The sequence below is a fragment of the Aulonocara sp. 'chitande type north' Nkhata Bay genome, linkage group LG9 (genome assembly GCF_057382095.1).
Source record: "Aulonocara sp. 'chitande type north' Nkhata Bay isolate Kocher_YH1m ecotype deep benthic linkage group LG9, A_spYH_male_GT1.1, whole genome shotgun sequence".
NCBI classification, from domain to species: Eukaryota; Metazoa; Chordata; class Actinopteri; order Cichliformes; family Cichlidae; genus Aulonocara; species Aulonocara sp. 'chitande type north' Nkhata Bay.
This window is the reverse complement of record NC_141352.1, coordinates 34,068,143-34,178,855: the sequence shown is the minus strand read 5'-3', so window position 1 is coordinate 34,178,855 and position 110,713 is coordinate 34,068,143. Positions and strand designations below refer to the sequence as shown.

General features: G+C 41.4%; 12 protein-coding genes, 1 long non-coding RNA gene and 2 other non-coding genes across 31 annotated transcripts in view; 8 read left to right on the top strand and 7 right to left on the bottom strand.

Annotated features, from left to right (window-relative positions):
- wwp1 (WW domain containing E3 ubiquitin protein ligase 1) overlaps window positions 1-1,928 on the bottom strand; it is a 30,545-nt gene extending 28,617 nt beyond the window's left edge. The window contains exon 1 of one of the 2 annotated variants that reach the window (XM_086307232.1): window positions 1,673-1,928. The gene's annotated coding sequence lies outside the window, so the exon portion shown is untranslated. The remainder of the gene's footprint in view (window positions 1-1,672) is intronic. The other variant, XM_086307231.1, reaches the window with a different exon arrangement.
- Window positions 1,929-7,396: 5,468 nt separating this feature from the next.
- Window positions 7,397-11,448, bottom strand: LOC147322704 (uncharacterized). The gene is made up of 3 exons (XM_086305221.1): window positions 11,101-11,448; window positions 8,257-8,333; window positions 7,397-8,009 (listed from the first exon to the last, which is right to left on the bottom strand). The coding sequence occupies exons 1-3, from the start codon at window positions 11,237-11,239 to the stop codon at window positions 7,737-7,739; spliced, it is 489 nt and encodes a 162-aa protein (XP_086161347.1). The 5' UTR covers window positions 11,240-11,448; the 3' UTR covers window positions 7,397-7,736.
- A 7,561-nt stretch (window positions 11,449-19,009) lies between these two features.
- On the bottom strand, window positions 19,010-32,499 carry snx16 (sorting nexin 16). 5 transcript variants are annotated; one of them, XM_086307226.1, is made up of 9 exons: window positions 32,344-32,499; window positions 30,524-31,080; window positions 30,309-30,395; window positions 27,582-27,730; window positions 27,291-27,360; window positions 24,292-24,428; window positions 24,070-24,186; window positions 22,626-22,670; window positions 19,010-21,521 (listed from the first exon to the last, which is right to left on the bottom strand). In XM_086307226.1, exons 2-8 carry the CDS (start codon window positions 30,938-30,940, stop codon window positions 22,652-22,654), a joined length of 996 nt encoding a protein of 331 aa, XP_086163352.1. In that variant the 5' UTR covers window positions 30,941-31,080; window positions 32,344-32,499; the 3' UTR covers window positions 19,010-21,521; window positions 22,626-22,651. The 5 variants fall into 5 exon arrangements, with proteins under 5 accessions (XP_086163352.1, XP_086163353.1, XP_086163355.1 ...); XM_086307227.1 differs by having other exon boundaries at window positions 22,631-22,670; XM_086307229.1 differs by having other exon boundaries at window positions 22,626-22,667.
- Window positions 32,500-34,100: 1,601 nt separating this feature from the next.
- LOC147322702 (leukocyte elastase inhibitor-like) lies at window positions 34,101-52,750 on the top strand. Of its 3 annotated transcripts, XM_086307223.1 has the most exons (11): window positions 34,101-34,204; window positions 34,322-34,348; window positions 35,055-35,236; window positions 47,556-47,741; window positions 48,235-48,375; window positions 49,190-49,307; window positions 51,197-51,339; window positions 51,720-51,797; window positions 51,943-52,032; window positions 52,104-52,284; window positions 52,412-52,750. In XM_086307223.1, exons 3-11 carry the CDS (start codon window positions 35,060-35,062, stop codon window positions 52,636-52,638), a joined length of 1,341 nt encoding a protein of 446 aa, XP_086163349.1. In that variant the 5' UTR covers window positions 34,101-34,204; window positions 34,322-34,348; window positions 35,055-35,059; the 3' UTR covers window positions 52,639-52,750. The 3 variants fall into 3 exon arrangements, with proteins under 3 accessions (XP_086163349.1, XP_086163350.1, XP_086163348.1); XM_086307224.1 differs by lacking the exon at window positions 34,322-34,348 and having other exon boundaries at window positions 34,199-34,253; XM_086307222.1 differs by lacking the exon at window positions 34,101-34,204 and having other exon boundaries at window positions 34,208-34,348.
- A 343-nt stretch (window positions 52,751-53,093) lies between these two features.
- On the bottom strand, window positions 53,094-54,503 carry LOC147322701 (transcription factor 7-like). Its single transcript, XM_086307197.1, has 3 exons — window positions 54,275-54,503; window positions 54,032-54,139; window positions 53,094-53,894 (listed from the first exon to the last, which is right to left on the bottom strand). The coding sequence occupies exons 1-3, from the start codon at window positions 54,362-54,364 to the stop codon at window positions 53,760-53,762; spliced, it is 333 nt and encodes a 110-aa protein (XP_086163323.1). The 5' UTR covers window positions 54,365-54,503; the 3' UTR covers window positions 53,094-53,759.
- Window positions 54,504-55,394: 891 nt separating this feature from the next.
- trnag-ucc (transfer RNA glycine (anticodon UCC)) lies at window positions 55,395-55,466 on the top strand. The gene has a single exon. It is a non-coding gene; the product is annotated as a tRNA-Gly (tRNA).
- A 575-nt stretch (window positions 55,467-56,041) lies between these two features.
- trnas-cga (transfer RNA serine (anticodon CGA)) lies at window positions 56,042-56,123 on the top strand. Its single transcript has one exon. It is a non-coding gene; the product is annotated as a tRNA-Ser (tRNA).
- A 7,150-nt stretch (window positions 56,124-63,273) lies between these two features.
- Window positions 63,274-67,675, top strand: LOC147322698 (uncharacterized). Its single transcript, XM_086307216.1, has 4 exons — window positions 63,274-63,360; window positions 64,767-64,870; window positions 65,844-66,440; window positions 66,792-67,675. The coding sequence occupies exons 1-4, from the start codon at window positions 63,312-63,314 to the stop codon at window positions 67,467-67,469; spliced, it is 1,428 nt and encodes a 475-aa protein (XP_086163342.1). The 5' UTR covers window positions 63,274-63,311; the 3' UTR covers window positions 67,470-67,675.
- A 5,264-nt stretch (window positions 67,676-72,939) lies between these two features.
- LOC147322697 (glutathione synthetase-like) lies at window positions 72,940-79,846 on the bottom strand. 4 transcript variants are annotated; one of them, XM_086307141.1, is made up of 6 exons: window positions 79,452-79,846; window positions 79,207-79,275; window positions 75,267-76,140; window positions 74,626-74,820; window positions 74,401-74,482; window positions 72,940-73,445 (listed from the first exon to the last, which is right to left on the bottom strand). In XM_086307141.1, exons 3-6 carry the CDS (start codon window positions 75,429-75,431, stop codon window positions 73,426-73,428), a joined length of 462 nt encoding a protein of 153 aa, XP_086163267.1. In that variant the 5' UTR covers window positions 75,432-76,140; window positions 79,207-79,275; window positions 79,452-79,846; the 3' UTR covers window positions 72,940-73,425. The 4 variants fall into 4 exon arrangements, with proteins under 4 accessions (XP_086163267.1, XP_086163265.1, XP_086163268.1 ...); XM_086307139.1 differs by having other exon boundaries at window positions 75,267-75,390; XM_086307142.1 differs by lacking the exon at window positions 79,452-79,846 and having other exon boundaries at window positions 75,267-75,390; window positions 75,980-76,140; window positions 79,207-79,364.
- A 705-nt stretch (window positions 79,847-80,551) lies between these two features.
- LOC147322696 (kinesin-like protein KIF1B) lies at window positions 80,552-84,134 on the top strand. The gene is made up of 6 exons (XM_086305064.1): window positions 80,552-80,555; window positions 80,870-80,978; window positions 81,097-81,163; window positions 81,311-81,395; window positions 82,337-82,520; window positions 82,790-84,134. The coding sequence occupies exons 1-5, from the start codon at window positions 80,552-80,554 to the stop codon at window positions 82,360-82,362; spliced, it is 291 nt and encodes a 96-aa protein (XP_086161190.1). The 3' UTR covers window positions 82,363-82,520; window positions 82,790-84,134.
- Window positions 84,135-93,499: 9,365 nt separating this feature from the next.
- Window positions 93,500-97,456, top strand: LOC147322695 (leukocyte elastase inhibitor-like). Its single transcript, XM_086307119.1, has 5 exons — window positions 93,500-93,634; window positions 94,015-94,092; window positions 94,238-94,327; window positions 94,399-94,579; window positions 94,707-97,456. The coding sequence occupies exons 2-5, from the start codon at window positions 94,036-94,038 to the stop codon at window positions 94,931-94,933; spliced, it is 555 nt and encodes a 184-aa protein (XP_086163245.1). The 5' UTR covers window positions 93,500-93,634; window positions 94,015-94,035; the 3' UTR covers window positions 94,934-97,456.
- On the bottom strand, window positions 95,381-103,459 carry LOC147322693 (uncharacterized). Of its 5 annotated transcripts, none has more exons than XR_015131119.1 (4): window positions 103,317-103,459; window positions 98,917-99,128; window positions 96,014-96,170; window positions 95,381-95,878 (listed from the first exon to the last, which is right to left on the bottom strand). It is a non-coding gene; the product is annotated as an uncharacterized LOC147322693 (long non-coding RNA). The 5 variants fall into 5 exon arrangements; XR_015131122.1 differs by lacking the exon at window positions 103,317-103,459 and adding an exon at window positions 102,345-102,561; XR_015131120.1 differs by lacking the exon at window positions 103,317-103,459 and adding an exon at window positions 102,282-102,300.
- LOC147322694 (serine/threonine-protein kinase pim-1-like) lies at window positions 97,379-103,146 on the top strand. The gene is made up of 9 exons (XM_086307082.1): window positions 97,379-97,518; window positions 97,930-98,172; window positions 98,307-98,459; window positions 98,581-98,675; window positions 98,813-98,860; window positions 98,964-99,182; window positions 100,198-100,378; window positions 100,465-100,635; window positions 100,725-103,146. Exons 1-9 carry the CDS (start codon window positions 97,458-97,460, stop codon window positions 100,814-100,816), a joined length of 1,263 nt encoding a protein of 420 aa, XP_086163208.1. The 5' UTR covers window positions 97,379-97,457; the 3' UTR covers window positions 100,817-103,146.
- A 257-nt stretch (window positions 103,460-103,716) lies between the features above and the next one.
- Window positions 103,717-105,328, bottom strand: LOC147322692 (uncharacterized). Its single transcript, XM_086307194.1, has 3 exons — window positions 105,280-105,328; window positions 105,060-105,172; window positions 103,717-104,138 (listed from the first exon to the last, which is right to left on the bottom strand). The coding sequence occupies exons 1-3, from the start codon at window positions 105,326-105,328 to the stop codon at window positions 103,935-103,937; spliced, it is 366 nt and encodes a 121-aa protein (XP_086163320.1). The 3' UTR covers window positions 103,717-103,934.
- Window positions 103,869-110,075, top strand: LOC147322691 (TIMELESS-interacting protein-like). 3 transcript variants are annotated; one of them, XM_086307198.1, is made up of 4 exons: window positions 103,869-105,630; window positions 107,816-107,963; window positions 108,422-108,512; window positions 109,933-110,075. In XM_086307198.1, exons 1-4 carry the CDS (start codon window positions 105,562-105,564, stop codon window positions 109,940-109,942), a joined length of 318 nt encoding a protein of 105 aa, XP_086163324.1. In that variant the 5' UTR covers window positions 103,869-105,561; the 3' UTR covers window positions 109,943-110,075. The 3 variants fall into 3 exon arrangements, with proteins under 3 accessions (XP_086163324.1, XP_086163325.1, XP_086163327.1); XM_086307199.1 differs by lacking the exon at window positions 103,869-105,630 and adding an exon at window positions 105,687-106,649; XM_086307201.1 differs by lacking the exon at window positions 103,869-105,630 and adding an exon at window positions 105,687-106,710.
- The last annotated feature ends 638 nt before the right edge of the window (window positions 110,076-110,713 follow it).

Here is a 110,713-nt window from a genome sequence, read left to right as displayed (position 1 = left end):
TGGTTATTTTTTAATTTATTACTTACTTGGGTTATTTTTATGTTTGTTCTGTTTATTTTTATTTTTAACTAATGTGGCAGGAATTTCCTAACTTTAAGACAAATACAGTAAATCTCATCTTTATCCAAAATAACGAGACTGTGATTATTCTTACACTACCCCATACCGTAAAAGCTTTTTTTTAGTCCACCTCTCTTTTATTTTGCCAGACTTTAAAAAAAAGATTCTCACATGGGCAAAACACACAAGCTTTACACAATGGTAGCAGGCTACAACTCCTAATTTCACCCACAGCTGCTTTCCTGCTTTTCAAAAGTTCAGTGTCTTTGCAAGTGAGTGAGAGCACAAAAACAAGCATATTTTAGAGCCAGCAGACAAATAAGACACTTTTCTCTAAGTAATTTCCTTCCAATGTGGCACTAGCATACACAGCATGTGATAGCCCAAATACTAAACCACTGTTCATGACAGAGAGACAGCAAGACACTAAGAATCCTGAAATACAATAGCAGATACTGTATAAACATAAACCTGCATCAGCCACTCAAACAAACACAGCCATGAAAGACTATTTCTCTGAGACCAAGCCTGTCCAGAAAAGGGAAATGTAAGGCAACTAGGCCTAATCAGTACTGACAGGGATTCTCATCAGGTGTTAGCGGAGCCCACATAAATATGGTCTCTCTTACTTTGTCTCTGCTCAGAATTTCGTCTTTAAAGCTAGAGACCCTGAAAGTGTTACATGTTATGCTCACTATTCATAGGATAACTCAAGTTGGAGCAACACTGAAATAAACAGCTGTGGCTCAAGCTCACATTCACCTGTGTTAAGCACTGTCTACGACCCGAGAAACACCCAGACTAGAAATGTCAACACGTTTAAAAGTTAAAGAGTAACACATTGTTTCCTTTCATGAGAAAATCTTTAGTAATCAGTCACATGGATCAATGGGTAATAAAGCAGAAGATTGATTCCACTTAGGCACAATTCGCAGGCCATACGCTAGCAATGCTTAATTTACATATTAAATACTGATCATAACACACAAACTCCGGTACAGTTACCGAACAGCGGCTAACTTTGGGGTAATCTACTGACTGCTAGCATTAGCTTACAAAGTGTAACTTAATAGGCAGCTACTGGCCTTCGGACACTTAACCTCCTAAATCTATTTGCAACACACATACGTACAATATGTGCAGATACTCCCGGTGACAACCTTTAAATGTGTAGTAGTACTAGTCTGTAACTAAAGCTACACAGCTAGCTATCAATAAGGTAGCCAGCTAGCTACAGATAAAAAAGCAAAACAATTTTAGTCTTGTGAAAGTAGCTTAACGCTAGGTGACTATCCTTTCTACTGTGTGTAGAATATCCATCTGACAAACCAAAGGGTGATAATGGGCACGTAACTAAAAATGTAGCGTGTTTGCTTAATCTACATCTGCATATTGTTATAACGTTACAGCAGACGCTAGCTAGGTGAGCCAAGTTAGCTGCTCGCTAGCCGGCTATCTGACTAACTTACTTAGCATCTTGGCTAATTGTCCGCCATCACAAAGCTAGCCAGTTCGGCTGCATATAAAATACAGGCTTATCAAGAAATACTATTTAAACACTCGGAGAAAGTCTTTCTAAATGCTTTAAGTGACATTAGCAGGGGTGTTTTACCTTGCTCGCTGTTCCTCTACTTTCCTACACTCTGTGTCTTGGCTGTGTGCTAACGCAACGGTGTCAGTAAAATCCTTAGCCGAGCAGGCCCCTCAGTCTGCTAAGGCTCTCTTGCCATCTCTGTACAGAAGCCTATGACTAGCAAAACACACGGGCGACAGGCGCGCCACCCCAGTAGATACTAGTGGAAAAGGGGTAATACTGCTGTGTAATAAGTCGGAACACGAAACAGGCTTACTGCTATACACTGCACATTTATTACTTTTATGTAGTCTAAACGGAAACCCTTAACTAAAGTATTCGGTCCGTCATTATCCAATTTATTAATAAAATCCAAACTTTTGTTTTTCCTTTTAAAACACTCTTTCTTTGTTTAATCTCAAAATTTCTTTATTTTTACGTTTCACGTTACTGAACGTTGTAAGCATTGTTGACTGAAAGTACCGTTTACTTAACCAATTTTACCAGAGAAATAGTGTAGGGGGTGTGCGTCCCTACACAGGTCCCCGATAAATCTTGCGGGCACCGATACATTAGGAAAGAAAACTAGGCCGATTTGTCGTAACTGAATATGTTGATGTAATGTAAGCTCTTATTACCTGATACTTTTTAAAAATATATTTGTAGTTTTAAAGGTTTAGAAAATACAAATATTTAGAAGAAAGAAGAAAAAATATATGATTTGATGTGTTACTAGTGTTCACTTTACTTACCTGCCTTGTTGTTGATCTGTAAGACCATTAGAGATTGATTTCAACTTGTGATTCTAGATTTTCTGAAAGAGACTCATTTTGTCTGATATACTGTATCTAACTTTCCATATTTTTCCCCAGGTGTAGCAAATTTCCTAATTCTTTCAGCCACTTATCAAACAATGGGTTTGTCTCAGATTTCCTAGACTGGAGCAGAATTTTTCCTGCAAACACTGTGGATAGAGCTTCTTCATGATGTATAACCTGCTTGAGTCTACCACCCCAAATAATGCTTTAAGAGGGGCAAAGGGGCACTCCAAATTAAAAACCTCAATGAAGAAACATTTCCCCCACACATGCTCAGTGCCTAGTTCTTCCTGCCAGTGTGTCCTGATGCTTATTTTTTTTATCATTTTAAAATACAGAGTACATCCAGATTTTGGAGCCAGCTTTATTTTGTAAAAAACAAAACAAAACAAAAATACTGCAGTGACTTATATTTAACACTTTATTTTCCACATATTAAAGAGAAACATACAGACACATTTCAGACCCTTGCTGGTGTTGTTTTCAGAGGATCTGCTGCTCTTTTTCATGTGTGTGGTTGATGATTTAAAAAATCTTATAGTAATGAATATTACATTAAATTGTCTGGAAAAATCAAAAGTTTCTGGTAATCTTTTACATAGAGGTAATGGTTGTTGAATGGGACGTCTCGTGGGATTGAGGTCTCTTTTTTACTAAATGTTTGGAGCACAAAAAAGTAAAAATAGAATACAATAAAATGAAATAAAATTCAGAAAAGCTTACAGTCATTATACAGGAACAACAGCTCACAGGGTAGATAACACAAAATGCACATACAAGAATCATAAAAGCTTTTGTCAGTTATGTTTGTGTATCGAAGTTACCCACTTTGAACAGTCCACAGATACAGATGGTAAACTGGGACAAAACCGAAAGGCTTTTAAAAAGCTTTGTTATCCAACAGAAATTTGAGTAGCTGTAAAAGTATTCTGTGGGTTTAACTAGTTGGTATGTGCACTTGTCTTGGAGTCTCTGATTTCAAATTTTCAGACTCTTCTTAAGAACATTTGTTACAAGATTTGTGAAAGTTTTCTTGGGATTTAAATTGACTATTCCCCTTTTGATATGATGCAGAATTGACTCCAAACCTAAAACGACGACAGATCTCAGCACCCTGCTTAATACACTTAATAACAGGTCTTCTCCTAAGATCTGTTGCCTTTTGTCTATACCAAAGATTACAACTGTTAATTTGCGCAAATAATGTCAAATAATGTAGTCAATATTAACATTTTAAAGCAAATTAAAGCAAGGCTGCCTTTAAAATTATGGTAAAAGGAAGTTTTGAAAGCCTTGAACTCCAAAATGTAGACATGAATTAAAATAAAGATACAGGACCCAAATTAGTGGTGAAGTTACTTTTGGAAAAAAGATTCTTCATTTGGCTAAAAATAAAAGTTTGAATTAAAAAATACGTCTCAATGTTTACGTTTTTACAATTTCTTTTTTAGGGAAGTATTTGGAGGACATGAACCTGAAGGGGTGTGGTTTTTTTTGCCAAACAACTTTTATCAGTTTTCAGAATTATTATTAAAGATGATATTGTGTTGGTGGTCGCCCAGTATTATTGATCAACTATTATAATAAACCTCAGTCTGTACTGTTTTTTGTTAGTAGGCACATGGAAGTAAAAATCCTAATTATCTATTTCCTAATTTAGAATAGCATTTGAGTCAAGGGGATGCTTTTGAGCTTAAAATGATTGACTAACTAACAAATAATCCTGAGATAAAAACTGTGGTTCTGTGGCAGGCAGATGGGTGTAATTCCAGGAAGAGTGCAGATGTAATTGATGACACTGTTATTAAATTGTGTGGTCCTGGTATGGTGCATGCTGGACTCCTGGTGTGGATGACATTTAAACTGAATAAATGATGTTATGATGGACTGAGAATCATCAGAGCTGTCATCATCACACATCCATCTCTCAAGCGAACAGCTCATCTCAGTCTGCAAAAAATAATGGAGACTTATTACAATGACAGGTCCAAAACCTTCCAGGGTTACTACATTTGTGACCCTCATTTGTTGGTGAGCTAGAGGCCAGAGATCAGGCCACAGAAAACTCTGTAACCTTGCATGAATTATTTGCAGGTGGGTACGTCAGTTTAAATGAAATACATAAAAAAAATATCGCAAATGGCTCAGTGAGTAAAATCACTGTCTAACCTATTTAAAAAATGACTTTTAGTCAACAACATCGAAAGGAGCCAGCTGAGTTGGTTCGGGCATCTGACAAGGATGCCTCCTGGGCGCCTCCTGGGTGAGGTGTTCCGGCCATGTCCCACCGGGAGGAGGCCCCGGGGCAGACCCAGGACACGCTGGAGAGATTATATCTCTCGGCTGGCCTGGGAACGCCTTGGTGTTCCCCCGGATAAGCTGGAGGAGGTGGCTGGGGAAAGGGAGGTCTGGGCCTCTCTGCTTAGGCTGCTGCCCCCGCGACCCGGCCTCGGATAAAGCGGATGAAGATGGATGGATGGATGGATGGACAAGAACAACTGCAGTCTTAAAACTTGAATGAATCATACATTTACACAACTGTTAATAAAAAGTGAAGTCTTTTAAAAAAGGTTTTACACTCTTAAAATTTGATTAATGTAAATTTTTTAATGCATTTAGTCAGTCTACTGTCATTACACACATTATCACTAAAAGAGCACAGCGGTGCCACAAAGGCACAAAAACTTGTAATAGTTTGGGAAATTGTTATACTGGGCCCACAAAAATAATGAAATAAATAATTCCTCAGAACATGGAAATGTTCCTGGATGCACGCCACTGCACTTATTTTCAACAGACAACAAAATATGCAGTTCCAGAAAAGGTGAACCCATGTGAACTTGACAGGGTAAGCTAAGCAATCTAAGAAAACTTGATCTACAATCAAGAGGCAATTTCATGATTGGAGATATGTATAGGATTTATCACAAAGTGCAAACGCCTGGTTACACTCAAGAAGGACAGTTTGACCTTTGTCAGAAAACATCTAAATGAGTGCACAGTTTGGACAAAAAATATTTGTACAGAAGAAAAACAGCTTAACTTGTAGCAGAATGGCAGGAGAAGCAAAGCACAGAGACAGAGGGAAACAACCCATGATCTGCAGCATACCACATTAACGTTCATATCATCTGGTGAACTTATGGCATGGGCATTTATGGCAGTGGATCTGTGTTTCTATTGATAATGTGAATGTGATTTTTGAAGGGATATCAGATATCATCCATCCATCCATCCATCCATCCATCCATCCATCCATCCATCCATCCATCCATCCATCTTCATCCTCTGTTACTTCTCTGGATCTAAGCACAGATACCCAGACCCTCCCCCTAGCCACCATCTACACCTCTTCACGAGGGAGACACATAATCGCTCCAGTGTATAGTATATAGATAGTCCAGACATCCTGGTCTGATATCTGAACCACATCAACTGGCTCTTTGAAATGTGGAGGTACAGCAGCTCTGAGCCCCTCACAATTAACCAAAATCTTTGTCCTCTCTCTAACCGTGAACGAGATACCCTTCAGAGGAAGTTCATTTCTGTACATTGTATCCAAGATTATATTCTTTCTGGTAGTATCTGTAGTTTGTGGCTATAGTTGAGGGTAGGAATGCATTGTTTAGTAATGTGACAGCTTTGCATTAACGCTCAGCTCTTTCTTTATCACAACAGACCAATAGAGCAGCGAGATTACATCAGATGCTATTCCAGCCTGTCTGTGAACAAGACCACAAGTTACTTCAGCTCATCAAATTCAGCTGATCAAGAGACCAGCTAGGAATTCTGTAAATAACCAATACTGATCACTTTGTGCCTCGTCCATCAGCTTGAGCTGCTCTGGGGTTAGATATTATCTCCTTGCTCCTAAAGGCATAGTTACCCATAGCAATTGTATATTATAAACATATTGCCTATCTGCAATTGCTTCCTGTCCCTTCAACTCACCCACACAGTCTAACTCATGTTGCACTGCATCATGGGGAGTTGTCTCCCATAACTCCCCATGATGCAGTGATCTCCCTTCATGAAAGGGAAATTGCTGAGCAATTATTGATTCTAATGACCACATGCCTACAGAAAGCTGCTGTTAATATCGTTTTTCCTGCTCTTATTGTGTGAAACATTCATGTTTTTGCTTTTCCTGCTGTTAATGATCTAATGACGGGTTCTCCTTTGAGTACATTGAGCAGCAGGACACTAATATGGCAAACAAACTGCCTAATTGGCAGTTGGCAATACAGTTGGCTGGTTTGGAAGAAGAGTACTGCATGGCCGTGCATCTGCTTCAGAAAGCTACCAACTGCTCCTCCCTCCTCTGTAGCAGGGATGAAGTATTTGTTTAACTGGGCTACAAACATTGTTCTAATATGCCTATAAATAGCTATAGTAGCTAAATAGCTACTTCGGCCTGTCTGTCTGGTCTGGTTGCTGGATTCCTAAACCGAATGCATATCTCTGAATCCTGTTCTAGGTGTATAAGCCGTGGCTGACTGCAAAATAAAAATAAAAAACATAAAAAATGAAAAATTGTAGAGAAAGCAAATTGATAAATTCAGGATATGACACAAATTTAGGATAACTATCACAGCAGTGTCGTTGTGTGAGGCTTAGTTTTCTAGTTTTTTATTCTTAGTTAATATATTTGAGCATTAGTTAATTTTTTGTGTTGTTTTATTTTTTCAGAGTTTTTTGTGATTGAAAATCTGTTAGTATTCATACCTGTATGAGTCTCCTTTGATTACTTCCTGTTTTACTTTGAAGGACAGCTTTCTTACATGTCCTATGTTAGGTTTTCTCCACAACCATCTGGACAATAGATGGTTGTAAAAACATTTTCTCAGTTTCTGCTGTAACCTTGTTGTTAAATAACTCACCGATTACTGTGAAAACTTGATTAAAAAATGAATAGTCTTTAATCAGATAAAGCTTTCTCATGCAATTCTGTGAACGTAATATTCGTATTAATATTACCAAAAAACCGGCACCAACAATAACACATGTATACATTCACCAGGCTCTGTTTTTTAAAGGTAAAATGCAACAACAATGTAATTGATATTACAAACAAAATAATATGCATTCTAAGTTATTTGTAGAAATTCACATTAACATAAATGTTTAGGATGAATAATTTGTTGAAGCAGCTGCCTTTCATACGAGGTATCAAAGTCATGTAGACTGTAGTAAATCTGTTTACTGACTCAAGATGCTGGCACTGTGACATGTGCCTGTCATTTTATCACTATTGAAGTGGTTGGTGTGATACCACTGTAGCAGGATCAATGGCCTGTAGCGTGTGTTGGACTTTTCGTCTCTGATGTGATGTGATGGGGTGTTTCCTTTTGTCTGTTTTTCTCAGATTGCGATTTTGTCTTGCGACAGAAGCAGATGACATTGAAGAAGCGGCAGTGGCATGTTGCACACGAGTCACAGCAACCGGACTGAGGCAAACAGCTTTGAGCGAGCTGGGAGCATTTGATCTTCACAGGATTTGGCCTCACTTTAGCAGGAGGACAAATCTCATTTTGAGCAGCAGGACCGCCTCTGGGCTTCTGTGAGGTGGGGAGAAAAACAAAACAGATGGCGAGAGCATCAGAAAAGCCATCTGACTCCTCTGGATCCTTATAGTAATACTGCCTCCAAAGACTGAAAGCTTTGACTGTGGGTACCCACAGCACACAGTAAATGCTAAACATTTTTGACCATTTTAAGGATTGATTGAAATAACGTATGACTAAAACATGAACATGTATATGTTTTGTTAGACTTACAGATTAACAGCACAGATCTTGAACTTACTGGCACAAGAATCCTCTGTCGTTCATAATGTCCTCTCCTGGCAAACAGAGGCCTCACCCTGATTTCATTCGTAGACCCTGTTGAAACAACATCAAACTATTTTCTTACTTAAGAAGATCAACAAACCTTCTCTTTACTTTCCTGTTTTGAGGGTTGTCTCATTTTTGCCCCTGTAGTGCACCTGTTGTTAATTTCCTTAACACCAAATCAGCAAAAACTGATGAACAATGCCCCTCTGCTACTTAACTCAACACATCAATATCCCCAAAGTTTAACTGACTTGATGATGAACTCTGATCAACAAACGTTTCTTTAAATTGTTGATTTTTTAAAGTTCTGAATCAGGAAAAGGCAAGTTTTTTGTTCAGAAAAGAGTAAAATAATACAACAGAATCAAAATGTACGCACATAAATGAAAGTACAACTTCTAGAGTTTGTTTCATGTCACACAAAGTGCATTTTTATAATAATTTGTTTAAGTCACGAAGCACTGGCGCAGCAAAGTTACTGTTCTGTTCTATAACTTATTAACGGCAAAGCTACAGATGAGGATTAGGGCACCTCGGGAAAAAATATATCAACATAGAAAATAAATCTGGTTTTATTAATATCATATGAGATAAAAAATATTCTGTAAATTTGTTTTAATCCATGTAATTTGTCACCTCTTTGGCCACCAGAGGGCCTCAATGTGATCCTCTAAGTTAGACGTCTAAATCTTTTTCCCACTAAAGAGCTGCAAATCATCTCCGATTTATTTAATTAGACACACACGCACGAGATATCTGGATACCCAAGAGCTGAGCAGGCAGGCCCATAAATTCCTCCAAAACTGTAACTGAAAACATTTAGTGACATAGGCCCGAGGTCACATATCTGAGACTGCTGAAAAAAATGTAAAACGGTTCACATCAGGGGTATATGACAGTGCATGAATGTATACTGCTATAGAGACAGGTCAACTCTCAATTTGCAGCTCATATAATTTTATGGCAGTAATAAATCACTCCTCAAATAGATGAGACAAGATTTGCCTAGACACTGGTGGATCTCTATAGATAAGCAGCCGCAGCAACCTCACACCCTGCTTAGCAGGAAACTCTGAGACTGACAAGGTGATTTATTCGCCCACAAGCTGTCAGTTCTAGACAGGTGATAGAGGTGCCCGGAGCTTTTACTGCCGCGTGTCTTCCCCTTCTTATGTGAAATCCTGATTTATGTTTTAATAACATGAATAATAACACGGATGTAAAATGTATAACCCCCCAAAAACAAAATGCTTTAACCACTTGATATTAAAACTTGATCAATCAGCAGGAAATTAATTACACAAATAAGATTAATATTATTGTTATTATTATTGAAGACTCCCATAAAGTGTTGTCATGTTGATATACGCTTTCATAGGTGATGCCAGCTGTACCGTTATGCGCTACGAGGAGTGGGCCTCCTCCTCTGCGGCTCATGTTGTGCTGATGAATCATGGGAGATGCCTGACGTTTTAAACACCCTTTAAACTCTTTAAGTGGAAAACGTTTGGTGGTGCTTTGATCCCCGACTGTAATCCTAGCAGAGCGCACTTCTGCAGTTAAGAGTAAGACTTGTCTAACTTTGCTAAAATTACACAGCAGTAAATCTGAACGCACATAAATCAGTCACAATAAAAAAGATAGCGAACTCAAATACTCTAACTTTAAACACTTGTAAATCTGACCTAAGTGATATATCAGAAAGTGACACATCCCCACTGCTACTAAATATGCTTGTCATGCCCTTTGCTGCTTTAACTATGTGCAGACAATTGAATTTTTACAGTCAGCTTTGGAGTGTGTGGAAATACAGCACAGAAGTGGTGGTGGGTAAAGGTTTGATCGCACTGTGTGTAGGATAGCGTATTCAGAGCCATTTCATATACCAAGGTGTCGTTTACAGAGGATAATGGCTCGGAGATCAAGACACATATAAAGTGAGTGCTTTTTACAGCCTTTAAAGCAGGCATGTGCAATTCATTTTCCCAATGGGGAATCAAATGAAAGTACTATTTGTTTCACTGTGCAATACCATCAGAGGTGGGAGGTAACGAAGTACACATACTTCTGTGCTCAAGTAGAACTTTCCGGTATCTGAGGGCCACATCAATCAGCTGAACTCAGTTTTGCTCAATATTCATTTTTTTTAATCTCTTTATAAGTTTATAAAGGCCCCGGTTTCTCACGTGGGCCACTGGGAAAATTTATTCCCCACCTCTACTTTACTAAAGGCTGTTTTGACTTCAGGGATGAACACAGCCAAAAAGATAGAAAGACACAAATGTTCTGTTCTGTTCATGAAACTTGGTGTCTCACCACCATTTGTAACACATTTTTGTCACAAATGTGACATCAAAATGAACCCAGCAGCTGTCCCATATCCTCTAAGCACTCCCAGGACTCACACTAATCCTCACATTATGTGAGACTGCAGGTTAATTTCAGCAACGCCATTTTTTTTTTCTTATCAATTCATCCTGACAAATCACATTTAAACCACCCCCAGCTTTACTCTGAGACTGTTTAAGCGCACAACAGCAGCGTGATATAAAGGTGGCCACTTAAGGTGGTATTACGTCAGTCCTACTATACTTTTTGTCCCTCACCCTGTACAGCAGACTTGTGCAATTCTTTTTAAATAAATACATTTTATTTATTTTGTGTTATTATTTTTTATTTTTATAATAGCCAAAAACGAAGTTATCGGTTATTACTTTAATGAGGTCCAGCCATTATTACAGTCTGCTGTTTCTGCTGGCTTGTAAACCAGCAGCGACCTCGTGGTAAATTATAAAGTGTTATCCCACACACTCACCTGTGCCATGAGAGGCCTTCCTCAGCGGCACATCCCCGCGGGCAGCGGCTTCACGGTCGTTGATTCGACGACTTCCGAAGGCCAGCTGCACAATGCACAGACACAGCAGTGCCAGCTTCATCCCGACTCTAAGCTTCATCTCCCTCTTGACACACAGGACCCCTGACGGGAAAGGCCTTCCTTGTGTTGCGATGCCAGCTGAAGCCTTCAAACCCAACCTGTTACTTGGCTGGCCTGTTCTCTGTGTCCGCTTCTCACTCCTCTCCAACTTTAATATATTAAGGAGGCAGGCTCACACACGCATGGTACACACCCCACTTTGTCTCAGCGCCTTCAAACCACAGTGACCGACGGAGTCCCTTTATTCACTTTAAACAAATAGATTTGTTCTGCCTTTATATAAAAAAATAAATAAGATAACGGCTCTTACGCAAATAGAAAAAACATTTATTAGCCACTTCACAACATAAAGAGAGCAGATTTATTCATGCACATGTAACAGGATGAAATGTTGTTCCTAATAATCTGAAAGAAGTTACTAGTGTGTCTTTATTTGGATTTTATCTAAAGTCCAAGAGCTGAATTTAGAGAACATGATTAAGCTGTGAGACAGAACACAGACTGGCAACCTGTGACGGATGTTTTTATGTGATAACTTTGTCCATGTGGAATTTATCTAATTGTATTCCTGTTGCCTTCCCCTGAAGCCTTGAGACATGAACGAGGATATAAAAAGTTCAAACTTCTTCAGTGAACCTTGCCTTTTGTAGGTTGAAGAAAGCACACACGACGGAAACCTGCAAACTGTACGTGACATTCAATTATTATACAACAACACTTCACGAAGGAAGAAAGTTCAGTCATAATATCAAAGAAGCTTTTAATTTGAAACGTGTTTAAAATGATTGGCAGCGGATTTAAAGGACATGTAACAATATCTCCTTTCCATGCTGACAAAGCGAGTCAGAAATGAAAGGCAGCAGCTTGGCCTTAAGCTCCACATTGCACTCTTATATAGCTGCAGTAGATATGTGTTTGTCTGCTTGGTGGGGATTCTTGGTCAGGACTTTATCAAAATATATATTTAGCTGTACTTTGTGACTTATACTCCCTGTGTGCCCGCTGGTTATAAAGAAAGCGTTAAACCCATGGATACATTTATAAGACACAAGAGCTACATTTTCAGTCTCATGTACATAATAAGAGCTTCATCTGGCATCCACATGTTAATACAGCCACAATAAAATCTTTGACTTGGTGAATAATGAGTCTGATAAAGCGTTTTATTATCAGAGAGACTCTATTGTTGCTTAAAATCCATTCAATCACCAACCCCTCCCCTTAAAAACCGTGGCCTCCGAGCTCTGAAAGGTCTGTGGGGAGATCCTGCAACTGATTATCTTCTAATAGGTAATCGATGCTCACAGTTCTGTTGCAGTTTGTGCTGAGTTGTATAGCGAGCAAAGATATTTCAACTTGAGCACATTATGAGCTCAAGAGTTCAAAGAAATCAATCAATCAAGCAGATCTTAAAAAAAAACATACTTACCTAAATGTTTTGAGTTTCCATGACAGTTTGTCTCTTTTGGAGTTGCTTAAGCAGATAATTCTTGACTCTTATGCAAGATGATTGACAGGACTGTGCAGTTCTTAAGACACCCTTCATTTCTCTGTATTGTTTTTCCTGGTAACCAGATTCTCTTTTTTCCTCCAGGGTTTCTGGAGCTGTTTCAGTTTTTTCTTTGGCTCTTTGGCTGCTCTTTCACTCATTTTTAGTTCAGTCCTTGTACCTGATCATTTCCCTCTGACAATGGTCAGGTACAGGTTCTTGATGTTATTGTTTGCAAGCCATTTAACACTGACTCATGAATTGTTCAAGCATAAAAAGGCACTGAGTGTATGAACCAATGCTGTGTCTACAAATAACAGCTCAACTTAGCAAAGCATGATTTTAAATTGTGTCTTTAGGCATTTTGTTACTAGCTGTGGTACGTAAAGGTACACAAGAACTGGACTGAAAATTGGTGGCAACAGGTCTGATGGAGTAATGAATCCCAATGAAACATTTCTGGTTCAAAAAATTGTCGTATGAAAAGAGGAGGTCAGAAGTTGTGGCGAGTGTCTACAACCATTTGTAAAACATGTAGGAAGCTCTGTGGTTTCAGCCAGTGGTGTTGGGATCTAGTTAAAACTGATGAATTACAGAGGCAGAGAAGTAGATTTTGTTCCACTATTCAACACCATCAGAGGTGGGACGTAACGAAGTAATAGTACTTTGTAGAATTTTCAGGTATCTTTACTTGAGTTGTTTTTTTTCTGACAACTTTTAACTTTCACGCCTAACTTTAAACAAATATCTGTACTTTCCACTCCTTACATTTTCAAAACGGCCTCAATACTTTTGCTTTAACCTATTTGAGAGGAATTATTATTTCACGTCACTATGAGCATTCAAACTTAAAACCGAATTGAGGCTAAACGGTAACACGTGAGAGGAAATCCTACTCGTGTATTAATCACCAGAGCATGTCACATAAAAAGAGATGAAAGAGGCAAAACCATGTCATGTTGTCAGGGGTTAAAGTGGGGCCAGATTTTTCCCTGGAGCAACACCGGGACGAGAGCAGATGCCCACGAGTATTTATTTCAGCATGTAGGTAGTGCTACAAAAGAGGGCTGAGGGGTAATGCTCTTTAAATAAAAGGTAATTTCAAATACAGTGAAGTTTTCAGTAATAATGTGTGTTTGTCTCCCAGTGTGTTGCTAGTTTTTCACAGGGAGAGAAAAGAAAGAGAGCTAACTTCACTCAGAGATGGAGAAAGATAAGAAAGACAGGAATTTAAATGTTAAGCTGATGATACTTAGATTTATTTATTGAATTCCACCTTCAGTATAAAGAGAGCATAAACAGGACAACTCATAAAACACCTGCTTACATTTGTTGAATGCCGTTGTGTAAATCCTCAAAGAGGAGTAAACCTCAGAGCAGCAGTAGCCCAGATCAGCTGATCACAGCCTGTACATGGAAAAAATCTACTGAAGCCCACAATAGAAATTGGGATTCTTTTCCCCACGTTGAGCCAATAGAACCGATTTTTAGGGTTCCACCCCTGAGCGCACTCATTCTCTGTTAAGAGGCAAAGTTTGTAATAGAGACAAGAGAAAATAGAGATATTTTGTCTTTCTTTTTCTCTGCTCATTTTCTGCTTATATGCTTCAAGCAGAATACATTTATTGGAATTAAAATTTAAACCAAAGTAAAGTTTTTATTCTCCTTTATTAAGTCACGTCACCTATTTCCCCCCCCTTTTTTTTAAATATGTAGAAATGAACAGCAGTATATTGCGAGGAACAAAGGCCTTAAGGTTTTCAGTGGCAGCTTCCAAACAGATAATTTAAGATGACTTGCATTTAATGAATGACGACTTTTAATGGAAACCTAAGAAGCCGTTAAAAAAAGCCGTTACTTTATTTCAATCTGTCAAGAAAAATATGACCCAGATGGTTCTGTGCAACTAAGAGCATCCAAGAAAAATTCTATATGCGCCAGGATATGAAAACCAGACTCAGCGCCTCCGTCACTGTCAGATGTTGTTGTTTTTGTTTTTAAAAAGGCTCAGTAGGCCAGAAAAGATCGACAGTGAGCTGCCATGGCGCTATGGATGTCATCCATCTTTTATTATTTTAACCGGGAATATGCAAACATCTTCAGGGAGCAGAGGGCACACAAATTATTCTCTTTATTGAGCTTGAAACCTGCCACAAAACCAATCTTATAAAAAGCAGTTCATGGGGAAAGTCCCCGAAGGGTCTTTAACTGGTTCCTTGAAAACGTTCAGAAGAACTTCCCACTTGAGACACATGGGAGGAGAGCTGGTGTCTGTGTCCTCCACTTGAAACTGTGAGTCAACACAGGAAAAGGAGACATACAACATCACAACTCAAAAGCTGAGAGTAGAAATGTCAAAGCCCAAACGAAAGTGGCATCACATAAAGAGCGGGCACTGATGGTAACTAATATACTTTGCATCTTTACTTAAGTCAGTGTTGTTACTAAAAGGGTGGTAGTGGGACTGAAACCAGAACAGAGGGAGTAATAAAATGATTAGAAGGTGCACTCTGCAGGTCAGCAGAGGCACAATTATGTCTTTACAGTACAGTCGTCCCTCGCTATAACGCGGTTCACCTTTCGCGGCCTCGCTGTTTCATGGATTTTTTTTTTTGTGCAATTTTGCATGCTTTTTTTTTTTAACGCCGCATTATGTTCTGCGTCCTGATTGGCTGTAGACCATCATCAATAAATCTCCTCCTTGCAGTGTCTCCCGTACAGTACAGACTGTGTTCAGCTTGTCAAATTTACATAAATTTTCGATCGCTGGCAGTGTGACTCAGAAGTGCTGCACTGTATGTTTGTAAGTTTTCTCCCCAACAAACACAACAACGTCGATGTTTCGCACCATCAAAGGCACCTGAGGTAGCATCCAAAAGGCAGAGGAAGATGCTAACAATCGCACAGAAAGTTGGACTTCTGGACATGCTAAAGGAAAGTAGAAGTTACCGTATTTTCCGGATTATAAGGCGCGTTAAGCGAAACAAAACAGTCAGATAAGTCAAACTTTACTCAACTCATTCTTCTTGCTTCCTCCACGTCCGTACCATCGATTCATTAATGTTGAGTTTTCTGGCAGCTGCTCTATTCCCATGTTCTGGACCTGAAAACAGGGTTTAATCTTTGGTTTCCTTCTATAATACTGGACTTATTTTTCTACGAAGGTTTGAACTTTGAGAGTGTTTAAACAAGAGAGAAAAGTGTGAAAATGTCCACGCCTGTCTGAGAAAAGTGTATAAAGTGTGTAGTGTTTTACAGCCTCACAACATCTATAATAACTGTAAAAAAACAAAGTTGCTACTTCGTGTATTTCACCTATCGCGGGTTATTAGAACGTAACTCCAGCGATAAACAAGGGCCCACCATATATGAAAGATTACACTATTTAAACTATGTGTATATATGCATTTAAAAAGAGCCTGGCAGAGTTCCTTCCTTGTAACGTGTCAAAGCTGAAGAACCACCTTCAGCAGCAATAACTCAAAGCAACTGTTTTCTGTATGACTATCAGTTTCTCACATCATTCAGGAATTTTGGCCCACTTTCCTTCACAGCATTGATTCAGTTTATTGAGGTTTGCTGGCCTCGGTTTATACGCAGCGCTCTAAAGTTTGCATTATTTTAATGGTGTTGAGTTCTGGACTTTGACCGGGCCCTTGCAACACCTTGATTCTTTGCTTTTTCAGTCCTTCTGGCATATTTTTGCAGTTTTGCTTGGAATCATTGTCCTGTTGGGTGGCCCGTGTGTGGAGTTTCAGCCAAGACTCCAGAAAAATGAGCGTCCAGGTCATGTGGCTGCATAACAAGCCCAAATCATCACCCCTCCACCACTGTGCTTGTATGAGGTGTTTGTGCCATTATTCTTTTTTGGATTTCACCCAACATGATGCTGTGTTATGGCCAGTCGCCATCACTTTTGTATCCTCTGTCCAAAGGACGCTGTTCCAGAAGCCCTGAGGTTTGTTCAGATACAGCTTTGCAAACCTGAGCTGTGCTGCCATGTTTTCGTTTTATATTTACTTTCTCCTGACACCTTTGCAAACAAGTACAAGGTGGAGTGCAGTGTTGTAAACTAAAAATAGGAAGCACAGACACAGGTACTCACAAGTGTTGAATAACAGACTGTTACATCCCCCAGGAGGATGTCTCTTCTCCTTACCCTTTGTTTTGTCCAGGCTCCACCTCCTCTGTCCTGATTGGATGCTGCGCAGAGTCCGGCTAATTGGTAATCAGCAGAGCACTATTTAAGGCCTGTGGAGCTGTGCTTCTGTGCCCTCTGGCCATTTTGGTTGCCATACCTGTGCAGGCTTGCATGCCTTTGTATCTTGTATGAGCATTGTTGTTTTCATGTTCAGACTGCTTGTAGGGGAGAGCTGCCTTTTGTTTTGACACCCTGTTTTCTCCTGTTTATGTGTTGTTAGGTAGGTTATGGTTAGAGGTTGTATATTTTGTTTCTTTGGAGTTAGGTAAGTTTCTTTTATTTCTACATCAGGGATGTTTTGTTTGTTATGTTGGCCTTGGCTCTCCCTGACGTTATACCTCAGTCTGAACCCACATCCCATCACCAGTATTAAATAAGACTGTCAGAGCAAACCCACACAGTCACAGGGAGAACACGTGAACCCCACAGAGGAAGGCTCCCAGCCAGCCGGCAGATTCAAGTTTAGAGCCTTCTTGCTGTGAGGAAACAGTGTGAACCACTGCACCACTTGGTATCCATCTAGCGGGTGGAAAACAACTTGACATGTTTGAGGAATTGTCATATATTTGCAATTAAAATCTAGGAAACAGAAAAACACACTTAACTTGGTCATTCAACAACACATTTCTCAGATCGTGTTAAAAACCTCGGTTGATCTCTGCAGCACATGAAGCCCTGGCCCAACAGCGCCTGGAGATAATCATCCTCTTGGCTAACTGGATATCAAAGATCATTTATGTACATACATACTGGTTTGGCCAATAACCCATATTCACTGATATCATAAACATTTTCAGACTGTCTTTGAATGTCTTTTTTGTCCATGTGTGGAGTATTAATGCTGACCTGTACTCGTTTGTCTCTCCTAAAAACACAATTTCCTTTTCAAAAATGTAAGTTCAGCGCTCTCCACTAAGAATCGCTTCAGGTATGCTCTCTATGCCACTGTCTTACAGCCAGTTTGACCCATGTTCAGCTGTAGCCACTAGTTTCAGTGATAAACAGACATACTGTGAAAAAGTAGTTGCCCCCCTTCTGATTTCTTAGTTTTTTCTGACGTTTACAGATTTAAGATCAAACACTAAATATTAGACAAAGAGATCCTGAGTAAATACAAAAATGCAGTTTTTAAATTGACAATTTCATTTATTAAGTGAGATAAATTTCCTCCCCAGGGATGTGAAACACTCACAGTAATGCAGATAAATGGAGTAAAATCCTTATGAAAAAAGATCAAGGTTTTCTAATGATCCTTACATGAGAGTGAAAATTAATCAGCAGTCGGTGGTCACGTGATGTTTAGATACAAATAAGAGGCTTGCAGACAAACAGGGTTAGATTAGAAGAAATCTGCAAACACATGTTTTCTAACTATAACCACCAGGATTAACCAGCTATAAATAAACTGTCTTATTTCAGCACGATGCACATGGATCACTGATTTTTCCTTCAAACTTCTCTGGCTTCAATCCTAGAACATTATATGATATAAACTATGTACTCAAGTGCATATTAGTTTTCACATTTCTACATGTGAGAGATTAATGGTGTATTAGGCAACTCAGCACATGAAACCACCTGCTTACAATGAAACTCGTCTTTAATCAAGAAATTCATGTATATTTCAATTTTAACATTAATGTTCTGGACAAAAGACAGTACTGCACTGCATTCAGCAATGGAAATCTACACTTGTACTTTGCCCTGTGCCTTGAGACAATGGCGGCGGCGTTTCATAGAGATACGATTATAACTGTCTCCGGTCACCCATTATGCAGCTGAGGTAAGGAAAGCCTGTGGAAAAGCCACAGCACCTTTTAAAGTCAGCCTCCTCGAGTGTTACACCGTGCCGGAATAAAATTACTTCCATGTGGGCGCTGCAAGTACTTACTGTTTGGACAGCATGCGTACAGTGATCAAGGGAGTTCCTCCATAAAGCTGCGTATTAAAAAGGTTGTGGGGGGTTTACAGAAGTAAAGACAAAATGATGGTTTGGACAGATTTGTTTCTTTATGGAAGTATGAACTTCTGCAGTTATGTTATAGCTTGTCTGAAAACACAGTGAAGGCTTTAAATGTGAGGACACAGGAAACACATGCTTTCAATATATCACTCCGTGTTTAATTGCATGTGAATTAAATATTTCTGATAAACATTTTTGCTATAGCATGTGTAACAATATCTACAGCATACATTTCAGATTACTCAGTGAATAAACCCTTTCAATTGGGGACATTACAGATTATGTCAATTTTTATAGTGCAACTACAAGTGTATATCTGAACTAAATTTCCATATCAGTTCATGTAATATAACAAAAGCATCTCTTTCACATATACACAGAAGTGTTTTTAAAACATTAGTTCCATCAGGGGGATGTAGTGGATATGTCACACGTTGTACACAAACCTATAAAGCTATTCCAACATATAAAAAAAAAAAAAAAAGAGCCGAGTGGAAATATTCAAGGCACTTAGAATTATACAACAAATGAATTTACAGACAAACAGAACTAAATACAAGTTAACCAAGCTGTGACATTTCATATACAGTTGGGAGCCAGGACAAATCAGGTGAGCTAAAAGGCATATTTCTGTGTTATAATAGTAAAAACAATATCCTAGCAAACATTGCGTGTTGCCATTCATCCATAAAGTGCATCACATGACCTGTTCCAGGCCTAGTTTGAGACAAGTCAACATCCCCCGTAGCCATTATATCCTTCGTAGTCATCATGAAAGAGTGAAAACAACAGCTGCTCAGCACACTCGATCACACGTGAAACGTCTGCCTCTCAAGTGCTCTTAAGTGTAAAAATATGGCTTTAGTGGATGATTTAATGAATAACAGTCTTGATGCAGATAAAGAGCCAACAAAGCTAAACTGTGAGTTTATTAGTTGCCTGTGGCATTCACTTCTTCCTCAAATACCAGCCCGATGGTTTTGCATCCTAACAAGCTTTGAAGGCTTTAAAACGATGACTACGTTGGCCTTGTTTTCCCTCTTTTTCCAGCCCGTCAGGTCTTAAACTTTAGGATTTTTCAGGTAAAAAGAATAGCACCACTGTATACTTGAGGAGCTTTCACCTCTTTGTGTCTTTCACCCAAATTATATAGTTATAATTCTATAATTATACTCCTGAGTATCTCACCTGGTCGATAGTTTTATCAGCTGGGATTTTGAAACATCTGAAATAAAAATTCTGTCGAGGTTTCCTAGGATGCCCCAAAACATGACTAACGTGACTATTGCTGTAACTGCAATGCCAGTAGAAAAAAAACAAAACAATCGACAACGTCCTACGTGGATTATCAAAATACGAAGAAGTAGCTGTTAGATCTGATATCTTAAAATCCACAGCAGCTAAAACCAAATCCTCATTCCTACATATGTGAGCAAAAATGCCATTCTTGTCCTTTAATCACGCCACAGTAGGCCTTGAAAAAAAAAAAAAAAAGGAAATCCAGAAGAAGTGCCAGGAGAGGTCTGGTGTAAAGATTTGTGAAATGACCTTCACCTGGAAAATTAATGCCTTCAAATGTTTATGCATATATGCAGGAATGTTTCTTGGTAACGACACGATTAGTATACATGTCGACCTTTACATTCCTTGGCTTTGACACAGTATGGTACAGACTAAATGCCCCCATCAGGACATGATTTATGACACATGGCACTAAAACAGGGTGGAATGTAGCTTTTAGATGCACCGGAAAGTGGAGACACAATGGCAATTTTCAAGACGGAAGGACCGTCTACCACAATAACAGTAAATGGCAGTACACTGCAATGAGATGAAGTACCTGCAGACCAATCGTTACCAATCCTCTGTCAAACACACCTGTTACCTGCTTATCCTGAGTCAGACTTTTATTTGAACAGCCACACGGGGGTGTCGTTTCCCTGGTTTATAAAGAGGGCCTCTCATAACAACTAAGATACCATAAGGCAAAGGACTGCAGCGAAAACTATTGAGATTATAATTCAGATTTCATATAGATTGTCACAATTGTGAAATCTGCCCTTTTCTCCTTTTTGGTCAAAAATTCAGACTTTGGCTTTGGGCTCTAACTCATGAGGTCTTGTGGATACACACTGGGTTCAAAAGTGAATCATCAGGACCAAGAAATCCAAACACACTGTCAGACAGATCCATTTAGTCCAAAGTCCCAACAAGGTGTTCAACATCTTCTGTAGGTGCCGGATAAAATTTCCCATGGTTTGTTGCTTTTAGTATACAACCATTCTCTTTTAAGTCCAGATCTTGAGGTATCATCCAACTCCATGACTGGACAATGAAACATCACTTGCCCTCTGACAGGTAGTAAGATGAGATGTGAAAGGACGTGGTAAAGGCAAAGTACAAATAAGAACACAAGAAAAACTAAAAAACAAACAACCCAAACAAACATGTGGACTAATGCTGCAGTGAGGAGGAGGAAAAGAAGGCAGGGAGAACAAAAAGAGATGACGAGGAAGACCCGGGTTTATTGTTAGTGTTCTGAGTTCTTGTGGTAGAGCTGAGTGACCTGGATGACGGGAGGAGAGACGCTGAGCGACGGACCGCACCAACAGGCAGAGGATCGCACAGGCTGCACCTCACACCTGCCACTGGAGAGAGGGAAGTCAGAGCAGAAGAAATACACTGAGCACGTGACAGAAGGTAACGGGACGAGAGAACATCAGGCAACACAAAGACAGACAGACAAAGATCCAAAGAGGAAATGCAGATGCGAGAGACTAGAATAGCTCAAAGTGTGAGGCATTGATGTGGGGAGACCGAGACATCAAGTTATTGATGCCGCAGCACCAGAATACTGCACGTACAGGTCCCCTGAGAACACAGCGAGACAGGCTTGCTATCCAACTCTATATAGCATCTGTTAAAACACAAGTGATAACAGATAAGGGCATCAGGACTGTTTACATCCCGTCTACATCCTCAAACATCACGTGCACTCACAAAGCATTATATACAGTAGTACTTTTATAGAAGCTGTCAATCCAACAGACGAGAATAGGAAGAAAGAAAAACCTGCACTCCCTCAAATCCAAACACCTACAATGGTCATGTAATGAACATACATCACCACGTGAAAAGGAGGCACAAACACCATTTGTTAGTCATATGTGATGCAGGAGTGCAGTGCAGCACAGACAGAAGAGAGGACAGGACGTTGGAGTACAACAAATACACACCACAGCTGGGGCAAAATCAATTTCAGGTCACTTGCTTTAAAACTAGACTATTTTTAAACACATCCTTTAACTCAGATAGTTGTCCCTTAAAAAGCATAATCCTGTGACAGGTTTAAATCAATATGTGGTTTGTTAAGACCGGACTTTGATCAGGAGACATTTTTCTGAACTAGTTTTACTGAAAGTGAAATCACCCCAATCCGGAGAAACATCCCGACTCCGAGCACTTTAAAGACAGGTTTGTTTATTTTTCAAATAAATCTTAATACAGCACTTACATGTAATGTGTGCAGCTCCGGGGAACACGGGAATTAAACGCACATTTACCATGTGAGCGCTGCACTTAGACCGACTTGAAAGCAATCCGAACCCATCCTTAAACACGCCAACATCATTAAACATGACATCTTTACTGTGCAGTTAGCAGTGGGATGCATGTTATTGGCAAGAAGAACAGAGTGGGGGGAGGAAACAGTATGCCACAGTGTTAGCCTGCTGAGCTGCAATTGAAAGTACCTCACATGTTATGGGGCTCTTTATTTTCACATTGGGGCAGCACTGCTGTGAAATATGAGAGTGAAAAACAAGTGAAAACATATTTTAAAAAAAGAAAAGGAGAAAGTGGAACAAGGTTTAGAATATTAATGATAATTATCTTCTCCTTAAACCAGAAACATCTTCACAGACATGCATACGCCATTTTTTTTTTTATTACCATAACTACATTTACACACTAGTGTGTGCCGTCTTTATGACTCTCGTGTGGGTCTGAAACTCATCACTGAAACGTTGACATTTGTATTTTTTGATTTCAAAATACCAGAAACATAACAACAGCCAGTATTTGGTAAATAATGTCCAATCCTGGAATAAAAAACAACATCTGGGCAGTGATGAGAACCACAGTTCAAACCCACAACGCCCATTGTAGTGAGAAAACCGTGCAAACACCAGAGTCGATTTCAGTATTCATTCCCAACAACTGAACAACTTCCTTTCTGCGTGATGTTGATTTTTATTTTTCGTGTTTCTTTAAAAGTGTAAACATCACTCCTTTTTGAGCATAAACATTGTGTAGATTTAGAGATATTTATGACAACTTGATGTCTTTACTTTTTTGTTTTCTGTCTATTTACATGTTCGAAATTTAACTCTTCTACTGACAGTAAAGAACATTTTTTAAATTCTGATATTAAAACGGTTTTCTACTTGCTTAAAAATGTGAAAACCTTTTCCATGAGGAGGAAAGATACACCGAACCTTGCACTCTGTGAGTCTTACTCCTATGAGATCAGTAAATACTGTCATTTAATTAAATTAGGTTGTAGAGGATGAAGTAAGAGAGGTGCACACTCTTCAGGGCCTATAAATCAAGTTCTCTGCTGTGCAAACCGTTTTCACCCTAATCAGTCGCAGAAAACTGCACGTCCTCAGATAAGACAAATTCTACTAGTGGTTTTAATAATGAGCTTTTGAGATTTTCAGTCATCTCCAGTTTACTACATTAACTGCAGTTGTAAATCCAACACATCATTTATTCATTTGGCTTCAAGGCTTCCAGCAGTTTATGAGCCGTGATGCCTTTAACTTTCCTGATGGTCTTATGTGGGGTTTTATTAACTCCAGATTATCACGAATATCAAAAAACATGCAAGTTTTGTGCAAGACGGACAAAATCAAATGGACTGAAATGCCTTGCAAGAAAGCCTGTTAACCTTACGAGAATGCTCCTTAAGGTGGTTTAAATTCACAAATGAACCTTGCCCCTCGACCTTTGATCCACTTTTAAAATAAATGGAAAATCTGCTTTAACTTCGATGCTGTGGCAGCATAAACAGATATAATTCTGTGGAAATCACATGAACTTTGGTTGGTGTCAGGAGCACATTAGAGGAGTAGTAGATCAAACCTACTCCTTGTTTTATCGTTGCCATTTGTGGTTTATGCGAGCGTCTCTTACCCGGTGTCTTCAGGGATGTCCTGATCGGCCTCTGCAGCAGATGACTCCACATCTGCACTGCTCTCACTGCCCTGAGCTGACAGTCGACATGGAGACTCTGGACTAACACACTCATCGCTGCAACAGAGATTCACACACACATCCAAAAGGTCATTCTCCTCTCACATGTGAGACTTTTGTGAATCTCTCTAAGGATGCATACGGTTGTGTTTATCTACTGACTTGATATGCTTTTCCAGTAGTAGGATGGCTTGCTCCCTCTCCTCCAGTCTCCTCTTTAGGGAGGCAATCTCCTTTTGCTTCTCTAGCAGCTCCTTCTGAAGACGATAGTTGCTCTCCTCCAGAGTCTCACAGAACGCCTAGAAGAAGGGGGGAAATGAGGAGCAGAAAATATTTACATCTTTACATGGTCAAAATACCATATAGATAACAACAATGGGGTTTTCTTCAGAAGTTCGTGAATTGAAAAGGCCCAGCGGGCTGTGAGGTCTGTGCCAAAAGCTTCAGCATGCATTTGATGCACATTTAACCTTGATAAGCTGTTGTTAGAATTTTTTTAATATTACTTTCTACACCAGGATCCTTTTCTAGCTGACGGCTGGTAACTGTGCAGGGGTGGATCTAGCAAAGTTTAGCCAGGGGGGCCGATAGGGCATGAACAGGGGAAAGGGGGGCACAAAGACATCCTTTTCTTTCTTATTCTCATTTAAAATGTCTAGCTTTTAATAAATAATTATCTGAATCTTACACCCAAAGTTTTAATTTGATGTAAAATGAATAGAAGTCAATTACTGTATATAGTAACTATTAAGTCTAATAAACCCTAGTAAGCTTTAGAGATGGACCGATATTACGTATCGGTATCGGTCCGATACTCACCTAAATTACTGGATCGGATATCGGAGAAAAATAAAAAATGTAATCCGATCCATTAAATATCACGAAAGCACCTCACAAAACTTGCAACACGCCGTAACTCACCTCAGAACGTTAGCACGTCGGAGCAGTATGCATCACGTGATAGAGCAGCTGTGGCATGCGGGACCTGTCGGTGGTCTGGATAGCATGTGGAGCTTCGCTAGCAACCCGGCATTTCATCTCCGACAAAGTTATCCCGAGAGAAGTAAAGCAAGTGTGTAAGTCCATCTCTGAATGTTTGTAAAGCATTCCTGCGTTAAGCTTGCCAAACGATATATGGAGCGACTGCCTCTTCTGGCTGCTACTTCAATCATGAAACTGCTTAATGATCAGCTGATCGGCTTTTCTGTCGCGAGTCCGTCTCTCTGGTTTGTTTTTGGCCCACTTTGCACCAGAAAGAGGAAACCAGCGGCTGAACAACAGCAGCACGTTTAAGCTTGATAATCTGTTGTTAGAATTTATTTATTATTACTTTCTACTCGAGGATCTTTTTCTACAGCTGACGCTGGTAACTGTGCAGGGGCGGATCTAGCAAAGTTTAGCCAGGGGGGCCGATAGGGCATGAACAGGGAAAAGGGGGCACAAAGACATACTTTTCTTTCTTATTCTCATTTAAAATGTCTAGCTTTTAATAAATAATTATCCGAATCTTACACCCAAAGTTTTAATTTGATGTAAAATGAATAGAAGTCAATTACTGTATATAGTAACTAATATATATACCCTAGTAAGTTATAGTACTTTTTACTTTGGGAAGGTACCATCTGTGCAGTCTGCAATTTTGTTGAAGAAAGATGTTGAATCTATTTAATATTTCTTGAAAAATAATTGATTTCTGTGCATTTTTTTTTCCACACTGCATCAAATTAAGGTTGATTACGTTGATTAAGCATCATGAGGTGGAGCGTGAGGGGTGGTTCCCTATTTTTTATTTATTTATTTTTGTTGTTGCTGGGAGTTGGAACCCTATTAGTTAGGTTGCTTAATATTTATGCTAAGCACTCTTTAAAATACCAGAATAGGGAGGATGGTGTAGGTCTAAGTTTATTAGATTGATCAGTATTGCTGAACTATGAAATTTTTTTTTTTTTTGCATATAGGTATAACAGAATAGCTTAAGTGTAGTTGTTGTTTTAAACTTGAGTATGAACTTATACAAAATGCAGCAAGATATTTAAAAAAAACAGTTTTGTTGATTAAAAAACACTATATCGGATTCATATCGGTATCGGCAGATATCCAAATTTATGATATCAGTATCGGACATAAAAAAGTGGTATCGTGCCATCTCTAGTAAGCTTTACTACTTTTTCCTTTGGGAAGGTACCATCTGTGCAGTCTGCAATTCTGTTGAAGAAAGATGTTGAATCTATTTAATTATTGTGGAAAAATAATTGACTTCTGTGCATTTTTTTGTGCATTAAATTAAAGTTGATTACATCGATTAAGCATCACGAGGTGGAGGGTGGGGGGTGGTTCCCTATTTTTTTTTTTTTGCTGGGAGTTGGAACCCTATTAGTTAGGTTGCTTAATATTTCCACTAAGTACTCTTTAAAATACCAGAATTGGGAGGATAGACTAGGTTTAAGTTTATTAGATTGATCAGTATTACAGAACTATCAAATATTTTAGGTGCAGTGTATTTTTTTTTTTTTTTTTTTTTTTTTTTTTACATACAGGTTTAACAGAATAGCTTTAGTGTTTTGGTTTTTTTAAACTTGAGTTTGAACTTATAAAAAAAATGCAGCAAGATAATAAAAAAACAAAAAAATACACTATATCGGATTCATATCGTATTGGCAGATATCCAAATTTACGATATCGGTATCGGACATAAAAGTGGTATCGTGCCATCTCTAGACGACATATACCATCATGGTTTAGGCACCTGACATCTCACTGCACTGTCTTTTGTAATGAGATTAAGGGTTTCCTTTCCATAACTTTCCATGTTGGCTCTGTTTGCTGCAAAGTCCAAGAACAGTGCTCAGTCTGTTAGCTGCTTTCCGGTTCTTTCATATGAGATTTTCAGTTGCCAGATGTAGTTTTCCTTAATATATTCCTTAATGGCAGGGATAAACAAATTGCAAAACAGCTTTAAAACTAAGAATGCACTGATTCAACTGGGAGGAATCCCGTCCTTCTAAATTTGAATAACACCAGAGGTAATGATTAACTTAAAAGGCAGAGGACAGCTACATGTCCTGTGTCTATCCTGGGACAAGATGTGGAGGAGGAGTAGAAGTAACTGATGCTCAAAAGCTTCAGCATCCAACTTACACATACTCTAAATGCACACTCACCCTGCTCTCCTCCAGACTGTCAAAAGGCCCAGGTGGATCATCGAGACACAGAAACTCTCTCACCGGCAGGCTGTCAAGAACAATAAATGATGTAAGATTAGAAAGATTAGAAAACAGGTCAGCTCACACTGATATCAGTTATCTTTTTAGCTATGCATGCATTTTCCACATAGCTCTGATGCAGCCAACACAAACTAAGAGTTACGGCAAGGTTTGTCTGCAATAATGACCCAGCATGACATAAAATATGGCCCAGTAACATTTTTATTATTAAACATAATAGGCTCATACCAGTTGGCGATGTCCTTGTGTGCAACCAAGTTTTGCAAAAAAGCTTGCAGTCCTAACTGTCTGTCTTCCAGGAAGTTACTGTCATAGTTGTCTTTGAACCAGCGCTTAGGAGGCAGTGAGAGGCGGAAGCCTGGAAACATCTCCTTCAGCTGGAACAAATACACACAGACACACACAGTGAATGATTGCCCTTACATTCAGCTACAGGCTGTAGGGGCAAAGACAGTCATGTAAGGGCCGTGTAGACATCATGCAGAGATAAAAGTAATAAAGTTGGTGGCGGGCCAAGAAAAACGCTTCCAGCCCACAAAGCAAACACACTCTTCGTCTAGATTTTGTGCTCGGATCAAACCTGCATCCAAACAAAAGAGCACAGGTCTGCTACTTTCTGATCTATATACCTTACTAAATAACCAAATCACAGAAATGTCATAATCAAAAATGTTTTTCATAATAGTCTGTCATCAGATTGTCACATTTTTATTTCACGTGCATTCAAGATACAACCATACATCCAAAAACACTTAAACCCCCCCCCCCAAAAAAAAACAACAAAATTTCAAAATGAGCTTTAAATCTCATGAGCTTTTTTAATCACACAGGTGAAAGTCCAGATTAGTGTTCTGCGCTATGCTGGTGTCATATTACAGACCTCATGCATTTTTGGTGCAACTACACATTTCTTAATGTGTTACTTACCACTGTGTTAAATCCAACATGAATTCTTTCTTGTAGTAAACTTGGCTTCATTCAGCAGAAATGCTTTCCTCACAAACTGTTCCCATGGTCACGGGTGGTGAGACGTACCTCTATTAATAAACCTATTATTCCAGCTTCATTCTGAGCTTAAGCTTTGATAGGATATATGCAAAGTGTTTACATGCAAAACCAGACTGTTTGTAAAATGTTCATAGCTGCATAGTGAGTAGGAGGCTGGAAGAGTTTTACATGAAAACTTGTTGTGTGAGGTTTAATATAGCCTGGACACAATAGGTATGTATACAAGTGTGACTGTCTGAAACATTAGTATACAAATAGAAAGCACATGGGTTTTGCTGTGGTTACGCAAGGTGTTTCCCATACATGTTGCCAGGTTGGTATTTCTGAGGCTAGAAGATTCGACCTGCCTCATTTCTGTCAGCTGTTTATTTACTTTCCGGCTCTTTGAAAAGTTGCACCAAAATGTTGAGAAAAAGCACCGAGTTTTTTAAATGGACTAACAATGAAGTGGAGTTGTTGCTGCGAGTAACACAAAAGTACAAAGTTGCAAAAGCGAGTGAGAATTAAAGAATTTGAAAAAGTTATCTGGATATATCTTTATATATCTTTAATAGGGCTGTCAAAATTGAGAGCAAACAAAACAACTGCTGTATAATCAGGGGTGCACATAAGTGGTCCGCAGGTGCGCTGTCAAAATAAAAGACGCGAACCAGATAAGTTACAACGTGCGTTTGCGTACATAAGATTTTCTGGAGGAGGACAGACATTTGTTTAGAACTCTTTGTTTAATTGGTCACATGACTGCATCATATGACTAACATGCGTCTCCGTTTTTGCTGTCAACACTGCGATGCGAAAACACTGTTTTGAAATGTATGCGTTTTCGAGAGCGTTTTGAAAACGCTGCCTCAGTGTGGACGGGAGGCCAAAATGGAGAGAAAACGATGCATTAGTGTGGACGTAGCCTGAGATCCTCACTGTCACCTAGGACTGCCTACTTTCTTTGGAGTATATAACGGTTTCTATAAAAGGTTCTGCCTATTGATTTCAAGAAAAATGACAACATGTTGCCAAATGTTTCTGCTGAATAAACATACAACCTCACTGTATCGTGCTAAAGTCCCTCTATTGAAGTCAAAGAGCATTCAACATTTAGGACAAGTCTGGTGATATTTTTGACTGTATGTAGAGAGGTTTAGGAGACATTGTGTTAATATGTGGTCCCAGTGTCAATTTACTCAGAGGGAGGTGGCCTGGGGTGTGTAAACATGTATGCAAACCTGTCTGCTTTCACCATGCGATTAAACTTCACAGTGAAGCTATGCTGACTGAGGTCTGAACCTCAAAATAATGTTTGTGATGAACCACCCTGTACAGAGTCAGTGCTCTATTATACAAACCATACTATACAGATCATGCTAGGTATTTCTGCCTCGTATTTGCTGGTCCCTCTGAAGCGTTCACTCACGGCAGCCAAGTACTCTCATCCCTGTAACCTTTCCAAGGTAGAGCTAAAAAATTTAATCCTAACAGAATAATCAAAACACACTTCATACTGACAGATTTCCAAACTGTGATCAGTCTCATTGATACAAACATGTTCTCAATGAGACATCCACTGATGATTACTGTGAGCTGCTTTTAATAGGCTTAAATTCTTCAAACCTTACACCTTTTACATGATTTCTCCATCCATATAGTATTCTCATATAATAGTATGTCTCCTCTGTTAACTGTGATTATATACTCTGAAAACCACAAGAGACCAGAGCTCCTAGTTGGCTCAGGCCCGCTGGCTGTTTGGGAACAGTAGGCTTCTTTGTGTAGCTCGAATCATGTTCACTGAGCATTCAACAACTAAAGAAAGCTTGCTGAAAGCAGAGGGATTGATAGTCGAAACCAGTTGCTTCAGTTGTGGCAGGATTATAATAAGGTTTACCCTCATGTAGTTTTCCAGTTTGGGACGGCTCATTTAATCCCATGCACAGACAACACACCCAAACACACCTTGTCATTGAGTCTTGAGAAGTCAGCGTATCTTCTGAAAACAACCCAGCTCTCATCTAGAGTCTTTCTCACCAGGATCTTATACACCTGCAGTAGAGAAGGCAGATGTTAATAACTGCTCACCATGTTTGCTTTAGTGTTTAGTCACTAATAAATACAGACTAAATCTAGCACAGACAGCGGTTGCCATGCTAACTAATTTTCTGGATTCCTACCGTGAACTTGGCCCTCTCCTCCATGACCTCATACCCCAGCACAGTGGGGGTGATAGGCCTCTCCTCAGCTTGCTGGCTACCACTAGGATCCGATATAGACCGCGGACAGCTCGAGTATTCGACAGATGGTTCCAGAGTCCCGTTCAACTTAGCCCGTGTCACAGGGCTCTGAAGGGGTGGGGGCGTTCGGCTGCGGCCACCCCTGTCCGCACAGCGAGACTGATGTTGGGAATCTAATTCTCCGCATCCGACTCCCCCATGTTCCTCCCCAGCCATCCTGGCGATTGAAGACGAAGACTCTGAGCTGCTGGAGACACTTCCTAGCGATGAAGCTCGCTGCGCCCGTCTCAGCTTGTTGCTACCACGGGACAAGGCTCTGTCCATGGGCACAGGAACAGGCACAAAAGGTGATGCCATCTTCCTGAGTTGTGTACTCCTGCCACACCACCATAGAAGTCAATAAAGCTTTTCACACCAAGCTTGTCTTGGTACAGTAGTGTTGTGTGAGGATGAAGTCTAGCAGCAATTCTGAGCCTGAAGGGCTGACATTGAAGACTCTATAGAAAAACAACAACAACAGGAGTTATTAGGTGTAACATTATATGGAGGATCATTACACTGCCTCTAAATAATCTGTATTTAAAACCTAATCTACTTAATTCGCCCTGAGTCTACATAAATGTGGCACAATCTGTCAAGTACCTCACAAACCCAGGGCACGTGAATTATTGACACGAGCCCCATATGATTTATAATTTATGAATTTGTGTATTATGTGTAAAATTCATTACGGTAAAAGCCTGTAAAGATTAGATTCACATGTCAACTTGAATGAAACAGAGCTGCATGTTGGTTTTCATGAAAGAGAGAGGCCAGAGAAATCAGCAGCTACCTGTCTATTTTGTTCGTGTTAATTCAGCTTCAGAGCTGCTCAGAAACCAGTCAATCCACTCCATAGGAGTACAAATGAAGAGCGTTTAAGAATACTACTGACGTACTCGTAATGGGAATATACGCTGTAAAAATATAGCGATTATAAATAAAATCTGGCAGGCAAAAGTAGGGAAAAAATAACTCAGCAGCAGAAAGAGGATGAAAGGATAGATGTAAGAAGTAAACACAATGAGACATGTCATTTATGGCTCTCACTAATTGACAAGGTCCTGCTGCTATTTTGGTGAAACACGGCGAAAACTCTGGGACGGCAGCCAGCGTTACAACAAAACACGGGCTTTCTAATGTAATTGCCCTGCTTCGTAAACATAAATGCCATTTTTAGACCAAGTCGCTAACGATATAGCTACCCTCTATGTTATTTTAGCAAGCAAGCTAACCGCATTCACTACGATTCACGACGTCCTTTCTGAGCTCTGAGAACTTCATTAACAAAACATGGTCGTGTAATAGTGTTAACCCGCCTTTCAGTTTAGAGAACTACTATCAGAAAACCACAAGAGTACAGTTTATAAAACGTTACCGTTCTCACCGTCAAAGTTAGCTACACTTTAACATGAGCTAACACTAGTTAGTTTCACTACAATACAAAGTACGCTAACAACAATTTTACTGATATAATAGCTGTTTACAACAACAATTGAATGCCGAATGCAGCAAGAATTACCAATACTGCGTCGGATATCTGTTTTTATTCTCCTGGTAGCATTTTTCCCAATAATAAACAAACCAACAGTTAAATAGCCCGGTTTTAAACCGTGTTTGGTGCGTCCCCCATCCCACTGAAAGAACCGGGCATGTATCACATTACATTCAGGTTAGCTAGCGAGCTAAGACGACCCCGAGTGAAAAGGTCTTTCGCTTACCGTAGGAGTCCAGATATCCTTCTCTGTCCGAAAATATGTTTACTACAGACATAGAGCCAAATGTGTAGTTGCCCCGTTGCTGTTTACCCGCCGCCGTATCTCCTCCCTCTGTGTTTTCATGTTAGCATGCTGGAACTCTGACCACAATGACGGCAGTACCTTTGCATAACCAGTAGAGTGCGCAGTAACACGCTTAATACTATATAGAAAATGTAATTCCTCAGCAAAAAAGTAGACACAAGACTTAAAGGGATTTGAAACAGGTACTATCAGAAAACACACACAGACACACACACAAAGGTTTTAGGCAGGTAGGGAAAATGCTGTAAACAAGGAATGCTTTGTGTTAATCATTTATTTTCATCAATCAACAAAATGCAGTGAATGAACAAACGAGAAATCTAAATCAGCTCAATATTTGGTGTGACCAACCTTTGCCTTCGAAACAGTATCAGTTCTTCTAGGTACACTTGCACACATCTTTTGAAGGAACTCGGCTGGTAGGTTGTTCCAAACGTCCTGCAGAACTAACCACAGATCTTCCGTAGATGTAGGCTTCCTCACATCCCTCTGTCTCTTCATGTAATCCCAGACACACTTGATGATGTTGAGATCAGGGCTCTGTGGGGGCCAGACCAGTACTTGTTCTTCTTCTTTACACTGAGGATAGTTCTTAATGGCTTTGGCTGTATGTTAGGGTCATTGTCCTGCTGCAGAATACATTTTGGACCAATAAACAATCATTTATATTTCTGAAAGCATTCTCTCTCCCTCCCTCCCTCCCCCTCCGTGTGTGTGTGTGTGTGTCAATAATTTAAACCTGTGAAGAATCATTCCATAGAAATACCTGATTCCTGGAACGAGCTGAATGACCACATGGCTGTTTTTTCAATGTCATTGAACGTGCCACATAGGTTGACACAGAGAATGAACTCTCCAAGTCCACTTTGACTTATCATGTAGCAAAATCACACACACGCCACACACACACACACACACACACACACACACACACACACACAAACTTATTTTTCTAAAGCTTGCACCATAACAGATTATGTTATGCAAATCAGTGTGGTTGGTTATGGGTAAGGATGTTTTTGAATTCTGAAATAAATCAGAGTACTGTGGTGAATAACCGCAAAGACATTTTGCACTTTGTCATTTTTGTCATCATGTAGTAGAGGGAGAAAAAAAATGTGTGCAAATATGGTTTAGAATATATCAAACATTATCCAAATATTTTCAGTGTAAATGGACAAAAGAGTCCTTTCAAATGGCACCTACTGGAGCGCTTCCAGTCTTTCTTCTTCTTTTTTTTTGGATCAGTCATTCTGTGATGAATTTAAACGAGGAAAATTTTAAAGAGCTTCCCTTTCAATGTCTTCTTTAGTAATGATCTCTTTGTATGATTGGTCATCACGCACCTACCCACCAGACAGACTCCTGCATGTGGAAAATGTGACTCATTTGCACAGCATCTCAAACACACCTCACATATAAACATCGTAAACAAAGAACAATTTGTATGGAGCTGCTTCTGAAGATTATTAAATAAACTATCAACTATTACTTGCACTTTGTCTTCTTCTTAGCATCCATTTATCCATTCATCCCTTTTCTGTATGAGTTTTTTCTTTTCAGGGTAACTTGAGGAAACGGGTCCAAGACACACCCATTGGCACTAGATGTGCACCCATCAGGGTGGGTGCATGTTTCACTAATGGGTGTGAGCTCTTAATCATTTCTCAAGCTGAAGCCACCTACATGAGCCTGGGTGTGTCAGAGAAGGCTTAAAAACTGCGTCATTTAACTGAAACAGTCTGGATCATTCCTTGAGTCAGAGGAAGATTTTATGTCAGTAAGTAGAGGATGTCAATCATTGTTACTGGAGCGTGAGGATAAGAAAGGTAACAGAGAAAGGTAACGGTCAGACTTTACGCGACTAACAGCTCTTCTTTCATACCTTCTGATACAGTTTATCGGGATCAACAGAGATTTAAAGGTAAGTGAAGAGATCATGAGGAAAATAAGTTTTGTCCAAAGTCATTGACAAAAACTTTGGGAATGGTGCAAATTTTGTGTTTCATACATGTTCCCTTTTTATTCAGCTTATTCTCTACATGTTTCTGATGGAGAATCATAAACATTTCATAAGTTTCTTTTATTGGTAAACAAATCAAATGTGACCCTTCTTATCTTCTGAAATTCTTCCTGGCACAAGCGTCTGGGCTATATCCTGACTGAGGAGGACCCATCCCTGCCTCATCACTGCACTTTTAAGGATTGATCATAGATTATAGATCAGACTAAGATCTAAAGAGTTTCCTGGATCCAAAATATTAATTTGATTATCTCCAAGCTGCATTGTTATCACTTTGCCTTTTGCGTCATCACACTGGAAAACACACAGATTGCCACCAAATTGCTCCTGGATTGTTGGTTTTTGAGGACATTCCTTAAACAGATCACAATCAGGCAGGATTTTGCCCAGAAGCTAAAATTCAGGATACCAGGAAGAAATGCAGAATTTATAAAGAAGTGTCTGTTCTTTAAATGCTGTGCATACATTTGCTGTAAGTCTTTGAACTTTATTAAAAGCTTGATTGTTTATTACTATATAAAAAATAGTGGCAGAAAAAAGTGGCAACCTGTATCAACACGTTGATATATGACATCAGTTTAATATTTATTTATTTATTTATTTTTAGATACAATGGCATCATCAGTCCCTGTATCCAAAGCTAGCACTGCCTTCTCTCTGGCTATGCTCAAAACGTTGAGTGAGGAGGACAGCACTGGAAACATCTTCTACTCTGGTCTCAGCGTCTCTGCAGCCCTCGCCATGCTGATGCTGGGGGCGAGGGGCAGCACAGCCACACAGATGTCAGAGGTAGAATATGCACATGTTGTGAAATACATACATGTTGTGGCACCCATTGGGATCAGAGCGTCTGCTTTCAAATATTATGGGAAGTGTGTGTGAATCTGTCTCATCAAGATAAAAAGAGGAAGGTGTGGTTTCAGGTGTTCGGGTAACTGAGTGCACAGTACAGTGATGTATGAAGGATTTAAAGGAGAGTAAAAGCAGGTTATTTTGTATTGAAAGGAGATAATAATAGGAGATCACAAATATATTTTAATACATTTTTATAATGGGGATAATGGGAAGGTTTGAGGAGGGTTTCTAGTGGAATTTTTTTTAACCCAGCAGGCAGAGTGGGGTGTGACAGGAGAAAGTGTCTGTGCAGGCATTCATTACTCACTTGGTTTCCCAGTGTCAGCAAAACAGGTAGGGAATGCTTGTGTTGGCTGAGGTTCAGGAAAGGAATAATGAATTCCACTGCACTGTGAAGCATGACATCAAACAGGAGACTTTGAATTTCAGTCAGGACAAGTTCCCGATTAGCTACTGGAATTAGACAAGAACAAGCCCAGGCAGGCTTTTTTTTCCCCTGTTAGTGTTTGCGACTTAAACACAAGTTGATATGGACAAAAAAATTGACAAACATAAAATATAATTGTTAACTTCTCAACCAAAGTTGTTAAACTATAATACATTTTCAACCTTTATGTTTTTTACTGTGTAAATGACAAAAATGATCAGCCTTTACCCTGCCCTGCTTTACACTACGTCCCATTTTTCTTTTTCATATTTTTATTGAGAGACAAGTGTACAGTGGTTTACAATGACAATACAATCTGTTCCCCTCACATATTTTTTTAGTTTTTCTTACATGAACAGATACGATAACACACACACACACACACACACACACACACACACACACACACACACACACACACACACACACACACACACACACACACACACACTTAAATAAACAAACAAAACAAAACCTAATAAGTAACCCAAAACAAACACAAACAACAAACCCCAAAACAAACACAAAAAAAAAAAGGGGGGGGGGGGGGGGAAGAGATATGATATTAATCAGCAGGTAGAGCATTTAATGACTTGCAATAGTCTACGAAGGGGCCCCAGATACGATAAAATTCTCTGTATTTGCCCTTCGCCACAAGGCCTATCTTTTGCAATTTAAGAAATGACATCACATCTCTAAACCAAAAAGAAACTGAAGGTGGCTTTGAAGATTTCCAAAGGAGTAAGATGCAACGTCTAGCCAAAAGTGATGTAAAGGCTAAAATTTTGAAATGTGTAGGGTCGGTTAGACCAGTGTTGACTGGAAGCCCAAAAACAGCTAGAAAAGGGTCCATGCAGATTTGGGTCCCAAGAGCCTTGGAAAGAATAACTGAATACTGACTCCAGAAGCCATGGAGTCTTGGGCACAGAAAGAACATATGGCCTAGGTCACATGGGGTGGCATGACATCTCTCACACTGATCCATCACTTGTGGGTAAATCTCAGACAGACGAGACTTTGAATAGTAAACCCTGTACAACACCTTGAACTGGATAAGTTGTAACCTGGCACAGGACATACTATAACGGACATTGGATACTGCTTTCTCCCATTGCTGATCCGAAAAAATTACTCCTAACTCCCGCTCCCAAGCCCCCCTAATTTTAGCAACTGAATGGACATTTAAATCCATAAGTTGTTCATATATTAAAGATATAATTGAATTCTTATTGGGTTTAAGGGATAAGAATTCCTCCCATGGTTGGACATTAGGAAGAAGAGGGTAGGAGGGGAAGAGAGCAGAAGTGCAATGCCGTGCCTGAAAATAACGGAATAGATTGGTAGCCGGAAGATTTGTTTCTGAACACAGGTCTAAAAAAGTTAAGAAAGTGCCATCTTTATAGAGATCCTTAAAGGTATTAATACCATGATGCTTCCACTGTACATAGGTACCATCAATGAGGCCAGGAGTAAACAGATGGTTCTGCGTGATGGGCATCTGTACTGACGCAGAGATGTACTTAAAATGACTCCTGAGTTGTGACCAGACCCTTAGACTAGACTGTACCACGGGATTTTGGGTGAAATGAGAAGGCTTAAGTGGTAGTGGAGAGAACAATAAAGCTTCTAAGGATGAGGAAGTGCACAACAGGCGTTCCAGTTTACACCACAGCAGTTCTTGAGATTGAAGCTAATGGGTCAATTTGTGAATATGAGAGGACCAATAGTAAAATAAAAAGTTAGGCAAGGCAAGACCACCATCAAACATCAGTCTCTGCAATAATGATTTCCTCACCCTGGGATGTTTCCCTCCCCACAAAAACGATGTAACTAGCTGGTCTAACTTTTTGAAAAAAGCTTTAGGTAAAAATATAGGAATATTCTGAAACAGAAATAACAATCGAGGCAAAATGTTCATCTTTACAGCATTGATCTGACCAATTAGTGACAAAGGTAGTGAATTCCATCTCTGAAAATCTGATTGAATTTGAGTCATTAAAGGGGAGAAATTGGAAGAGTATAGAGAAGACAAAGTACGAGTCACGTTAACTCCCAAATATTTAAAGCCGGCAGGGCTAAGTCTAAAAGGAATGTCAGATTGTTTAAGTGTAAGACTTAAAGAATTTATGGGGAAACATTCACTTTTAAGAAGATTTATTTTGTAACCTGACAGAGAGCCGAACTTGTTTAATAGAGACACAATCGATGGTATGCTAGATAAGGGAGCAGAAACATATAGAAGCAGGTCATCTGCATACAAAGACAATTTTACGTCAAGGCCTGACCGGGAAATACCACGAAAATGAGGAAGAGCCTTCAAAGCTATAGATAGGGGTTCAATTACAATAGCAAAAAGTAGGTGGGACAGGGGGCAACCCTATCTCGTGCCGCGTGACAATGAGAAGTAGCCAGAGGAAACACCATTTGTCTATACACTGGCTTGGGGTGCCTTGTACAACAGTCGAATCCATGAAATGAATCTGTCCTTGAAACCAAATCTTTGTAAGACCGCAAAGAGAAAGCTCCACTCCACACGATCGAAAGCTTTCTCAGCATCAAGTGAGATAACTACTTCTGAATTAGTGGTCGAGTGTTGGGAAAGAATGACATTCAAAAGCGTGCGGACATTAAAGAACAGCTGGCGGCCTTTAATAAAGCCATTCTGTTCATCTGAAATAATAGTAGGAAGAACCTTTTCAAGGCGAATTGCTAAAATTTTAGCCAAGACTTTAACATCAACATTCAGCAGTGAAATAGGCCTATACGAGGTGCAAGACGTAGGATCCTTACCCTTCTTTAAGAGAACAGTAATTAGTGCTTGAGACAATGTAGGGGGCAATAGACCACGTTCAAAAGATTCATTATACACTGAAAGAAGTAGTGGGGCTAACTTGTCTATAAATGTTTTTAAAAATTCAACTGAAAACGCGTCAGGTCCTGGTGCCTTACTATTGTGCATGGTCTTGATTGCATGCACAATTTCATCCAACCTAAAAGGGGCATCTAATTGTTCAGCTATAACAGGATCGACAGTGGGCATTATAAGACCGTTAAAAAAAGAATCCATCTCAGAGGCGTCAGCAGCAGATTCAGATTCATATAGGGAGGAATAATACGTCTTAAACACCTCATTTACTTCCTTTGAATCAGAGACCAAGTTGCCTGCCGCATCTTTAATTTGAGAAATTAATCGAGAAGAGGCCTGACGTTTTAACTGATGGGCCAAAAGCCTTCTGGGCTTATCACCATGTTCATAATAAGTCGCACGCGCACGAAGTAAAAGACGTTCAGCATCTGCCGTAGAAAGTAAATCAAATTCGGTCTGCAAGTCAAGTCGTCTTTTATGCAAATCAGGAGTGGGACTGTCAACAACCTGTCTATCTATGTCACAAATTCGTGTAGTCAAAGTTTGAAGTTTGGCTTTGTGGCTTTTAGTGGAATGGGCAGAGAAAGAAATTATTTGCCCGCGCACATATGCCTTGAGAGATTCCCAAAGCAATGACCTCGTAACAGTATCGCTGTCGTTAAACACCATAAATTCATCAATTGCAGATTTGATAATGGTAACAAACCCCTCATCCGAAAGCAACAAAGAGTTAAATCTCCAGGGTGAGGAAAAAGAGGACTGGGCTATGAGCTTGATGTCAACGCTAAGTGGTGCGTGATCGGAAATGACAATAGGATGATACGTAGATGACAGTACTTTTGGAATAAGGGAACCGTCCACAAAAAAATAATCAATCCGCGAAAAGGACTGATGTACCTGAGAAAAGAAAGAGTACGCTCTGGTGGTAGGGTTAGAAAACCTCCAGGGATCTACAAAACCATTCTGAGACATAAACTCCGAAATAGACTTGGACATAGAGGATTGGGTCAGGGTCCGAGGATTCGAGCGATCTAAGGCAGGATCAATAACACAGTTTAAGTCACCACCCAATATCAAAAGATGAGTATCAAGGGAAGGGAGACTACTCAAAAATAGCATCATCTGTAAAACCTGGATTATCAAAATTTGGCGCATACACATTGACTAAGAGGACGGGTACATTGTACATGGTGCCTACAACAACCAAATATCCCCCGTTTTTGTCAGCTTTAATCTCAGAGGCTGTAAACTGTACCCTTCTGTTTATTAAGATCGCCACCCCCCTGGCTTTTGAATTAAACATTGAATGGAAAGTATGACCCACCCATGGGCACCTGAGCCTACGATGATCCCGATTTCGCAAATGGGTCTCTTGCAAAAACATTACATCACTCTTTAAACGTTTAAGAGGCGAGAATATTTTAGATCGTTTAATTGGGCTATTCATACCTTTGACATTCCTCTTTTTTTTCTTTTTTTTTTTTTTTTGCCTGTCCCATTTGGTTCTTTAGCCATCAGAATTGTTGTCTGAAGACCAACAAGGATACCCAATGGATTTAGTTTGCCAAATGGATCATCGTGGCATTGCCGTATTGGTCCATTTGGTCGATCTTTGTTTTTATTATTTATTATATTTTATTTTCAGATGTTACAGACGGGACAGACATGAGTGAGGGATAGGAAAGGGAGAAAGAAAGAGGAAGGAAAGGGAAAACAGAAGGGGAGAGGGACAGTGAGAAAGGGGGGGAGAAAAAAAAAAATCTCCTGGATCACCTGTTGAGAGAAAAATAGAAAACAAGCAAAAAAAAAACAAAGCAACATACTAAACACAACACCATCGCATTAATCTAGCTAAGTGTAAACAGCAGTAAATACTAAATATTCAATGTTGTTGTGCAGCACGCAGGACAGATGTGCTTCGAAGTAGCGGCCAAGAAAGGTGTAATTTGGGTCTACGAGCAGTGAACACCCGTGTGCATACCTGTGTGGATCAGCGCGCTTGTATTCTGAAGGTTTCTCCATGTAACGATCTGCTAGGGAGTGTGGGGGGGCCACAGCCCCGTCCTCCAGGGTGTGAAGCGGATATGGAGGAGATCAAAACTCCAGACATCCAGAGGCCCCCAGAACACAAGAGACCAAGGAAGACCAACAGAGGGGCAGCCGCGCCACTGTTCCAGTAAGAGCTGAGGAGAGTCCCAGATGAGGGTTCACTCAGCAGCCGCGGAGCAGAAGCCAGGGGGAGTTGCAGTGACGCGCCCGTGAGCTCCGCCGGCCCCCAGCTGTGCCTGAGTGACCGAGCCCCAGGCCGAGAGGCCGGGGTCACCCCACCTCCGAAGGGGCCCGAGCGAGCCCCAGGCTCCAGGCCCCGATAAGCGGCCGCCAAGGAGTGAGCCGGTGTGTACCCGGACGCCCACCCCCAGACACAAAGAACCACCAACGCACCGACACCTGAGGGAGTCCGCCACCGGCAGGGGAAGTGGTGGTGGGTGGAGATAGGCCTCCAAACCTTGGAGGGCCTGAGATGTCCCCAAAGAGGTGGCGTCTGATACCCAACCTGACATATAGACACAGACATACAGGCACACACAGACACAAACATCCATTCCCACCCTCATGCTCTCATGTGCACTTACTCCACACTCAACCAACGTGGAGACAGACATAAAGAGACGCTGTACACACGATCACACTCCCCAAGCATACTCTACAAACCGGGTCTAGGTACCCTTGCCCCTGGAGGGGGGAACTGCACCCAGACCCAGGTGGTGTTACCCTTTTCCCTGCGGTGGGGAGAGGCAGACCACCCCGACTCCGTAGCAGCAGGGAGGTCCCACACCCCAGACCGCAGTCGGACGGCCAACTCCTCTTAGCCCTCCCGCTCCAGCAGGCCGCAGAGAACGGGGGTGGGAGAAGACTCCAAACCTCCCTCCACCCGCTCATTGTAGTGTTGATGCATGTGTGTTCTAAGGTGCAATCTTCAACTGGTGGGGGAGATGGTCACATCTTGCAGGAGCTCTCCTCTCTTCAGGAACTCTCTCTGCAGGAGGGGGAGATACAGGAGAGGTGGAGGAAGATCTCAGCCTGGGCGTTTACTGTCTTATGTAGTCTGGAAGATGAGTGGATGGTGGGGTGGGTGCAGTTTTCTCTGTGGTGGGGTTGGGTGGACTGTCCCGGGCTCTGTGGGGCCGGGGGGCGCTGCTGCACTGGGCCTCGGTCTGGATGGGCCTGGGCCCCCTTTCCCTGGCGGGTCGCGGAGTATGGGAGTGCCTACTGGGGTCAGCGGGGGAGCTGGCCCCAGGGAGGGGTTACCTGCCCCTCCCTTCCTTCCCTCCCCATCTCCAGCTGCCTCCCTCTTCCAGCTCCACCACAACCACCCACACATGCAGGGCCTTGGAGTAGGGGTATGTCACCAGGGTGCAGAGGAGGCTACCCCCCCCCCCCCCCCCCCCCCCGTCCCCCCGTCCCCTTCTGGCTGCCTCTGCCTCAATTTTATCCCACAACTTAGACATTCACATTATTCACACTCTCATTACACATACATATAGGATCTTGGGGGTGGGCACAATCACGGAGTCCAAATTACCATCAGGGTGTACACCTCACCCCTGGCGTCGTTGCCCACCTCTCAATTTTAAATACACTTAGACATTAAGGGCTATCAGGAGGGACTATGCGCTTACCTGCTGCTCCCTGGCAGGTAGCTCCATGCCCTCCTGGGTTTTAATTGTACCTTTGACATTCCAAGTTAAAAATCTAATACCACTATTGCCTAAGGACTGACCTGAAGTACTGGTCATTGCAGAAAGATAAAAGAGAAAATACTTATTTCTTCACCCCCAAAGAAAGAACAAGTGGGAAAAACACACTCACACAAACACACAACGCAAACCCACAACAACAGAAGTACAGCTTCAGAATAAAAATAATAATAACACGTCAAATGCACCCTCCCGCCTCCCCCCTGCACAGCAAAAGCCCCCATCCCCAAACGATGAGACGGCAGTGCACGCTCCCACCCGGAGCAATCTGAACAAAAACGCTCCCGACTACGAAACGAACCGTGTCAAACCAAAGCTCCAACAGAGTCATTTCTCAATAGATTAAAAGGCACAAATAAAATAAAAATAACCCAATTATACTTTACTATTAGACAGGTAAAACAAAACAAGTGTTTGGCAGAGTAACAAACTTAGCTTACCACAATGATGTTTGGATTTGGATCATGCGCTATTTCAAACAAACAAACATTGTCCCGCTATATTTTTTATCGCGTGGTTATTGTCTTAATATATTCCTTGGCCTCATCTGGCGAGACGAAGTCGCGCTGCATTCCTTGATAAGTGATCCGTAGTCTTGCCGGATAGAGGATCCCAAATCGGACTCCCTGGATGCCGCGAAGCTGGCGACGGACCTCATTGAAAGCCGCACGGGCCCGCGCTGTCTTAGCGGTGTGGTCGGGGAACACAGAAATGGTCATATTATTTATCTGCACCCTCTGCAGCTCCCTGGCCTTCTGGAGAATCCTAGCACAGTCAGCGTAATAGTGCAGCTTCACAACCATAGCACGGGGGCGTTCACCGGTGTTAGGTTTGGGGGCCAAAGTTCGGTGGGCTCTGTCTACAAGCGGCTCCTTCCCAAGCTGAAATGCCTCCATCAACAGCACGGACACATCTGTAGCGGACAGGACGTTCTCCTCTGGCACACCAACAATGCGTATATTATTGCGGCGAGACCTGGACTCCAAATCCTCGCATTTATTCTCCAATTTGGCCAACTCCTTTGACATCGCATCCACTTTGGCTTGGAGGTGGACAATATCATCCGTGCATGTGGAGAGAGACTGTTCCATCTCCGTAACTGTGCTTCTGAGGCCAGCGAATTCCTGCCGCATGGTAATTATATCTGAGGAAAGGTCCGTTTTTAGTTGCTGTATGTCGGACCTGATAGACGTGAGATTCTCCGCAAACGCTGTCGTCAGTTCCTTTTTAAACAGTGCTGAAATTTCTTCACTAAGTTCAGAGAGGAGTTCAGCCTTCGTGAATTTTTCCGTATCGACGAGCGGCGTGTCGGGTGACCCAGGCAGTGGCGAAGTTTTACCACGAGGCGGGGATGCAGTGTTAGCAGCAGGCCGCAAGTTTGGCTGAGAGGTGCTTGCGCTCTTATTAACCTTACGCGACATTGTAAACACAAAAAGCAAAAACAGTCTTGTCTCGGAACTAAACAAAAAGAAAAAACCCGTCAAAATGTGCCTGGAAATGCTAGATAATAACTAGACTCTGCAGGAGCTACGCTCGGTGCGACCTACGCCATAGTCACATAAACCGGAAGTCCCACTACGTCCCATTTTTAAGCTCAACATTCTTGTTTGAATATTTTAATATTATCTGTAGTTCCATCCCACTTGTCAGATTTAGACCTAGCATTGCACAAATTTGATGAACTAATAAAATATATTGTACTGAATAAACAACTCGGCATTATAAGGTAAATGAGTTTCAACCATTTCGACAAGTTTACTTATCTTAATGAATTAAGCTCATTCTATTTTGCCTAGGTTGCTGTTTTAGTTCAGTGTTTCTTAGATCTCTTTGTTTCATCACCCTCTCTGTTTAAGTCTCCCTCCTAGGTTTGTCATGTTGAGTCTGCGTGTCTTAACTTGTCGTGTTTCTTGTCTGCATGTCCTGTGTTGTCAAGTTCGTGTCATATCTCCATCCTGTTATGTTTCCTGTTTTATTTTGAAGAGATCGGGTGTCCCATGTTCATTGTGTTTAGTTTCACTTCCCGTGTGGCATCATTATATTCATTCTAATCAGCTGTTTCCCCGTGTGTTTCCGCTTCCCCTGATCACCTCCTGTGTGCACTTAATGGCTGTATCCCAATTCAAGGTCTGCAGCCTTAAAGTACGCAGCCTCAACGATCCTCAAGGGCCGCATACTTAAAGACCGCTAAGGCCGGAAGTGCGAGGCTTGTGAAATGGGACGGTCTAGCCGCCGTTGCGCTGCCCAGGTTGCCTAGCAACCATGATACTAACAGCTGGAAACGTGTCATACAACTTTGTTTGACAGAAATGAAGGAGAAAATCTTTTGTTCATTTGTTCGTTTGTTTCTACAAGAGCTTTGATCATTCTCTGTAAGATTAAGCTCAGCTATTGAACGGCGTATATTTTAAAGTAAAGGCTTTAAAACCAAGTTAGTACAAACGTCACTAATGTTACATAACTTTGCCGACATGTGGCCAACAGTAATGTTTTAATGTTCTTCATTATTAAACATCTGCACATAAATAAGTGACATAATATTCAGTACTTAAAGTCTACTCTTCGGCCGCCCCTCATCCGCCGTTTTTTTCGGCAAAATTATCCATACCCACCGCCGCGCTATGCATTCTGGGATATGTTGGGCCACGAAGTCTACACCGCCACGTCCTTAAAATTCAGGGAAATGACGGACGCATTTGAGGGCCGCATTTCGAGCAGCCTTCGAATTGGGACAGCCTTCGTCGCGTCGCGGTGACGTAATCGGCCTTAAAATGCGGCCTTTAAGGCTGCAGACCCTGAATTGGGATACAGCCAATCTGTGCGCTTTCATGCCTCATCCACTTTTAAAGGTTTTTCATGTTTATTTTCTCCACGTCACATTTTTTTATGTTTAGGATATTTTGTGTTTTCTTTCTAGTTTTCCCCGGTTCAGGTTATTGTTTAGCTTTGAATTGATTTCGCCTTTTTATTTTTGTACTGCTTAATCAGCCATAATAAATGGCGCTTTTTCTGTTAGAATCAAGTTTTGTTTTTGCGTGTCTGCATTTGGATTCTCCTCCTCACTCCACACAGTCAGCTTCCACCCAACTGTGACAATAATATATAATGTTCCACATAGAGAAACAATATATATTTTTACAGCCTTGTACTCCTTAGTAACATTTAAAGGCAGAGGTTTTACTCATAATGATATATTTCTACTGCACAGTGCTGCTATTTACTGAAGAAGTGAACTGTAATTCAATTCAATTCAATTTTATTTATATAGCGCCAAATCACAACAAAAGTCGCCTCAAGGTGCTTCATAGATACAGAGAAAAACCCAACAATCATATGACCCCCTATGAGCAAGCACTTTGGCGACAGTGGGAAGGAAAAACTCCCTTTTAACAGGAAGAAACCTCCGGCAGAACCAGGCTCAGGGAGGGGCGGGGCCATCTGCTGCGACTGGTTGGGGTGAGAGAAGGAAGACAGGATAAAGACATGCTGTGGAAGAGAGACAGAGGTTAATAACAGATATGATTCAATGCAGAGAGGTCTATTAATACATAGTGAGTGAGAAAGGTGACTGGAAAGGAAAAACTCAATGCATCATGGGAATCCCCGGCAGCCTATGTCTATTGCAGCATAACTAAGGGAGGATTCAGGGTCACCTGCTCCAGCCCTAACTATATGCTTTAGCAAAAAGGAAAGTTTTAAGCCTAATTTTGAAAGTAGAGATAGTTTCTGTCTCCCGAATCCAAACTGGAAGCTGGTTCCACAGAAGAGGGGCATTAAAACTGAAGGCTCTCCCTCCTATTCTACTTTTAAATACTCTAGGAACAACAAGTAGGCCTGCAGAGCGAGAGCGAAGTGCTCTAATAGGGTGATATGGTACTATACGACTGCAAGGTTCCTCACAGCGTTACTGGAGGCCAAGGTAACACCATCCAGAGTAAGAATCTGGTTAGATACCATATTTCTAAGATTTTCAGGGCCGAGTACAATAACCTCAGTTTGATCTGAATTAAGAAGCAGAAAGTTAGCGGCCATCCAGGTCTTTATGTCTTTAAGACATTCCTGCAGTTTAACTAATTGGTGTGTGCTACCTGGCTTCATGGATAGATAGAGCTGGGTGTCATCTGCATAGCAGTGAAAATTTATGCTATGTCTTCTAATGATGCTGCCTGAGGGAAGCATGTATAATGTAAACAGAATTGGTCCTAGCACTGAACCCTGTGGAACTCCATAATTAACCTCAGTGTGTGAAGAGGACTCTCCATTTACATGTACAAATTGGAGTCTATAAGATAGATATGATACAAACCAAACTGTACACTGGTAAACTGTTACAGTATTGGTCCGTGCAACCGACAAAAGAAACAAAGCCCCCCCCCCCAAAAAAAACAAACAAAACAAAACAAACAAACAAACAAAACTGCTGATGGTTATACAGGAGTATGGATTACAGAATGATTACATCAATCATGTCATTTCACTACATATCTGGCAAACAGATCATGATTTGTGTACAAAGGCTGGTTTTGCTCCTATCAGTATTATATGTGGAATATAAGTAGATATTGAAAGTGCAAATAAAAGCAGATGATCTTTGCCAAAGCAAGGGGAAAATTTGTGGCTTTAATAACAGTAGTCGTTAATATTTTACCACAGAATAAAGCCCAGAAACCCAATATTACAATAATAAGCTATTATGGTGATTCAGCTAAACCATTTAGACAAAGCTTCACAGTTCAAATGGAAATAAACTAAAAACTGTTGCAAAATAAACCAGAGAGTTTCTCAAGACAAGAAATGGGATATTCTTCAATGGCCAAGTCTGTGATCACATGGCTTGTTAAGTATGTGTCAACGTCCAGTACAATACTGTATGAATATAATAATGTATTTCTACCTGAGAGTTTTTGGTTTGGTGCAGAATATGTACATGCATGGCTTCTAGGCTGCCGAATACTTTCATTGCCATATATAACATAGAGGAGAGGTGAAATGTGTCCATAACCCTCCATATTTCTTTAACCTTAAATTTGAGACTTTTTGTCATGTGGATTTATTTTTTTATTTCCAAAAGGGAAGCAGGTCACCACAGAATGTCTGCTCAAACATATTTATATCCAAATAACATGTGTAATGCATGCATGCATTCACATATTCACACACAAACAAACTATGAAAATGTCAACAGTGATTCCTCCCTCACAGGTCCTCGGCTTTACTGAGGTTGAAAAACTAAAGCCGGCAGAAGAGAAACCGACACAAACACAGTCAGAAACGTCGTCGTCGCTACAGACGCCAATGCAGACCCTGATGCAGACACGGATGCAGACGCGGACGCAGATGCAGACGCAGATTCAGCAGCAAACCAGACTGCCGGGCTACCTGCGCAAGGTGGTAACAAAGCGAATAACTGTGATCTGACAGGGAAATTCAAGGTTTTAGCTCCAGAGTATCTCACACCAAACTTCCCACCACATATATCCAACACATAGCTAACACCTTAAAACAGAATTAGTAGAAAGCAGATTTATGCAGCAGGTGAAAAGTTCAGTGTCAACAAAAGCGTAACATCATACATGTTCTAAATGTTTAACATATTTGAGCGTTTGTTGCGTCTGTTTGTGCTTTTTCTGTATTCTTTCCAAAAGATGCAGGAGGCCTTGTAAATACAGATTACTACTGAGCTCTTCAGTTCCTTAAGACTTTGAATCCAATCATTCAGTGGATGTTAGTGATGAGAAAGCTATTACCAAATGAAAATAAACTAACATTGATACATTCAAAAAGGCCAATGCAGAGTTATGTTAGCCATATTAGCTGTCTTTCATCTGTCTTTTGTTCATCGTGGCTTTATAACACGTAAGTCTTCTCTGGCTGTTCACAGTGTCTGAAACCCCAGACCGACGAGGACGATGTCCACGCCAAGTTTGCCAAACTACTAACTGATCTGAACAAGGCTGATGCTCCATACTCCCTCAGTCTTGCCAACAGACTTTACGGGGATCGGTCCTACACGTTTCTCGAGGTGTGAGAGGAAACCTGTTGTTACTTAGACTTACAATAAATGACTAACCTGTGCAGTGAGCCCTGTTATAAGTCATGAGGCCAAAGCTGTGCACGTTTCTCCCTGCTCCCTGGATTTTCACTTACACAAAGTTTAGGACAGTAATGCTAATTTAATACCATGAAGTTGGCTACATCTAGTCAGTAGTAGTGGTAGTACAAGTTCACTGTATTTACTGGAAACATTTCACAAGAATATGTTCTATGATAAAAAACAGACAAGTCTTCATAAAACACAGCAATAAAATAGAAACATTTGCATTAAAACTAAATAACACAAAAACAGTAAAACTGAAAAAATAGAACTAAACAGATAAAACTAAAATGAAATATAATCATTTTACAGTTTTATTTATTTACAGTTCATAACAAGAGACAAGGCACCATTTCTCTCCTTTGTGTTCCAGTCATCACAGCAGATTAAACTTTTAAAACATTTGCAAATAGTATAAAGAAATATATAAAGAAGTAAAACACTAATTTATTAATACTTAGAAATACTAAAATGTACATTTGTCAGCAAAAACTGCTGCCATCTGAACCGAAACGTTACAAACCAGCTTACCCACAATCTGTGTATTTTTCTATGCTGGCTACTTAAATTGGCATCCAACAAGCTATTTGCTTTAATCTTTTATTAGACAAAGGCTGACTGGTTAGTTCAAGCTTCAACTGCATCCAAAGGACTGAAAATGTTTTAACACAGTGACTGAACTTGATTGAAGTCTCCGTAGTTTGTTGAATCTGTTTCGAGTGACTTATTTCCACAATTCCAGGAATTTTTAAAAGGCACCAAAAAGCATTACAACGCTGAGCTCGAGTCTGTGGACTTCAAAGGAAATGCAGAGGAGGCCAGGGTCCACATCAACAGCTGGGTGGAGAAGCAGACACAAGGTAAGCATAATGTAACTTTAAATGATCTCCACTGTAAATCCTTGGGGATCAGTTGTGTTGTGTTCAGTTGAGACATTATTACCGGATTGTCCACCGTCCACATTATTTTCTGTTTCCAGTTCTTCCAGTCTAATTTCTATTCAGTATTAAGCAGCATTATCTCTGGGTTTTACTGTTTGGTTTCATGCTATTAATAAAACCATCACAGCAGTATGTTGCTGTAAATAGCAGGCCAATTCTTCTATTCTTATTATATTATGTGATGGGTACTTCTACTTTGATCACTTGTGTCTTTAACATATTTTTATTTTTCAGGCCCATTTAGGATTGGCTGCTATTGATTCTATATCTTTATATTATCTTAAGTGCAGCAGGAAATTCATTCATTGTTTTTATAAAAGCGCGATACAAATACAGGCCATTTATAAATCTACCATCTATAATAATAGGATACAAGGACTTTCTATGAGGGTTATAGGACTGTGGTGCCACCTGCTGGAAATGAGACATCTTAATCCCAGTTGAAAGAAGACATTATTTTTGTAGGAGCCATTTTTGGGTTGATACCTTATGTTGCCGCTAGAGGTAACCTTTTTAAGTTTCTTTTTTTTAAACTTTATTTAACAAACAATGAGTATACAACATACGAACAGATGAAGTATACAAAACAACAGAACATGAACACAAAAAGCCAAGAGTAAAAGAAAAAGGTAACAATTATAAGAATACACATACATGTATTGTTTTGAGAGCCTTTGTGTTGGTGGAGTCTGATATTGATTGTATGTACATTTCCACATCCTTAAAATAATGACAGAAATATGGTGTTTTGTTAGTAAACTTACATTTATGGATAAAAAATGTAGCTAAAAGTATGAACAAATTCATCATAAAAAAAATTTCTCATACTTCTTGGGGAACTTAAACAAACAGAATAAAACATTTTCCCATCGTAAAGAAAACTCCCTTAAAATATGGACAATAACAAACCTGCTAAATTCCTTCCAGAATCTCTGTGTAAAAGAACAGTACCAAAAAAGATGCGTCACAGTTTCTGGATGATCCCCACAGAAAGTACAATTAGTATTTATGTCCCTTTTACATTTGACCATGTAGTGACTGGCTGGATAACATTTATGTAGAATTTTAAATGAGACTTCTTTCACCTTATTTACAATCAAATATTTATGGGGGACCATCCAGACTGTCTTCCACTTGATATCTGGAACATATCAGTTCCAATAAGATGTTATATATGGGAGAGAGACGATATCTTCTTGGAATAAACTACGTATTCTCTTATTGCTGTTACCAAGTTCCTGTGAAAAGCAGATTTTTCCTATTGGTGACTCAGCTGGATCAGGGAGAGTGACTGAGGCAGATATTGAGCTGTCAGTGTTTTTATATAACATTAAAGTCCCTGAGGGTGTGGCACCAAGCACCACTGAGGATTCCACCTTTTTAAGTTCCTGTATGGTAGGTTTATGTAAGGTATTTAAGGTGGACGCACGTAATCAGCGTCAGGTGTGTTGTTAATCATAAGAAGGCAAAACGTTTGTGACCGCTGCGCTTTTATCTTAAAATGTTTGGAACAAAGACCAAAAAGGACAAGATAAGTACTGCTGGAGTTATTGGACTGTTTAATTAATTCATGCATACCAGAAGCATCGCGTCACCCCCGCTAACAACCACCTCAGTGGCTTCAAGCCTACGCTTGAATTTTTGTTTTTTGTTCCCTGTTATACTGATCATAAAGCTTTTTCCCCCTTTTTTAAAATAAAAACCATCTTGCTGTTGCCCTGTTTTCTGATTTTATAGCTGAAGATGTTGTACAGTAACTAGTGCATCTTTGGTAATAGTTAATAGTTTTCATAAATTCTTTTTACCAGATAAAATCAAGGACTTGCTAAGCCAGGATGCAGTGGGTAGCCTGACGAAGCTGGTTCTCGTGAATGCCATTTACTTCAAGGGCAGCTGGAACACGCAGTTTAAGGAGGAGAAGACTGCTGATGCGCAGTTTCGACTGAACAAGGTAACAGTGCAGAAAGGCAGCATAGGATGGTGCAGTTATACTTTGATCTGTCATACTACAAACGAGCTGTGGACTTTGCTGAATGAGAACATAAAGCCTGGAGCTCTGAGGGGATAAAATCGTGCTTTTAGGACGATCACTTTCCAACTTTATGCAGTTATGCAATGCAGTTTATTATTCATGTAATATCCAATAAGTTCTCAAATAAATCTCAAACAACAGCACATCACAAACTTCGGCTAACAAGAACAAATTGTGTTGTGACGTGTGCTCTACATCCAAATCCACTCAATGGCTGGAATAAAACCATGACAGAACTTTTTGAGATCATTTTGAGACTAAACACAAAAAACATTTCTCTTGTCTCCCCTATTTTTCAGAACGACACTAAGCCGGTGAAGATGATGCAGCAGAAAAGTAAATTTCCTTTTGCGACCATTCCTGAGGCCAACTGCAAGGTAACATCCATCACTTTCAGCTTATTACAGGATTTCACCAGCATGATCTAAAACTTGTCTTTTACAAATATCAGCCTAAATTTCTAGATTAGGAAGTCAGATCATCTTTGATGGAGTAATAAATAAAAACAATGTTTCTGGACAGATTCTTGAGATGCCGTATAAAGGAAATGACCTCAGCATGCTCATATTCCTGCCTAATGACATAGAAGATGATACCACAGGCTTGGAAAAGGTAAGATGCACTTACCAGTACTTTAATGTCCAGTTTCAATCAGACAAGCTAGTGACACTGTATCCACACAGCTGGAGAAGGAGCTGACCTATCAGAACTTTGTGGACTGGACTCGCCCAGACATGATGAGCCCCAACGAGGTTGATGTCAAGCTCCCTCGATTTAAGATGGAGGAGAAGTATGACTTGGAGAAAATCCTGACCAACATGGGAATGGAGAACGCTTTTGACATCTACAAGAGAGACTTCTCTGGTGAGAAATATTGCACCAATGAGACACACTGAATCAATTATACAGTTATATTGAGAGCACAAAAACTGCAAAACATCATCTGTTAAAGAATAAAACACAACTGATTTCTGGGCTCTTCATCTACTAGGAATGTCTCCAGCAAATGACCTGATAGTGTCCAAAGTTGTCCACAAGGCTTTCGTGGATGTAAATGAAGAAGGAACTGAGGCTGCTGCTGCCACTGGGGTTGACATGGAAGTCCGCTCTATAACGATTCCCGCTGAGTTTGTTGCCGACCATCCCTTCATCTTCTTCATCCGACATAAACCCACCAAGAGCATTCTCTTTGTGGGCCGGTACTGCTCACCCGAGTAAACACGAGCTGACATTGACATGAATTAAACATAAAACATTATATACAGTATAAGATTTTGTAAGGTAAACCTAGTTCATACAAATGAAGTAAAGAAAAGTTATTAAAACAAAACGTGCCTTGCTGTTTATTCTTTCAGTGTCCCACAGTAGCACATTTCCTGCTAGGAAAATGTCAGAAGTCACATCATTTCTGTAAATTGGGAAGTAACTGTAATACATCAAGTCACCTCTGTCTCTTGTTACCAGGACTTTTAAAATGAATGGTGCAACATGGAAAGAGGCCCTACACAAGAGTTTAGCTTTGAGCTCAATATGCGATGATCCTTTCAGCCATGACATCTCTGACATGGGAAACCAGGGAATTTGATTAGAAAATGGTGAAGGATTTTCTTTTCAGTTAGAAACTGGATTTGTGTAACATGTTGGTGAAAAGCCCCCAAAGAAAGCAGCATATGATCAGTCGCTATATTGCATTTAATACAAACGTCCTTCGTGTATCCTTTGAATACAGAACAGATCATTTCTGATATCTATGAGTAAACCCAACGAGCACGTGTCCCAAAAGACCCCACAGTGTTTTTATCTGGCTTTTCCCTGACAGTTAGTGGACACTGACAGATGTGTGCTGAATATGAAAGGAAACAAAAGAACTAAAGAAGGTTTGCAGTGTTAAAAACAAGAACTACATGAAGGTTGTTTCATCCTGCTGTAACTTATGACAGAAGCATCTTTTGTTTGTTTTTTCATTTATTTACACAAAGACAGATGTTGAAATAACAGGAGTAACAGTTTAATTCAATTGAAATCGGTCCAATCGTCTATAGTGAAATTATTGTTTTTCATTAGTTGGCAAAAGATGGGGGTTGTTGACGGCAATTCAGTGAATGCAACAGGGGAGGACGCCAGTTTGGATGGAGGGGAATCAGCAGGACAGATGAGATTTTGTTTAGGAGTCGAGTAGTTGTGTGAATGAGGAGAGGAGAGCACATTAGACTGCTGAGAGACGGGGAGGTAGTCAAGCACTGACCACATGTCTTCTTGGATTTCAGCAAAACAGATGGGCTCATCTCGGTCTTGAAATAATTCAACTCGGGGTTGAACTGATGCAGTTTGAGAGGCATCTACAGGAGAGGCAGGGGTGGGTGAGGGCTGCTGAGACTGCGCAGTGATGGGGAGGGGGTCGAGCTCTTCCAGCACTGACAGCAGTTCTTCCTCACTGTCTGCGACAAAGGCTTCCTCTGTCTGGAACTGAAGGGCTGCAACAGGGGAGTCCAATGAGGAAAACAAACACAGAGTTTTCATTAGCTGATACAAACTCTGTGCAGTGACTGTTTCATCATTCAGTGCAGTGATGCACACATGTAGGAACTGCATGTTGGCACTTTGGACATACATAGTTTTCTTTGGTCGACCAGGCTGGATGCTCTTTGGCATGATTCTGTCTTTCTGTTTCAGCCTGCTTGAAATATCTGGCTTTCTGGTCGTTTGAAAGCGACTTCCACTGTGGACAGAAGATCATAAGAACACACTGTGAGCACTGCTACTACACATAACTACAGGACAGCTGGGACACATGCAAAAACATGAGCAGACAACATTAACAGATGCATAAATGTATGCAGAGTTACACACTTACTCTCTGTCCCACCACTGCATTTACGGCTGCACTTCCAGGGATGTTGAGTTCAGCAATGACCTTTGGCCTCTGCTCTTTGAGATAGAGCATGAAGGCATTTGGCAGCTTCGTGACGTATGGCCCATCTTCATCCTGAATGTGTTCACTGACAGGTGTTGCCAGCTGTGGTGGCTTGTCTCGCGCTCAAAGAGGACAAAATAGAGAACAATACAGTGTTCAGCTGCCTGGCTGTGCTTTACACACAGCCCTGCTCTGGTACACCCACTATGCCGGCCTTTGTACACTCTCTCCATCTAATGATAGAGAGGAAGGATACATTCACTACTTCTAGCCTCCACTATTCAAATTGAGTATTTTCACAGTGTCCTAAAAGCTTCCTGAAAAGCCTTTACACTATTTTCCAAAACGCTGCATCCAGAGCACAGTCAGGGACTGGAAGGAGAGAGTAGATTTCCCCCATATGGACTTCTCTCTTCATTGGCTCCCAATTAAATCCCAAATAAAAATCCAAATACTTGCCCTCACACACACAAGGTCTTGAATAATCACCCCCAATTTTGTCTACAAGATCTCACAGTGCCATATCATCCCAACAGAGTGCTTTGCTCTCAGACTGCTGTCTTCCGAGGGGATTTAAAAGTACAATGGAAGGCAGAGCCATCACTTTTCAGGCCCCTCTCTGTGGAACCAGCTCCCACTTTGTATTCGGGACACAGACACTTGCTCTCATTTTTTAATTAAGCGTGAAACCTTTTTGCCAAAGTCCAATAACTTGAGAGAGGAGCCAAAGACGTCCTCGTCCCAGATTCGTCCCAAGACAGATTCACACCTATTCGCACCTTGTCTGCTGTGACCTGAAGAACTCGCGTGACCATTGCGACTCTCAAGGTGCTAAAAATCACACAAGAGTTTAAATGCGTGAGAGGCCACACTTGAGTAGCAAAGAAGCTTAGCTGATGAGATTAAATGTGCAGTTGCATGAGAGCACTAGTCTTTTTAGTGATCTACCTTTTGACCAGTTTAGAACCTGACAAGCGAGTAATCACAATGCCCACCTTGTTAATTGTCCTGAAAGCTTCATAAGCCGGACAATGACTCAGTGATGTTGCAGTTTTTCACAGCGATGGTGGTATAGTGGCGAGCATAGCTGCCTTCCAAGCAGTTGACCCGGGTTCGATTCCCGGCCATCGCAGTTGCTTCTCGCAGTGCTGTTCAAGCATGTGGGCTGCGTACTGTTTTACAGTAAAAACGTTCTCCGCTCTTTCTGCAAAGGCTTACAATGTCAGGCCAGGTGCATTCTTCATCGGCCTCGCTGCTACCGTTTGCTGTGGAAAGACGCTGTTCACACAGGCTTTGAGTTCTCATCACTTCATACATATACCTTCTTACATGACACTGTGATTGGACACGCTACTTCTTCATAAAGACACCCAGTCCCACTTTAAATATTGTGCTGAATGTTTGGAATGAAGATAACATTTTACTAACCATGTACTGATCAGCTCTTTGCGGTGGCAAAATCATCAGCTGTGTGTGTTACTGTTCATGCAAACAAGCAAGCTAATGTCAGCCAGCTAGCTTCAACCGCAGCTGTGCTGCACCGATCTCACGGAACTGCAAAACCACAAGCTTTCTCACCAAAGTCATGCAGCTACCGCATTTACAATCCAGCGTGGCCGTTGTTGTGCACATCCTACTTGAAAGACGTGTGGCGTAGGACTTGGAAGACGTATGTCTTTCAAGTATGTAGCTCCAAAACCAAATGTGGTTGTTGTGGCCGAGCGGTCAAGGCGATGGACTCGAAATCCATTGGGGTCTCCCCGCACAGGTTCGAATCCTGTCGACAACGGTCAGCTGTTTTGCGGCAGTCCAGACGTTGATTTGAGAAGAAGCCACGGCATGGAGATCACCTGAGAAGGTGCCAGGAGAAAGAGCCAGGCCTTTGCTTGTGAAAATAGAGCACGCAGAAGCAATGGACCCAGCTATGTCCTGACAAAATTAGGCACATATTCAGTAAACATGGCATCCTTCAATTGCTCTCTTAGCCACCCCAGACGTGTAGTCATCCAGGATCCTGTCTGAGTACCGCCAATGACTGATGCGTCTGACAAATGCTGATTGCTTTGCAAGAGGATTGGGATTGGAGGGACAGCGGATTTCACCGGGAATGGGACAACAGCAGAAATAGCTTCAAACATCAAACATTACTGCATGAAAAGCACAAAGAGTGGACACATTTCATTGTTTGGAACACTGCTTTTCACTTCAGCTCTTTGCATGTAAAAACTTTGCTCTTCTCCACAGCTGGCTGACGGACACGCAAAAGTGCAAGCAAGAGTGGCCACAGACCCACTATGCCGGCCTTTGTACACTCTCTCCATCTAATGATAGAGAGGAAGGATACATTCACTACTTCTAGCCTCCACTATTCAAATTCAGTATTTTCACAGCGTCCTAAAAGCTTCCTGAAAAGCCTTTACACTATTTTCCAAAACGCTGCTGTGCTGCCCCTTTAATCCTCCTCAGTTCCCTCAGTTTGAGATCCTTCTTGGACTTGGTGTCATGGTACTCCAAGTTTTGCCAAACTTTGCAACTGTTGTAGCCCCTATGTGTGGCTGTGCTAACGACAAGAACACTTTCACATGGACTTCAGGTGCACAAGCGAGCTTTGAAGAAGTAAAAAAACTCCTGGTGAATAGTCCTGCACTGGCACTGTTTGACCCTGCCTTGCGTGTTGTGATCTCTACTGATGCAAGTGACTATGGGCTTGGTGCTGTATTTGCTCAAGTGCAACCTGATGGCACAGAAAAACCTGTGGCGTTTGCTTCCCGCACACTGCCTGCAACAGATCAAAAGTACTCAACTATTGAAAAAGAAGCTTATGCTTGTGTGTGGGCTGCAGAGAAATGGAGAACGTATTTGTGGGGCCGACGTTTCACTCTGCGGACAGACCACCAAGCTCTGACAACGCTGCTGAGCACCAAAGGGTTTAATAGGGTTGGCATGCGCATCGCCCGCTGGTCTGCCCGCCTCCTGTGTTTTGACTATGATGTTATTTACCGCCCAGGTTCTCAGAACTATAGAGCTGACTGTCTCTCTCGCCTGCCCCTGCCCGTTTCTTCCCATTCCACATCAGATTCAGATCATGAAATGGTAGCTCAAGTTTCTGCTGCCATGTCCTCACTTCCAGTTGCGGACTTTGACTCTGCCTGTTCAACTTGCCCTGAACTGGTTGCTTTGCGTTCACAAATACAAAGTGGCTGGCCTGCCTCAATCAAAGCACTTGATGTCACGCTTGCACCTTACTACAAAATCCGTAATGAACTCTCAACCCTAAGTGATTATGTTCTTAGAGGCTCAAGGCTCATTGCACCACTTTCAGTGAGACCTAAACTGATTGCACTGGCACATGAAAGTCACCATTGTGTGCACAAAACAAAGATTAAGAGATCTCTACTGGTGGCCAAAAATGGACTCACAAGTTCAGTCTGCCATAACCTCATGCCTCCTTTGCCAGTCCAATGACAAAACTGCACATACTAATCCTGCTCCTCTCCAACCCGTCCCACTGCCTGATGGACCGTGGAAAAAACTTGGTCTTGACATTGTTGGGCCTTTTGATACTGCAATACCTGCTTGTAGATACGTCATAACATTGACTGACTACTACTCCAAATGGCCTGAGCTTGCCTTTTCACCTTATGCTACTACTGATGATGTCATTCAGTTCCTCTCATCTGTCTTTAGTCGTCATGGCAACCCAGAGAACATCATAACTGACAATGGTGCACAGTTCACCTCTGTAATGTTCACCTCATTCCTCCAGAATAGAGGCATCTCCCACAGCAGAACATCTGTCTACTACCCAGCTGCAAACGGAGCAATCGAACGGTTTCATCGTGCCCTCCGCACCTGTATCCAGACATCAATCCAGCAGTCGAAACCATGGAAGGCGACTGTGCTGGATTGGCTTCAAGTTTACTGTGCAACACCGCATGCAACTACTTCCCTCTACTTCCCTCTCCCTAAGAACTCCTGTGTGGCAGGAAGATGCGTACTATACTGGATGTACTCCCTTTGCCTCCTGCTGTGTCTCCACTGGATACGTTGCACGTCACTCAGTTCAGAAATATCAGTTGAAAATGCAACGTTACACTGATGGTAGGCGTCACGCACGGAAACCTTCTTTTCTACCAGGAGAGAGTGTGAGGATAAGGAAACCCCACCATGTTCCCAAAGGACATCCCAGATTTACCCCTCCTGTAACAGTAACAAAAGCCAAAGGCTTGAATGCCTTCTTGCTGAGTGATGGAAAGAGTTGGAATGCCACTCATCTAGCACGCTGTCGCCCAGTGACTGAAAAGAACGCTGACACTGCTAGGCTGCACCACACTCAGACTGGCTCACCTACTGCCAGAAGACTGCCACGCATCAAGTACAAGCCTCGCTGGCACAAAGACTATATTGTAGCATAATAGGTTGCTTCCTCTCTGTGCAGGGGGATGACTGAAGGGATCACCTTGCTAATTCTTGCTGTCCAAACTGGCCTCATTGAGCTGCAGGTCATCCACAGAGCCTTCCTCCTCTCTATCATCCTCTTTATTGTTGTTGCTTCCATCCTGCAGTCCATGCTGGAGATAGCTGAGTCCTAGCCCTGGGAGCATCTAGAGGCAATTAAGATAATATACCAAAGACTTTTTTCATGTGTTTATTTTTAAGAAAACTCTGTGTCCCACTGTTTGTTTTATTTTTTACTGATCATAAACAACCAGAGGTGTGGACTCGAGTCACATGACTTGGACTCGAGTCAGACTCGAGTCATTAATTTTATGACTTTAGACTTGACTTGAAAAAATGTTCTAAGACTTGTGACTTGACTTGGACTTTTACACCAATGACCTGGGACTTGAATTGGACTTGAACCGGTTTACTTGAAAAGACTTGATATTTCACCCCAAATATAAAATTTAACATACATATTATATAGAGATTGAAAATGTGACGTCATTCAGGGGTAAAACCGCAAAGGATTCTGGGAACTCGTGGCAAGAGGTACTAGCGCACGCAGGCTTTCAATTGAAATCACAGCGATAAAAAAGAAACACAAAAATGTCAAGAAGCTGTTGTATTATTAACTGCAATAGCCGGTCGCATGACAGCCACGGGAAGCCGACGGGTAAAGAGATCGGTTGTTATCGGATTACGTTGTTGAAGAGAAATTGTTCGAGCCATGTTTCCGAAGTAACAAAGAGGCGACGGGTGGCCTGGATTGCAGCCATTCAAAGACCAAATATAACGTCCCAGAACCCTCCAGCTCACAGGTTAGTCTGCTCCAAGCATTTACACAAAGGTCAGTCTGCTGTTGTAGTTAATGCGTCATTTTCATAACATAATTGGTGATATAGGTTACAAGCAAGTCTGGCGCTGAACAGAAATTGTCGCTCCTTTGTTTGTTGTGCATAAATAGTGAATTGTCCTGACACAATATTGCGTTTCGCTTCTGTTATTTTGGTACATTGACAAAAACATATACTTTTATTGACAGGATAAAACAGGTTTTTTGTATCACTAATTGTCCAGTACGATTACAGCATACAGTATTGTTGTCACTGCTACATTTCTGTAACGCGTACCAGAAATTATTTCCACTGCTAATTAATTACCGTTGAGCTCAAAGGTCCTATTAATAAACGGTTAAGGAATGTGTATTTATGACGACAATTTGTGAGACTGGTAAACTTATGATATGTACGATGGTCTTTCGTTCTACACGGTGCATTTCAAGGTCCTGCACCCATCCGTCGGTAAACTGTACCTGGGCTTGTTGCAGTGACCTGAAGTTACTATCGTGCCAAACTAGGTATCCCCGACAGAATTTGTTTCCCCTGCGTCGGGAGCACACGCTGGACTGTCCAAATCACGGACAAACAGTATCCCACATTGTTGATTTTTAGTTTACAAACACTTCTTATAATGACTGACTACTCCTGACATTTTTGAGATCTTAGCTCTTTATACAACGAAGTTATAGTGGGATACAAATAATATCAGGCTGGTCCTGCCACAATTTGTTCCCCCTGTGTAAATCACGGACAAACAGTATCCCACATTGCTGATTTTTCGTTCACAAACACTTCTTATTATGACGCATTTCTCCTGAAACTTTGGAGGATTTAGCTCTTTATATAATAAAGTTACAGGAGAATAAAAATAGTTATTAGCCAAAATGTTTATGGTTTATTAAAATAATCCCATCTGATACCCTGTGAGCAATAAATATATAATTTTCTGTTGTAACCCTCAAACTGAATGGTAATGTAACGATACTAATTTTTCACAAAATGAAAACATCAGTACTTCCTGCATGCTCCCAGCACAGGGGAAACAAATTCTGTCGGGGATACCTACTTTGGCACGACACCGGTCCTACAACCGCATCCAAGAATAACATGCAGCTTATCTCAGAACTGTCGGTGAAAATTATCCTTGGAGCTAGGTTTAATTGAGCTGCATTTTAAAGAGGTGCAATTTCACAATTTGTGTATATTTTCTACGTTCACTATTTTGTCATGTGTTGAGAAAAACACAGATTTAAAAATTACATGGTCTAATATTTACATTTAGCATAACTGCAACATTATTTTTTCGTTTTTTTCTTTTTAAAGACTCGAAAGGACTTGAAATTCAAAATTTCAGACTTGTGACTTTACTCGGACTTTTACACCAGTGACTTGAGACTCGACTCTGACTTGCCTGACATTACTTGAGACTCTACTTGAGACTTGAGGATAAAGACTTGAGACTTACTTGAGACTTGCAAAACAATGACTTGGTCCCACCTCTGGCTTTATCAAGTTTTATTTTCAGCGCTGTGTATTTTTCCTGCACGTCTTCAAGCTTGCAGTCCGTTTGTTTCTGTTTAATTTCTTGTTGCTTTTGTTCTTGAAGCAACTCTTTATTTTTGTTCAGTGTTTTATCAAGCTTTACCTGAAGCGCTTTGTATTTTTCCTCCATGCCTTGGAGTTTGCACTGCTTCATGTCCTGTTGTTGTTTTTCTTGGAGGAGTTCTTAATTTTTTTTGCAGAGCTTCATTAAGCTTGATTTGCAAGCCTTTGTTGTGTTTCTCCATGTCCTGGAGCTTGAAATCCATTTCCTTCTGTTTTATCTCCTGTAGCCTTTTTTCTTGAAGAAACTCTTCATTTGTGTGCGGTCTTTCATCAAGCTTTACTTGCAGCTCCTGATTCTTTTTGTCCTTCAGCACTAGTTTTTCTAGTGCTTTATCAAGCTTTGCTTGGAGCTCAAAGTTTCTTCCCTGCATTTCTAGGAGTTCCATTTCTTTCAACTTTTGAATATCTTCCTTTTCTAGAAGCTGGTTGAATGATTTGTCTACTTGATCAGGAAGTTGAATTTTGTCTTCCTGATCACAAAGAGGAGAGTTGGGCTTTACTGTTTTTTTCTGTTTTCTCTGAGACATGTTTGAATCTGTAAACTGTCACTCTGTTTATATCTGAATTAACTAATTTCAAGAAACTGTTGCAATTACCTGGACTGCCTCAGCCCAGGTGATGTAACATTAGCAGACAGAGGGTTTGATGTTGCAGAATCTTTGGAGCTGTACCATGCTGAACTGAAGAGCCCAGCTTTCACCAAAAGGAAGAACTAACTGGGCCCTAGATTGCCCAATCAAATCTCTTAATGCCACCTGCCCTCTCCTACATTAACTGTGGGCTCACCTTGTAGAACAGAGTTGAGTGTGGAAGAAATGGCAAAAATATGGAGCTGAAAAGCTGAGAGAGAAAAAGAAATGATAAATAAATCAATGTGTCAAATTAACTGACATGTTAGCTGGTAGAGTGCCCACTGCATTATATATATATCATCTCTTTTTTATAATAAATAATCAAAAACTTTATTTAAACTAAGATTTTAAAAAATATGTGCAGTGATTGATGTGCTCTCAGACATGTGCTTCAATCCACACACAAATACAAAACAATCTGACCACACGTACAACTGTTTCACAAACTCTATAAAGCATTCACACTCCAATGGATGCATCAGAAAGCAGCTTGGGATTACAATCTTGTCCAAGGATATTTCGCCTGCAGACTGGAGCAGCCAGGGATCAAACCAGAAAACTTTCTGATCAAAAGCTGACTTGTGCTAAATGCTGAACGGCAGCCAACCCATTTTAGCCATTTAATGAATGTGCCATTTAATCTTGGCTGCAGCCAAGATTAAATGGCACATTCATTAATTACAGAGTTACGGATTGTTACATGGAACTCAAAAGAAATAATGAACCCATCTCGTGTCCTGTGTCTTCTATAGCTGTCTGTACTTTTACCTCCAAAGTTCATCAGCAAACAGTTTGCAGGCCTCTAATTATCAGGCTGTACTCAAGCGCTTGAATTCAACCTAAAAGCTGTGCTGTCATACAGAACCAAGTACCCTCCGCGGAAACTATAGCTAATGTCACAACTGGATCTGATGAGACAGCTATGATTTCTGGACTCGAAGTAAATAATCCTGAATCAATTTATACAACATCAGTTTGTTTGTTTTGCTTTCATAACAAATAGTTTGAGCCATATACAAATACAGAAGTGACAAAAGGAAACATATTTACAATCCAAAGTCAGACTAACAGTTTTCAGTAGCACAGTCTTTTATTTACAGTCTGCTTCTCCTGGTGGTAAACCTCTATCACATGTTTGGATTAAAAATTAGGCCTATATAGCTGCTGGTTCCAGCTTAAGCAATATGTTAAAAATACTAAATTCTTCATTGATTTGAGCTGTGGGGTTTGCTATACACTGGCAGAAAATTGTAGAGTAAATGGTAAAAACGAACAAACCAAATAACAAGATCCTTGAATTCCATCTTTTTTATTAACAGAAACTCCAACAAATTTGTGGCCAATTGATGATGTTTGGGACATGAAAAGTCCAGTCCAGCAGGTGGCGGTAATGCGCCTTAAAGCTTTAACCGCCAAAAAATACAAGAGCAGAAGAAGAAGAAGCCGAGTTCCCGCTTTATGGCGTTTTTCTCTCCGATTATTGTCAAGACTGATTTAACACTTAAAGGTAAGCACCGAGCTAATATTAATCAGAGTCTAGTTAATCTTGAGTTTAGCTCCTGAATGAGGCTTTCTGTTGCTCTCCTCGGTGTCTCTTCTCAAGTTTTTGTGAACCAGTTGGAAAAAAAAATCTGACTAAATTGACTCAAGCTGCTTTAAACTAATTCACAGAAAGATATCAGCAAAAGGTTGTGAAACACAGAGAAGAAAAGAATTTATTAGAAGAAAGCTTTTAAATGAGCTCATTGTAATCAGAGTTTCTGTTATTTTATTAGTCTGTTATTAAGGCTACTTAGCATCTCTGTGGCACCTGCACAGCTTATGAATGCAGCTTGCTAACTAAGCTAGCTAGCGCCACCCTTCTTCCATATAAGGTCACTTCCGGCTCCAAAAGACCCAACATGTTGGCGGTAAAAGTGCTATAATGAAATACATTTATGAGAAATGTAAAAATAAATGTGTTCCAGGCTAAAACACAGCTGCCTTTATCAGCGCAAAGTTGTGATGAGGCTTACTCAGATGATGGCTCAGATTTCTACACCCACTCGGATATACAGATGAAATCAAGACAAGTACATCAATACAAAAATTCACAGGATTGTTCAAAAAATAATAAATTGCATGAATATAGGAAATCTTCCTCTCAGTGACTGAGTTGTCTCATTGTGTCCTCATTTTTTATAAATCAAGGCCTGAGTAACCCAACCTTAAGTGTTCATTAAGGTTTTTGTCACATAGATAGAAAATAAACTCAGAGATTAAGCGGCTGTTATAAACAGAGTGATTAGTTTATGTAAAAAATTTAGTTTGTTGTTGTTCTGGTTTACGTGCTGAAAATGGTTTTATTTGTGTATGTTCAATGTGTTAGACTTGTACATAGTTAAATATATGATCAAATAATGTTGAATCCTGGATATGGATTTGTAAGCAATGAAATTTGAAATAAGGGGGTAGGAACAAGAAAACTTCATCCTACTCCTTTTCGAGCACACACATTCTGTAGACATAGATATTTGCATGAAAACTTGATGATTTTTAAGTTTTGTTATTTTTATTTTTTTCTGTTGTTATTTCAATTATATTTGCATGTTTGAAATAAATTTTATCTATCTATCTATCTATCTATCTATCTATCTATCTATCTATCTATCTATCTATCATTTCTCACGGCACACGTATATTGTCGGGTTTTTTCTTGGCCAGGGCATATTTTAAAGAGGAATTGCTCTCCTGGTACTGGTGTGCCATACTGCTGAATTTGGTATCGGTGCTCAAACCTTTTGTGTTTGTTTCAAACAAGTTGTCCACCCAGGGAAGCTAAAATGTGTTCTGTGTGTTCTCAGATGAACATATGAGACACTTTGACTCTTCAGTGCAGTGTGGAGCTTAACAAAGTTCTGTTTTGTGTCCCAGCTGATCAGGAGGAGGAGAAGAGTCTGACGGAGCAGCAGAGGAAATTTCAGCTACTTGGACTCAGCTCAGCCACTGCAGAGAAAACAATGAGCTCAAAACAGAAGGTGACAGATACTAGTGTTAAGAAATACTCCATTAAAAGCTGAAGTACTGATATGTATATTTTATGCTAAACTAAATGAACCTTGTGCAATAATAATGTAATGTAGAAATAATGTATACAATGTATACAATGCCTACATCTTAGACGGTGACGTTGCCTCTAAACATCAAAATGAGCAGGAAGATGTTAAAGTGGGATTCAGCAGGATTCAACCCTAAAATCAGCTGTAGTGGCTCAGTGTGGGGAAAAGGGTCACAGCTCACAATCATTTCTATTGAGAGCTCCAGTAGATTTTTTTTAATGTGCAGGCTGTGATCAGCTGACCTGCTACTCTCTGTGAATTCATCCAGATGTCAGCAGATGTTTCACGAGTTGTCCTGGCTGATTTCCTTTCTCTACACTGACAGTACACTGTCTTTATATTATACACTATACTGTTGGTATGTGGGTGGAGCTCAGTGAATGAATGTCAGCATCATGAGCTTAAGTTTAAGTTAATCTCTGCTACACTTGATGTAATCTAACTCTGACATGAGCACCACAGTCACTGTGCACCAGTCACACACTGTTCTTTACTTAAATCCATCACATTACAGTAAACTTGCCTGCTTATCCTGCACTAACCTGCAGAGGATTTTACTGCAGTCTTTAAATCACATTGTGAGACAAACTGCACACAAACAGTTTGTGTGTTTACTGATGTTTGTTGGGCTGATAGAATCGCTGCATTTGAAATTACCTGCCACATAAAAAATATTACTCCATTTATTCTCGCTCGTCTTCTGTATTGCTAACTAGATGTTGAAATACCGCGACCGCAACTTATCAGCACCTGCAGTCGTTCAGGTTCTGGTGGTGTTTGGTGCCACACTCCACCTTCAGGTTTAAAACTAGTGTTAATGGAGGGAGTTTGAAGCTTCAGTTTGTTTAATGACTGCATTTCACTCACTGCCTCTGTATCTCTGTCACTGCAGGACCAACGTGGACCGAGAAGTCAGCGCTCTCAGGAGGCCGACAAACCTCACAGAAGCAAGAGAGAGAAAAAAAACACCTGTGACGAGTGTGGGAAGGATTTTACCTGGAAGTCTAAACTAAAACAACATCAGCTCATCCACACTGGAGAGAGACCGTTCAGCTGTGACTTGTGTGGAAGGTCGTTTTCCTGGAAGAATGCCCTAAAAACACACCAAGTCGTCCACAGTGGAGTTAAAGCTTACAGCTGTGATCAGTGTGGCAGAGCTTTTACTCGAAGTAGCCACTTGGAGAGACATCTAGTTACCCACTCTGGAGTTAAGGCATACAGCTGTGACATCTGTGGAAAAACTTTCAGCCAGCTATGGAGCCGAAATATACACCTACGCATTCACTCTGGAGAAGATGTGTACTGGTGTGATCAGTGTGGTAAATACTTTACAACAGACGCACAGTTACAACACCACATGTTTACCCACACTGAGGAGAGACCTTATCAATGTGACCTGTGTGAGAAGACTTTTAAAACTCCACAGTACCTGAGACAACACCAACAGATCCACACCAGAAAGAGACTCTACAAGTGCAGTTACTGTGAGGTTTGTATTTTTATTTTATTCTTGTAAGTTCAGTCTGACTGTTTGGAACAAGTCTGCTCATTAAATTGTGTTAGCATGTTAGCACTTCTACTGCACCGAAGAGTAGCTCTGAGCCATTATTCAGGTTTTCATTTCATTTAAGTGTAAGTCAGATGTTACTGTAATATTAAATAAGTATTGCTGTAGTATTATGGTGGTAGTATTGTAGTTATTGTAGCCCAGTAAACTGAGTGTGTTAATTGAAACAGTAAAATGTAACTGGACGTCTGCAGAGATGCTCTTTATTTCAGGCGACTTTCAGGATAAAAGTGTTGAAGGACTGACTTACACTGTCTTTGTGTCTTTGTTTAGAAGCAGAGCGACACAGATGGATCCACTTCTCAACCCTGTCATCGCTGTGGTGGTGGGAAAGACTTTCGTTGTGACATCTGTGGAAAAACTTTCAGTCAGCAAGCCAGCCTAAAAATACATCAACGTAAACACACTGGAGACAAACTGAAATACTGCAAAGAATGTGGGAGAAGCTTCCCCACATCAGCTGAGTTAAAACAACATGAACTCTTTCACAGTGGGGTCAAGAAGCACCTCTGTGATCAGTGTGGGTCATCCTTCACCACTGCAGGTCACCTTAAAACACACAAACGAGTCCACACAGGAGCGAAACCATACAAGTGCAGACACTGTGACAAAAGCTTCTCACAGTCAGGTAATCGTAACAAGCATGAACGTACACACATGGAAGGAAACTACAGCTGTGAGCAGTGTGACAAGAGCTTCAGTAATCTCAGTTCATACTCTGCACACAAACGATCCCACGTTACTAATAAACTGTTTCACTGTTACCACTGTGCCAAAACATTCACTTCATCATCTGCTCTGTGCAAACATCAGCGCGATCACGCAGGGCTGAAACCGTTCCCATCACAGGATCAGAGTGAATCTGAAGAGAGAGAAACATCCTCTGGTTTCAGAGTCCAACTTAAAACCCTGGAGATCAGGCTCCACAGAGCTCAGGTCGGCTCTCCTTAAGTTTAAGTTAAAGTTCAAATGAGGCTGTGAATCAAACTTCCTGTAGTTCCATTTTAATCTTTATAAATTGTTCTTCTGTTTGTGTTCAGTCGTTACCTTTTTTTTCAGTGGTTGGATTAAAAATCAGTTTTCTGTTGTTCAAGTTTTTATTGAATGTATTTTGTTAAATAAAGTTAAAAAAATGTTAAATAAAGAATTGTTTGAACGACAAAGATTTTGAGCCATGATGTCATTTCCTGTATTTCAGAGTAAAGACTGAAGTGACAAATGGAAACATGTTTACAGTCATGGAATAAACACTGATGGGTCATCTGTAGGAAGTTCTATTGCTGACCTGACAGACTCGACCTTGTTTACAAAGAAAGAAAGGAACTGATGACATGTGTCAGCAGAGGCTTTCAGGGTTGTTTAGAGTAGAGCTGATAGTCTTAAAGAGAACATGGCGATTATGACAATTTAACACAATGATCTGAGAAAAATATCTGTTTCTTTCATTTTTACTGTATTCTGATCAAATTTCCAACATTCTTTTAACATTTCAAAAGAATTTGTCTTTCTTCCACTTTCACACTTGGCCCTAAAAACACCAACATCCGTGCATCACCCTTGTGTCAGTCTAATGAACCTAACATGTGAGTGATACATAACACACATTCACACTGGCTGCATATATCAGTCCGGGGGGGCAGAGCAGAACTCTGTATGAATCAGACGCGCTCACATATTCAGGCTTTCCAGAGGCGTTTACCATCAGAAGAAGCAGAACAATGAATCATCAGCACCCCGCAGAAGAACACAGCAAGCAACAACTCTAACAATAAAGACGTGCTGGAGCCAAAAGATGCAGATAGCGAGTTTTAAACGATAACGCACAGGATCAAAGGGGGAGAGGGTAAAAACCCACTGCCTCCTGAGATAAAGATCAGCAAGTCAAGCTGGCAGCAGACGACACAAAACGCTCTCTGGAGGAGGCGGCGACTGTGGAGCAGGCCGACGGAGAGGCGGATCGGCAGACAGGAAGCTCCCGGGGTCCCACAACAAGATGTTGCGCGTCAGACTGGAGCAGGATATCCCCATGTTGGTGACACTGCCCATCGAGGTACAGCCCAACTTGGCAAACCAACCCTTCCCTTTCTTGGACACCACACTGGCTGATCTGGGCATCCAAGACTGAGTCTCACTCCGTGTGGGGACGTTTTTTTGTTTTTGTTTGTTTTTTAAGAAGCAATCATGTGTATATATTCAGCTCAGAGCTGAAGGAGAGGGTGGTTTGGGTTGACAACAAGAAGACCCATCCTAGAGGTACGGCGGTGGGATCCAACTGCAGGGATGTGGTCAGATGGCAGTCTGTGGAAATCAGGTGACAGTGAGAGCAACTTGATTTTCCTATTTTGTCCTTCAGATACGAGTGAAAGCCCAGATGCCAGGAGACAAGCAGCTCCAGGAGGTCCTGTACAGCACCGAGGTCCACACTGACCGCTCCTTCTGCTGCACTGGAATGGATATCCTGCCCTGGAAACAGACGTGTGCAGGTCTAGAAGCAGTTTAAATCCCATACTTTTTTGATCTGTGAGGCTCTTAATGTCACGTCTGCAGCCATGAAAGTCAGCTCAGGGTTTCTTGATTCTGATTTTTCTTTGCTGTGTCACATTTAGCTCATATCTGCATTGCCATGCCCTGAAAACAAGCTGCCGGGCTTTAGTCAGGCTCAGGGACAACGGGAGATCTGAGGAGCAACACAATGAGAACAACTAAAACTGAACAAACTTAACATCTGATTACCTTTTTTATTTGTAAGAAAAAGTTTAACATGAACGCGCCAACTGTCCACAGCAAAGCTTATTATGACAAGACTGCTTTTATTCAGTGATGTCAAAGTGTCATCACTTCATACCTCTGAACTGACATTAGATGTATTGCATACCTTGTTAGAATTACACTGTTGAAGCATTTGTAAAAAGCTTCTGTCCTTGTTAATTTATGTTTTAGGATAAGTTTTTGGGCTGTGTAAGGTCACAGGTTGCATTTCTGAGCAGAGTAGTAAAGGTAAAGTAAGTGTTTTCAAAACTAGCCACTCAGCATGTGTACAAACAGTGAGAAATCTCTGAAGAAAACCGTTTGAAGGAGCAAGAGCACACGTGTTTCTCCACAGGTTAAAGCCCGCTTTAATAATCAATATGAATCAAAGACTTCTGTCAACACAAAATAAATGTAAGGAAACACACTTTCCTGTGCAACATCGAGTTTCTATAACTGACGACAAGCTTGGACCACAGTGATCTAAACTCATCCTCTACATTGGAAATGTAAACAAATGTAAATGTGGTTTTTACTGTACCAGAGCAGGGCTGTGTGTGTAGAGCACAGCCAGGCAGCTGAACACTGTATTGTTCTCTTTTTGGTCCTCTTCGAGCGGGAGACGAGCCACCAAAGCTGGCAACACCGGTCAGTGAACACATTCAGTTTTCAGGCCCCTCTTCTGTGGAACCAGCTTCCAGTTTGGATTCAGAAGACAAGATTTCAAGATTAGGCTTAAAACTTTCCTCTTTGGTAAAGTATATATTTAGGGCTGGACCAGGTGACCCTGAATCCTCCCTTAGTTATGCTGCAATAGATGTAGCCTGCCGGGGATTCCCATGATGCATTGAGTTTTTCCTTTCCAGTCTCCTTTCTCACTCAGTATGAGTTAATAGACCTCTCTGCATTGAATCATATCTGTTATTAACCTCTGTCTCTCTTCCACAGCAGGTCTTTTATCCTGTCTTCCTTCTCTCACCCCAACCGGTCACAGAAGATGGCCCCGCCCCTCCCTGAGCCTGGTTCTGCTGGAGGTTTCTTCCTGTTAAAAGGGAGTTTTTCCTTCCCACTGTCGCCAAAGTGCTTGCTCATAGGGGGTCATATGATTGTTGGGTTTTTCTCTGTATCTATGAAGCGCCTTGAGGTGACTTTTGTTGTGATTTGGCGCTATATAAATAAAATTGAATTGAATTGAATTGAATTATCTGAGGAAGAAGCAGAGTTGGTTTGTTTCCAGCTGAAATCATCCAGGCTCAGGAATTTGAATCGATCCACATCATTTCTGCTTGAACTAGAGAACATGAGTGTCGACTTACATTTGGTCTGTGAGACACATGTCATAGTGACAGTATTTGGGTTAATATGGCATTACTCACCCTGGTCGCATTTCTTCAATATCAGGCACCAAGTTCAGGAACTCGTTCTCTTGCAGCCCGCGCAAGGTAGGAGGTCTCCAGAGTGGGAACCATCGGGAAGTTTTCACAGTCTGAGCAGGAGGGACTGGAGGCACGTGAGCTGTTCTCAGGGGTCCTTTAACACAAATCACACCAAGTTAGAATCAAATAGATAACCTGTCAATAACCGTTTGCAGATCGAGGTCAATGTTCCTAAAAATATGTTTACTTCTGGCCCATGGAGCCACAGCGCGAGTCCGACAGAGAGGGGCAGGTAGAGGAAGGGGTGAGGGTGGCACTGCTGAAGCTCGTCACGGATGGATCACGTCCGATCGGTGAGATGAGAGAAAGCTGAAGTGAAACAACAGCAGGATGAGGTAGACGTCAATATAGGAACTCCCTGATGTGACACAGAAAGGCTATTTTTTTATTTCTTTGTATTATTTCTCACCTTGCAGTCACTGATGCTGTTCACCAGCTGCTTGTATTCAGTATTGAAGGTGTGTGTCAGAAGGCGCAGGCACTACAACACAACAGGAACAAGACCGATCAGCTCCGAGCAGAGAAGGAAGAAGGCAGCAACAAGAACGCCCACTAAGCCCACGTTTTTCTCACCTTGGTGGCCAGCTCCTTCTCACGCTTTCAAAGGTGGTGCTGGAGATCTGCGAGGAGACGGAGGTGGATGTGGACAGAGTGCCGGAGCTCACGCTGGGGGACAGAGACTCACTCAGGGACTTGGTGGTGGGAGCTGTTCCCACGGGAGCCGCCTCTCCCAGAAGGTGACGGGTCTTTTCCACCTGGACGAAAGATGGGGGCGAATGTGAGGTGGGGAGAAGAGGGGAGGTTAGTCATGTAACGTCTGTACTCTAAGAAAAAACTTTTTAGAATAGCACTTTGGTCTTTGAGTTGAAAAGTCATTTTTCCCTCTACGATATTAAACAGATTTATTTCTTTATGAATCTTTTAAGGCCCCACCTCCTGCAGCTGCTCCATCTTCTCCAGCTCCCACTGGTGCTCTAGGATGAGGCTATCTCCTCTGGGCCTCCAGCCGGCCAGGTTCTCCTCTCCACGCACATAAGCCACTGATGTGTCCAGGACCTTCCTCCTCCTCCTCTGCATCCCTGCTCAGGACATGAGCCCTCATTAGGATGAAGCTCTCCACAGAATTATGATAAAACAGCTGCCGTTCTTTAAACATGTTTCATGGCCGCTCACCTGGGCTTCCAGTGTCAGACATCTTACACAAGCTCAGCTCGTAGATCCCAGTCACTCGGTTGCTATATTGAAGCAGAAGTTTTGAACAAGGAAACTTTGTAACAGGGCAGATATCTTTGATTGTGAAACAGAGATGGCCACAGTGCAGCAGCCCAGATTTACCAGTCAGGAGTTTTGGAGTATCCAGTCCCAAAGAGGTTCTTGAGAGAACGGGGTGGGGAAATCTTGGCGTCTCGGGAGTAAAAGACCATGCAGATGTCTTTGGTGATAATGGCAGGCTGGATGCAATGGTCCAGCTGCAGAGAGGAGATAAAGGGTGTGTGTTAGACACGATGACATCAAGAGACTTAAAAACACGTACAAACAGGTACAACACGGCGGAGCAGCGGCTGACCTCCAGATACGCAGATAAGGTCATGTAGATCTTCTCTCCGTAGGGAGTGACGCGGTTGAGCAGGAGGGAACCTTTTAAGGGTGTTTTTATTTGTGCTCCCTGGCCTGGAAATAAACGGTTTCCGATCAGACCTGCTTCATCTTTGTGCCCTTGGTATCTGACTCGCTTGCTCCCCCATGCATTTTAAAAGAATCCTTCTCTTCAGCATGAAGTTCTGGCTCAGCTTTAGTGTCTGCGTTACATGTACACAAAGACAGAAACATTCAATGATAAAAACACACAGTGGAATAAAATTGTAAGACGTCATCAGTTGATGCAGTTTAAGGACACTTGTTGTTCTGTGCAGTCTCACCTGGAGCTCACGCTTCTAGTTCATGCCATCATCACCAAAGATTCTTCAATTAATAGTTTAAAGATGTCCATGAATGCACTGCTAACTGCTCTTCACCCTGATAAAAATCAACATGCATTTAGAATAAGAAACACTTTTACAAAACCAAAAGCTTCACTGTACTTAGTGATTTATACGTCTACAAAACAGGTTCAGTTTGTAACTGAGAGAGCGGCTCAGTGGTGCTGAATTATATTTCCAATAGAAACACAATTTCATATGTTGTAGTAACAACACACTGCCACAAGATGTCAGCCTAGGCCTACTTTACCATGCTGTTCCAGTACAAAAGAAAAAGTGACAGAGCCTTGAAAGAGTGACAGAGACACTTTTTATGAACTCATCTGTAATGTGTCACCTTTTCTGTAGGATGAAGAAGTGCTTCCCTTCTTTTAAAGTAAATACAGGCTTACAAAGATCCTCTAAACATGTTTCTGAAATAATCCTAAACACAATCATTAAATCAAAAATGCAAGAAACTATTTATTTAATCACTCTTCTTAACTTAATTCCTTAACTTAGTGAAAAAAAAAAAAAATAGACAAGAACTTTTCTGCTGTCTCACCTCTGTCAGTTTTCATGCTGTTGCAAGAACAGGTGGAGGTGCAGGTGGAACTTTGACTTCAGTGTGGTTTGTATGTGCAGGCAGGAGTGTGACATCTCAGGACAGCAGAGGATTGTCGAGCACGGTGACTCCTGCTGCGACGCCCCCGTCTGACTGTCCTGAGCTCTTGGTCCTCAGCAGACGGCCCACACACTCATTCATCACCATGTCTTTACCCTGCCTGTAAGAAAACCAAGAAAAGGCTAACATTAGAAAAAGCCACCAACCAATCCCTTTTACTCCACCACCCAAAAACCAGTGAGAAACACTAGTTAGTATTAACTTGGAATCAAAGTGCACTAATCCCCAGGCTCCCAGCATAACATACAGTCCAACACAAACTCCACAAACTGTCTTGCTTCAGCTGACTTTCCTTCACCTTCTCTCCAGACAATCTGTTGTGCTCTCAGCAACTTTGTCCCATAGCTTGCACATCCTTTCCACCTCCATCTTTCTTCCCAGCCAACTGATACATACCTTTTCTCCTTCCTTAAAAGCCAGCCTAAGAAATACCATTTTATAAACGCCCCATAAATGAAACTGCCATTTTCAAAAATCGTATCATCCAAATTCATGCAGCGTGGCTAAATTAAGAATGAATTACAAACCCGAGCTTCCTTGCTAACATGAGTAACAGCTAAACACTATCATAGTGGAGTGTAAAATTACTGCTAAAATAGCTCATATGAACCCTGATACTGGACTTTGTATTTATCAAAACAAATGATCTGATATTACAAAGAAAACTAATGATTGCTTTTTACAGTATTAGCCCAGAGTGATGTAAGGCAGGGTGGTTAGTCAGCCATAACCTGCTGACAACTTGTATCTGGTAGCTTTTTCACATCCTGATCAATGTTGTTGTCAAGTGTGTCTCATATACACTATTATCTCAGTCACAGTACAGCATGCATGAATCACAGTAGATACACAGTAATGCAAAACAGCAGGCAGTCATGTATGTGTCGTCACTGTTTTGACTGAGGCTAGCTCATACATGGAATGCAAGAAAATGCTGCATGTGTGTGCAGATCCACACATGCACTGCTTAAACTTCCCTAGTTTAACAAATGGTGAGCAACAAACAGAAGTTTTCAACATGTTTAAAGATGCTTCTATCCCCCCGCCCGCTGTACCTCCTCCTTCTCGCTGAGACTTCAAGACAAACCGTTCTGCTGCTGACAAGGCCACTGATACTGTTTTGTCCCTCTCTGGACCCTGTAGACCAGCGCAACCACAGAGAAATAAATCAGAGGAATAAAATGCAAATGATATTGCTTACACTGAACAGCAACACCCAGGTGAGGATTATCTAATGCCAAATTTTCCAAACAATGAACAAACCGTGCCCTTTGTCTCACCATGTCTAGAGTGTAGAGGTCAGCCAATGTCGCTCGGATCTGCTGCACAGCTTGAGGCTGGTCTGGGAAGAATCTGTCCAGGACTCCAGGTCTGGGGAGCACTTGCTGAACCTTCTTGGTACCAGCCAGGTGAGCGCTGATATCTGGACACTTCACAGCTCGAGAGCGCTCCATGAGGAGACGAGCATCCCAGCTCTGCAATGGAAAACAGACAATGAATTCTCTGCTTTTTATCATTAGATGTATTTCTGTATTAAAAAATTCCGTTTATTGGGCCACTTTGTGCTGGAAGAATTTTTCCAGCATAAAATAGCCTCTATCATTTCACTAACTAACTTATTTCACTGCTGCTAATGACGTTTCACAAACTGTCACAGGTTTTTTAGCTTCGTTCGTATAAACTTTCTTGTGGTTGAGATTCCCGAGAAAACAGCCAGCACACTGAGCAGCAGAGGGTGACAACAGTTGGTTTCAACAAAAAAACGGCATCAAAAAAGTCACGGTCATCAGAGCAACATCAGAGAAACAATAAAGTCTAACCATGGAAGGCTTTTTTAAGTATGTGCATAAAAACACAAACACAAAGAACATCAACAATGAGCACCTTTCTTTTTGCTGAAAGTGATATAGCTTTCTGTTACCATCAACTGAAACCGCCAACATTTCAGGTGTGCATGCTGGGCAGCTGAAGCTGACATCACAGCACAGCTGCTCTTCCTCATCCAGAAAGCTGTGCTGCAGTGCATCGCTTTTGGCACGCCCAGTCTGTATGTACAGAAACATAACAGAGGAGTAAATATTTGCATCTGCTTATTGAAAAACAATATCAAAGAAATACTTCACTCAGCCTTCCCCCACACTTGCAGTTGCTTGCAAAAGTATTCGCCCCCCTCAGATCTGTGGCAAGATCTGAAACTGCTGTTCACAAACGCTGTCCATCTAATCTGACTGAGCTGGAGCTGTTTTGCAAAGAAGAATGGGCAAAGATTTCAGTCTCTAGATGTGCAAAGCTGGTAGAGACAGACCCTAAAAGACTGGCAGCTGTAACTGCAGCAAAAGGTGGTTCTACAAAGTATTGAGTCAGGGGGCTGAATAATTACGCACACCCCACTTTGCAGTTATTTATTTGTAAAAAATGTTTGGAATCATGTATGATTTTCCTTCCACTTCTCACGTGTGCACCACTTTGTGTTGGTCTTTCACGTGGAAGTCCAATAAAATTGATTCATGTTTGTGGCTGTAATGTGACAAAATGTGGAAAAGTTCAAGGGGGCCGAATACTTTTGCAAGCCACTGTAGTACCACGCTCCAACAGTTTTGCAAAAGCTTCCCTGGAGAATCATGGAGAAAATACTTTTAGTTCCAGGAAGGAGCTCAAGAGGTCTAAAGTGTAAAGAGTAGACATGTTGACAGATGCTGGCCAATATCCACTCCTAACCAGGTCCTTTAAATCAGGGCTGCACTGCTGCTGCCATGTTTGACATCTGTGTATCGCCTGGTGCACATCATAACGTCCTTGGACCAAAAAGAAAAAGAAACAACATGAATAATACACCACTGCCTTCACAGATGACTTCTGTTAAAGCAATACCATGTTCTGATTGTACAGCAAGGGCAGAAAACATGCTCCATCACACTATGTTCAAATCCATCACAGAAACCTAAATAGCAGGTTGCTGTTTACTATTAATGTCGATTAAAATCACGATTTTTCCTGCTGATACTGTGAAGTTTACGCAACCCACAGGAGCAGTTTCAAAGCTTTACTGTTGGCAGAATGCGAGCTACCAAGAAAGAGAAAACCACTTAAATAGATTCTTTCTAACTGGCTGTAGACACATATGAAAACCAAAATTGAGTGAATCTCATGAGGAAATATCTTGTGCAATTTTGACCGTCCACTCTAATAATACATGTGGTTGGAGGAATGGCTTTAAAAACATCAATAACACTTTCTCTGCTGTGGAGTGGCTGATGTTCGTGATGTAGAACATCACAATCCCCACAGAACCATTCCTCTGGAAGACACTCTCTGCACATAGACAGGACTTTGAACAAATTCAGCAAAATTTGAATAACTGAAAGTAGTATGCACTCAGATCCAGCCACTCTTGACAAAGGTAGCAGCTTCTATTTTGATATTATAGCTCCGGGTGGCTCAGTGTGCTTCACTATGAGCTGACGGTTAAAAGGACATTTGTCAAACTCATGTGGTTTTATAATTATTAAACTTCTCACACGCTCAAAGACATAAATGTCAGCCAACAAGGCATCGCTCATCAAGCTTAGCTCCATAGAAATGTATGTTATTGACACTTAATAACAGCAGGGTGAAGACAGTGGCAACACAGAGGATGGCCAACAGCTTCTGTGTCAGTGAGACATTTCAGCTGGTGTGGCCGTGCTTCTTTCCAGCACTCAGCAGCTTTCTGCTGCCAAAAGGACCGTGACACTGCCCTACTTCTTTGAGCCTCCGGAGAACGACATCAATCCAAAACAGCAGACAGCCTTTTCAAATACTTTTCTCTAAAGAATGCAAATATCAAGTATTCTTGCTCCCCTTTCTTTCTGATAATGTCACTTTTACAAATCCTGTCCCATCAGCTCTCATGGCTGGTTTGGCTTTGAGGGTCGGGGAGGACAAAAAGCTATTAAGGACCTTTTGATCTGCAGTCCAGTTCTCCTCTAAAGTATTAAGGATGAAGCAACAGTGCTCCTCTTTGCTATTCTGAAATGTGTGTTAAACACAGTGTAGAAGGTAAGTAGAAGCTTACACAGCACCATCAGCCATCATGCTAAATTTGCATCTTCAAAAGTCAATGCAGCCAGACTCACACCTGATTATAAATGTTCAGGAGACACTGTTGAATGTTTAGTGTTAACTTAAATCACTCATCATTTACAGTATTACAGAGTTCAGGGTTATGGGTTAGCACTATCATGTTACCCGTAACTGTATTAACTATGGTAGTAACTTAACTAGCAGTGTTGGTCAAGTTACTTGAATAAAAGTAATCAGTAACTAATTACTGATTACTTCCCCTAAAAAGTAATCCCCTTACTTTACTGATTACTTATTTTCAAAAGTAATTAATTACTTAGTTACTTTTTAAAAACATGATTTATGACCTGAATAGGTAATAAAGCAATAGATCTTTCAGCCCAATTCTACTTTTTCTGCATCATCCATCATACAAAATGTAATCAAATGGAAAAGTCTGTTTTTAAAACTTGTTTTATTAGTTTGAATCTTTTTACTTTATGCATCAAGCAAAAATTTAATTATATGCAACATCCTGACTAGAAGAAATTTGTGGAAGAATCCGCGAGTCTCTCTGTGAATTTCCAATCCCGTAGTAGCTCTGAAGTTAAGGGTTTTTTCGCTGTAAAAAGAAGTTTCTAAAAGTTTTTGTCACTTTTTACGGAATCAAACTCAAAGTAAGCTCAGTACTTCCACGCTTTAAACGCTGCACGGTCATACTCTCTCTGCACTCCTCCATAGATTATCCATTCTTGATCTGCACACAGCTGTTATTGTCATGAGGCACTCTGGCCAAAAATTTTTTAGTAACGCAGTAACGCAGCGTGCTTACGGGAAAGTAACAGTAATCTAATTACCTTTTTTGCAATAGTAATCCCCTTACATTACTCGTTAATTGAAAAAAGTAATTGGATTACAGTAACGCTTTACCCCGCGTTACTGCCCATCTCTGGCTGTGAAACACTAATGAAAAATGATTAACTCAAGTTTTTGCTGCTAAAGTTGGTTCCATCAGCTGCTGAATCACAGGATGTACTTGGTTATAGTCATTTGTGCATTTTGGGTTGCTTTAAATAAATAATGATGTGTTGTAATCATCCAGATCTAGAACCTTAAACTGCTTTTTCACGTGTCTGTAAATGAATTTCTTTCTTATCATTGGTGTCGGCTTCTGATTTGTCTGTTGTCAAGGTCTCACCTCAGTGTGATTCGTTTTGTCATGATTAAAGGATGAATGTGAACACAGCTTCAGTGTAAATGTGAATGAAAAAAAAAAAAAAGCTGGAAAAAGGAGGAGCCCGGAGCTTCGTCTTTCGCTCGGCCTACCCCGCTATAGCAGACGGACCGTCAGAGACTCGAACTTGGCCGTTAAACTCTGGGGTCTGAATGCTGGCCTCTTAACGCTGCGCACCACACAGCCGGCCAGTTGGAAATAGAAAAAAAGGACATTTATCTTCTGTTGTTCAACAATTTTTTTCGTTTTTTTAAATCTATTTAGCTTGTTGTGCAGTATTGTTGCTGTAAACAGTGTTGCTGTAAACAGTGTGTCACGTTACTTGAAAAAAGTAATCGGATTACAGTAACGCGTGGGCAGTTAACATCTCTGTTAACTAGTCATGATAGAAGCCAATATTTCTGTCCTAACATGGTCGGAATATGTTTGACTACAAGCTAACATTTACAGCATGACTTTAAGCTAGCACCATAAAGACGGTAAAAGACACTGTAATATGTAGAAATGCATGTGAAAAGTGTTATATTAGGAGTGGTTGTGCTACTCCACACAGCCACTTTAACATTACTGACACTGTGTTTCTTACCTGTAAACAGCGGGTCTTGTGTGATAAAAGCTTGTGCAGAAAGTAGCAGGTGTAGACTGGTCCATAGCACTGTATGAAGTGATAAGATGTGAAAGGACATATATAGGGTACCTTAAAGGGCGCCTTAAAAGTGTTTCCCTGAGCTTTTACTTGCAGCTTGATATCTAAATAAATGTAAATAAATGTAAATAAATGTGAATGAAAAAAAGAGAGGAGCCCGGAGCTTCGTCTTTCGCTCGGCCTACCCCGCTATAGCAGACCGACCGTCAGAGACTCGAACTTGGCCGTTAAACTCTGGGGTCTGAATGCTGGCCTCTTAAGGCTGCGCACCACACAGCCGGCCAGTTGGAAATAGAAAAAAAGGACATTTATCTTCTGTTGTTCAACAATTTTTTTCGTTTTTTTAAATCTATTTAGCTTGTTGTGCAGCATTGTTCCACACAAATGACACATGGAAACCTAGCTATTTTTTTATTGGCTTTCACAAAATGGGACTGCCAATGTTGGAGGTGTTACTGCAAAGTCTTCCTGCTAGCCGGAAACCTGCTGGCGGCGCCACTATGTTCTCAGCACACTCTTCAGCGTCAGCTTTGTTGCCTGTTTTCGGCACACCTACCTAGTCCCACTCATCCACTTTATCTGCTCATGGCAGATTTACCCACACTGAGCACTCCTTGGATTAAGGTAAATTGAAGCAGGTCATTATAAAAAAGACACACAGTTTATCATCTTATCCTTGTGCAACAGCTAAAAGCACTCTGTTCATTTGTTTGCTAGATTAGCCGCTAGCATACACACTGTGTTAGAGGCTTGTTGCTACCTAGTTAGCGATGCTACACACCTGTTACTGTGTATTTTTCAATGATTCAGCACTCCTTGGATTTTTAGACAGTAATGAGATCATGTGCACACTCCACAGAGGTCCAGAGTCCAAATGTGACCTCTAGCACCAAACGCTTGCTGCAGTTGTTGGTGTCAGAGGTGACACACAAGGTATCAGGTTTTCTGTGTGATTACTTTTTCATATAGGACCAAGTATGTTTGGATAGCGTTTTGCCCTTGAAAACTGCCGTTGAATATTAGACATTGTTGTCTAATGTTATAAATGTATTGATGTGAAAGGTGTAAGTGTGACAAATATGGAATAAGATAGGAAATCAGAAAGGAGGCAAATACTTGTTCACAGGGCTATAGTCTGTAAATGGTCTTCTTTTGGCTATAGTAGATCTTTTACTTGTTCATTTTTTAATTGTTTGTTAAAATAGTTTTTTCCATCATATTGAGTATAGAGGAATGCAACTGTGAGCTTTAGCAATTATCCCGCTTCAACAGGACCGTGATCCCGATGTGTGAGACAGCAGGGTGCTGCCACTGGTGTTGTAATGTGTGATTTAGTTCCTCCTAACATTTCAGTTTTCTTCCAGTATCTATCCTCTGTGATTACTGGCTCTTTAGACAGATTTAATAGAAGTGTGTGAGCTATTGGCTCAGTATAAAGGGTCAGTAGTGTTTTCATGTCACCTATCCATCCTCCATTTAGTCACCCAAAGCATGTAGTAAATACTGCTCACTTTTATTCATCTTCTCTTAAATCCAGAAAAATTCCCACTTGTTAACGTTGAGTGTGTGTGTGTGTGTGCGTGTGTGTGTGTGTGTGTGCCAGTTGCAGCCTCCAAGTTGAACACCATCACCAAATCCAACCTGGGTCAGTGTGTCAGCAAGTACGACCTGCTGGTCTGGTTTGAGATCAGCGAGCTGGAGCCCACTGGAGAGTGAGTATCCATCTGGAGTGTTATATTCACGCACAAGCTTTAAAGGAACCATAAAAATGATCTCCAGGAAGAATATTATAAGTTGGGATGTTGTGTCACCTCCTCCCTCCATGCACAGGTACATCCCAGCCATCGTGGATCACAGTGGAGGCCTGCCCTGTCATGGTACCTACCTGCTGCACCAGGTACAGGATTGGTGCACATGTTGTTTCCTTATTACTCACACAGTGGTAACTGCTTCCTTTGTACACAGTTGAATATCTTCTTTTAAAGCGTAATGTTGCTCTAGCTGTGCTCACTGTAATCCTGAGCTCCTGTTATGTTTGCTGCAGGGGATCCAGCGGAGGATCACAGTGACCCTCATCCACGAGAAAGGCAGCGAGCTCCATTGGAAAGATGTTCGTGAGCTGGTTGTAGGTGAGCAGCCTGCCTTTAGGGTCTAGTCGTGCTATACCTCTGTGTAGAAAACAAAACCCCAAAGCACCGAAACAATGTTTTATAGTGTTTGTGTGCTTTTGATAGAGGAAGACAGGACAGAACATCATTAAAGGGATTTGACTTTGTGAGATCACCCTGAAAACGCACCACTCGGTTCACTCTGAGATATTTTCAGTCTGGAAAGATGAATCTGTCGGGCTTCAGGCTGCTTCTCACTTTAAGCAGTTCATGCTGTAGCTGATGGACCAAAAATGACATTTGATATTTTAGACATTCAGCTGCTGACTCTGAAGCCAACAGGCTCTTGAGTGTGGATGATTGTGTTGGTACTGGATGCTGTGATCAAACAGCTGTTCTGATCTGTCTTCATTCATGCCTGTTGTTATTAAGCCTCCTAAGCTCCAAACCAGTAAAAGCAATCTTTGGAGGCAACACCCTTTTTAGTACTTTGCTGTATTTGTTTGTGATTGTGTGACACTGAACCACAGTGCTATGTATATCCTCTGTAACACTCAGACGTTTCCAGATCAGTGTTTCCCCCTCAGCTGTTTCTCACTATAGAGTCTTTCCTCTGTAACAATGAGGCACCAGCAGAGCATATCTGGCTCCCAGTCTGTGGCTGATAGTGCCCCCTGCTGTTAATAACAGGAACAGTGTAACCTTGTATGGAGCTCATAGTGATGGTCTGAAGATTGCTGCTGCAAGGCAGTAATTTGTATCCATGTGTGCTGTCTATTCTGAGCATATGCAGTTATGTGAGCTCTCAGGTTTTATGTATCAGGACATAATTAAAAACAATCAGGTCCTTAGTAGGTCTTAATATGAGGTAAATATAAAACATGAAGTGTTTGTGAGGTTCATCTGCAGCACCTTTGTCTCTGTGAAATGTTTGCTAATTTAACATTTTCCCTCCTAAACAGGAAGGAGTTTGTGGAGGCCTATGTGAATCATGCCTTCAACACATCAGTGGAGAATCTGTTCCAGGAGTTCAAGCGAGGCTTCTTCCTGGTGTGTGAGCAGGATTTGGTGAGGCTGTTTCGACCAGAGGAGCTGCAGGGAGTGCTGGTCGGCCAGGACGTGCATGACTGGGAAAAGTTCAAACAGGTACAGTCAGCCAAACAGACACAGGCTGTAGTTTCACAGCTGTCCTGTAGCACAATAACTGTGTACTGCATACTGTCAAAAGCATTCAGTCGGCTGCTTTAACACAAATATGACCTTGAGTCACATCTCAGTCTTAATCCAGACTTTTGTATGATAGTATAATATAATAGTCAGCCCACCCTTCGCAGCTATAACTGCTTCCACTCTTCTGGGAAAGCTTTCCACAAGGTTTAGGTGTGTTTATGGGAATTTTTTGACTATTCTTCCAGAGGTGCATTTATGGTGTCAGACACTGACGTTGGAGGAGAAGGCCTGGCTCACAGTTGCTGCTCTAATTCATCCCAAAGATGTTCTATCAGGTTGAGGTCAGGACTCTGTGCAGGCTAGTCCAGTTCTTCTACACCAAACTCACTCATCCATGTCTTTATGGACCTTGTATTGTGCACTGGTGCCCAGCCATGTGCACACATGCCCACACTTTACACTTGGCACAGTGCAGTCAGACAAGTACTTCTGGCAACCACCAAACCCTGACACATCCATCGGATTGCCAGTCAGAGAAGTGTGATTCGTCACTCCAGTAAACACATCTCCACTGCTTTAGAGTCCAGTGTTGAGATGCTTAAATCACTCCATCTGACGCTTTGCATTGTGTTTGTCAGTGTAAGGCTGGGATGCAGCTGCTCAGCCATGGAAACCAATGAAGTTTGGACATCTGTAACAACAGCAGACTGCAGATATTGGTGACTTAAGTGCACTATGAGCCTTAGCATCAGCTGACTAGCTGTCATTTCCAATTACTTCCACTTTGTTATAATATCACTAACAGCTGACTATGGAATATTTAATAGCGAGGAAATTTCATGACTGGACTTGTTGCACTGGTGCATCCTATCACATTACCATGCTGGAATTCATTCAGTTCCTGAGAGCGACTCGTCCTTTCACACATGTTTGTAGAAGTAGTCTGCATGCCTAGGTGCTTGATTTAATACACCTGTGTCCATGGAAGTGATTGGAACACATTAATTGAATGATTTGGATGTGTTAGGGAATACTTTTGGCAACATAGTGTATGCCTGACCTTACAAACTCTATGATTATAACAGTCATTTTCACTGTTTTCAGAACACAAGTTATGGTTGGAGATATCATGACCGCCACCCCACCATACAGATGTTTTGGGAGGTATTTGATGAACTAACTGAAGAGCAGAGGAAAGATTTCCTTCGTAAGTACTTGCTGAAGCCTCCATTATGATATGTTACTGAAATCACACTGTATCATATAAAACATTAGATTTTTCTGCGCTTTACCAAGATACATTAGAGAGCAGCATTGTTCTGATTAATATACTGTAAAGCTGCTTCTAGCTGGTGGACTGAGCCGCCTCACCTTTCACCTGGCTCACGTCACACACCTGGAGAGACTCGACCTCCACCTGTGTTGCCTCACGCGAGATGATCTAGAGGCTCTGAGTCAGTTGCTACCAATCTCACACGCCGGACACTAATCACATGCTCGCTGCAGCAGTCATGTGACTCGTTGTTTTTCAGTCCAGGTGCTGCCCTCTCTCACTGCACTGACCGAGCTTGATGTGTCATCCAATAAGGAAGTGGGAGGTGTGGTCCACCTGCTGGTCTCCGCCCTCCCTGCAACACAAATGAGGAGGCTGCCATTCAACAGCTGCTACATGAGCAACGAGTCCTTCACTGCTCTGGGTAACACACACACACACACACACACACACACACACACTTGTTTATTTATAGAAGTTTTCCTTCAAGTCATTCTCCCCGAATACCTCTTCCACCCTCTAGCCTGAAATGGTGAAAACTTTGTGTTTATGCATCAGCCCTGGCGGTGTCCTATCTGCGCACGGTGGATATTTCCTGGTGTAAAGTGGTTGGCGGTCACTTGGCGCTCCTGCTGGATGCTCTGCAGCCATCAGTCGTCAGCGAGCTCCGTCTTTGCAGCTGCGAGCTCACCACTGATGACATGCAACATCTGGGTAACTAACACACAATGACATTATACTTTTTCTTTTTTGGTCTGTAGTGGATCATTAGGCTGCATAAATGTATATTAAGACAAGTAAAGCCTGAAGGAAATTGATATTTCTTTCATTTATTTCATGCTGCCAGCATCTGTAGCTGTCGTATAAAACAAAACAATGAAACTATTCGGTGTTATTTTTGTCTCCATCAGAAACATTGTGAACAAAACAGTAAAGTGAACAGGCATAAAGTGATCAGTTATCAATGGGTCCTCTTCCTCTGTGCAGCTGCCGTGTGCAGACGGGGCTGTCTCTCCTCACTCCGTGCACTGGATCTGTCCTACAACAGCTTGGTGGGAGACAACGGTTGGTGCAGTCTGTTTGCAGCAGGAGGTCTGGGCTCTCTGGAAGACGTGGATGTCAGTTTGCGACCTTCAACCTCTGCTCCGTGCTCAGCCTGGCTGCCCGCTCTGCTCCGAGCTCTGCCTCAAATGCCGGCGCTGGCTCGACTGGCCATGCAGAGGTGGACAGCTGACTGTCAGGAGAGAGAGCAGCTGAGGTACTGTCTGAAAAAGAGGAGCGTCCTGCTGGAAAGGGATCCAGATTTACAAGACACATCATCAGCATGTAAAGGGAACAGTCAGGAGAGCCTAGAAGAGAGTCAGCCTGAGGAGATTGGAGCGGACCGCACTGGAATTTACTGTCAAAGAGCGACCCACTTTGTTGCTTTATTATTATTTTTTTAAGTCTCTGTTACCACAAGAAGGTCAGTGTTGACGTCAGCTGCATCACGTCTGATGTAAACTGTGTCACACGTGATGGTTTCAGGGAATACTGGGAACTTACAGAGTTAAGCACAGCTGGTGTGGGTTATCATATTTGTCGTCTCTCACCTTGGCTGCAGGGTCTGGGTCTTTCCAATGCAGCAGTCCTAACACTTGAGACACACATGCCGAGAAGTGGGGATACCTGGAAATGGACAAAGGCTTTCAGCAGAGTTTTAAAGCAGCTATTCAGGAAAAGAGCTGTGAATTATCTGCATACCTTGTTAGGTAATCAGCTATTTTGGGGTTCTTTAACAAATCAACCAAAAGGTCGACTGAGTATTTTCTCGTCAGAGTACCTTCACCGTTCACGATGATGTTGAGCACAAGCTGGAGCGTTTGATGGATGTTCTTTGCATCAAAGAGCTACGAGGAAATCCCAGAGATTAGAGACAGGATATTATGTGAATCAGCATGAATGTTGTTTGTTGTTCAACAGATAAAAACAAGAAGAGAAAATAGAAACAAAGTAAAAAAGGAACAATTGTTTCTGCCGTTAAGAAAAAAAAATTGAGTCATGGCAGAGACCTGCAGAAGTCTTGAGTCTCATTTGATGACATTTTGTCAGATTGCCTTGTAATTTAAAAAAAACAAAACTGTTTTTTGAGCAAAAGTTCTCCAGGTTTTTTTGGAGTTCTTTCAAAGTTTTCTTATTTTTGGACGTTAGCTGCTTTTTCACTCTTTTTCAGTCCAGTCTGTGCATCTGAACATTTACAGAAAGATTTCTTTGTTTCGTCTTTAGACACTTTGTTAAACGCAGATCCCAGCAGAGTTCGCCTACCTTCTCTCCAACCTTCTCAGGTTTTGTGGATATTATACATGGTTATGCTGAGGATATGTCGGCTACTTTCCACTGGAAATGCCTTTTGGTTAAACTGTCAGCGAGGAATTTGCACTGTTACATTTTTATATAACTTTAATGCAAAAAAAACAGCTGCTTGTTTAAGTGAAAATACACTGATGGGGTTTTTTTCTATTCATGAACAGGAGTGTGATCAGTTTAATAAAAGAAAAAATAACCATAACCAAGATATGAGGGGAAATCTTGGACAAATACAAGCAGACTGGAGCAGCCAGCGTTCAAAACACCGACGTTCAAGGTAACAGAAGGTTCCCGAGCCACATCCACCCAGCTGGTTTCTGTGTTTCTTGTGTATTTGTGTACACTGTGACTTCATGGCTGTCTTGGGCTCCAGCTCTTGTTTTGGTGTCTCATTAATTTGATTTAATGTCCTGCTTAGTGATAACATCACTCTTGGCCTCCCTGCACTGGCTTCCAATTGAATTTAGGATTCATTTTCAAGTTCTTTTATTGGTTTTTAAATCTTTAAATGGTCTGGCACCTGCTGAAGCCCTATGTCCCCACTCGTTCGCTCCGGTCAGCTGAGCAGCTGTTGCTCTCAGTCCCCAAATCACGGCTGAAACTGAGAGGAGACCGAGCGTTCTCTATCGTGGCTCCTAAGCTTTGGAATAATCTTCCTCTTCACATTAGGCAATCGACATCAGTGCTGGTTTTTAAATCCAGATTGAAAAAGCATTTTTATTCACTGGCTTTTGACTCAGTGGTTGACTGACTTGTATTTTATTGTTTTTCGCTATGTTTATTATTGTATCGTATTTATTATTCTTATGGTATCTATTATGTTTCTATTGTTCAGCAGTTTGGTCAGCCTTGTGTGTTTTTAAAGTGCTATATAAATAAACAATGATGATGATGATGAACATAGTAACGTGTGTTGGGTTGCTCTGTCTTCAGACTCACTGTCAGACTGATTAGACAGTGAGTCTGAAGGTGAGAGTCCTCACTGCCCACGCCTGTCTTTGGGTCTGACCAACACCGTTTCCTGTGTGTCATTCCCCCCTCGCCTTCCCCCCATCCGTCCTGTCTGCACTGACCTCTCCAATAAAGACAAAAGGCCTCATTTTCTGAAACTCTTCCTATCCCATCACCTTGCGAAGAATCACTTCACCATGTTGATTAATAAGGACGGTGGGAATGGTTTGAAGTCTCGTCACAGAAAATGTGCCAAAGGCAAAGAATCTGAGCTTGAAATAAAATGAAATGAAAGATCAGCCCCACACAGGGGTTAAATTCAGATGGAAACTCTTATCACACAAAGAGAACAAGCGAATAAATATATCTGAGTGTGGCCCCTCGACTGTCACAGTGTAGCTGACATTTGATCTTATCATGTGTTAAAGCTATTTTAATTACTGAAGAGAACCAGTGTCAAACTCAGCCCAAGTATGGTTGTACGTTAATCCTTAAAGCAACAACGTTTTTAAAGTTGCAGCGTCATTTTTACACCACACCTAAAATCCCACTAATCGTCCGGGCTCTTCACCCTATGACCACACGCTGGGGTATCTAACACCACATGACCCAAATGGAAACTATGTCAGCTGAAAGAAACCCATCGAAATGTGCAACACTTAAAACTTTGCCTGATTGGAGCATGGCTTCAAATACAGCCCTGAAAACAGACAGGCGGTCGTTGGCATTTCGTTACAAAGTTTCCTTGTTCAAAACTTCTGCTTCATTATAACAACCGAGTGACTGGGATCTACGAGCTGAGCTTGTGTAAGATGTCTGACACTGGAAGCCCAGGTGAGCGGCCATGAAACATGTTTAAAGAACGGCAGCTGTTTTATCATAATTCTGTGGAGAGCTTCATCCTAATGAGGGCTCATGTCCTGAGCAGGGATGCAGAGGAGGAGGAGGAAGGTCCTGGACACATCAGTGGCTTATGTGCGTGGAGAGGAGAACCTGGCCGGCTGGAGGCCCAGAGGAGATAGCCTCATCCTAGAGCACCAGTGGGAGCTGGAGAAGATGGAGCAGCTGCAGGAGGTGGGGCCTTAAAAGATTCATAAAGAAATAAATCTGTTTAATATCGTAGAGGGAAAAATGACTTTTCAGCTCAAAGACCAAAGTGCTATTCTAAAAAGTTTTTTCTTAGAGTACAGACTTTACATGACTAACCTCCCCTCTTCTCCCCACCTCACATTCGCCCCCATCTTTCGTCCAGGTGGAAAAGACCCGTCACCTTCTGGGAGAGGCGGCTCCCGTGGGAACAGCTCCCACCACCAAGTCCCTGAGTGAGTCTCTGTCCCCCAGCGTGAGCTCCGGCACTCTGTCCACATCCACCTCCGTCTCCTCGCAGATCTCCAGCACCACCTTTGAAAGCGTGAGAAGGAGCTGGCCACCAAGGTGAGAAAAACGTGGGCTTAGTGGGCGTTCTTGTTGCTGCCTTCTTCCTTCTCTGCTCGGAGCTGATCGGTCTTGTTCCTGTTGTGTTGTAGTGCCTGCGCCTTCTGACACACACCTTCAATACTGAATACAAGCAGCTGGTGAACAGCATCAGTGACTGCAAGGTGAGAAATAATACAAAGAAATAAAAAAATAGCCTTTCTGTGTCACATCAGGGAGTTCCTATATTGACGTCTACCTCATCCTGCTGTTGTTTCACTTCGGACGTGATCCATCCGTGACGAGCTTCAGCAGTGCCACCCTCACCCCTTCCTCTACCTGCCCCTCTCTCTCGGACTCGCGCTGTGGCTCCATGGGCCAGAAGTAAACATATTTTTAGGAACATTGACCTCGATCTGCAAACGGTTATTGACAGGTTATCTATTTGATTCTAACTTGGTGTGATTTGTGTTAAAGGACCCCTGAGAACAGCTCACGTGCCTCCAGTCCCTCCTGCTCAGACTGTGAAAACTTCCCGATGGTTCCCACTCTGGAGACCTCCTACCTTGCGCGGGCTGCAAAAGAACGAGTTCCTGAACTTGGTGCCTGATATTGAAGAAATGCGACCAGGGTGAGTAATGCCATATTAACCCAAATACTGTCACTATGACATGTGTCTCACAGACCAAATGTAAGTCGACACTCATGTTCTCTAGTTCAAGCAGAAATGATGTGGATCGATTCAAATTCCTGAGCCTGGATGATTTCAGCTGGAAACAAACCAACTCTGCTTCTTCTTCAGATAATTCAATTCAATTCAATTTTATTTATATAGCGCCAAATCACAACAAAAGTCACCTCAAGGCGCTTCATAGATACAGAGAAAAACCCAACAATCATATGACCCCCTATGAGCAAGCACTTTGGCGACAGTGGGAAGTAAAAACTCCCCTTTAACAGGAAGAAACCTCCAGCAGAACCAGGCTCAGGGAGGGGCGGGACCATCTGCTGCGACCAGTTGGGGTGAGAGAAGGAAAACAGGATAAAGACATGCTGTGGAAGAGAGACAGAGGTTAATAACAGATATGATTCAATGCAGAGAGGTCTATTAATGCATAGTGAGTGAGAAAGGTGACTGGAAAGGAAAAACTCAATGCATCATGGGAATCCCCGGCAACTATGCAAGTTGTAAACAGTTGTAGGATTAAAGATTATTGAATGTACAGAATGATTATTTACACAGAGCTATACAGTAGTGCAGTTAAGATAAGTGAGGGTGTAGATAGTTTCTACAGAGGGTATATAAAGTGCTAGTGGTTGTGAGTGGTGGTTCACTCCATGTTATTATTGTGTGTTTGAGGGTACAGTTGTCCATTGTGGGGGTGTGTATGTTCAGTGCATGAGTTTAACGTGGGTCAGATGTCAGGAGGCAGAGTTCAGGAGTCTGACAGCTGTGGGGAAGTAGCTGTTCCGGTACCTGGTGGTCTTAGTCCGGAGGCTCCTGTGGCGCCTCCCAGAGGGCAGGAGGGTGAAGAGTCCATGTGATGGGTGACTGGGGTCTTTGATGATTTTCCCAGCCCTTTTCAGACACCGCTTCCTGTAGATGTCCTTTATGGCAGGAAGTGGTGCTCCGGCGATGCGCTGGGCAGTTTTCACGACCCTCTGCAACGCCTTCCGGTCCGAGGCAGAGCAGTTCCCGTACCAGACTGTTATACAGTTGGTCAGGATGCTCTCGATGGTGCAGCGATAGAAGTTCACCAGGATGTCTGAGGACAGGTGGTTCTTCCTCAGAGTCCTCAAGAAGAAGAGGCGCTGGTGAGCCTTCTTGACCAGCTTGGAGCAGTTGGTCGTCCAGGTGAGATCCTCGGAGATGTGGACTCCCAGGAACTTGAAGCTGCTCACACGCTCCACAGCCGTCCCCTTAATGTGGATGGGTGGATGTGGGTCAGCATTCCTCCTGTAGTCCACGATGAGCTCCTTGGTCTTCTCGGTGTTAAGCAGCAGGTTGTTTGTGTCGCACCACTCAGCCAGACGATCCACCTCCTCCCTGTAGGCGGCCTCATCGTTGTCACTGATGAGGCCAATCACCGTGGTGTCATCTGCAAACTTAATGATGGTGTTGGAACCATCAGCAGGTCTGCAGTCGTGGGTGAAGAGGGAGTAGAGGAAAGGGCTCATCACACAACCTTGTGGTACACCGGTGTTCATTGTGATGGTAGATGAGCAGCGGTTATCCAGCCGGACATGTTGGGGGCGGTTGGTCAGGAAGTCCAGTAACCATTTGCAGATGAGGGAACTGATGCCCAGGTCTGTCAGTTTCCTGATGAGTTGTGAGGGGTGGATTGTATTGAATGCTGAACTGAAGTCTATAAACAGCATTCTGGCGTAGGTGTTGTTGTTGTCCAGGTGTGAGAGGACAGAGTGCAGTGCGATGGAGACTGCATCCTCTGTGCTCCTGTTCTGGCGGTATGCAAATTGGTGGGGGTCCAGGGTGGGGGGGAGACAGGATTTGAAGTGTGCTAGGACCAGCTGCTCTAAGCACTTAGCTATTTACAGTTCATAACAAGAGACAAGGCACCATTTCTCTCCTTTGTGTTCCAGTCATCACAGCAGATTAAACTTTTAAAATATTTGCAAATAGTATAAAGAAATATATAAAGAAGTAAAACAGTAATTTATTAATACTTAGAAATACTAAAACTTACATTTGTCAGCAAAAACTGCTGCCATCTGAACCGAAACGTTACAAACCAGCTTACCCACAATCTGTGTATTTTTCTATGCTGGCTACTTAAATTGGCATCCAACAAGCTATTTGCTTTAATCTTTTATTAGACAAAGGCTGACTGGTTAGTTCAAGCTTCAACTGCATCCAAAGGACTGAAAATGTTTTAACACAGTGACTGAACTTGATTGAAGTCTCCGTAGTTTGTTGAATCTGTTTCGAGTGACTTATTTTCACAATTCCAGGAATTTTTAAAAGGCACCAAAAAGCATTACAACGCTGAGCTCGAGTCTGTGGACTTCAAAGGAAATGCAGAGGAGGCCAGGGTCCACATCAACAGCTGGGTGGAGAAGCAGACACAAGGTAAGCATAATGTAACTTTAAATGATCTCCACTGTAAATCCTTGGGGATCAGTTGTGTTGTGTTCAGTTGAGACATTATTACCGGATTGTCCACCGTCCACATTATTTTCTGTTTCCAGTTCTTCCAGTCTAATTTCTATTCAGTATTAAGCAGCACTATCTCTGGGTTTTACTGTTTGGTTTCATGCTATTAATAAAACCATCACAGCAGTATGTTGCTGTAAATAGCAGGCCAATTCTTCTATTCTTATTATATTATGTGATGGGTACTTCTACTTTGATCACTTGTGTCTTTAACATATTTTTATTTTTCAGGCCCATTTAGGATTGGCTGCTATTGATTCTATATCTTTATATTATCTTAAGTGCAGCAGGAAATTCATTCATTGTTTTTATAAAAGCGCGATACAAATACAGGCCATTTATAAATCTACCATCTATAATAATAGGATACAAGGACTTTCTATGAGGGTTATAGGACTGTGGTGCCACCTGCTGGAAATGAGACAATCTTAATCCCATTATTTTTGTAGGAGCCATTTTTGGGTTGATACCTCATGTTGCCGCTAGAGGTAACCTTTTTAAGTTTCTTTTTTTTAAACTTTATTTAATAAACAATGAGTATACAACATACGAACAGATGAAGTATACAAAACAACAGAACATGAACACAAAAAGCCAAGAGTAAAAGAAAAAGGTAACAATTATAAGAATACACATACATGTATTGTTTTGAGAGCCTTTGTGTTGGTGGAGTCTGATATTGATTGTATGTACATTTCCACATCCTTAAAATAATGACAGAAATATGGTGTTTTGTTAGTAAACTTACATTTATGGATAAAAAATGTAGCTAAAAGTATGAACAAATTCATCATAAAAAACATTTCTCATACTTCTTGGGGAACTTAAACAAACAGAATAAAACATTTTCCCATCGTAAAGAAAACTCCCTTAAAATATGGACAATAACAAACCTGCTAAATTCCTTCCAGAATCTCTGTGTAAAAGAACAGTACCAAAAAAGATGCGTCACAGTTTCTGGATGATCCCCACAGAAAGTACAATTAGTATTTATGTCCCTTTTAAATTTGACCATGTAGTGACTGGCTGGATAACATTTATGTAGAATTTTAAATGAGACTTCTTTCACCTTATTTACAATCAAATATTTATGGGGGACCATCCAGACTGTCTTCCACTTGATATCTGGAACATATCGGTTCCAATAAGATGTTATATATGGGAGAGAGACGATATCTTCTTGGAATAAACTACGTATTCTCTTATTGCTGTTACCAAGTTCCTGTGAAAAGCAGATTTTTCCTATTGGTGACTCAGCTGGATCGGGGAGAGTGACTGAGGCAGATATTGAGCTGTCAGTGTTTTTATATAACATTAAAGTCCCTGAGGGTGTGGCACCAAGCACCACTGAGGATTCCACCTTTTTAAGTTCCTGTATGGTAGGTTTATGTAAGGTATTTAAGGTGGACGCACGTAATCAGCGTCAGGTGTGTTGTTAATCATAAGAAGGCAAAACGTTTGTGACCGCTGCGCTTTTATCTTAAAATGTTTGGAACAAAGACCAAAAAGGACAAGATAAGTACTGCTGGAGTTATTGGACTGTTTAATTAATTCATGCATACCAGAAGCATCGCGTCACCCCCGCTAACAACCACCTCAGTGGCTTCAAGCCTACGCTTGAATTTTTGTTTTTTGTTCCCTGTTATACTGATCATAAAGCTTTTTCACCTTTTTTTAAAATAAAAACCATCTTGCTGTTGCCCTGTTTTCTGATTTTATAGCTGAAGATGTTGTACAGTAACTAGTGCATCTTTGGTAATAGTTAATAGTTTTCATAAATTCTTTTTACCAGATAAAATCAAGGACTTGCTAAGCCAGGATGCAGTGGGTAGCCTGACGAAGCTGGTTCTCGTGAATGCCATTTACTTCAAGGGCAGCTGGAACACGCAGTTTAAGGAGGAGAAGACTGCTGATGTGCATTTTCGACTGAACAAGGTAACAGTGCAGAAAGGCAGCATAGGATGGTGCAGTTATACTTTGATCTGTCATACTACAAACGAGCTGTGGACTTTGCTGAATGAGAACATAAAGCCTGGAGCTCTGAGGGGATAAAATCGTGCTTTTAGGACGATCACTTTCCAACTTTATGCAGTTATGCAATGCAGTTTATTATTCATGTAATATCCAATAAGTTCTCAAATAAATCTCAAACAACAGCACAACACAAACTTCGGCTAACAAGAACAAATTGTGTTGTGACGTGTGCTCTACATCCAAATCCACTCAATGGCTGGAATAAAACCATGACAGAACTTTTTGAGATCATTTTGAGACTAAACACAAAAAACATTTCTCTTGTCTCCCCTATTTTTCAGAACGACACTAAGCCGGTGAAGATGATGCAGCAGAAAAGTAAATTTCCTTTTGCGACCATTCCTGAGGCCAACTGCAAGGTAACATCCATCACTTTCAGCTTATTACAGGATTTCACCAGCATGATCTAAAACTTGTCTTTTACAAATATCAGCCTAAATTTCTAGATTAGGAAGTCAGATCATCTTTGATGGAGTAATAAATAAAAACAATGTTTCTGGACAGATTCTTGAGATGCCGTATAAAGGAAATGACCTCAGCATGCTCATATTCCTGCCTAATGACATAGAAGATGATACCACAGGCTTGGAAAAGGTAAGATGCACTTACCAGTACTTTAATGTCCAGTTTCAATCAGACAAGCTAGTGACACTGTATCCACACAGCTGGAGAAGGAGCTGACCTATCAGAACTTTGTGGACTGGACTCGCCCAGACATGATGAGCCCCAACGAGGTTGATGTCAAGCTCCCTCGATTTAAGATGGAGGAGAAGTATGACTTGGAGAAAATCCTGACCAACATGGGAATGGAGAACGCTTTTGACATCTACAAGAGAGACTTCTCTGGTGAGAAATATTGCACCAATGAGACACACTGAATCAATTATACAGTTATATTGAGAGCACAAAAACTGCAAAACATCATCTGTTAAAGAATAAAACACAACTGATTTCTGGGCTCTTCATCTACTAGGAATGTCTCCAGCAAATGACCTGATAGTGTCCAAAGTTGTCCACAAGGCTTTCGTGGATGTAAATGAAGAAGGAGCTGAGGCTGCTGCTGCCACTGGGGTTGACATGGAAGTCCGCTCTATAACGATTCCCGCTGAGTTTGTTGCCGACCATCCCTTCATCTTCTTCATCCGACATAAACCCACCAAGAGCATTCTCTTTGTGGGCCGGTACTGCTCACCCGAGTAAACACGAGCTGACATTGACATGAATTAAACATAAAACATTATATACAGTATAAGATTTTGTAAGGTAAACCTAGTTCATACAAATGAAGTAAAGAAAAGTTATTAAAACAAAACGTGCCTTGCTGTCAGTGTCCCACAGTAGCACATTTCCTGCTAGGAAAATGTCAGAAGTCACATCATTTCTGTAAATTGGGAAGTAACTGTAATACATCAAGTCACCTCTGTCTCTTGTTACCAGGACTTTTTAAAATGAATGGTACAACATGGAAAGAGGCCCTACACAAGAGTTTAGCTTTGAGCTCAATATGCGATGATCCTTTCAGCCATGACATCTCTGACATGGGAAACCAGGGAATTTGATTAGAAAATGGTGAAGGATTTTCTTTTCAGTTAGAAACTGGATTTGTGTAACATGGTGGTGAAAAGCCCCCAAAGAAAGCAGCATATGATCAGTCGCTATATTGCATTTAATACAAACGTCCTTCGTGTATCCTTTGAATACAGAACAGATCATTTCTGATATCTATGAGTAAACCCAACGAGCACGTGTCCCAAAAGACCCCACAGTGTTTTTATCTGGCTTTTCCCTGACAGTTAGTGGACACTGACAGATGTGTGCTGAATATGAAAGGAAACAAAAGAACTAAAGAAGGTTTGCAGTGTTAAAAACAAGAACTACATGAAGGTTGTTTCATCCTGCTGTAACTTATGACAGAAGCATCTTTTGTTTGTTTTTTCATTTATTTACACAAAGACAGATGTTGAAATAACAGGAGTAACAGTTTAATTCAATTGAAATCAGTCCAATCGTCTATAATGAAATTATTGTTGGACATACATAGTTTTCTTTGGTCGACCAGGCTGGATGCTCTTTGGCATGATTCTGTCTTTCTGTTTCAGCCTGCTTGAAATATCTGGCTTTCTGGTCGTTTGAAAGCGACTTCCACTGTGGACAGAAGATCATAAGAACACACTGTGAGCACTGCTACTACACATAACTACAGGACAGCTGGGACACATGCAAAAACATGAGCAGACAACATTAACAGATGCATAAATGTATGCAGAGTTACACACTTACTCTCTGTCCCACCACTGCATTTACGGCTGCATTTCCAGGGATGTTGAGTTCAGCAATGACCTTTGGCCTCTGCTCTTTGAGATAGAGCATGAAGGCATTTGGAGGCTTCTTGACGTATGGCCCATCTTCATCCTGCTGGGCTGGGCACTTTCTTTTTCTTCAGGAATAAAACACAGAGTAAGAGCACATGTTAGCACTGTGTACAACTGTGAGGGAAGCAGTTCAAAAACACGAGACAAGCTGTAAAACTGAATGAAATCAGGCACCATTAATGGATCATTACAATAATTCCTGCAGACATCTGCAAACAAATGACAGATACTTGCAGATCAGTGAACCAAAGCAGCAGAGCAAACTTAGTTTGGAGTGGAGGTGTTAGGTGGAGGAGCAGGAGTGACATAATCATACATCTGTACACCGTTCCTACATAGATGAAGGGAGACAGATATGAGATAACAGGAAGAAGTTATGAATATAGAGATGTTCAGCAGCTGTGTTCACTCCAGTGTTTGTGTGTTTTACGTACAGTACTCCAACAGGACGCAGGTTCTGGAGCACACAAAACACACAACAGGTGACGAGACAAGCTGCAATACTATCATCTATCCACTAGGTGGAAGAATTGATCAGTAGAAAGAGGAGATGTGCTCAAAACGACATTCATACATAGATTTATTCTTCTTAGTTAGTCTTAAGAATTAGGATTCACTGACAGTGAAGAAGTTTCAGACGTGCACTCGCGTTTCCCCTTTTGCCTTTTCCTGCTCCAGCCAAGTCCTCCGCCTGCTCGACATCTCTCCTATTACCTTTTATTACGCTTGCACTCATGCCTTTGCCTTTCACCACTTCAAAACTGCGCCTTCTTCAATATTACCTTCATATGCTCTCTTTGCTTTTCGCCTTCCTCACTACACTAAGTACCATTTTTTAACGCTGTGTACTCACTCTTGCTAAGTACATGTGAACAGATCTTGAAGAAAAAAAACAAAACAAAACATACTTTTCTTTTCTCTTCTGATACTATTGAATGATCCTAACAGAAAAAAACAGAGTTAACACTGACTTAATAAAAAAGTGTTATATTTTATCTCAGATAAACTAGTCAGTGTTTATTAGTGTTTGCTCAACTAGAAGTCTTCATAGTAGCATCCACACATCAAGTCTTTAAACAAATAATGAAAGGATAATGAAAGAAAGTTTAATGTGAAATTACTGAATTATATGAAATGCCAGAGTGTTTTTCTTTAAACTACTTGGGACACTGCCTTTTAGTGATGTCACTAAAAGGCAAGGTTCTAATGTTGTGTTGCCATAGACTCCGGAGTTTACTTTTAAAGCTCACTTACAGAACTGACTTATACAGCTTAGTTAGAAAAGTCAAGCATCCAGACATTTGAAGGACTATTCACTCATTAAGGTGACATTTTCTATTTTAAAAATTAAGATGAAAAAGGAAACAAGAAAAGTTACGACTGAGGCAGATAAGAAAGATCCAGGAGATCAAAGTAAGTAAAAAATAAAATCCCCTAAATAACAGAATGTACATTTCTAACAATGTTGAGGCTCTGTGTATAAAATGATTCATTTTTAGAGGATTTAAATCCTGGTTTTGATTGAAACTAACCTGAGTGCAACATGTCTAATCAAAGAAAGGTTACTGGGGCACTTTGTCTTTTGGTAAAATAATGTGACAAGTTTATTCTTGGACTGAGCAGTGAAAACAGAGCAACAAGTGTCATCAGTATCTAGACTTAGTAGACCTAGTATGGTCCACTCGTGTTGGTGTGTTTTTTATCAAAAGGATAAACTTGTTATTATATTGTAAGCAATACTAATTTAAAATTCAATGACATCAAAATCCTTCTAGTCCTGATGTCGAGCGCTCTTTTTCACTAATGTGTTGTTGTTGTTTATAGATTGTAAGAGCAGGATGGCTAAAAGAAAGGCCAGTCCTGAAAAAACGACCCCCATAAAAAGAAGGAGGGTCACTGAGCAGGCTGGTCCTTCCACCAGCTCAGATGCTCATGTGGTCGGGGGAGTCAAGCGAAAGGTCCAACAAGATGAAGCGGGGACAACCAATACAGCAAAAAAGCGTAAACTTCTTGAGCATGTGAGCGGTGACAAGGGGCAGGCATCTTCCTGGTTGGACACTGGTAAAGGTAGGCTAATTAGTTGAGTGAGGGGTAGATTAAGTGTACATCTGGTTGCTAGTTTGAAGATATTAGTGTTTGGGAGATATTTGTGTCTATTATCTAATAAGCTGATGTGCTTTTGGTGTTTTCCACATCTGCAGACTGCAGCATAGAGATTTCAGAGAGCTGCAGTAAAAACAAAAAGGCTGGCAAAAGGAAAGCTGCGGGAGACACCAGGGACCCACCTAAGAAAAAGAACGTGGACCAGGACAAAACCAAAACCGTTGCCAAAAAGTCAGTGGCTGAACAGAAACGTAAGTAGCAAGCAGCTTAGCTTTTATATTCAGGTGAAGAGCAAAATGAACATTTAGGGTACAGCAGAGAGTAATTTGTGTGACAGCTGTAGTAAAACCCAATTTGTGTTTGTCTGTTTAGGTGACTTCCAAGCAAGATACGTGGAGGAGCACCGGCTTGGAGAAGGAGGCTGTGGAGCAGTGTTTGCTGGCTACCGCATAAAGGATCATTTACCAGTAAGTGTTCAGATGGTGGTAGTAAGACAGGCAGTAATGCAGATAAGGGATAATATCGTAAGCTGAGATGTATGCTGTTTTACACCTTTAATGATGTCATACTGAGGAAATGCTCATCAATGCCCTGTGTCTTTTAGGTGGCCATCAAACACATCCCAAAGGGGAAAGTGTACTGCAAAGTGAAGGTAAATGTGCAAGACTTGAATTGTTTTTACATTAGTGGATTGCATGCAGCGTTCACCTGTGGAACGTCTGTGCCTCATCATCCACTTTGTTGAAATATTTCAGGATGATAACGGGAAGAATGTGTCAGTGGAAGTTGCCATCATGCTGAAGCTTGCAGCTGAAGCAGATGGATCAGTGGAAACATCAGCCCCAGTGTCTCTGTTGGAGTGGTTTGACTTTGGCAGAGAGCTGATCCTGGTGATGGAGAGACCTGTCCCCGCTGTGGACCTGGATAAATACATAGAAGAAAATGGAGGATTTTTGCCAGAGGACAAGGCCAAGGCAAGTTGACTTGCCTTAGAAGAGTCTTAGACTGTACATCATTCAATCAAAGCACAGAGTATTAGAGAAACATTAACCCATTGATTGATTATTGTCTTTTTCATCGTTTCCAGGTAGGGCTGGGCTATATCATACCATTCACGGTAATACCGGTGTAATTTTGGGCAACGATAGGAAAATGAAATATCGCGCTAGAATAGGTAAAACGCGCATGCGCAGTGCCTATGTTTACATACGCAGATGGCGGTGACGCAGAAAGAGAAGAGCAAAAGTGGATCGTTGAATGAAACGGATGAACCAGAACTGGTTTGTAAAAATGCTGCAACTTTAGTGGTGTGGAACTGGTTTAGCTTTCGTCCGTCAGATACACAACAAAGCACGATTTTTGGTAGCGCATGCTAGCGGGCCGCCGTTATTACCGTGTTGTTTGGAAAATACGGCACACTTAAAATCAATCCTTTGATTTTTCTGAAACTCGACAGTGCCCCTTATAATCCCGTGTGCCTTATGTATGAATTCTGGTTGTGTTTACTGACCTCAAAACGATTTTATGTACACGGCGACTTTGCTAAGCTACAAAGCCGCACCGCTCGATGGATTGTCGGAGCATTACGGCTATCGTAGGCAGGCGCCTCGCGGAGTGATACGTACTGCACCTCAACGTGATATTACCGTATTGTGTGTGTATAACCTCTTTTTAAGCTTTGTGGATATTTTACATGGTTATGCTGAGGATATGTCGGCCAATTTCCACTGGAAATGCCTTTTGGTTAAACTGTCAGCGAGGAATTTGCATTTGCACTGTTACATTTTTATATAACTTTAATGCACATAAAAAAACAGCTGCTTGTTTAAGTGAAAATACATTTATGGGGTTTTTTGCACTAATAAAGTTGTGGCGTTGTAAAGTATTTTGTCTAGTGTCAGTTATATCGTCAGTTATATCGTTATCACAACTTTTCAAATGTATATCGTGATAAATATTTTTGGTCATATCGCCCTGCTCTATTTCCAGGTCATTCTGAAGCAGCTGGTTGATGCTGCGAAGCACCTGGAGGATAAACACATCTTTCACCGGGACATCAAGAGTGAGAACATTCTAATTGAGACCGGCTCAGATGTACCGCGTGTTCGTATCATCGACTTTGGACTGAGCTGCTTTGTTAAGGAGCAGTCGCAGTACCGCGTCTTCTATGGTAACATATTCTGCTCTTGCTCTTCACAGATGTCACAATTTTCGCCTTTTGTTTTAGAAGAAATTGCAATTGTGTCTGTTTATTAGGTACAGAAATTTACTCCCCTCCCGAGTGGTACGGGCGCAGTTGCTACAGGTGTGGACCCACCACGGTATGGCAAATGGGAGTGGTTCTGTACGAAGCGCTTCATGCCGGGGACTTTAACACCACGAGCTTCCTCAAAAAGCGCCTGAAATTCAAAAGACATCTGTCCAAAAGTAAGAAAACGTCACACTTCAAGACTGACTGATGGCTTGGACCACTGGAACTATCATCTTCATGTTTTTTCTCTTTCCTTTCTTTCCAGACTGCCGGGATTTCTTGGACGCGTGTTTAACCAAAGTCCCGGAGACGCGGCCGACGCTGGAGGAGCTACAGCATCACACTTGGCTGAGATAAGCCTATCACACACACACACACAAACACACACAATTCAGACGTTATCATTTATGTGTGATGTATGAATTACCTTTCTTTTTTTCAGGAAATAATTTTTTTTAATTGGCCCACTTTAAATTTCAGTGTTTTGGAATTCCTGTAACCCCCCCCAGCCATCCCAGGAAAGGGGATCTCTCTTTGAATGGGCTTTCCCGAGGTTTCTTCCCGTCAGTCTGGCCCCCCCAGGGGAGTTTTTCCTCGTCTTCATAGAGAGCTTGGGCTGGCTCAGGAGCTCCATCAAAACTGTCTTTATTTAATTACTCTAATGTAATCATATACTTTAAAGTAATCAAATAAAAGACAGTAAAAATCTGAAGACTTGAAGTAAACTTCCATTAAAATAAAACTTGTTTAATTCATCTTTGCTGAGGATACTGTGTTATTACTATTTCAAGGATTATGTCAGAACACCGGATACTGGTACCCATCCCTACCCATCACTAGGGAACAGAACAAACCAGACATCAATTACAACAAAAATGACACTGACCCAGCCAGCATGACTCGTCTGCCTTAAGAAATGTTTAGCAATATTACAAATTGGGTGATATGCCTTAAAGTAGCTTCTCATGTGTTCAGCATTGTCAAAGGCTACATTTTAATTAAAACCACAATCTAGTAATGTTCTGTCTTTAACCTTCCTAATTTGTTTTTTGTCCTAACCTAATACTAAATTGCCAGTGAAAACAAAAGTTACATAAATAAAGAAGAGTAAAGAAAATTACGGTCTTTTTTTTATTGTAACAGTTTACCAGTGTACAGTTTGGTTTGTGACATATCTATCTAATAGACTCCAATTTGTGCATGTAAATGGAGAGTCCTCTTCACACACTGAGGTTAATTATGGAGTTCCACAGGGTTCAGTGCTAGGACCAATTCTGTTTACATTATACATGTTTCCCCTAGGCAGCATCATTAGAAGACATAGCATAAATTTTCACTGCTATGCAGATGACACCCAGCTCTATCTGTCCATGAAGCCAGATAACACACACCAATGAGTTACACTGCAGGAATGTCTTAAAGACTTAAAGACCTGGATGGCCGCTAACTTTCTGCTTCTTAATTCAGATCAAACTGAGGTTATTGTACTCGTCCCTGAAAAGTTTAGAAATATGGTATCTAACCAGATTCTTACTCTGGATGGCATTACCTTGGCTTCCAGTAACGCTGTGAGGAACCTTGGAGTCATTTTTGACCAGGACATGTCCTTCAACGCACATATTAAACAAATATGTAAGACTGCGTTCTTCCATTTGCGCAACATCTCTAAAATTAGAAATATCCTGTCTCAGAGTGACGCTGAAAAACTAGTTCATGCATTTATTGTGTGAATGTGTGTGTGAATGGGTGGATGACTGGATATGTAAAGCGCTTTGGGGTCCTTAGGGACTAGTAAAGCGCTATATAAATACAGGGCATTTACCATTTATTACTTCCAGGCTGGACGACTGTAATTCATTATTATCAGGATGTCCAAAAAACTCACTGAAAAGCCTTCAGCTAATCCAAAATGCTGCAGCAAGAGTCCTGACAGGGACTAGAAAGAGAGAGCAGATTTCTCCTGTTAAATCCAGAATTGAATTCAAAATCCTGCTCCTCACATACAAGGTCTTAAATAATCAGGCCCCATCTTATCTTAATGACCTTGTAGTACCATATCACCCTATTAGAGCACTTCGCTCTCGCTCTGCAGGCCTACTTGTTGTTCCTAGAGTATTTAAAAGTAGAATGGGAGGGAGAGCCTTCAGTTTTCAGGCCCCTCTTCTGTGGAACCAGCTTCCAGTTTGGATTCAGGAGACAGACACTATCTCTACTTTTAAGATTAGGCTTAAAACTTTCCTTTTTGCTAAAGCATATAGTTAGGGCTGGACCAGGTGACCCTGAATCCTCCCTTAGTTATGCTGCAATAGACGTAGGCTGCCGGGGATTCCCATGATGCATTGAGTTTTTCCTTTCCAGTCACCTTTCTCACTCACTATGTATTAATAGACCTCTCTGCATTGAATCATATCTGTTATTAACCTCTGTCTCTCTTCCACAGCATGTCTTTATCCCATCTTCCTTCTCTCACCCCAACCGGTCGCAGAAGATGGTCCCGCCCCTCCCTGAGCCTGGTTCTGCTGGAGGTTTCTTCCTGTTAAAAGGGAGTTTTTCCTTCCCACTGTCGCCAAAGTGCTTGCTCATAGGGGGTCATATGATTGTTGGGTTTTTCTCTGTATCTATGAAGCGCCTTGAGGCGACTTTTGTTGTGATTTGGCGCTATATAAATAAAATTGAATTGAATTATCTGAGGAAGAAGCAGAGTTGGTTTGTTTCCAGCTGAAATCATCCAGGCTCAGGAATTTGAATCGATCCACATCATTTCCGCTTGAACTAGAGAACATGAGTGTCGACTTACATTTGGTCTGTGAGACACATGTCATAGTGACAGTATTTGGGTTAATATGGCATTACTCACCCTGGTCGCATTTCTTCAATATCAGGCACCAAGTTCAGGAACTCGTTCTTTGCAGCCCGCGCAAGGTAGGAGGTCTCCAGAGTGGGAACCATCGGGAAGTTTTCACAGTCTGAGCAGGAGGGACTGGAGGCACGTGAGCTGTTCTCAGGGGTCCTTTAACACAAATCACACCAAGTTAGAATCAAATAGATAACCTGTCAATAACCGTTTGCAGATCGAGGTCAATGTTCCTAAAAATATGTTTACTTCTGGCCCATGGAGCCACAGCGCGAGTCCGACAGAGAGGGGCAGGTAGAGGAAGGGGTGAGGGTGGCACTGCTGAAGTTCGTCACGGATGGATCACGTCCGATCGGTGAGATGAGAGAAAGCTGAAGTGAAACAACAGCAGGATGAGGTAGACGTCAATATAGGAACTCCCTGATGTGACACAGAAAGGCTATTTTTTTATTTCTTTGTATTATTTCTCACCTTGCAGTCACTGATGCTGTTCACCAGCTGCTTGTATTCAGTATTGAAGGTGTGTGTCAGAAGGCGCAGGCACTACAACACAACAGGAACAAGACCGAGCAGAGAAGGAAGAAGGCAGCAACAAGAACGCCCACTAAGCCCACGTTTTTCTCACCTTGGTGGCCAGCTCCTTCTCACGCTTTCAAAGGTGGTGCTGGAGATCTGCGAGGAGGCGGAGGTGGACGTGGACAGAGTGCTGGAGCTCACGCTGGGGGACAGAGACTCACTCAGGGACTTGGTGGTGGGAGCTGTTCCCACGGGAGCCGCCACTCCCAGAAGGTGACGGGTCTTTTCCACCTGGAAGAAAGATGGGGGCTAATGTGAGGTAGGGAGAAGAGGGGACGTTAGTCATGTAAAGGCCATAGGTGAGGGTAGGGACGTAGATCGACCGGTAAATTGAGAGCTTCGCTTTTACACTCAGCTCCCTCTTCACCACGACGGACCGGTGCAGCGTCCGCATTACTGCAGCTGCAGCCCCAATCCGTCTGTCGATCTCCGGCTCCCTTCTCCCATCACTCGCGAACAAGACCCCGAGATACTTGAACTCCTCCACTTGGGGCAGGAACTCATCCCCGACTCATCCTATATTTCCGTTTTTATATTTCTAATGTTTGCCTTGTTTTCTTCACTGTCTGGTCTGCCTCTGTCTTGCCTGTATGGATGCATTTACACCGAAATGTCCCCAACAAAGGATGTTTTAATTCACCACTATTCCAGTGAAACACGAGTCTCCCATCTTCCTGCTACCAGTCTGGAGTTTTTGTTCACCAAAGCACACACCAACTTCATACTGACGGACAGATCACTGCCCTTTTGCCGCCTTGTCTGACCGTGTTTTGTGGCTGTGGTTCACTTCACCTCACTCTTCCCCATTCTTGTCATTAAATCAGGCTGTTCTGCAACCATGGCAGCCATTCACTCTATGGCTTTATTCATGGTGTATTTTACCCCTTCACTAAAGGCCGTTCTCGTTTCCAACATTATATTTGCAGTGTTCGTCTATCTATCAATCAATATCTGCGGAGTATTTTTAACGAGTATCCTATTTTCTAAAGCACAGCATGTAAAGGGTAGCTCGGTTAGCAGGATGCTAGCATGTAGCGCTTAGTGAGACACGCCTCAGACGAGTTGAGCAAAGACCCCGTCTGTGTACTTTATACGTGAGCAACGGATTTAAATAAAATTAAGGTTTCAAAAGACAAACTTGAAGATAAAAAAATATATATATATACTCACCGGAGAGCCGCCAGGGTTTGCCGCTGCCATCTTGGCGCTCCTAAATTCAAAACTGCCTCTGCAGTCAGGCAGGGGAGGCGTGGAAATTGTCTTTGAGTTAGTCAAACGTTTTCCTTAGTTCGAGTAGATGATAAAAAAAATAATAATAATAAATGGGATTTTAAGTAGGACTAGGCGTTCTGTAATGATCTCTATTTAGGAGAAAAACTTAATCACTCACCTTTAAACAGCTCTCTTTTAGGAGACACGCTGCTGGCTAACGGTGTCATGTGATCAAACAGCGTAATTTAATTGGCTGAGAGCCACTCGACTCGATCTGGTGCTGATTGCTCTGGCTTGGGTCATTAAAGTTCATCACTTTTGCAGTTGAATTTTTGCAGGTGAATTTTTTTCAGGTGAATTTTTTTCAGGTGAATTTTTGCAGGTGAATATTTTTGCAGGGAAATTTGGAGGATAAAAATTCAGTGTCATAAATTCAATGTCTAAAAATACTTGAATTCTGATGATACTATATTTCTTCCATAGATATCCGTGCTCTCTGTTTATTAATAAAAGCCAAACTTCATTAATGGTAAGTGACAGAGATCTGATGAGTTCTTGCTGGTTTGTATCCACAGGAGGATACAAGCAGCTGCTTCTGTTTGCAGTCACCGTGCACCAGTGTTGTGTTTAATTGTGTCAGTGTTCATTTTTAAACACGTTTTTCAAATCAAATGTTTATGTATACATCAAGATTAATGTTCCAAACAAATGACACTGTACAGCAAATACATACATAGACATGTGCAGCAAAAGGAATCCGAGAAGATGTTTAACTTCTAAATGTTTAAATTGTTTGTTTTATATCCAAAGTCTGTCAGTTTGTCATTCCCTGTTATTGCTGCTGACTAATCACTCAAAGTGACACAACATGACCGTGGGTCTGATTTTTCTGGTAAACTTGTTTAGCAGCCCACTGGAGACGGATACCCTGTTCTTTGAACTTTAATACTGGACAGAAAATCGTCTCCTTCCAGAAACAAAGGGTAGCATTAGAACTTGTGTGAACAGCAAAACAATGTAGAAGATTTCCTTTTGTGTCTGTGTTGTGTCTAGGGCTGCCACGATTTGTCGACTAGTCACGATTACGTCGACTATCAAAATCGTCGACGACTGATTTAATAGTCGACGCGTCGTTTGAAGCTTTGTAAGATCCCAAAAGACGCAGGAATAAGTAGCAGGATTTAAGAGTGTAATAACGGACTGAAACAGAAGATGGCAGCACTGCATGTACAAGGATGCCAGCTGCCGTTAAACCCCGAAGAAGAAGAAGAAGAAGAAGCAGCAGCTGTGTCCCAGAATTCATAGCGCGGCCCAGCTCAGTTTCCAACAATGGCGGCAGCTAGTTAGTTTTAATATTACTCTTATTATTCTTTCTGGGTCACAAAATAAACGTTTAACATATTTTCAGCCGAGAATGTAGCTGTGTAAACCTCAAATATCGGCTCAGTTTATCAGGACACCACATATTTTCAAAAGCGCTCCGACGTTTTCAGAGTCGTCTGTTACCCACTAGCTCGATAGCTAGCCGGGGGCTAGGTCACTAGCACGGTGAGAACACCGGACTCCAGGCAAATTGTTTTCAAACCCACCGCCGTCTTTCGCTACTCAGGTTAAATATATATGAGTCACTTAGATAAATTAAAAATGTTGTTGTTTGGCTTTTTTTTTTTTTAGTATTTTATTTGTTCCTGAGTAAATCGGTTTGTCTGAGATTAAAGTTATAGTTTTTACACAGCTGAATAAACGTCAAGCAGACAGCTGATTATCAGAAGTGTGAGATGCTGGAGAATATACTCCGTTGTCCTGTTATATTTTAGATAGCAAGGAGTTTATTAAACTTCACCGAAACAATCTGCAAATTTCATTAAAATTGAATAAACTATCATCTTGTCTTTATTTTTAGTTAGCACCTTAAAAGCTTAAAGCTATAAGCTAATGATAGTTATATAAGAGCATATGCTGCATGGTGCAATAAGCTGTAGTTTTACGTCCAGTGGATGATGATCTGATTAGTCGACTAATCGCATAAATAATCGGTGACTAGTCGACTATCAAAATAATCGTTTGTGGCAGCCCTAGTTGTGTCACATCATTTTGGCTCAAGAGTTTACTTTATTGCTATGTTTGTTTTTTGCTATTTTATTACTACATTTGTATTGTGCAGCACTTCGGTCTGCCAGGTGTGTTTTTAAAGTGCTATATAAATGATGATGACGATGATGCTTACGGAACAGCTGAAAGACTTTAAAACAAACCTGTTACTTTAATGATATTTCTGTGGTACTACAGAGTCCAAAAGAAGTATCGCAGTAATAATTCATCCAAATTGTAACTTTTAAATGTCATTATCAGCCCAAAGGTTCACAACCAGTTCATCCCTGATAGAATGTAAATATATACAAATCTATAAATTGTATTATGTATATAACTGTGAAACAAACATAATGGACCATTAATGTATCATAATAGTACATTTCTGAATTTGGGGTATAATTCCAGGTGGGATGAGTGTCTGTACAGCTCCTCCTGTTGATGTAAAAAAAGAAAAAAGTAAATGCCAGTTTTTTTTAGGTTTTCATGTTGATGTTGTAACACAGTAAAGAATTACTCTTACAGAAATAAATGTCATTTTTTCAACTTGCAGTTAAATTCATGTAACTTAATGCTGATGCTGTTGACGACTGGGGCTCACACGTCTTTTACTTTGTCTCCAGGACCGACTCACCATGGTTGACCCACAGGAAAATAGCCCGCAGGACATTCCTGACTATGACGGCATAGAGGATGAAGCTTTCCCCCCACTCCCACCACCACACTCCCCAGGCCGGGGAGGCCAGGAGGAAGGAGACCCTTTTGCAGATGGTAGATGCTGCTGTGCTCTTACAGGATTACTATGAGGTCTTTAAGATGTGATGATTCAGAACTTTGTATTTTAAATTCATGGTTTAATGAAGAATCATAGAAAAATAAGATTCAGGAAAAAAGGCTAATGTGGGAGAAATACAACCTCTCATAGTCCTTCCACAAAGCTTTTTGGAACAGCTTGATAATAATGAATTTGTTAGTTCAGCCTAGAATTAACAAATGCATGAACTGGTTTTTCAGCATCTCTCTGAGACTGGATGTTTCTAACAATAACAACACACATGTTTTTGTTTGCGTGAGCAAATGAAACCTATCAGATACTGTTCAAACCAGCACATTTCTTCTGTAACCTCCAGTCTATAATTTGTCTGGATTTAAAGATAAGCTTGAAGTTTGCCACGCTGCCAACAGAATGAGTTAGAAACACATCCTGTTGTCATGTGTTTTCAATGCAGGAGATGAAGGTGAGGTATCACAGCTGGCTGATGTCCCTACTGCTAAAAGGAGAGGCGTGAAGAGACCCCAACCCAAGCTGGACTCCCACAGGTAGCAAAGACATTTATATCACGACAGAGGGTTGAAATGCATTAAAATGCGCATTTAAATAGGAATTTGATGTCATCTTGTGTGAGCTGGGACACAAGGAGGCCAAAATCATTGATTGACGTGTGCAGACTGTCAGTGTTGCAGCCAGGTTGAACACGAGTCTGTGACTGCACTGGTTTTTATCACCGTTTCACTAATAATCGTGCACAGAGGCTCAGAGACACACTGACACACAGAGTTGTTGCAAATGTTTGAAAACGTAAGTTTGTGGAAAGAACTTTGCACAAAAAAAGTGATGTGATATTATCTGAGTGGCGACACCTGTCGTTTCGCAGAGTACTGCAGCGTCTTCTTACGCTTTAGCGGCGGGTACAAATGACTGCATCTGTGTGATGATGGTGCAGCTTCACTCTGCCAGTCATTTAAAGAAGAAAGACTCTAATACCATTGTTGTTTTCATCATTTGGATGGGCAAAATTCCCAGACTGAAAATTGTCAGAGCGTTGGAGACATCCCTGGATGTGTGTGAGAAAGATGTTTCCAGTCTCTGTACACCTATAGTGTGAACCTGGTTAGTATTGCCAACCATAAGTCAGGCTCGTTCCCAGTAGTCTCCCAGTGGGTGTTCCAGTGGCACTCCTCTGTTACTGTTCTGTTCACAATGTTCCTGGACAGAACTAAGTTATACTAAATCAAAGGATGTTAAATAAGCTTTTAAGTAAGAACGTCGATTATACTTAGGATAAAACTTGCAAGCTGTATTAAAGAAAAACATAGATTTTCATTTGATAAAATATTCAAATTAATTGCAACTTTGCTATAAATATATATATATATATAGCAATTTTTTATTTTTTATTTTTAGATGGAGAAATTTGACTATTTCTCATTATACTGCCTTATGTACAAACAGGTAGGAAAAGAAAGGTTGTGGGCACCCTGAAAACCAAACACCCTACCCCCCCCCAACAAGCTACTGCCTTCTGAACATGGTACATCTGAAGGCACTGACATTTCCATTCAGAGGGTCTGTCTGTGTTGGCCCTGTGACAGGCTGGCGACCTGGCTGCTGGGATGGGCTTCAGTGGAACATAAACAAGCGGACACGCGATGGTTTTACCGTCGTTGTTGCTAACGACAACGCATAAAAACAGGCGCTTGTCCGTCCGTAGTGTGGTTATATATAAGAGAAAGAGAGAACTTTACTACAGTGACATCAGAACCATGAAGAAATATTGCCGTAAACAGTTTATTTTGCGACACCACGAAACAAACGATAGCGTAAAATGAAATAGACGTTTTTGTATATATCGTTGTATCGAACAGCCCTACGGTGGATTCACACCTGCAGGTGCACATAGGAAATACTTGCCATATTCCACAGGACTTAATTATCAGCACTGCTTGAAATTGTGTTCAGGTGCTGGTGACGAAGAGGTACAACGTGAACTGGAAACATTTGGGGATCCTGATCTGTTCAGCAGAGAGAGTTTTATTAATGCTCCCCAAGGGCAGATTGCCGAAGCCCTCGCTCCCCCACCTACTCCCTCTCTGACCGAAGAGCAGCAGAAACGTATTGAGCTGAACAGACAGCGGGCCCTGGAAAAGAGGCGCGCACGCCAGCAGCAAATTGGTAAGAATGGCAAAAATGTATCATACAGCTGGGACACAATATAACAGAAATAATTAATGATTCTGCTACAAAACATCCAGCGAAGGTTCATAAGGATCATCTAGCTTCATTGGTGTATTAACTTTATATGAAAATACAAAAAGCAAAACATTGAATGTACAGTATATTGCCAAAAGTGTTTGCTCATCTGCCCCCACACTCATATGAACTCGAGTGACATCCCATTCACGACGTCCGCCTGTGCAGCTATATCAGCTTCAACTCTTCTGGGAGTGTTTATGGGAGTTTATGACCATTTGTAAGGTCAGACACTGATGTTGAAGGCCTGGCTCCAAGTCTCTGCTCTTATTCATCCCAGTGGTGTTCTGGTCAGGACTCCCATGCCAGAGTTCATGTCTTTGTGGACCTTGCTTTGTGCACTGGTGCCCAGTCATGCTGGAACAGGAAGAAGCCATCCCCAAACTGTTCCCTTAAAGTCGGGAGCCAAAATGTCTTTGCATGCTGAAGCATTAAGAGTTCCTTTCACTGGAACGAAGAGACTGAGCCCAACTTCTGAAAAACAACCCCG

Bases quoted from the DNA above. Each gene is read 5' to 3' on its own strand.
- LOC147322704 (XM_086305221.1), bottom strand. From the start codon at position 11,239: ATGAAGCTTAGAGTCGGGATGAAGCTGGCACTGCTGTGTCTGTGCATT. The intron at 8,334-11,100 runs GTGAGTGTGTGG...TTGTTTCAACAG, and splicing joins GAAGGCCTCTCATGGCACAG to GGTCTACGAATGAAATCAGG. The intron at 8,010-8,256 runs GTAAGTTCAAGA...CCCACCTCACAG, and splicing joins GACAGAGGATTCTTGTGCCA to AAGCCCAGAGGCGGTCCTGC.
- snx16 (XM_086307225.1), bottom strand. From the start codon at position 30,940: ATGGCATCACCTTTTGTGCCTGTTCCTGTGCCCATGGACAGAGCCTTG. The intron at 30,396-30,523 runs GTAGGAATCCAG...TCTCTACTGCAG, and splicing joins AGGAGAGGGCCAAGTTCACG to GTGTATAAGATCCTGGTGAG. The intron at 27,361-27,581 runs GTATGAGCCTAT...TGTTCTTGACAG, and splicing joins CACAAGGACATCGCCAACTG to CCTGCCGGTGAGAGAGTTTC.
- LOC147322702 (XM_086307224.1), top strand. From the start codon at position 34,199: ATGTCAGTAAGTAGAGGATGTCAATCATTGTTACTGGAGCGTGAGGAT. The intron at 34,254-35,054 runs GTAACAGAGAAA...ATTTATTTTTAG, and splicing joins GGAGCGTGAGGATAAGAAAG to ATACAATGGCATCATCAGTC. The intron at 47,742-48,234 runs GTGGTAACAAAG...GGCTGTTCACAG, and splicing joins TGCCGGGCTACCTGCGCAAG to TGTCTGAAACCCCAGACCGA.
- LOC147322701 (XM_086307197.1), bottom strand. From the start codon at position 54,364: ATGCTCTATCTCAAAGAGCAGAGGCCAAAGGTCATTGCTGAACTCAAC. The intron at 54,140-54,274 runs GTAAGTGTGTAA...TTCTGTCCACAG, and splicing joins ATGCAGTGGTGGGACAGAGA to TGGAAGTCGCTTTCAAACGA. The intron at 53,895-54,031 runs GTATGTCCAAAG...CCCCTGTTGCAG, and splicing joins GGTCGACCAAAGAAAACTAT to CCCTTCAGTTCCAGACAGAG.
- LOC147322698 (XM_086307216.1), top strand. From the start codon at position 63,312: ATGGCGTTTTTCTCTCCGATTATTGTCAAGACTGATTTAACACTTAAA. The intron at 63,361-64,766 runs GTAAGCACCGAG...TTTGTGTCCCAG, and splicing joins GACTGATTTAACACTTAAAG to CTGATCAGGAGGAGGAGAAG. The intron at 66,441-66,791 runs GTTTGTATTTTT...GTCTTTGTTTAG, and splicing joins ACAAGTGCAGTTACTGTGAG to AAGCAGAGCGACACAGATGG.
- LOC147322697 (XM_086307139.1), bottom strand. From the start codon at position 79,271: ATGGACCAGTCTACACCTGCTACTTTCTGCACAAGCTTTTATCACACA. The intron at 74,483-74,625 runs GTGAGACAAAGG...GCTGGTCTACAG, and splicing joins ACCTCTACACTCTAGACATG to GGTCCAGAGAGGGACAAAAC. The intron at 73,446-74,400 runs GTACAGCGGGCG...GTTTTCTTACAG, and splicing joins GTCTCAGCGAGAAGGAGGAG to GCAGGGTAAAGACATGGTGA.
- LOC147322696 (XM_086305064.1), top strand. The intron at 80,979-81,096 runs GTGAGTATCCAT...CTCCATGCACAG, and splicing joins GAGCTGGAGCCCACTGGAGA to GTACATCCCAGCCATCGTGG. The intron at 81,164-81,310 runs GTACAGGATTGG...TGTTTGCTGCAG, and splicing joins GTACCTACCTGCTGCACCAG to GGGATCCAGCGGAGGATCAC.
- LOC147322695 (XM_086307119.1), top strand. From the start codon at position 94,036: ATGATGCAGCAGAAAAGTAAATTTCCTTTTGCGACCATTCCTGAGGCC. The intron at 94,093-94,237 runs GTAACATCCATC...GTTTCTGGACAG, and splicing joins TTCCTGAGGCCAACTGCAAG to ATTCTTGAGATGCCGTATAA. The intron at 94,328-94,398 runs GTAAGATGCACT...GTATCCACACAG, and splicing joins ATACCACAGGCTTGGAAAAG to CTGGAGAAGGAGCTGACCTA.
- LOC147322694 (XM_086307082.1), top strand. From the start codon at position 97,458: ATGAAAAAGGAAACAAGAAAAGTTACGACTGAGGCAGATAAGAAAGAT. The intron at 98,676-98,812 runs GTAAGTGTTCAG...TGTGTCTTTTAG, and splicing joins GCATAAAGGATCATTTACCA to GTGGCCATCAAACACATCCC. The intron at 98,861-98,963 runs GTAAATGTGCAA...GAAATATTTCAG, and splicing joins AAGTGTACTGCAAAGTGAAG to GATGATAACGGGAAGAATGT.
- LOC147322692 (XM_086307194.1), bottom strand. From the start codon at position 105,328: ATGACACCGTTAGCCAGCAGCGTGTCTCCTAAAAGAGAGCTGTTTAAA. The intron at 105,173-105,279 runs GTGAGTGATTAA...ACTCGAACTAAG, and splicing joins TAAAAGAGAGCTGTTTAAAG to GAAAACGTTTGACTAACTCA. The intron at 104,139-105,059 runs GTGAGTATATAT...ACCTCACATTAG, and splicing joins CAAACCCTGGCGGCTCTCCG to CCCCCATCTTTCTTCCAGGT.
- LOC147322691 (XM_086307198.1), top strand. From the start codon at position 105,562: ATGATACTATATTTCTTCCATAGATATCCGTGCTCTCTGTTTATTAAT. The intron at 105,631-107,815 runs GTAAGTGACAGA...CTTTGTCTCCAG, and splicing joins AAAGCCAAACTTCATTAATG to GACCGACTCACCATGGTTGA. The intron at 107,964-108,421 runs GTAGATGCTGCT...TTTTCAATGCAG, and splicing joins AGGAGACCCTTTTGCAGATG to GAGATGAAGGTGAGGTATCA.